At 42.3% G+C, this 137051-nt stretch overlaps 5 protein-coding genes across 11 annotated transcripts; 3 read left to right on the top strand and 2 right to left on the bottom strand.

The window, feature by feature from the left end:
* The first annotated feature begins 14626 nt into the window (after window positions 1–14626).
* Window positions 14627–20517, top strand: gpr19 (G protein-coupled receptor 19). Of its 2 annotated transcripts, none has more exons than XM_031731618.2 (2): window positions 14627–15000; window positions 18159–20517. In XM_031731618.2, exon 2 carries the CDS (start codon window positions 18185–18187, stop codon window positions 19457–19459), a length of 1275 nt encoding a protein of 424 aa, XP_031587478.1. In that variant the 5' UTR covers window positions 14627–15000; window positions 18159–18184; the 3' UTR covers window positions 19460–20517. The 2 variants fall into 2 exon arrangements, with proteins under 2 accessions (XP_031587478.1, XP_039456753.1); XM_039600819.1 differs by lacking the exon at window positions 14627–15000 and adding an exon at window positions 15019–15210.
* A 1066-nt stretch (window positions 20518–21583) lies between these two features.
* Window positions 21584–25892, bottom strand: crebl2 (cAMP responsive element binding protein-like 2). The gene is made up of 3 exons (XM_031731578.2): window positions 25677–25892; window positions 23244–23438; window positions 21584–22476 (listed from the first exon to the last, which is right to left on the bottom strand). Exons 1-3 carry the CDS (start codon window positions 25689–25691, stop codon window positions 22318–22320), a joined length of 369 nt encoding a protein of 122 aa, XP_031587438.1. The 5' UTR covers window positions 25692–25892; the 3' UTR covers window positions 21584–22317.
* An 11830-nt stretch (window positions 25893–37722) lies between these two features.
* Window positions 37723–44243, top strand: dusp16 (dual specificity phosphatase 16). Its single transcript, XM_039601325.1, has 6 exons — window positions 37723–38042; window positions 38440–38578; window positions 39939–40102; window positions 40252–40411; window positions 40500–40623; window positions 41808–44243. The coding sequence occupies exons 1-6, from the start codon at window positions 37779–37781 to the stop codon at window positions 42880–42882; spliced, it is 1926 nt and encodes a 641-aa protein (XP_039457259.1). The 5' UTR covers window positions 37723–37778; the 3' UTR covers window positions 42883–44243.
* A 1543-nt stretch (window positions 44244–45786) lies between these two features.
* On the top strand, window positions 45787–85203 carry eps8a (epidermal growth factor receptor pathway substrate 8a). 4 transcript variants are annotated; one of them, XM_039601184.1, is made up of 21 exons: window positions 45787–48008; window positions 60487–60574; window positions 64953–65020; window positions 67609–67676; window positions 67872–68033; window positions 68197–68346; window positions 68638–68720; window positions 68801–68937; window positions 69268–69335; window positions 69654–69780; window positions 70090–70178; window positions 70409–70483; window positions 71127–71275; window positions 71351–71534; window positions 71633–71763; window positions 72837–72948; window positions 73356–73496; window positions 76424–76682; window positions 76931–77114; window positions 77523–77655; window positions 82650–85203. In XM_039601184.1, the coding sequence occupies exons 2-21, from the start codon at window positions 60510–60512 to the stop codon at window positions 82758–82760; spliced, it is 2496 nt and encodes an 831-aa protein (XP_039457118.1). In that variant the 5' UTR covers window positions 45787–48008; window positions 60487–60509; the 3' UTR covers window positions 82761–85203. The 4 variants fall into 4 exon arrangements, with proteins under 4 accessions (XP_039457118.1, XP_039457116.1, XP_039457120.1 ...); XM_039601182.1 differs by having other exon boundaries at window positions 45788–48008; window positions 69265–69335; XM_039601186.1 differs by having other exon boundaries at window positions 45794–48008; window positions 69265–69335; window positions 71633–71664.
* A 4152-nt stretch (window positions 85204–89355) lies between these two features.
* ptpro (protein tyrosine phosphatase receptor type O) lies at window positions 89356–135878 on the bottom strand. 3 transcript variants are annotated; one of them, XM_031731580.2, is made up of 27 exons: window positions 135416–135878; window positions 120717–120978; window positions 119966–120121; window positions 118233–118385; window positions 117420–117941; window positions 117180–117341; window positions 116829–117025; window positions 116404–116524; window positions 116106–116299; window positions 115909–116020; window positions 115423–115586; window positions 113816–113936; window positions 112411–112547; window positions 109705–109843; window positions 109000–109120; window positions 107656–107724; window positions 105316–105399; window positions 99871–99906; window positions 98214–98295; window positions 96609–96699; window positions 96072–96148; window positions 95812–95946; window positions 95021–95143; window positions 94779–94933; window positions 93474–93609; window positions 93165–93286; window positions 89356–92618 (listed from the first exon to the last, which is right to left on the bottom strand). In XM_031731580.2, the coding sequence occupies exons 1-26, from the start codon at window positions 135638–135640 to the stop codon at window positions 93182–93184; spliced, it is 3879 nt and encodes a 1292-aa protein (XP_031587440.2). In that variant the 5' UTR covers window positions 135641–135878; the 3' UTR covers window positions 89356–92618; window positions 93165–93181. The 3 variants fall into 3 exon arrangements, with proteins under 3 accessions (XP_031587440.2, XP_031587441.2, XP_031587442.2); XM_031731581.2 differs by lacking the exon at window positions 105316–105399 and having other exon boundaries at window positions 135416–135877; XM_031731582.2 differs by lacking the exons at window positions 99871–99906; window positions 105316–105399 and having other exon boundaries at window positions 135416–135876.
* Window positions 135879–137051: the final 1173 nt, after the last annotated feature.

Below are 137051 nucleotides of genomic sequence, written 5' to 3'. Positions count from 1 at the left end.
AAATAGAGCTGATACAACGTTTTACCTTCAGTTTTATGAATGAAGCTGCAGTTCAGTCAGTGTCCACATGGAGGAGCCAGAGCTCTGCACTACCACCACACGTCAACACATTCATCAAAACTTTAAAACACCCAAATAATTCTGCCCCCCCTTTAAACAGAAAGACAGCAGCGGTGTTCCCAGCATGCTCAGTGCTCAGACGCTAGGACAGGGGAGAGACCATTTCTGTTGGTACTGCTTTGTGCTGTTACTTGTATTATTTAGTTTATTTTTATTCCTTATTTCATTTTATCCTGCCTCCCCAGTCTATTCACTGAGGCCTGTCTCACTCACAGCTCATCACATGGGGTATCTTTAGCCCTCTGTGGTGTAGGCCATCACTGATGATAAGCAGCACCTAATCCCTCATGCTGTGGTATCAGGATATGTGATCTGAGCTTCTGAGAACTGTTTCTCAAAAATAAAATAAAGCTGAAAGTGCCACACATCAGAAGTATTTTCTAATACTCCAGAACATACAGGGTTACATGTGAGGGTTAACGTTTTGGGGGAATATATTTTAAATCAAACCTCTACTTTTTAGTAAACCTAACAAAGTCATTTTATTGCCTAAAGAAACTGAATCTAGCGGCCAAAGTGAAACAGGTGATAAGCTGTTATCTTACAGTCATCCAGGAGTGTTCTGATTGAGCCTCGCTGAGCGGCACCTTTATATCCTCTTTGTCATAAACATTAGGTATGTCTTCATTATAGCCATCCCATAATTTTTATAGTTGGAGTGCACTGAATGTTTTATAAAAATCAGTTGAAATTTCACTTCAGTGATGTTCAGATGGTGTTACAATCCCTTATCCAGTCAGTGCAGTAATGTTAATGTTAACTGTGGTCAGTACAGACACACTTTCACTTCATATTAAACCAAATGGGAACAAATTTAGAGGTTACAAAACATTTAAGCATGGTTTCATGGAAAAATCTGAGGTCCAGTATGTTTCATGACTTGACCACATGTTCTTTTTAAGATGTCAGTCAGCTTTAAAATGCTGTTATAACATTAATCTAAAGCAAAGTAGGTAGTTTACCAATCTCAGCCAAATAATGACTAAGAAATCCTGAGTGTATTAACTTAATATCACAGCTCAGATTAGCTGTTAACTATCTGAAGCTGAAGGCATCAAAAGAGGTAACCCTAACCTCATAAGAGAGGCAGAGCAGACTTTTTGGGAAAACATGAATAATTTTTGGTTTGTGTCAGTTTGAAGGTTAAAACTATGGTTTTGTTCATTAAACAGATCCTTGTGGACTGTGTGTGTGTTGTATTTGTTTTTCTTCTAGTCTTGGTTTTGACTCTTGTACATGTTAGTAAGGATTTCTGTTGCTCTCACAGTCAGTGTTGCTGGTTTCTCTCTCTGAACATGAGTGGTTTGGAGGAAGAGAAGGATAGAGCAGAGTCTCCATGAACCAGCTTCAGTCTCTGGAGAGTGACTTGTCCAGAGATCTTCCTCCAGTCTTCAGTCATGAACCTGGACTTCCAGAGACGAAGTAAGAGCCTGTTTCTGCTGTGAGCTGAGCTGAAGATGATTCATGTAACAGGAAGGAAAATGCTGCTGTGACTGTTAGATTAGCTTAACTGATCATGACATAAAAAAGATCAAACCTATGAAACACTCGGGACAGTCAGTGGAGCTGAGTCCTCAAATCCTCTGATCAATATTTGTATTATTTCAAAGACTTCACTGATCTTTAACAGAGAGTCCACACAACATTTTTACAATTTAATACAAATAAAAATAAGTATAATTAAGACACATTACACATGGTCATTTTCAAGGAGAAATTATTGTTTTAGTTATATGGAAACATGTTCCTGACATTTGTTAATGTGACCGTATTATAATGCAGGGTAGTACAGCAGCCTGGATATTACATGTACAGTTCTATGAATGTAAAGTTAACATTTTTATCTGCAATTGATTTCTGCCTGAACACTTTAAATCTGACTGAAGACATTTTTATAGTTGTACAGAATAAAGCTACCACTGAGTTTGTGCGGGTTAAACATATATATACAACCGTGAGCATCACTCTCATCCTGTAATCTGACTGAATACCTTCAGGTTACCGCTTCAGCTGGTCGATTTAATGGAAAAATAAATTCAGAAAAATCAGCATCACTGAATTAGGGACCAGGATGAATAAATCGCTCAGATTTCACAAACAGTTCGATGTTTATTTCTTTTCTTTTTTCAATAACACATGAATTAGAATTATCTTTATTTCAACATAAAAAAAAAATAAATCGATAACAAAGACAAACCTCACCCAAATAACATTTCTGAGTTTTAAAATAAAAGAAAAAACTTTAATGTCAGTCTACTTTTGCACTTTTCTCTTCACTTTGTCAAAGTATAAATATGTTATAAATACCAACACATACAATAAAACAACCCCATTAAAACAATACGTTTTGAAATATTGACAAGAATATTAAAGGTTTCCATCCATTAGCTGAGTGAATGATTCCTTCCATCGCAGCTTCATAATTAGCTTTGACTCTTTGCTCTATTTTTGCCAAAATTCTAATCTGCCCTCCACGTTAAATGCTCCACAAGAACAATGTTTACATGAAGAACACCTATTAGAGCACAACCAATGTCCAAATATCCACAAATTTAAATCAGTGCATAAAGATATGACTTTTATGCAGCACAGGGATGAAGGGGAGCATTACAGCTACAAGAGATGTTTTCAATATAAATATTTCCAATGTGATAAGGTATTACTTTGGTGTTTGGATTTTAATGATTAATATCTCATTTACATGGCAACACTTCCCAGATTTTGTGATTTCTGTGACAGAGACCAAAGGAGAGAGACTCAAAACCATGATCATACCCTAGAAATATAAATTGTCTGCTGATGGCTTCATTTCATAAAACCAGACTTCTTGTTGTGTTGTTCAGGGTCTGTCTTTCTTTCTTTCTTTCTTTCTTTCTTTCTTTCTTTCTTTCTTTCTTTCTTTCTTTCTTTCTTTCTTTCTTTCTTTCTTTCTTTCTTTCAACAGATTCTACTCTGCAAGAAACTTTAGATGAACATAACAGCTGGAGACAGCTTCCAAGATGGACCCTCTCCATGACACTCCAATCAGGTGCCAGGACATCTTTAAAGCCTTACCTGATGAAAAGAGACCCATCAGAGTGGTTCTGACGAACGGCGTTGCTGGTGTTGGAAAAACCTTCTCAGTACAGAAGTTCACTCTGGACTGGGCAGAAGGTTTGAAGAACCAACATGTCAGTGTGGTGATTCTGCTTTCATTCAGAGAGCTGAACCTGATCAGAGATGAGCAGTACAGTCTTCTGCAGCTGCTCCATGTTTTCCATCCAACATTACAGAAGGTCACAGCAGAGAAGCTCGCTGTCTGTAAACTTTTGTTCATCTTTGACGTCCTTGATGAAAGGAGACTTTGACTGGATTTCACCAACAGGAAGCTCGTGTCTGATGTCACACAGAAGTCATCAGTCAGTGAGCTGCTGACAAACCTCATCGAGGGGAATCTGCTTCCCTCGGCTCTCATCTGGATAACTTCCTGACCTGCAGCAGCCAATCAGATCCGTCCTATCTGTGTTGACGTGTGTTGACAGGGTAACAGAAGTACGAGGTACTTCAGGAGGAGATTCAGTGATGAAGAGCTGTCCAGCAGAATCATCTCACACATGAAGACATCCAGGAGCCTCAACATCATGTGTAGAATCCCAGTCTTCTGCTGGATCACTGCTACAGTTCTGGAGCACATGTTGACCACAGAGCAGAGAGGGGAGCTGCCCAAGACCCTGACTGACATATCTGCTCAACCAGACAAAGAGGAAGAAGAACAAGTACCTTGAGGTACATGAAATGAGTCCACAGAAGCTGATGGAGGCTGACAGGGAAGTTCTTCTGAAGCTGGGGAGGCTGGCATTTGAACATCTGGAGAAAGGAAACATCATGTCACAGAGGCCTTAGTGTAATCAGGAGTTTGTACAGAGATCTTCAAAAGAGAGTGTGTGATCTTCCAGAAACCAGTCTACTGCTTTGTTTATCTGAGCATCCAGGAGTTTCTGGCTGCTGTCTATATGTTCCACTGTTACAGTAACAGGAAGGAAGAGGTGCTGGAGGAGTTCCTGGGAAAGGACATCTCATTGCCGGATGTCTTTTTGAATTGGGTCATGGAGAAATCTCTTCATAGTGAAAATGACCACCTGGATCTGTTTGTTTCCTTCCTCCATGGCCTCTGTCTGGAGTCCAACTAGAGACTCTTAGGAGGCCTGCTGGGTCAGACAAAGATCAGTCCAGAGATCATCGAGCAAGTCATGAACAACTTCAAGGAGATGAACAGTTTCAATGTTTCTCCTGACAGAAGCATCAACATCTTCCACTGTCTGATGGAGATGAACGACCTCTCAGTAAATCAGGAGATCCAAGAGTTCCTGAAGTCAGAGAACAGATCAGTGAAACTCTCAGAGACAGCTCTGGCCTACATGCTGCAGATGTCAGAGGAGGTTCTGGATAGGTTGGACCTGGAGAAGTACAACACAACATTTCAGGGACGACAGAGACTGATTCCAGCTGTGAGGAATTATAGAAAAGCTCGGTGATGCCAGATGTGATTAACGTTATAAATCTGTGTAGATTAGTAGTTTAATTTTTCAAACATTCTCACTATAATGTTCTTTTTCTTCTTGTTATGTGTTCTGTTTGTTAAAGTAAGATACATGTCAGTTTGTTTTTATTTTATTTACACAGAGATAAGAGTTCAGTTTTAATTAAAAAACATCTTTTTGTTGACATTATGTTGAAAATAATTCAACGTTATTGGTTTGATAATTGTGTTTATGCTGAGCAAGTATTTCAAAAGCTCAAAGTAATACTGAGAAGCAAAAGTTCACAAAGTCATCTGTCTGCTCATCCACAAATGTAGTTGTGTTCATATTTAATCAGCTTTGGGTCTGATAAACAGTTAACTGGGAAGTGTCTGGTTGTTACTCATGAAACGCATGAGATCAGTACAGAGTTTCTTCTTTATGATAACATGTTGTCTATGATATGTCATCACAAAATTTCTGGCTGTGGACACTATGGGCTCTCACAGAGTCGAAATTATTGGGTCAGCTCTGAAAACTGACCCCTCCCATCTGAAAGAGCCGGACCTGAGTGGAAACCTGCTGCAGAACTCAGCACTCAGTCTGTCTTTTGCTGCCATGAAGAATCTAAACTGTAGACTAGAGTCTCTAAGGTCAGTTCACTAACACTGATCTTGTTCCCAATGAGGACAGCCCAATATAGTTTCATCAAAATGTTGTAGACAAAAGTAAAAGACCTGTTGAAAGTTTAAGAGATTATGCTCAAACCTTTTTCTAGTCCCTGTCAGTACTCTTGCTGCAGCATTTTGGACCAACTGAAGGCTTTTCCTTGAGATTTTAGGACATGATGATAATGAATTACAGTAGTCCAGCCTAGAAGTAATAAATGCATGAACTAGTTTGTTAGCGCCACTCAACAGGATATTTCTAATGTTAGTGATATTGTGTAAATGGAAGAAGGCAGTGTTTAATATGTGCATTGAAGGACATCTCCTGGTCAAAAATGACTCCCAGGTTCCTCACAGTGTTACGTGGGTGTCATCTGCATAGCAGTGAAAATGTTTGTGAATTGCTTAAATAATCTAATCAATAGATCATCTAGCATATTCAGTCAAGGAATCGAATATGAACGGTACAGTTATTAAACATAAGGTTTCTGTGGGATGTGAATTAAATAAATACTTTATACAGTCAGTAGAAGAATGAACTCAAACTTTATCTAATAATATTAAAGTTGATGAATCATCAGATTAATTTTACATTCCAGAGGTTAATGAAGCAGACATCATAGAGATGTTTAAGATATTACCAGATTCTAAGGAAAAAAACATTTCTTTGGACACTTGACAAAACCATTGTCACATCTCGGAAATGTATCAATTAACAATAAGAGATTTCCAGATGTTACTCCAGTTTTTAACCTTCCTGTTGTGTCAGATTCAGTATCGATTGTGCTGCACATTTAAAAACCTGAACACATTTAATTGGGCTTTCAGTTATATCATCTACATGATCTATTCTTTATTCAGATTGGAGTGTTGCAGATTGTCAGACATCAGTTGCGGCGCTCTAATCTCTGCTCTGAAGTCCAGTCCCTCCCATTGAGTTCCTGATGAAGGCTCTTAGGGTCCTGTTGACCTTGTATAGGTCTAGGCATTCCAGTATCCAGCTCTGGGACATCGATTCATAGGATTTCTTATAATCAATCCAGGCAGTGTGCAGGTTGGTCAGCCTAGTCTTGCAGTCTCAGGCGACTGCTCGGTTTACCAGTAGCTGGTATTTTGTGCCTCTGGTATTCTTTCTGTGCCCCACTCATGTATTGGCCCATGTGCCTGGTCATCTTAGCCGCTATGATGCCTGACAGGAGCTTGCATGTGGTATTGAGGCAGGTTATTGGCCGGGAGGTGGATGGGACCGGTCCCTTCTGGGGGTCCATGAGGATCATGACTGTCCACCATCATCTCTGTGTGTCCCTCTGGATCTGACAGAGGATCATCACGGCTCTGCTGCTCTGTCTTTCTACAGTCTCTGCAGACACTGAGACACCTCCACTCTGCGCCAATGTGGAAAAAAATGCTTGGTTTATTTAAAAGAAAAAACATAATTGAAAAGATCAAATTAAACATTTATTCGTAACTCTGTGAAATGTAGAAGAATGAATTCAAAATAAAGATGAGAATTTTTCCTGTTAGTATGATTTTGATTCAGCTCATATAGATATCATTTTTTAAATGAACTATATACCAAAAAAGTAACATCAAATTACTTTTCCAGCTCCATGATATTATACCTTGTGTATAATATAAAAGAAGATTGATATTATTCATCAGTAAGATACATAACAAATATTTTCTTTCAATGTTAGCAGCCAAGATAGAGTCAGTGTTTGTTATTGCCATTACTGTGTCAAAACTAATCTGATTCGTATAATCCAATTACTACTAGCCCCAAATCAGTTATCCTAATCAAAAATATGTTCACTGTATTAAAACTGTCATATTAACGCTAATAATGTTTTGTTTATTTTATCTATGTGCAACATAATTTTTAGTCTTATTTCTATCACAATACCTAGGACGTTGGGTAAAATTCTCAAAGGTCATAAAAGGTAAGAAAAAAGGGAAACACCAAAAACAAAAAATTATAGAAATAAAACGTTAATCTGTAGAAGGTAAAATCATGGAACATTTTTCATTTTAAATAAAAATGCTTTAAAAAATAATTCAACTATAAAATTATAATTAAAAGTGTGATTTTTGGCTAAGTTACACATTACCTTAGATTCTGAGAGATTTCCCCTGAAAGATTTTCTTGGTATTATTTTTCTTCCATACATTCAGGAACCTTTTACATAATTCAGTACAAATAAGACCCAAACTCTATGGAACTCATTGATATGCTTGATTATTAAATCTAAGTGTTACTTACCAGGTCAAATCTGTTACTTTAATTCCAAACATTTTAAATTAAAGTAATAGTTAAAGCTTTTTCATAGGCCAGTAATGAGAAATAATGACTTTCATGAATTTTTATTTGTATCTCACATAAATAAATAAATAATAAATATTTAAATTCTATTGTTGGCAGTCATTGGATACCATTTTAATTCATGAAACACCAGTTTGAAGCGTCTTCACCTGATCACATGAACGAGTCTCTTAAATATTTTCTTACTACCATTTTTACTGTCTGTTATGATTATTCCTTCTCCTCTCTCATATTAGCATCATCGTTGGTTTCCCATAGCAACTGGCCTGTTGGTCTTCTCAGCACAGTGGTTGTCATGGTGATATGCTGCGCAAGCAACCCCCGTCAGCATTGGACCAATAACCACAGATGGACGACATCATTTCCTTTTATAGAGCCAACATGTTGAAGGCCGGGCAGACAGAGATAGCAGGCTGACAGTGAGAGTGGTCGATGGGAAACACCGAGGCTGCAGGACGCTGTAAACAACAACAAACAGCAAACACTGAACCAGGGCTGGTTCTATACTTTCTTCTGCCCCGTGTGAGCTCAGGCCCCCATCCCACCAGAAGGGGGGATTCATTGGCCAATTTGGGTGAACTGACAGATTAAAAGGGTCCAGAAGGAGGGGGTTAGGGTGTAGTGGTTTAATGAATAAATGGGAAAGGAAAAGTTCATCTTCATGATGCCTGATCATCTCTCAAAATAAGGATCAGTGAATAAGCCTGAATGATATTATTGGTTTATATTAAATATATATCTCTACCAGCAACTGTAACAGCCAATATATGAAAATGACAAAAGTAAAGAAGAGGTCAGAGAAACACCTTCCAATCATGTTATGAGAGTTGATGTTGCATTGTTTGTCCACCAGAGGGAACTCTGCAACTTATCTGTTGGCAACATTTTTGGAACAAACAGGCAGAACGTGAACAAATTTAAAAAATGAGTGCTTGCTTTTTAAATATCTGTCTTAAAAATAGGTCAAGCTCTAGTTACTCGTTTAAAATGTTTTAGTGATCATTAAAAACTTCTCACTTACTTTCAGGCACTAAAGATGAATCTGTGAGACATGGATAACGGTGGGGGTTTGGATTCAAATAAAAGTGTTGCAACTTCTTGGGACAGACATGAAAAATACTGAAATACACCAGCTTGTATCCATGAACATGAACTAATAAATGATACTTATATGATGTCTTTGTAGTGCAACTGTTTCACCCAGTCTCTGGAGCTGTGATGTACAGGTTGTCAGCCAGAGAGTGTCCTCTCTCATCCACACTGCTTTAAACCCCTACAAAACAAAACTGTGGCTTTATTAGGACAAGAGTGAAAGACCCACACCCAGGGTGGCAAGGGACATCGTACTTTGGATTATTTTATTTATATCATTTCAATCATAAAATTGTTTTTATTAATGTCTCTTTTGAGCCCGGGTACTCTAACAGCTGTTCCTAGGACTGCACTCTTCTGGACAGAGATCTCCAGTGTAGTTCATGGGATCTGAGATTATAGAGTCCGGATCAAATGTTGAAGACCACTTGGAAAGTGGCAAAAAATCATATTTTGCATGGTTGGATCTTAACGAGGTTCCAAGTAGAGCTTCAACATGCAACAAATGAGAGGGAGACAAGACATATTTTTTTGAGCATGCAATTTACTGAAAACAATGCTTAAACTGAAACAGGCTGTTTTACAGCTGATAAAAAAAGTTTAGGACCACATGCCTTTAAAAGGCCAAATCTGTGCAAAAATGTGGATTCATTGTCATTTTCTGTCAGGTGCTCACACTGTCATAATGTTCTGATGGCAAAGGCAAGAAAAACTTTCCCTTTTTGAACGTGGTCGGGTTGTTGAACTGCACAAGTAGGGTCTGTCGCAGCACACCATCACTGCTGAGGTTGGATGCAGTAAGACAGTCATTTGGATTTTCTTAAATGATCCTGCGGTTATGGAACAAAAACTTCAAGCAGAAAAGCCAAAAAAATTTCACAAGCGCTGAGCCAGAGGAGCCAATTGCACTGTAAAAAAGAAAATGTTGAGAAAACTTAAAATTTCAAGGCAACATGATGCAAGAGATTTTTGAGTTTTCTCAACTTTTGCCAACTGTTGTTGACTCAACTAAGATTTACAAGTTCTGCCAACTTGGATCTTCTTGTTCACCTAATTAGGATAATCCTGGAAGTCTAACGAAGAAATTCTGGTTTCAATGCCATGTATTTCTGCCTTCACCAAACACAGATATTCTTGTTGAGTAATCATACAATTCTTACTCCAGTGAGTTGAAAATTTACCTATATAAACAAAGGAAAATGTATGTTGTTATTATACTTGAAAAACACTTAATAAATAGATATAGAATAAAACAAAGCACAATTCAATGTTATCTAAAAGCTTATTTATTTTGTTCAACAGTCTTTTCAGTACATTTCAGAATGTCATGGGTAGTAGGGTGAATTTCTGTTAAAAAAAACAAAAAGAAAGAAAGAAAAGAAATAACAAACAAACAAAAACGTGTTGCCAGTTTCTTTTGGGTGCTTTGAGCACCCCAGCAGAGACGTTAAAATTCCAGAGTCCAGAACCAAAAAAGAAAAGTGTCCAGCAACTTAATAATTCATGCACACACACACACACACACACACCCTGACCGTCTTGTAAAAGCTGAACATAACTATTGCACATTAAATAGGGTAGTGCCACAAACGATTGCCTATGCACCCAGACATTGACATTTTACACAGGCTTACTATGATGAACTATGGAAGTTAAAAGGTATTAGAAATGTTACCATCAATGAAGAGGAAACTAACACTATAACAAATCTTTTAAAATACTACAAGACAAATTTTCACCATATATTCTCAACAATACAGATTCATCTGACTAAAATTTACATTTCGAATAATGATTTATCCACTTCACCTTCATATTGTCCGACCAGGCCAAAATAAGATGGCCTGAATTGCTTCAAAGGTAAAACTCATCTGCTTTGGGTAATCAATGTTGAGGGCATACAGAAGGCCAAAGAGGTGTGCCAGGGCAGTAGAGAGATCTGGAATGTTATGTAGCACAATGTCCCCTTCAACACAACTGGATGTTCTCGCACAGACGTATCAGCATCGTCATCTTGTAGGATGGTGAGGATGGCAACTGATGCACCGTTCAACACTGGTTCCAAAATGTCAGTGTCCTGAAGAAAAGTAAAATAAGAATTATTGAAAGCTAAGAAAAACTAAAGACAAAACAAATTTCTAAAGATTTTAACTTTAACCTCTATACCATGCTGGTCGTTTGACCCATGGAGGTTTTAAGAAGAAAAAGCTTATTTTTTTTTAATTAATGCCACCTTGTGAGTTTTGTACAAAAATATTTTCTGCTATGGAACAACCACTAACAATGCCCAGCAGCTGCTCAGCAGAAAAAAAGGAGTGAGAGTTATGACAACTGCAATCCCCACTATAAAATTATCTGGACTGCACTGAGAAAGTGTACATTTCCATTTTGGATAAACTCATCCTTTAAAAACATCTCATAGCAATTAGTTTTACTTGCATTAGTTTTTGTACTTACTAAGCACTTCAGGAAAACCTCTGTTGCATCTTGTCTTGAGGAAAATGGGCAGGCCTCTCAGTGCCCGTTGGACACAGTGTTGGATGTCTAAAGAGTGTTCAGTGGAAAACAAAATTTCAATTAGTGAAGTAACATGGTGTACTATACACAATGCAAAATCAGAACTCTCATAGTAATGAGAGTAAAGCACAGGTCAGACCCAGCAACACGCAAAAAGCATACAACCCCCGCCCCCAAAAAAACAACAACACCACCATGTTAACAATTTTACTTTCTTTTACAAATTAAATAAAATACTGCCAAATAAGAACAAAGCAATGACTCATGACATTCATTTTACGGACATATCCACTGATGTGTTTTATTTGAAGCCAACATCTTTTCAGTTTCTGTTAAGAGAAAAGTATACTCTCTTCTGCAAATGTCAGATAAAGGAGCACTTCACTCACCTGTTCATCAAGTTTATCCAGGAGGTCTTCCATCTCCTCACCAAGAGCTCCCTTCTTAGACCAGTACAGTTTCAGCAGGCCAGGCACAACTTTGTCAAGGGATGCATTGAAGGTCCCCAGGAGGTCTTTGCTTGTGATCCGATGAAATGTTCAGATATCTAAACAATACATTCACCAAAATATTGTCATTTACTCAGCACAGAAAATTCCTGGGTAGCTGTCTTGGACAGTCTGCACCATGTTATATGCCTGACTGTGTCATCAACAGCAAAACCTACCTACTTCAAAAATCTCTCATGAATACGTCTTTTGCACTGGAATAGAAACACCTCCCACAAAACCCAGTATCAATATGAAAATACATATTATGTTCTAAGTTGCACCAAAATCTGTGACCAATCAGATTCTGTGACCTGCCTTAGTATTCTTTCCCTAACAATCTCAGACTATAGAAGTCCTATTTCTAGCACAAAAGAAAAAAAAATACATGCTAAGTCAAAATTATGAGATTGCCTTTCTGTTTCACAATTTCGATTTAGCATGGGGACTCTTGTACTGGCAGAAATGTTCAGGGTAAGGATTTCAATATAACACTGGCAAGGGCCTTGACTGGAGTGGTAGCACAAGATAATAAAGTTGGCCAATGCATTACCCCAGCAAATACCGTACTGCTTCAATATAAGTATAAATCATGCCCAATTTGAATAATAATTAAATTATAAATAAATTAGGACAGTCTTACCTCCTCAGAGGAAAACAGCGCAGGTCATCTCTCCTGGACCTCAGATACCATAGGCTGACACTCCACGACCTCTCTCCGCCTGAGAGAAAATGTTTGCAATAATGAAACATTTCAATATAATGTAGAAAAAAAAAAGAGAAAAAAAAAGTTACGGATCGGACTCCACGATCCTTACTGCTGCGCATGCAAAGTCGGACCGTACAGATCGCGTCTACCCGTGGAATTGTACATAAAATCAATACTTAACTCCACCAACAAAAAGGCTCTCAAAACAATACAATACTTTCCACAGCTTTGAAGGATGGGTCAGGTGTATCCTTCGTGGCCCACCCTATGCCAGAATTCATAGCGCGGCCCAGCCGATTCTAGTTTCAAACAATGGCGGCAGCCACTTAGTTTTAATATTACTCTTATTACTCTTTCTGGGTCACAAAGTAAACTTTTAAGGTATTTTCAGGCGAGAATGTAGCTGTGTAAATTTCAAATATCTGCTCAGTTTATTAAGACAACACATTTTTGCAAAAATGCTTCTACGTTTTCGGAGACGTCTGTTACCACCAGCTTCGATAGCTAGCTGGGGATTCAAGGCTCGCTAGAGCAGCGAGAACAGCGAACTCCTGGCATATCATTTTCAACCCCCCGCGCGGTCCTTCGCTAGCTTAAACATGATATATAAGTCCCTTAGATGACTTAAATATGTTATTGTTTGGCTTTTTTCAGTGCTTTACTCGTTCCACCCTCCTGGGTCCTCAGGAGGATGCAGCCTAGCGCTTGTAGAAAATCCTAATAACAGATGTCGTTAGCTTACCTGCTAGGGCAAATGGCCGGCAGCTCCCGCACCTGTCCAAAAATGGTCAAATAATACACTCCAACTTCAGACCAGGTAAAATCTGTAATGGTCGAAAAATTGTAATTTTCATCCAATTTTGGCCACGTTTGTTCAAAGTTTCTTAGCAGGTTTTCAGTTCAGAACACATCGACAAACCACTATCACACAGTCTGCTCAGACTCGTTTGGTCTAGTTCAAACTTATTCAGACCACGACGTGTGCCAGTCACCTACGGGGTTTCCACGGTTCCCAGCTCGACTCAAAAATCTACTCAAAAGTTGATAATCTTTGTTATGCTCGCTAGAAAATCTTAGTTAGGACAACAATGGAAGAAATTTGTTGGGCAGACAAGCTATTTTAGGTTGTAAATGGAAAGTTTTATTTCTAAGTCAGTTTAATTTGAAAACTTTACTCAAATCAACAATTACTAGTTATCGTTTTTACAGTGTGGTGACAAGACACTGGACAATCCTGGATCCAAATTAAGGCCGTTACTGGTGCCGACTGCAGCCCCATAACCATCACACATCACACATCAGGAATCTGAGACTGAAGAACTTCAAAAACAAAAAACGTCCTCAAAGCCCTCGTCTCGTTGAACGCCACAGACCTGACTGTTTGGACTTTGCAAGAGAGCACGAAACATGGGACACTGAAAGATGGAAGGAGTTTTATTCTCTGATGAGAAAAAATTTAACCTCGATGGTCCTGATGGTTTCCAACGTTACTGGCATGACAAACAGATCCCACCTGAGATGTTTTCTACACTCCACAGTGGAGGGGGCGCCACAATGGTCTGGGGTGCTTTTTTCTTCAGTGCAACAATGGAGCTTCAGGAGGTGTAGGGGGTTTTCAACAGGACAATGATACAGTACACAATGCCCACAGAACCTCTTCCAGGAGAATAACATCACTCTTTTGGACCATCCTGCATGTTCCCCTGATCTAAATCCATTTGAGAACCTTTGGAGATGGATGGCAAGGAAGTTTACAAAAATGGACAAGTTCCAGACAGTACAGACACTTCGTACGGCCGTCTTCACCACTTGGAGAAATGTCCCCACTCACCTCATAGAAATGCTTGCATCAAACATGCCGCAACTTTTGAAGTGATCAACAATAACGGTGGAGCTACTCATTACTGAGTTCATGTTTGGAGCTTTGATTTCTCTTTTGGGCAGGGGTTAGGTTTTTTTTTTTGTTTTTTTAGACTTAGTCTTTAACTTTTGATCAGGTGTAAAACAGCCTGTTTCAGTTTAAATGTTGTTTTTGATAAATTGCATGGTCAAAAAAATGTTTTGTCTCACTCCCGTTTCTTCTTGTTGCATGTTGAAGCTCTACTTGGAACCAGTCTGCACTTCTGTTAAATTCATGTATTTTTTAAATTTATTATCAATTTAGTTTTTTATATACTTGGCATAAACAGTCTTCCGTACAGCAGTCTTCAGCTGAGGGGTCTCATCATTCCCTCATGTAGCCTCGGTCCGCCCCTGCTGACAGAGAAGAAAACATCCACCCTCCTCTTCCTCAGCTGCAGCTTCATCCTCCAGCTGCTGGACCTCCTTCTCCTGTGAATCAGACACCATTGTGAAGCGTCTCTCCATCCTCTGAGCGCGTATCCGCCTCACCTGCGGACTCCGGGACACTTGATCACCTGCAGCCGCTGAGCAGAGGCCGCCTGCGGGCTGGTTTTGTCGGCCTCGTCCATCCTTCATCATCCTCCTCTTCATCAGCAGACATGTTGTTCAGGCAGGATCCGTGACGCCGCGGTGACTGCTGATGGATGGAAGGAGCCGGAGGAGCGGCTAGAATGACGCTCGGCACGTAAGATGGAGGCTTTTATTTCCTTATCTTGGTTTTTAATCCATATTTATTCAGAACATGGCGCGAGCCTGAGCTCGTTATTCAGAGGACATGACGTGCTGCACGCGGCGGACAGCTGCAGCAGGTGTGCCTGCTCGGTGTTTTTCCATGAGCGGTCAGGCTGGACTCTCAGCTGCTCTGTCAGCTCATCAAACTGTGCTGGTGTGAGAGGTGAGCAGGTAGACATGATGGGCTTCAGGCCTGAATCAGTCACAGCGGGGTTTACAGCACCATCATCAGCCTCCTCTGAGACACATTCGTATTTTAATGGAGGAGGTAATCATTTCAGACAGAGAGGCTTCATCGAACTGTCCACAAACATTTGGCCATGTACAGCAGATGGGCATCTGCACAGATCTGTTTTAATCAGGACTTTGATGTAAAAAACAAAAAACAAAAACAAACAAAACACAGCTGCTCATTTATTTCCATGCATCGATTAATCGATCACTTCTTTTTTGACTCTAATGTTCAGGGCAAACAGACACCTGACCGGCTGATTATCAGTTATTGGATAAAAACGTAACTGATTTTTTAAAAATTACATTATGTATGAAAAGCAAATAAAGTAAATTTAATCTGGAGTTTTTTTAAATTCTCTAATAAACTCATGTAAATATCAGATTTTAGTTGCTGAACAGTTTGAACAAAAACTGAGAAAGTTTATGGCAGTGTCAGAGCATGATGATGAACATTTGTAATTTTATGACATTATAACAATAATTAATTAGTCATTCAGTAAAAAGTGCTTTGTGTTCATTATTAATTGTTAGTATCCTGGTTACCAATGAAGTAAACCGTTCGCTTTGAGTCCTTTGTGTTTATATCAGAGTGGAATCAATCCAGATCAATCATTTAAATGTACATTTAAATGTCTGCATCTGTTGTTTATAATATTAAAGATTTTCAGCAGAGTAAAAAATGACAGCTGCAGACTTATTTAAGTAATTATTAAAGGTAACCTTATTCTGTTCATTTCCAGCCTCATACTCTTATTCCTGGACTCTTCTAGAGTAGCTTTGCATGATTGAGAGTTAAAAATAATCTCTTTAGGAATATTTAGGATGTGTGATGGTTAATAAGGAAAAGCACAGGTCTGCATTAATTATCAGTTACACCTTATACTAAATCATTTGGGGCATGAAATGTCAGAAAGCTAAACACTCCACAAACCTAAATAATTCAGAGTGATTTATGTTTACTCTCTTTTGGTGGCGCTTTAGTTTAAACTGCGCTGTCCTGCTTCCCTCGTTTAGCCACCCACCATCAGTCAAGATGGATGTGGTTGCTAAGGTTAAATCCAGCAGAGTAAACACAACGGCAGCCATAAACAGAATCTCCTCTGAGGGCTTCTTCACATCCTTAAAGAGCGACCTCAGAGGAGAGCCGGCTCTCTATGGAGGATTAATCAAATCAGCTGCAGCACTGACTGGGAATTAAGTCCTGAGGTGGAGATGAGGACGGTGATGATGAATAGTTCCATGTGGTGGAGTTTGTCTTGTACTTGAGGGGAAAACATGCAACTGTGTTTCCATAAAACAGTCCTGAGCACTGCTGCCTCTGACATTTCCTGGATTTTAAGAAAACATAAACAGCTTCCTCATTTTTTTAATATCTGGAGATTCTACATTTCCCCAGATGTGACTTCTGAAGTGGAACTACGGCTTCATTAACGCTCCTGTCCCTGACTTCCAAGTCCCAAGCAGAACTACTGAGCAAAGATCGCCCAGCTCTGTAAATGTCTTAATTAGAACTCAGAGATGAGCACGGCTGTGGCATGAACAAACCATTTAAACTCACCAGTATGACTCTCAGCTAACTTACTTACTGCTAACTATCAGATGTCCAAACAACAAACCAAACTTTCAAACTATCTACCAACTTACCAACCAACTAAATCTCTCAATCTTTATCTCAGTACCAATCTACCAACAAGCTTCCAGAGCTGTGTATCAATGAAGCTAATTCTGACTAACCCTGCAATCTATTTAAGCTCCCTGTGAAACATAAACAAACTCTTATTAATGACTTCTTTTGATTTTAACTGAACTACAGTCAGAGTTTGAATGCAATGAAACTGCTAGTGTAGCTAAATTAAAGCTAGCTGGCTATCCACCCCTGCATCCTGGTAGTGCTCCAGAAAACAGTAATAAACATTTCATTTGCTGTTGGCTGAAATCAGTATTGTTTGGCATTAAACATAAGCTGATATTATAGGTCATGTTGGTGAAGTAATTTGGTACTGAGATGGTATTTTACTAGCAATAATATTACAAAGTTTATTTTGTCCCATAAGCTGATAGTGCTAAGTTAGCAGCCAGATTAACTGTGACATTTGGGTAGTACGGCTGACCTTATCTATTCAGGACACATTGATAGCTTGTAATCTATCAACATTAGCACGCAAGTTAGCATTAACTAATATTAGGCACAGTCAGTTTTGATTTTCAAATCTAAACAAAGAATGACTAGCCTGCCAACTAATTTTCACATGATGTTGGCTACAACATTGAGACAGGTGGGCCTCATGAGATAAAGCAGTTTCTAGCTTTTGTTAGCACACCTGTCAACCTACCACTCAACCAACTATTAATCAATCAATTTTCCTAACCAAACACGTGACTTGTCAATCTAATAGCCTATGGTGCTTCCACAAACCAGCTATTCTACCCAATGACCTCATCTACTTACCAGAATACCAATCTACTTACCTGTCAACTAACTTGACTATCTGTTCACACACCACGACCCATTCTCCTAACTACCTACCTTTGTATCTATCAAAAAAGTTGCCATTAACCTACGTATCTCACCAATAAAACAAATCTCATTACTTCTTGAGCCTCACACCTTTCTGAAAAATGACCAGCAGTAGCCTATCTAACCACCAAACAACCAACAAACCTTTTTACTTTGCATGTCTGAACTATTTATTGTTGAGTAATAACTTGGTGTAGGGATTGTGAGGAGCTGTCGACTGTATCTGGTAATCAGCACTATAGCTTAAGGTGCTGCTCAGGAGTATTGTTGGGAGAAATAAACAGTTTATGTTGAAAAATATTTCCCAAACATTAATTTAGTTGTGGTTTTTCTAATGCCAAATGTCTCTGTCTCCACAGCTGGTCTCTGACCCAGCAGTACAGCGATGGTGTATGCCCAGACATCAAACACAGTCGGTGTCAATCCCTCCATCTACTTGCCATCGTTCATGTATCAGATGTCATTTAACTACTCCAAGAGAGAAAACTCAACTGTCCTGGCAACCTTACCCACAACTCCCCTCTGCAGCCTTGAGGGCACGTCCTCCGGCCAGTTGAATACTACCTCTGTCCCTGATGAGCTGACTTCAGGTGAGGTTGCCGTCCTAGGCTTGGTGTTTGGGGTTCTATGGCTGGTCTCCATCTTGGGAAATGCCCTCGTATGCCTGGTCATCCACCGAAGCCGACGGACTCAGTCCACAACCAACTACTTTGTGGTGTCTATGGCCTGCGCGGACCTGCTCATGAGCCTTGGTTGTGCCCCATTCGTCCTCTTGCAGGTTGCCTCTGGACGTTGGCCAATGAGCACAGCAGCTTGCAAGGCTGTGCGCTATCTACAGCACCTTTGTCCAGGTGTGCAGGTTTACGTCCTGCTTTCCATCTCAATAGACCGCTTCTACACAATCGTCTATCCCCTCAGCTTCAAAGTGTCCAGAGAAAAGGCAAAGAAGATGATTCTGGCTTCGTGGTTATTTGATGCAGCCTTCGTCTCCCCCTGCCTCTTCTTCTATGGATCTACATCCACAGTCAGTCATTGTGACTTTTTCCTTCCTGAGAGCTGGGGCAGCATAGTCTACGCAGTGATTCACCTTCTCATTGGTTTTCTGGTGCCAGCTGGATTGATCATATCGTTCTACCAGAGGGTGGTCAGGTACATCTGGAGGATCAGTGCTGATGGCCACACTGTGCGGCGGACAATGAACATTGTCCCACGGACTAAAGTCAAGACCATCAAAATGTTCCTTATGCTTAATTCTGTTTTCTTCCTCACCTGGACACCCTTCTATCTCGCCCAACTGTGGCATCCGAGGGAGTCTGATGGGCCCAGCAGGCAGGGACTGCTTTTCTTCACAGCCATCACCTGGATCTCCTTCAGCTCCACAGCATCCAAACCCACCCTGTATTCTGTCTACAATGCAAACTTCAGACGTGGCATGCGGGAGACCTTCTGCATGTCATCCATGAAATGCTACCGCAGTAATGCCTACACCATCACCGCGAGCTCCCGCATGGCCAAAAAGAATTATGTTGGGGTGGTGGACATCCCAGTGCAAGCAAAGATGGTGACTAAAGACTCGGTCTACGATACATTTGACCGAGAAGCTAAAGAAAAGAAGGTAGCTTGGCCCACTAATGCGAACCCTCCAAATACCTTTGTGTGAATGAGCTTGGACAGTTTTGAAACTGAACTCACAAACATAAACTTGTCTAACATAGCACAGTGCCAGTGGTGGCAGGTGAATTAGCTGGAGGCTAACATGCTAGCACTGTATTTAAGTAAAAAGTTCACCGAATGTGTTCAGATTGTATAAAGGGCTTTTTTTTGATGTGACAAACCCTATAGCAGCCATATTGGTGATTTTTATACTTCAGATTTCAATCAGAATTTGTTTTCGTGCTGTGTTTTGATGGATCGTACTCCATGGATGAATTCCATTTTGTGTTTTGATGTCAACTTGTTAGCTAGCTAACTGTCTGTGTGGTCATCGATCATAAAAGTCTTGTAACTGCATCTGGTTTGCTACAGTAATGTACGTGGTAGATGCTAATGTTAGTAAAGGCTAAAATGTTAACAATGACATTATCTGCTTTGTCACCATGACTGAGTAACGGTGAGCTGGTTAGATACCAAAGCCCTGGATTCAAAGCTTGTTCAAATAAACTGGGCTGAATCAAAGTGAAGCTCAGTGTTTTCCAAAAAAAGAGACTAGATTATGGACTTGAAAGCTGGATAGGCTTTGGTAACTTGGAGTACAATCAGGATCAATTATGACTTTAACAACCATGTCAGCAAGACCCATTCAGGTTCAAACTTAGCTGAGTGGTCATAGCTAAACATGACAACATGCAGACACTGTTTGATTCAGTTCAGTTTCAGAATGGTGCTTGGTTCTTAAACAGCATCAAGGCAGAACTCGTTTGGTGTCGAAGTGGATCGGTAGCTCAAATCTTAAAGTGCGATTGCAGAGGGACTTAAGTCCTGTAATTTCTGATTGAGTTCCTCAACATCATCCTCAGCACTGCTGTGTGGAAACGCTCAACAAGGACAGAACCTGAACATTTGTCCTCCTTCCAATGTGCTGAAATATCCAGACTTGAGATCAAATGGATGTTCAGTAATGAGGATCCTTGAGGAGCTGTATGAATGAAACAACCAAGTTTGTAGCTGTGATCAGTTCTCATGAAGTTTGATCAGTGTGATTAAAGATAATTTGTTATATGAAGGAAATTTATGAGTTTTTGTGGGAATATCCAGGAAAATGTTCCAGAAGACAAAAGACAGAGAAACAGAAGCAAGCTTTTAGAGAGTGAAATTTAATGAAGTCAGTAAAGTCACTGCTGCACAATCACCTCTTTCTGTTTTTAAGGCATTGGTAAATCTGAGACTTGTGCACGTTAATGTGTGGATATCTGAAGTCTGCATATACATTACAGATCAGGGGTGAGCTGCATTAGTTGGTCCTAATATTAGGTCAGTGCACCACGTATTCCACTGTGTCATCGTGTATTTGACTAAAGCTCAAAAACACTGAGAAACTCTAGGATTTGGTTGGACCTCTTTCAGCAGCAGTGACCTGCAGTGATCTGCAGGTGTCACTCACCTGTGCCACAGCAGCAGCTTGGTACAGGTGCTCTTGTTTGCTGATGGTCAGATAATCAAGTCCATTGATTAACTGATATGGATGCAGTAACGACGTACTGAGGTTTTCACACAGTGCCTCTGCAGACTGCTCAGTGTGTAATAAATGATGACACAATGGGAAACATTACATGCTGCAGCATGTAATGTTTCCCATTGTGTAAATATAACCAAAGTACCAAACTTTAGTTTGGTAACCATAGTAACCAAAGTAAATATAACCAAAGAGCATGCTCTTTGGTTATATTTACTTGATTCTGTGACCTGCGGAGCTTCACCTTAGTTTTTATTGTGTGGACCTTGTTTTTCATGTAAGGTAAATCTGTGTACCAACTTACACTTTAAATGTTCCACAGTGGACGTTCATGATCCCTGCAGAATGAACACTGTGGCTCCATCTGTGCAGTTGGTGCACTAACACACCGTCCAATCAGATCCCATAGTCTTGAGACTGCGTTTCATCCAAAGTCCCTCTCTTCCTTCCTGCAGCCAGTCACAGCACTTCCTGCGAGTCTGCATCAATCTGCACATTGTTTACGGGACACTCATTACCTGCTGTAAGTACAAATGTTTGTGATCCATGCTTGAATCTGACTATCCCGTGTCCTCAGATTCATGTATGAACAGAAGATACTCTGAGCTTCACTGAGGATCAAACAGTTTATTTGCTCTTAGACATTTTAAACTCACATTTTCTACAGTCATAAAACAAAGTGCTTCAGCTATGTTTACAAAGGTGCACAAAAAAAAGAGCTTACAAGCTGTTCAGAAACAAGATTTCAGATTTTAGTGCGTGAAAAGAAGCCGCAGGCACCGACCTGCTCGCTGCTGGTTTAGTCAGTCCTTCAGCTCACAGACGTTATCAGGATCAAACCAGAGGAAAGCCCGGCTTGACCCAACAACCAGACAACAATACACAGAGGCTGTCCAACAGCTGACCCAGGAACAGCTGCACACACACACACACACACACTCTCACGTGTCACTATAGGAGTTTAGAAACAGGAGTAATTGATGTGACCTGCAAACCACCACAGAAAGACATTGATCCTCAGTTCAGAGCATGTATTTGTGTCCTCAAGTTTAAAATTTTTATTCACTGGAATGGTGATTAAGCTTCAGCTCCACAAACAACTTTCTGCTGCTTCTGTGTGAAGATGTGGGATCTGACCTGCAGCCAGGAGCTTTTGTCCCCCCCCTGCTGGCTATGAGGGTTACTACATGCACTGTACGAGGAGGTGAACCTCCGTGCTGAGAACAGAGGGAGGTTTATTCTCTGGAGGTTTAAAGGTCTCATAAGTCCTGTGTGAGTGATGAAATGCAGGAGAAGAGGAGGAGAAGGAGGAGGAGGAGGAGGAGAAGAAAGAGGAGGAAGAGCGTCTAACTCTGCCCATTGCTGCTACTGATGTTGTTGTTCTTGCTGTTCTTGGACGTCTTGTTGCCACCGCTTGGAGGCATTTTCTGCTCGTCTCCGGTGAGCAGAGCTTTAATCTCTGATGGAATCTTGCCCTGATCCATGGCCGAACACCACTGCTTGTACTGCAGGAGGACGACAGGAGACAGGTGAACAGCAAGTTACAGTCTTTATACACACACACACACACACACACACACACACACACACACACACGTATTATATATATTTAGCTTAATTCAAAAAGCCACCTATAAATAAGATGTACTTTTATTATTATTATTAAAAGAAAAAAGTGGTGGAGGTTTGGGCATCACAGATCACCAGTGGGGGTTTAGAGGAAGACTAACTTCTGATTCTGACTGTGTAACGATTTAAAGAACAGAAGAAGATGGTCACCATGGTGAGAGCAGACCTTTCGCTTCCTCCACAAAAATCAGATTAACCAAAGTTTGTTTCAGGTATTTGTGCAGACACACCGCTAAAAACGAGGCGCACTGGATTTATCACACATGATAAAACGAGAGCCTCGTACTGACGACGAGCATCTGACCTGACCTTCATTGTGTTCTCATAACTGCTGGAAACTCAAAGCACAGCTGAAGTTAAACTCCTGACTCATCGCTCAGAGAGCTGCAGTTGTACCTGTCCAGGTGACTGCGGTCGTGTTTTCACTCCCAACAGAAACTGGGTGAAGTAATGTTAGTTGTGATGTTTGTGTGGGTCCAATTTTCAAACTTTATTTAAATACCAGGAAACGGAGCGCAGAGAGACTTGTGTGTTTAAACTGGGAGTGTGTCTGACCTCTGTGGTCGGCGTTATGAAGCTTCTCTCTGACACAGAGCTCAATCATGTGTTTGAAATCTGAGTTCATGTCTAACTGGTGTCTCACCATCTCAAGCTCCTCCCGCAGGGCGCAGATGGCTCTCTCCTTACTGGAAACCAACTCCTCCAGGTACTGGTACCTTAGCTTCTTCCGGGCTCGGCACTCGCGGGCGCTCTGCCGGCTTCGCTCCAGTTTGGCCTTCAGGTCAATTTTGGCGGGTTTACGGCCACGTTTTCCCGGCTTCTTCACTTTGCCTGCCATCTGATGACAAGCAGACACAAGTGATAAATCAGACACAGGACAGAGACACCACCAGGTCTGTTAATATGCTTTGAGCAGAGAGGTGATACCTGTTATTTCTGACTGGATTGGTTGAGCCAGCTCACACACAGAACACCTGGATGTGCTAAAGTTCATTTACAGTCAAAGCTCTCAAATTAGCATCCAGATTAGACCTCAACAAGCAGAGTTGGCAAAACTCTGTACTTAAGTAGAAATACAAATACTACTGTTAAAAAATACTCCAGTAAAAGTTGGATTTTTACTCAAGTAAAAGTAAAAAAGTACCAGCTCTGAAATGTACTCAGAGAAAGAAAAAGTAGCTCCTCAAAGAACATTTCCACCACCTATTTTTATGCAGCAATGACTGAACCTTGTGTTATATTAATGTGATGACATAACAATATTAGTGAGTACAGTCAGGGGCTAAAGTGGATTCAGCAGGTGGGTGAACACTAAAATCAGTTTTAATTGCTCAGTGTTGGGGAAAAAAAAAAAATCATAACTCACTATAATTTCTACTGAGAGCTCCAGTAGATTTTCTTAGTGTTCAGGCTGTGATCAGCTGACCTGCTGCTCTTTGTGGATTTACACACCTGAATTCAACCAGATGTGAGCAGCTGTTTCGTGAGTTGTCCTGGCTGATTTCCATACACTGACAGTACACTGTTTATGCTGTCTTTATATCAGACACTATAAAGTTGGTATGAAGGTGGAATTCAGTGAATGAGTCTCAGCATCATCAGTTAAAATTCAAATGAATCTCTGCTACACTTCATGTAAAGTAAATCTGACCATGAAACCACAGCCACTGTGAACCAGTCACATACTGTTCTTTACTTTAAATCCATCACAGTACAGCAAACTAACCTGTTTATCCTGCACTAACCTGCAGAGGATTTTCATGCAGGCCTTAAATAACACAGTTAAGTCTACCTCAGTTTGTTTAGCAGCATGTTTTACAATATAAAAAAACATAATTGCACATGTACAGACCCAATATCTGATTGGATAACATATCTGATGAGGACTTACAAGGAAGCTTTAAATGAGCCGTCCCTTTTAAATCTAAGCTCTCTTCTTCATTTCCTGTCCTCTTTCTTATCTTTCTCCATCTCTGAGTGTAGTTAGCTCTCTTTCTTTTCTCTCCCTGTGAAATACAGCAGCTGGACCTTTAGCTAGCAACACACTGTGTGACAAACTGCACACAAACAGTTCGTGTGTTTGCTGATGTTTGTTGAGCTGATAGAAGCGCTGCATTTCAAATTACCTAACACAAAACATTACTCCCTTTATCCTCGCTCCTCTTCAGTAGCTAGCTAGATGCTGAAGTACTGTGAACACAACCTATGGACACCTGCAGTCGTTCTGGTGTTGTGGTTAAAAATAAAAATTTAAAAACTTGATGAATAAATGAATAAATAAATCAAAACTCCGGCCCACTGTAACCCCTGACTGCGTCACGTGATTGGTCCTCTTTCATCTCTTTTTATGCCACATCGCCTAGTGATTAATAAACGAACGGGATTTCCTTTCATGTGTTTCTGTTTAGGCTCAGATCGGTTTGAAGTTTGGAGGCTCGCAGTAACTGAACTACTACTACTATGACTCCCCTCAAATGCGTTAAAGGAAAAGTAACGAGCCTGTCTGAAACAGTGTGGAGTAGAAAGTTAAGATATTTGTTTAAACATGCAGGGAGTAAAAGTTAAAAAATAGTCAGAAAAAAACCCCTACTCAAGTAAACTACAGATACAGTGACAAAGTATTTCGTTACCGTATCATCCAACAAGTACGACTGACTTCTACTGACCAATCAGAACACTGGAAAACAGCGTCAGCAGTCCTGAAATCCCCCAGACCTCGGTGTGAGGACAGCAGGAAGTTTTTTTTTAATAATATCTGACAGCTGATGAATATCAGCATTAAATAAATCAGCTTATTGTGAGCTGCAGACAGTTTACAGCAGGTTTATTGTTCTATAAATAATTTCTTATCCTTCCTGAAATAAACATGTTTACGGCACGGGGAGCTAACGTAGCCTCTGTTAGCACAAAGGATACACAGCTGTAATCTAGCCCGTTAACGTAATTCCTTCTTAAACGATACTATCGACACTGACAAAGGTGAAGTGACCAAACGTTAACTAGTTAAAGCTGTTAACTAGTTCCCTGCAGTTTCCTTTAGCCGTTAGCAGCCATTAGCAGTCGTTAGCTCGCTCACCTTGTTGTCTTCCATGTTGCTAACGCTCAGGCTGCCGTTAGGTCCGCTCAGAGATCACACTGTGTTCCCGGAAGTCTGAACGGAACGAACCGGCTCGGTATCGTCAGCGAGGGTTCCAGAAGCAGCTCATCAATCAGTCTGATCACCGATCAGTCTGACGGCTCCCTGCTTTGTTTACATCTGCTGACGTCTGCTACGCGTTTACGTCACTTTTTTTTTTACAAACAAAACTTTATTAAATAAAATAAAGGAACAAAGACAGCTGCCAGTAAGCCGGAAATAGTGAGATGGTAAAATAAATAAACAAATAAATAAATAACGTCAAACCCGAGTAAATAGTCAGATAAAAACTAATTTTATTCTTAACAAGTATATTAAAATATATCTGAGTCACTCAAACGTTTAATGTTCAGAAGCCAAATATTAAAATAATTCGAAAATCTGTAAGTTAGTGGTAACAAATTATATTTATATGTAATAAGTAAGATCCCGCTTTAGTTTGATATATTGAATGCATTTATACCATTTTTATATGTTTAATGTGCATAAACTGTGTATCCACTTAAACCTTGGTGTAATCAAAGAAGTTACCACGCCTCATGATATCGCCTTTAAAAACCTTGTTAGTTTCTAAGTTAAACACTTACATCATTTTACTCTGGTGAAGAAATGAATTATTGTGATATCATCTTCATGATTTGCAGTAGAGCACAGAGCAGGTCTTGAAAACTGCGTTCTATAACTACACGATAAAACTCTGGGTTTCCCAAAATGAGAGAACAATAAAACTTCTGCTTTTCTCCGACCTGTTCCCTTTTCCTTTCCCAACCCTCCGCTCACCAGAAATTCTCACTTTTCACAATTACGGTCTGAATTTGGACGCTCAGTTAAAGTTTGAGTCTGAGATCACGTCATGTGAAAGAGTGAAGTTGTTTTTTAGAATCTCATAATTTGGATCTTAAAAGTAAAACGCTTTACTGTCTGTCTGATGATTTTTGCCTCTAAAATTTAAAAACTCTCCTCAGTAAATTAAATATCAAACTTTGGAATCTGTGACTGAAAGTTCACAGTTCAGAGGTGAAAGTTCACACTGTTTACCCAAATGCTTTAAGAAGTTGATACATACATATATATTTTTCAACCTTTGATGTTTTAAATAAAGTTGTTCACCTGCGTTCTGCGGTCATCAGGTGTAAAGAAAACAGAATAGTATGAAGTAGGTTTGTAAGGGTCGATGTTGTCACAGAGAAGAGACGGTCAGTGTGTCCAGGACAGAAACTGATGAAGAGTCTGAGCTCATCTTTACTGCTCAGTCTTCAGTATACACCAATTCACTGTTGGATATAAATGCACATATATTTTATTATTTTACTTAAAGTCTTTAAAGAGCCATAACTTTACACCATATCCACCTCTCCTCTTCCATCATCATCTCATCATTGCATTCAGAGGGTGAGAATTCATTAATTCATTCAATTATTCATATTAAGAAAACACATCCTGCTGTCCCTGAGAGTGGATTCTATGATGACATCTCCTCACAGGCCAAAGGTCAATTGTATGTTAATCTACCCATGACCTGCTGACTAATCCTGTTACATCAGCTGCTGGAAATTTAGAGGAAATGAAGATGATGTTGTGGAAGAAGGTTATACAAATATCAGAGCTTCTGTTCTGAGTTTACTTCCTCAGCAAGTGGGATTAGAGGGATTAGCACAAAGAGACATGGAGAACAATCATGGTGGATCCTGCTGAGACTGTTCAGGTGAAGTATGAAGTCATCAGACTACTGTTACACACACTTTGTTCATTCCTCTGATATCACTGATGATAGATGTTGTTTTAAAGATCATGCCCAGTTCTGTCATGATGCGTGTGAACACGTGTGAAGAGAGCCAGAGATTAATAACTTAACAATAACTAATGACTAAATGCAGAGAGGTGTATAAGCACATAGTGAGTGAAGAAGAAACACTCAGTGCATCATGGTGTAGCACCCAACCCATGTAGCTAGTATTCAAATTAGATCAAAGAGGTGTTGTAGCACTATGAGCAGTGCCCTAGGTTCTTTAATTTAGTGGCTTGCCCTACTAACCCGTAATGCTGATGAACTGATGTTTGTACCAGATTACACTTCAGAAAGTGCAAACTGTCAGTAATGTCTGGGGTTGCTGACGGTGAAGCAGCTCTATATGCTCCTCCTGTAGGCCTCCTTGCCCTGTTTGATGCCCCTGCTAGGTTGGCTCATGCAGTGCTGTACAGGGAACTATCCCACGAGTTCTGATTAGAGCCTGTACTTCACTTGTCAACCAAGGTTTTCCATTAGGAACAACCTGGATGGTTTTAGTCACTGTCACATTCTCTACAAAGCACTTAATGTAGAAAAGGACAGGCTGATGATAAGCCAACATTGGAGAATTCTGCTCTCCCTTTCTAGTCCCTGTCAGTACTCTTGCTGCGGCATTTTGTATTAACTGAAGGCTTTTCATAGAATTTTTAAGACATCCTGATAGTAACGAATTACAGTAGTTCAGCCTAGAAGTAATAAATGCATGAACTAGTTTTTCAGCGTCACTCTGAGACAGGATATTTCTCATTTTAGAGATATTGCAGAAATGGAAGACAGAAAACAAGACACAAGAAGACACAGGCTTACATATTTGTTTAATATGTGCATTAAAGGACATATCCTGGTCAAAAATGATTCCAAGATTCAAATGTCCAGCTGGAATAACCACATTGACAGAGCCTTCTTGATGTGTTCTTCTGCTTCCCTGGCCCCTGTGTCTGTGGGGATGTTGTTCACTCTGTGTTGTAGTGTCCTAATGACACCCAGGTTGTACTCCAGTGGATAATGAGAGTCAAACCTTAAATACTGATCTGATTTACGGTACACATCAACTTTTAAATGTCCCCTATTACTGATGGAAATCTCACAGTCTAAGAAGGCTAACCTGCTACTTTTCATATTCTCCCCAGTGAATTTGATGTCTTGGTCCATCGAGTTAATGTGACCGCTGAATTGTGGTACGTCTTGAGATTTGATTTTCACCCAGGTGTCATCCACATACCTAAACTAATGACTTGGGGGTGTTCCAGGGTAGCATAACAAAGCCATCATTTCTGCTTTTTCTATGCACAAGTTGGCCACAATGGGTGAAACTGGGGAACACCAGTTAGCACTGGAACCCCAGGTAGTACTGACCCTTGTATGTGAAATAGGTGGAATTAAAACAGAGATCCAAGAGCAAACATGCTTGGTCGGTGCTGAGAGTAGTCCTGTTGGTGAGGTCGGGGCCTTCCCGTAATCTCCTATAAACTACTTCCAATGCTTCCGTGACTGGAACACAAGTGACTAACATCGTACGAGAACATTGTTTCATCTGCCTCCATAATGACATCTCTCACCTTCTCAACAAAATCTAAGGTGTTCTGGATGTGGTGTTCAGAGCTGCCTACCAACGGGTTGAGCATCAAAGCCAGAAACTTTGAGATGTTATAGGTGACCGAGTTGATCATACAGACAATTGATCTTAAAGGTACACCCTATTTATGTATCTTTGGTAAACCATACAGACTTGGTGTTGCTTCCCTTAGAAATAGCCTGTGGTATGAGGTCCGGTCAATAGCGTTGTCTTGTTATACCTGCTTCAGAAAATCTATCACCCTCTTCCTGTAATTACTTCCTGGGTCTCGTTTCAGGGGCTCATGAGTATTTTTGTCACTGAACAAATTTTCTCATGATAGTCTCTATGGTTTAGCAAAACTGTGCACCTACCCTTGTCCAGCAGAAGGATGATAATGTTGTCATTACTAACTGATGTAAGTGCCTTCCTCGCCTTCCTCCATGCTGATGTTGGATGCTGGGGGCTTTGCATTGCTGAGACAGGCCGAAACGTTTGTCCGCAGCTGCTCTGCTTCTACGTCTGCAATGTTGTTGTTTCAAATTTCTCTTTCTGTGGCTGTGATCAGTTCAACTAGTGGGATTTGTCTCTGCGTCACAGATACCATCATGATGCCATGACTGTCACATTTACCTGCCGTTCCTCCTCAGGTGATCCTAACTGGTTGCTATGGTTATACCTCTGACCTCTGTACCTCCTGCGGTACCATTAGAGAAAGTGAAGTGAAACACTGTGTCAGAATAAAAGACATAACACTGCTTTTATTTTTCAGACTCACCGTTTAGAGCAGCTGCGAGGCAGAACATGTGAGGCCATCACTACTCTGTGCTCGTGGATCAGATCCTAATCTCTGCTCTGCCTCAGCGATCAGCTTCTCTCTGAATCGAACTGAGCTGCCGATCTTCTCACAACTTGTTCACGAGTGTTTTAGCGTTCATTTCTTTAGATTTATGGTCTGCATCGTGGCTACAATGTAGCCACAAACTCCCCTAATTCCACACTCTAACCTAACCTGCACCTCTAGAAAAATACCCGCATGTCAGGTTGATGCAGCTGCTGTATTTGGTCTGTTGAACACCGTTGATTCCTCCTGTGCATTTCTAGCTACTTTTTCAGCAGCCAGAAATTCTTTTACTTATTCATTTTTTAAACCTGCTGGCGTGAGATGAATCAGAGATGAAAGTCTTTACTGTAAGAAGAAACAAGTGTGCTCAGAGCATCTGAAAGCAGCCATGAGATGACAACCGTCTGTCTGATGCCTTCATCAGTGAGAATTAGCCATGCGTCCTAATTGCTCCAGTATGAGAGAGCTTTCAGTTTTCTTCTGCTTGTGTCGCTTCCATTGTCATCTCTGTGCTCGCCATCCCAAGACAACTAGCTGATTCAGAAACATTACACAATCAGCAAGGTTACACAAACACACAAAAATATCCCATCCACCACAATCTGACATTTTACCAGCATGCTGGCAGTATTTTCAGTGCTCCAAGTACACAGATCCCAGATTAATGCTTTCATTGTTTTTGCAACACGTTGAGTGCAGCAGAGCTCCACATGAAAGTCTCAGGCCTGAAAAACACTATCAGGCTCCGTTAGATCAGGTTAATAGTGTAGTCGTCACGAGAGCAGGACTTTTTCTGTTTCTGTGACGGAGAGGAGCAAAACTGCGTCCGTGTTTGATCTTTGTTCCTCACAAAGTGCATTCTGGGTAAACTTTCAGGCTCATATGAGTGAGTATAGGTGTCTGCAGAGAACAGGTGAGAGCAGATGGAAGGTCTTCTTTCATCTGAAACCAGGGTCATCTTCAGCTGTGACTTACACTTTGCAGTGTATTGTACAGTGAACTTGTCGTATATTTCACAGTATAATTTGCAGTATATACAGTATATTTTGCAGTATAACTTGCAGTATATTTCGCAATATATTGTACAGTATATGTTGCAGTATATCTTGCAGTATAATTTACAGTATAACTTGCAGTATATTTCGCAATATAATTTGCAGTATACAGTATATTTTGCAGGACACAGCAGTGTCGGGCTTTTCCAGAGGCAGTATTTTGCGCGTGCGCACTGCATCGCTGTCTGCGCCTTTAAGAGCCCGCTGCGCTGAGCCGAGCAGCTCTGATGATGACGCCATGCTGTTATTTTTATCGCGGTGACCTCATCGTTCTATGGCAGCACCAGGACTTCACCGAGTCCCTCCGCCGCTTCTGCTCTCCTCTGCGACCCGTCCTCTCCGGTACACCAGGCGGTCTCCCCCGGTTTGTCCAGCCGGGTCGGAGGAGCTGCTGTCCGGACTCTGACGTCGAGTTTTCAGACGGTGAGTTCACCGAAATTTCTGGTTAAAGAGTGACCGAGCGGCGGCTGAAGTTCCGTTACCGGGCCTAAAGTTAAAGTTCGTTCCGTGTGTCAGCCCGGGCTAACCCCGCGTCTGAGGGGAACTTAGCGGGAAAACGTCGCTGTTCGTCGGTTTCTTTTTAAGTGAGCCGGAGTGGCGGTCAGATGGTCCTGAACGCGGAGACACACCGATAAAATGTGAGAGAACAGCGGGCTGAGAGAGTTATAAAACGGCTAACGTAACATCCGAAATGTCGCCCACACCGCCCGAAGCTCCCAGAACCAGCGAGGAGCCTCCAACAGTAGCCAGGCCTCCCTTAAATCAACCTCACACTACAACAGCCCAGGTTAGCTCGTATAAGACCGTCTGTGACTGCGCTAAAATATACCGAAACTGCCTTAAAATAAAGACAGAACAACATTTGTGGGTAGTAATGTCCTTTTAAATAATAGTAAATTCACTTTATTTATTTAAATTACCCTTAAACTCTGCGGACACCACTCATATTAGCTCATATTACAGTTCCAGTGCCTGCAATTTCCCTTAAATATGCCAAGGCTTCCTTAAAATGAGAACTATCGTTATGTATGTGTATTAACATCCTTATAAATAATAACTAACCCAGTCTATTCAGGCAGATATCCATTAATTACCGCGGAAACTCTTTTTATCTGCTCATCTCAGTTTCATTTTGACCAGTCTTCCTTAAACATGATGAAACTTCCTTAAAGGTAAAATATGAGCATTAATCTCCTCGTGATTCACTCAGATAACCCTGAACACCACCGATGACAGTGCTGTAAACATTAAGCTCTCCTCAAATCTGCCCAAACCTCCTAAAATAAAAGATAAAGCCTATATGTTTATATTAATGTCTGATAAATGAAGCACCCTTCAGACTCTCAGATAACCTTTAAACTGCTGAGCATGCTTTTAACAGCACACACTAGACTTCCCTTACTAAATGTTAAAGGTAAATTTATTTTAAATATAAATAATATATGTAATGGAAATGTTCCATTATTTTTTTTTTTTTAAGTTAAATAAACCTCCAAATGTAAATAAGTTATTACAAAGTTAACAGGTGACCATTAGGTGTGTGAATCAGGTAAGCTGAGTAAATGAACCTCACACTTCTCTGAGTGATCTGACCTCAGAGTCTCGTTTCCAACTTCAGAAGAAGGTTTTTCGTTTAAATTTGAAAACCGTCTCTCTGTTGCATCATCTCTACACACCGTCAGTACAAACACAGGCAGCAAATCGGCATGATCAACATACTGAAGGATAATATGAGTATCACAGGGTCCACACAGCATGTAGAATAATAAAACTTTGGATTGAAACACTGCAGGGTTAGATCAACCCAGCCGGCTGCTGTAGGTGTGTGCTGTACAGATATACCAGTCCAGACAGTCCCCTGAGAGTCTGTGTTCTTACAGATATCCAGACTGTGACGGAACAGAGTTAATGAAATAAAACAGTTGTGGTTCATCTCAGTGGTAATAACAGTCTCCTGAAATGGGTCCCTCTTCACTCACAGCCTCGCTTTGGAGTTCGTAACTACTCTACCGTGTTTATTAGACTGATCACGTTCACTTGTCTGACGCTGAGTGGGCGTGACCTCCTGTCTGCCAGAGCGTCTCCTGAAGTCATTGATCTTAGAAGACTCATCACAGCGCGTAAACTATGGGGGACCGCCTCAGTGTCCTGCAGCTTTCTGACAGCAATGGTCACCTGAAGACTGCTTCGTACCTGCTCTGACATACACCTGTGCAGGGTCCATAATAAGGGAATGTGTCGGGTGCTCACCTGTGATCACTTGAGTGATTGAAACTTGGCATCTCAGCAAAGAACATAAAGGAACTGAAATGATTTTGCAGTTAATCCATAAACTGATGGTTTAAGCTGCCAATAATCGATCTGTCAGTAATCAATACTCACCTGTGAGGGTGGACCTTTATCAGCCTAACCGGTGTTAGATTATTTCATAAGCACTGTCAGGTTAATGAAAACCAGCTAACTCACATATTATCTGTGCGTTTCCTTCAGGAAAGGAAAACCTCGCAGTTTTCAGTGGTTTGTTTTTAAACGTTTGCACCGATGCTGAGAGGTGTCAGTTTAAAGCCGGTGGGTCACATGACCAGAGCAGTGAATTATTTTTATTTATGCGTTTAAGTTTAGTGAGGGTGCTCAGTGAGGAAATTTAAGTGTCATGCAGGTCAGTAGGATGGTGGTGAAGCCTGATCAGTGTCCTTCAGGGAACCGGAAGTGATGTCAGGGTGACGGCCAGCTGCTGACAGCGTTTCCACCAAACACAATTAAACGCTCAGTCATGGCGTTGTTTATCGCCTTCACAGCGCTGCTTTACTTCCTCTTCAGCACAGTGAGCTGATCATGTGATCGGGCTGAACCACAAGTTCCTCTCTGTAGCGGTTTTGGAAGCCTCATTTTAAATTTTTTTAATCATAATTAATAATTAAAAAAATCTGCTGCAGCATGCCTCACCCACCTTTTTACCAGCTTCTTATTTTGAATGCTTGTCTCCGGGTGATTGGTCGACGCTGCAACGTCACTTTCAGAGTGTTGGCTCAGGTGAGCAAAGCGGGAATCTAACCTGTCTGTGTGTGATGTCAGCGCAGGGCTAAAGTCCTGTGATTGGCTGCTTTTAACCCCGGGTTGTTCACCTTTGGCCGGGCTCCACTGTCAGCTCAAGCTCTAAGTGCACCTGTCACATGTAGAGGCGCAGAGGAGCAGGAAATGGCAGCGCTCTTTATCTGATGGTGTTTGGGCTCTCTGTGTCTCAGAGGCCCGACTTTACCGCTCTGTTACACCTGATAACAGCCCCTACCTGGACTCTTACCTGTGGTGTAGAGTTGAGGATTAGGCCGGCGCTCGCCCTCAGACTAAAATCATCATGACGCAGAGCTCAAGCCTCCGGAGAAAACCAAACTCTGACAGGAGGTCAGCGCTCAGTGAGCGCCCACCGCTCAGATTATTTTTGTTTTTCTGCTTTAGTGACAGTGACATCGGCTTGTCACACAAATAACACTCCAGGCCTATTTTTAGGTTTTTGACTCAGAAGGACAACTGAGCAGCCTGTTTGTCTCTCTGAGTCTAAATACAGTAGTGATGTTGTGCAAGGTGCCTGGTCATCTCACTTCCTGTCACAGATCTCCTGCTGCAGGGGTTCATGTTTAACATGAAAGTTTTATAGGTGGGTGCCAATTAAGACTAATGGTAATGTCATGGCTACGGTGGGTCACGTGACCCCGGCATGAAGCCTGAGCTCAGTGTGTGATGTTGCAGGAGGCTGGGAGGTGATTTGGGTCGAGGCGTTTCTGCAGACTGGTGCCCGTGATGCCATCTGTTCCCGTGGCTCGTAGCCGGTAATTTAACAGATCGGGTGTCAGAGCAGGAATGTCCTGGCTTGGAAAAACATCAGCGGGATCCGAATTATTGGACTGAAGTGGAACCTGATGTTGGAGACACAGCCAGAGGCTCCAGCTGCTGTTTGAAGGCTTCAGAAAACACAATCGTCCTCTTTCTTCCTGGTTCAAGGTTCCAGGCTGGTTTCCTCTTGATTTTACATTCCTCCTTGCAGGCGCTAATTCAATTCCTCCACATAAACCATCCGTTCTTTCAGGGGGAATGTAGGTCAGTGCTCTTTGGAGGGATGGCTGTAGTTTACACAATCATTTTAATGTGGACGTGATGCTAACACACATGAAGGTTGATGTTGGAGCTGCAGTGCTGTGTGTGCAGCTCACTGTGGCAACTCTTTAAACACCATCACAGCTCTGCAACCACTGTCCACACTCCTTCAATCATTGGTTTCATTTAACCATCACAGGTACCACTCTCATCAGTCTCATCTCTACCTCATCCTCTTCCTCCTCAAGCTTCTCCCGAGTGAAGTCTAACACATGAAAACAAAGAAGAACGTGCTCATTTATTCTCGCCATTGTCAGCAGCTCAGACATGTGACCCTCACGTCTCCCCACAGCTGACAGTGAGCCAGCTAAACAGCAGCAGCTGGTTATACACTAACATTGTGCCAGCTGATGTCAGGCTCGAGTGTCTAAAGCAAGGGTCTCAAACTTAAATGAGCTGAAGCCCACTTTAGTGTTTTCAAGTAGTACTAAAAAACAAACAAACAAGAAAACACACACAAATATTTCCAAAAATGTAGTGTTTTCTGTTTGTTTGTTTGTTTTTTAGATTTCAAATATTGTATAAAAAGACAAAACTGCAAACGTGAACACAATATTTTTTTTTGTTCCCTCACTCTTAACTAACTGAAGCCTTACAGTGAACTACCAAATAAATAAATTGTTACTCTCTTTCTGGCCAAACACATGGCAGCACTTCTCCTATAATTTTGTTCATGTTTAACAAAATAAGACAGACATTAGTTTTTACACTTTGGACATTAGTTTTTTGACTGCTAGTGTTTTCTTTACAAATAACTCTCTCACTAACACAGCCAATCCTTCAACAATGGTTTTACTCTCTGCTCATATTGCCTTCATATTAAAATGTTTTTTTTGCTTTTTAAAGAACTTATTTTAACATTGCACTCTACAACACGTGGGCCGCAAGGGGACCCAGGGCTGTGAGTTTGAGACCTCTGGTCTAAAGTCACACTTTCCCTCTGATAAAGTGTCTTAATTACATCTCGCATCAGTTTATTCATCAACAGTCCAGCAATGTTAGAGCCACTCCAGAGATGCCGGTGAGTCTGTGGAGCTACGGCGTCGCCTCCGTGTCATTAACATGTTGTAAATGTGGTGCAGCCTATAAAATGTATGAAATAAAATATGGGGATTTTTTCTGGGTCTCCTGGCTGTATACGGGTCAGTCCTGCTTACAGTTACTATCCCAGGTGGATGGTTTCACTTTCCTCTGGCTGAGACCACAAGTTTAACGGTCGACCACTCATGTGCTGAACATCACTAAAATGAAGCAGCAGGACCCTTTACAGATGTGCCAAGCAACTTAGAGTCCCACTCTGAGGAGACATGAGCAGGAGGAGGAGGAGGAGGTGGAGGTGTAACACGTTTGGGGATTTTTCGGCTCTAACTTTTATAGCATGAGGGAGTTTCCAGCTGCAGAGCTGTGAGTCAGCCTGAGACCAGCTTCTGTCATACCTGCACAGTTGGATCAAGTCAAGTGGCTTTATTCTCACTTCAACCCTGTGCAATGGTACAGTACACAGTAAAGCGAGACGGCGTTCCTCCAAGCCCATGGTGCTGCATATAATATACAACAGACAATCAACACAGGACTACATAAAGTGCAAGTGTGCTAAAATTGCAAAAAAACCCCAAACAAACAAAGACAGCACAACACCAGACAGAACAGAACGATACAGACACAAGATAGTGCAATTGAAAGGTGCATCAATGACAGTGGGTTGTGCAAAAAACTGAGCATTGTGCAAAAAGTAGCTTGATGTATGAAGGTGTGCGTTTTTGTGTGTGTGTGTGTATGAGATTGTGCAGATAAGTGCTTCAACACCTGAGCTCAAAGAAGCAGTTCAATCATTCATCACATTTTTATGAGCTCGAGCACAGAAACCAGCGCATCGCTGATTTCCTACACAGCTCAGTATGAAGGTGTTATTTGATAATTATTTTCAGCTGGAAGGTGAGATCACCTGCATGTAGTGTACCTCCTCCCAACAAACGACTGATTTAAATCTGTATTATAGACTGTAAGGCCCGCTCCACAAAACTCAGGTCTGTTTTTCACGGTTTTCAGGAAAGCAATGAGAACAGCGCCGTAACTCTCCAGCTCCTTCCTCTGCTCATGTTTCAAGCTCTCTATAAAGTTAAGTAAAATTGGGCGCGATGCATCTTGTGTCATCCTGGTGTGCCGGACAACCTGACCCACCTGTCTCACGGTCATGGTTTTCTGTGTGAATAAAGTTTGTCGTGATTTGGCGTGGCGTTGTTAAACGTTTCTGAAGCGACTGGGATGCAGACTCACTCTGACTCTGTTTGTGTTTCAGACTTTAAAACTGAGAGTGATGTCATCAGGAGAAAAGACGGCTGTTGGAGTGAATGAAAGCCCCTCCCCCTCGCTGCACACACACACACTCTGAACCACCGTCTCACACACAGTTGGGATTGGCTCTCTCTCCCTCTCTTTCTCTCTCTCTCTGGGGCTGCCATCGGGATGACATCATACCCGGCCGACACAATGGAGCTCTTCATCCTCTGAGGTTCCTGGCCAGACTGCATCACTGCGCTGGACTGCCGGCCGGGACGCCCACAAGGAGGAGGGGGAGGAGGAGGATTACTACTAGGGAGGGAGGGGGGTGGGGGGGGTGGTAGGGAAGTGAGAGGAGGCAGCTCACATGTGTGAGCGTGCAGGGTCGCGGACTGGACTGGGTATGGCAAGGCCCGGGACTGTGCGCCCCATCGGGCCAGAGGCTCTGGTGGCGCTGCTGGAGGGGGCGCTGGACCGGGTGGTGCTGATTGACAGCCGGCCCTTCGTTGACTACAATACCTCCCACATTCTGGAGGCCGTCAACGTGAATTGCTCCAAGCTGATGAAGAGGAGGCTGCAGCAGGACAAGGTGCAGATCGCCGAGCTGCTGCAGCATTCAGCCAAGAAGAAGGTGAGTAGTGGGGGTGGGTGGGTGGGGGGTGCTCAGGTGTGGTTAGAATACGGCTCAGATTCAGAACGATGCATTAGGTTAAAGTACGAAGCAGGCCAAGGGACAAAAGACTGGTCACTGTGTCACAAACTGTATATAAAAGATGGACACAGCTGTTGCTTTAAGTGCTGCTGCAATGTTTTCAGAGTCAGATGTGACCGTACCTGATGTGGTGAGTGGAGTCGTTGGGTGATGCTGACATGATTTGCCATTCATCTGCACATGCTCACTGAGGCATTGTTTCTTGTTTCAAGTTGATGGGGATTTTTTTTTTACAAGCTCAATTTCCTTTATTATTATGTACAGATTTATTTTTTCTTTTCCTGATCCTGGATGTACCTGTGTATCTGTGTTGCAGTTGGAACTGCAGGCCGATCAGGAGGTGGTGGTGTACGATCAGAGCTCTGCCGACCCAGCCGCTCTGAGCTCCGAGTCCTTTATCAGTGTCCTGCTGGTTAAGCTGGAGAGGAGCTTCCCCTCCGTACACCTGCTCTCAGGTGAGCCTCCCTGCACCCGCGTCGCTCTGCCATTACTGAGGTTCAGAGTGTGGCCTGTAGGGAATGTTTAACTGTGTATGTATTGGGGGTGAGCATTTTGCTGGGTTCACCGAGTTGCGATGATTAATCTTGAGCCTCTGACTCTGGCGTGCAGCTGTAATCAAAGTTTAAACAGGAAACCTCTGAAAGCGAGCGGCTGCTTCCCGCTGGACGTCTCTGCGACGCTATTAAACCTCATTTACACTCGTTAAAGGTGATTAAAGTGAGACAGCAGTAGCTAATGGGAAGGAACCAATCAGATTATTGATTTCTGATCGGCTCTAACTCTGAGTGAGCATGCTGCAGCTGCCTGCAGCTATTTCTACTGAGCGTGGCATTATGTAACAATGATGTAATGCTGCATGGTGGCTCCACCCTCATCAGAAAAACCAAACAAAGTGCTCGCTCTGAGGTTTCAGTTACACAACAGCCACTTCCACCAGGAGACCAGAGTCTTCATCAGCGCTGAGGATCACAAAACACGCCCGTCAGTGAACTGAGTCAGAAAGGCATGTGAGCAGGAAGTGCTCCAGCCTCAGATATGTTTAAATCCATAAACACACAAACTGTTAAAATTAGCTACAAAAACGAAAAGAATATTTAATTTTTTAAAATTACAATAAGAATGTAAAAGAAATGCTTAAAAATAAAAGAAAAAATATTTTTAAAATTGCGAAACATACTTAAAAAATATGAAACTGTAAAACATTACATGAAAAAATAAAAATTTATAAAAAGGGGGAAAAATTACACAAATCAGAAAAAAATTGAAAAAAGTCAAAAATGGAAGAAAATCAGTCAGTAAACTTAAAAAAAAGGTGACAGAATTTAATTGATTAAATTTAATAATTTATTTTTTAAAAAGTACCAGAACATTTAAACCAGGAGTGTTTGGGCCTCAGTTACAAACTGTGTGAACATCTATCAGGTTAGAGTTCTGTCTTTGTATTTTGTACAATCGTGATCACAGGTGTAGTTATAGATCAGGACATTTTCTTTACATGATCAATAGCTGGACTCACCTGGCACTCAGCCTGAAATTCTCTGCTGGAAATAAAGCGGTTTCCAAAGGAGGCTGCTGAACATCGATGCTCTGGCTTGTTGCCTGGCAACAGGTGATGAGGATGTTTGAGTCGAGCAGAGACGAAGATTCAGTCTGATTCCTGCAGGAAAGAAACGAACACGACAGCACAGCTGTTGACATCATTATTATTTCACTGTCAGCTGACTCTGTGTGTGTGTGTGTGTGTGTGTGTGTGTGTGTGTGTGTGTGTGTGTGTGTGTGTGTGTGTGTGTGTGTGTGTGTGTGTGTGTGTCTCAGGTGGGTTCTCCGAGTTTTCTCACCTTTTTCCTGGTCTCTGTGAGGGGAAGTCCACCCTGGTTCCTTCCTGCATCTCTCAACCCTGCCTGCCCGTCACCAACGTCGGGCCGACCCGCATTCTGCCTCACCTGTACCTGGGCTGCCAGAGGGACGTCCTCAACAAGGTGACACAGCACCACCCCCACATCACAGCCCTGACCCTGAACGCTTAAAAAAATAAATAAATAAATAAATATTTTTTTTAAATTCCAGTTCTTCTTGGGGTCCAGCCTCTCTGGTCTGGCTCTGATCCAAACCTGTGTTTGTTTTCCAGGACCTGATGCAGCAGAACGACATTGCCTACGTCCTGAATGCCAGCAACACCTGCCCCAAACCGGACTTCATCCCAGACTCCCACTTCCTCCGAGTCCCCGTCAACGACTCGTTCTGTGAGAAGATCCTGCCGTGGCTGGATCGCTCGGTGGAGTTCATAGGTCAGCATCAATTGCCCGCCTCTCTCATGTGATTGAATAAACCAGACCCTATTGCTCTCTGCTCAGTCTGAACTTTGTTGTGTTTCAGAGAAGGCCAAAGCCTCCAACGCCCGAGTCCTGGTCCACTGCCTGGCTGGAATCTCCCGGTCGGCCACCATCGCTATCGCCTACATCATGAAGAGGATGGACATGTCACTGGACGAGGCGTACAGGTAAGAAGTCAAGACTTCTGACCGGACCAAGTCTGTTTGTTTAAAATGTTTGAACTCTCAGTTTTCTGAGTTCTTCCTCCTGTGATGTCATCAGAGGTCACTGAACTCTGAACATAACCAGGTTGTAGTCATCAGTCAGCTATTGACAATGTTTCTGAAGCCCCAACGAGCAACCAGAGACAAGTTTAATGAATCTGTTTATAGACATTTATTTTACATCCACGTAATGTTTGCACGACAGAATCTGGAGCTCAGACACTCTGTTAGTACACGAGCCTTACAGCAGCTATATGATTGGGCGGATTACTCAGACGCCACCAGATGGAGCATCGTTGGTGAGAAACACCATGAATCAGTTAATCTCGGCCTGATGTTTGTTAACACTGTAGTTAGTTCTTTTAAAGGTGAAAGAACGAGATTGAAGGCACAAGTGGCAGAAATTAGATTTCCCCAAGGAGTGGATGGACTCTGCTTTGTGATAGGGTGAGGAGTTCAGTCATTCGAGAGCGGGTCAGAGTGGAGCCGCTCCTCCTCCACATCGAAAGGAGCCATCTGACGCGGGAGCCTCCTGGTTAAGGTGCTCCGGCCGGGCATGTCCTACCAGGATGAGGTGTGGACGCGGGACCTGCTGGAGAAATTACATCTGTCGGGTGGTCTGGGAACCCCTCACTCACTGTTTCCCCAAATAAGCTGGAGGAGATGGTGAGAGGGAGGTCTGGGCTCCCCTGATGCCGCGAGATATGACTCCAGATAAGCAGAAGAAAATGGCTGATTTAAAAAAAAAAAAGAATTCTTTGGATTTGAATTTTTATTGAAGTGATGGTCATGAATTATCCAACAGCATGCATTATTCATAATGTATGGCACAATGTGCCACACTTTTCTGTCGCAGTTTAGTTTTCAGATGATAATTTACTGACTTTTAGACGAGTCGGTTCATCTTTTTTTTTTCTCAACTAAGAAACAGTCACTAGGACGATCCCTAACAAACACGGTTAGCAGCTACAGCTGCATGTGTCAGCCTCCACCTGTCAGTCAGAGGCCACGCCCCTAATAATGCAAACTTTAAATGTGTGCATGTTTGGTGTTGAATGACGCTGACAGCCTTAAGTGTTTGATCCTCATTAACCTTTCGTGTTGCTTCCTGCCCATAATGACGCTCGCTGTTTCTGTTCCTTGCTCAGGTTTGTGAAGGAAAAGCGGCCGACCATCTCTCCCAACTTTAACTTCCTGGGTCAGCTGCTGGACTTTGAGAAGAAGATAAAAAGTCCTCCTGGTACGGACGCCAAACCCAAGTGTCTCCATCCTCCGGAGCCCAGCAGCGAGGCCTTCCCTCAGCCTGAGGATGCGGTCCCAACGCCCGGCGGGCCCCTTCTGGAACCTTTGACCCTACCGTGCGTTTTAGCCAATGCCCCTGAGGAGCGCCTGCTGGCTCAGGCTCTGAGTGGCCTGCAGCTCGCCGACGGCTCAGAAGACAGCGCCCGGTTGAAACGCTCATTCTCTTTGGACATCAAGTCATATGGCGAGCCCGGCGGGGGCGCCACCCATCGGGTTTTCGCGCCTCACAGTGGGTCGGGGGACAGCAATGACTTCTACAAGCCGCCATCCTTCAAGGAGACAACGAGTAAACCCTGCCAGTTCTCGCCAGTGGAGGAGGTTTCGGAGCAGTCCACGCCGGAGCAGAGCCCTGATAAGGAGGAGGCAGGCAGCCCGCAGCCAGTGGTGTCGTCGGCCTCCAGCGGCTTCGCTAAGCCACCCGCCGCTCCAACCAACTGCTCCCACCACTTGCACCGGAGCGGGAGCATGGAGGAGAACGCCACCAGCTTCCTGTTCGGCCTCTCGCGGAGCCAGCAGCACCTCGCCAAACCAGGAGGCAGCAGCGCCCTGAAGGGTTGGCACTCGGACATCCTGCTGGGCCCTGTCACCGTCTCCACCTCCTCTTTGGCCGGCGGATGGTACCTCTCCTCAGAGTCCACGCGCTTCTACTCTACGTCGGCTATCCTGAGCGGCGGCGGCTTCACGGCGTACAGCTGCAACCACGGCCTGGAGGCGGTACGGCGGCGGCAGCGGACACATGACCGCGGTGACTCGAGGAGGAGCTGGCACGAAGAGAGCAGCTTCGAGAAGCAGCTGAAGCGGCGCAGCTGCCAGATGGAGTTTGGAGACGGGATGGCGGACAGCCGCTCCCGCGAGGAAATGGGCACGGCGGGGAGTCAGTCAAGCTTCTCGGGCAGTATGGAGGTCATCGAGGTGTCGTGAGTTCACGCACACAACACAAATCAACGATTCCGTGTTGTGTCAGGGCCGACCCTGACAGCGGAGGACAAGGAGGGGACGGAACCAGGAGTCAGATGTTTTTAAATGCAGGTAAAAGTCGAATAAATCAAACCAGCTATGACTCGATCAGGTCAGATTCACGGTGACAGAACTTCCTGTGTGAGCGGCATTCATGGGCATACAGGAAGTGTAGCAGCTCTTAAGTGATGACAGCAGGGTCCAATGACAGGTTTCTGCTGGGGTAACAACCTTTCATGAAGGTCAGACCATCTGAGTGGTCTCAAAGCTCGGCAGCCATCTTGGTAACACCTATGAGCGGTTGGCTTTAATCCAATTCGTCATATTAATGATCGTCTTTCTGCTTTCCACAACGATCCACTCAGTGTGATCGGAGCTTGGCCCCCCGACCACATATTTGACATCATCTGTACAGCGTAATCTGTCAGGTCAAATAAACCTGACCCTACCTCTGACCAGTCTGATTGTTCCCTGACCTTCATGTTCCACAGTAACTGCCCAATAAGTGCCTTTATGCCTTTCAAGATGGCTGCCGAGTGGTGAAGGAGTTTGTGATGAAGCTCATCTGTGTTTGTCTGGTGGCAGGGGCTTGTGAGAGTACTGCAGCTTTACGTGGGCATGTCCATAGGGCGGGTTAGAACCATAGGGTGGCGTGACCTCTGAGCTCATATCAGGATATGAGGTCTGGAAGAAGCACTTTGGGAACTGGTTAACATGTCCGTTCTGTTGTGGTAACTCGTTAAAGGGCCGAAACGTCACTCCAACAGTTTAAAAACAGGAAATGCTGAAATGCGTCCAATCAGAGAGCTGCTGTGACTGAACACTCACCGCTGCTTTAACATGTCATGTGCAGACCTGTCTGAGGGACTCGCACTTTAAACTTTATTTTTCATTTCTAATCAATTTGTGATTGAAAACTGTGGCTGTAGTAATCAATACGTCCACCAGAGGCAGTACTCACTGCAGCCTGTCAGCTTTGGGACGATTTTTTTCTGTTTTCTGACGTTAAATCAATACACTGATGTCAGACATCGCCTATGTGTGTTGCCGTGGTGACTATTCCTGCTGCGCTTGGACCTTCTGATTGACGACAGGAAGTGAAACAAAGACTGCCAAGACTCTCTTGGGGGGGGTGTCAAAGGAGCTTGTTGGCAGGTTAACTCTCAGGTGTCCTCTGAGGCAATCAGTGGGGATCTCTGGCCTCACCTGGACGGACAGCAGGTCATGTGATCAGACATATTCACAGGTAATCTTGCACTACTGTGGTATAGAGGGTGGTTTGATTCAAAGTGTTTAAAAAGAATAAAAAAATATGACTTTTCAGACGTGTAAGTTTGTCTGCTTCATCTTTAAAGTTCAAATCTCACACTGTATGGAAGACCAACGCTGCCAAAACATACAAAATACATGCTCTGACGTGTCATTAAAGTGGATGTGAAACTACACATACAAAGGCTAATTTACACCTCTGAGCCCTGCTCTCAGACACTGACATAGATGTAACTCTGAGTGGTTTATTTTTAGAAACAAATGCTTAAAGTTTTAAAAACACCTTCAGCACGATTTTCTGTCAGTACAGAACACGATATTTTTTCCCCCATATTCATTTTCCTTTGGATTTATTGAACATAAAAACAAAGTGAACAAATTATTGATTATAAAATAATCAACTAATTTCACCTTATAGAATAAAATGAATTGAGTGTAAAAGAAATTTCTGTAATTGTTTTATTTTCATTTGTCTCATTTATCAATAAATGAGAAAAATGAATAAATCTAATGTAAACAGTTTGAAATATTAACAAAAGTTTATACTATCAAAAATGATACATTCATTAAACAGATACTCCTGTTTTATCTCCTTTATTTCCTATTTCCTGTATGGAAGTCTGAAATGTACAAAACATAAAAGAAAAAGTATAAATAAATCAGAATATGTGATTCAGTTTTTTTCATGCAGTTAATTTCTCTGTATGAAACGTTGCTTCATCATTCTCGTACTGTAAGTCAGGTTTAATGTAGTTTTTGTATTTTACATGTAAATATTTTCCTCCTGCAGATTTGTAAGTAAACAACATCGATGATGCTGTTTTATTCCAGAGGAGTTTAAAGATTTAAAGCGACAGGTAATGTCGCTAATGGACCAATCAGCAGGCTCCGCTCAATGACCGCTCCTCTGGATGCTGAGGCTGTGGTGACGCACACTTCAGTAACAAACAAGAAACTGTGTTTAAAGGTTACCCTCAACTGAAGCTTTCACCAGCAGGGGTCAGCATTGGCTGTATTACCTGCATGTCCTCAGCAGGCTTCCCTGTTTCCAGCCAGTCAGGAACAGGCTGTTAATGACTCACCTAGGGTAAATGAAGGCCACACTGACTCGTTTAAACAGGATTCAGATGTGCACTGTGATTGGTCCAAACCTGACCACAGTCTTCAGGGTCAGCTATTTATGAAGCTCCAAGAATGGGGTGCGTTCCAAGTATCTGGATGATGGCCATAATCTGAGCTGTTCCAGTTCTCCAAAACACTAAGGAAAGGAGCGTCAGTGCTTCCTTTAATGCTTCCTTTAATGCTTCCCTTAGCAGAGGAGACACTGGACCATCCTTTATGAAAGGGGAGGAGAAAACGCCACCCTATAATTCATAGTTACGGACAATCTTCACCCTTTATGACAACAACGACAATACAGAGCAGAAATGAGCATGTAAATGTTCAACATAAGTTTATTTTCCATTTCACCCATAACCTTCTGATATATTCAGTTTTTATCAGCAGCTGTTAAAATTACATGTTACATTTAAACGCCACACTAGTGGAAGAAAAACTACTTTCTGTTGACCTGCTGCTGTGTGCAGAACGCTGTATGAGCTCAACGTTATGATCTATAACAACTGATCAGAGTGTGTTTAAGGTTCTGTGTGGTTACTGTTCAACCCATCAGTGGAGAAAAGGAATTATACACAAGAGGTAAACATAAGAAAATAAGACAGGTTTTATTTTACGGACTACTGGACAGATGCCTCGGAACATTCAGCTTGAAGTTTTAGTACAGAGACAAAGTTTTAACAGCAGTGAGCCATTTCCTCTGATAACACCTCCCTCATGAAAATGAGCCGTCCTTTAGCAGCGATCACAACCACAGCAGGCACAAGGCAGGATTTTTCAGATTTTGTGCAGCTTGCAATTGTGTGTCACAGACTTTTAATTCACATTTGTCATATTTGTGTGACTCATTAAGATATTCTCCTCCTGAAGGTGAAACACGTGTGCTTAAGGCCAGCCGCAGTCACAAACTCTGAGTCTGTTCACAAAAGGTTTCACAGAAATTCCAGTCACGTGACTTGGGGTTTTCAGTGTCATCACCATGACAATTCACTGATTTTTTTTTTTTATTATTTTCATTAGATTATTTCATCATTCACAGCTCGTCTCCCTGAGGATTCTGGGTAACAAACTGATCTCTGGGTTCAGTCCATGTGGAAGAGTCCTGACTGTACTCGGATACTTTTACCTGTAACTGAGTACTAGTACCATGGTGTTGTTTTACTGCAGGCAGAGGTTCTGCCTCCTCTGTTGCTGAGTGTGTCCTGTCCCAGCAGGGGGGGCCCTCACTGCCTTATCATACAGAGCGTTTTCTTTCCTGAATGTGGGCTGGAAGGCTGCTTCAGGTGACCTGATCAGCACTGTTCAATAAATTGAAGATTACTGGTTTATTGAGACATTTATAGATCAAAAATCAATATTTCCCTCATTTTGGAATATTTTTAAGCATATTTATAGGTTTCAGTGGTGAGCACTGAACTGGTTCACTGATAACATTCAATCCATATTAATGTAAATATCTATCCATTCTCCTCTGCTTATCAACTTGGTAGGATCGCGGGTGAGGGGTTAGTTGGCAGTGTGTTGCAAATCCAACACAGAGACAGACAACCATTGGCATTCAACAGAACTTATTCCAGCTAATTTTAGACTTGAGTGTCAAGAACAAAAACACATTTTCCTTTGATAAACAGGTTAATTATGTTTTTACATTGTGTCATAGTTAGGGCTTACAGATACTAACAGAAGCTAATGGAGGTTAGTAGCAGCTAATAAAGGCTAATAGCAGATAACAGTAGCTAAAATTAACTAAGGGGTAACTAACATACTCCAGCAGCGGAACAAACAGCAGTGTTATGGCAGAAAAGTTCAGCATATCCTCAGCAGCTCACCTCAGTATAGTTTTTATCAGTGGGAACTGAGCTTAACTGAGTCATCGACTCATGTCTGAGTCCTTTCATGAAGTTTTGCAGCCTCCTGCAGAGTAAACAGATGCACACTGCCAGCCTTTACAAGAGGGAAAACTGACCCGGATCTGGACCTGCAACTTTGCAGATGAACAGTAGCCCACATTTTTGAGGTGAACCCAAAATATCTAATTGACACATTTCCGGTTTTTATTTCTGATTTATTGCTAAGTATTGATATTATTCAAATGTGTTAATAATGTATTTTTTAAACAGTAGTATAAATATGCCAGTTGTTATGAGGTAAAATCTAGATTTGGTGTTTTTGATCTCTCCTACAGCAGCCACCGCAGCTAGGATTATGCTCTTGATTTGGGAGGGGTAAGAAAACAAAACTCATCTGATTCCAGCTACTGACATCTGTTAGTGAAAAATTTACACACTGTAACTTCAATAAAAAAAATATTCATAATAAAATGTTTCTAGTTATTTTTGTTTTTTGTTTCTCTGTATTACCATTATCATAACTATTTCATTAGTTCATATTATTCTGTGCTAGAATCTTCTAACCCTGGTTAACAGGCTAATCGCTGCAGATTTATTGGCGTGAAGGGGGCGTGGTCAAGCAGGCAGACTGTCCTGTCAGTCCACACTCAGGGCACACTCCGCCCTCTACTGCAGTCCGCTGCTTTAAAGCTGATCCAGAGTCAGCCGCAGGTTAGTCTCCGCTGGAAGCTCCCGAACAGGAGTTCAGTTATTCAGACACAGAGTCTAGGCAGGAGCCGGTGAAGCGCCCGGAGCTCTCAGCGCGGACTGTGCCATGTTTCTATGACCTCGGGATTTTTGAAGCCGCACCTGCAGGTGAGTCTCCTGATCCGCCGCGGGGGTGCGTTGAGGTCCGGGTTACTCCGGCGGCTCTGAGCCGTGGGTGGTGGTCTGTGAGCGGCTTCGAGCCTCTGACCTCAGTGGAACTGCGGACCAGAGCAGCTCGAGCTACCCTCTGTTCTGTGGCAGCAGCCCTGCGGTCACGGGCTCCCACACCAGATTCCGCCGGAAAAATCACACACAGTGAAGCTGTGCGCACACACACCTGAGTCCTCTTTACCTGAAGCTCCAGTGTCTCGGCCTCAATTCGGCTTCACTCACAAACACAGACAGGGCTCAAGTGAGTGTAAATTAAACTTTTATGGCCGCTCACTCTGTTGCTGCTGGTGTGTCTCAAAGAGACTTAGTGAATGGGTGACTGGAGCTAAAGACCAACTTTAATGCCAGTTTATTCCGGATAGAGGGGCTAGGAGCGGGCAGTGTGTGCGCCGGGATGCCTGGAAGCTTCCATTTCAGCTCCCAGCTTCTCATTTACAGCCCACGCCTTCATTTGTTCTGGCTGGAGTCCAGTTCTTCTTAAATCAACAGAATTTTAAATGGAGTTTGGCACGCTGTGTGTTCATGAGAGAAAATGAAGGTGAAGGGCAGCTCCTCCCTGCGCCCGGGTGCTCGCTCTCTCCGGAATAAAAACACCTGCCTGCATGTGATGGCGGATCCGAGCAGTCAGCGGGCAGGTGTGTGAGGCGGCCCAGGCAGTAGGCGACCCTCCCCGGCTATATGCGCAGGGCTGCCCGGTGCTCTAATTCTTCGGCAACGGCCTGGAAGCTCTCTGCTCCTCTCGGTGGTACCGTCTAACACCTGGATTCATGTGGAGCACTGAGCCTCGTGCCATCACTGCAGAGAGCAGAGCAGCTCTCAGGTGACCTGACCGGGTCGCAGTCACGTGATGTTTATCAGAAAGTTCCTTCCCCCCCCCACACACACACACACACAGAGTATAATGAGCCTCTCTGAGGTCACGTTTAGGTCACTGTTACTTCACTGAGGTAGTTCTCACAGGAGGTGTGATCAGACCTGCTTCAGTTGTGTGTGAGTCTTTACTGCTGGAGAATGGGGTTGTTTTTCCTGCAGGTCATAGGTCAGCGGGCTCTGAAGCTGAACAGTTGGAGGACCTTTGAGCTGGTTGTGTAATCGAGTGTTTGTATGTGGGCTTCCTGTCAGGCTGCTGCAGGCCACAGCTGGTCCTGGATCTGTGCTCTTCATGGGAACCATCGTCAGCCTGCCATCCTCCTGAGAGACTTGCAGGATATTTCGGGATGTTTCCACGCCTGTGGTGCTCCACTCCACCTCTGATTGTGTTCAGCTTGGTGGTTGGAGGGATGTGTCCATGGCGAGCAGGTCTTAACTGTGCTGTACTGTGCACCATAACGGACTCCAGGCTCAGCGGACGTGTTGTCATGAGGGTCTGTGTGTGATGTTAACAGCAGGTACAAACGGAGTGAAACACACATTATGATGATATCACTTTTAAACTTTTCCCATAAACTCTGAGATCAAAGTGAAAAACTTCTGTCCCATCTTCTGGGCGTCTCCCTGGAGCTCTCCCGGTTTGGCTGTGTTGTGGTTGCTGTGACGACAGTGTGATGTAACTGTACCTGCCAGGTGTTGCTACAGGATTATGGCTTTGAAATGGGAAACTGGGGGCGGTTGGGAGTCGGGTTTCAGACTGAGCCGGCGGTCTGATTTTTAGCAGAACAAAGAGGAGGCAAGGGCGTTGGCGCACCTGTTTCACCTGAGACTCACCTGACACCAGGTGTCACACACTGTCGTAAGGAGCAGAGACAGGAAGTGAAGGAGCTCAGGACCTCCTGAGGGGCTGACTCTTTATTTACTGAAGCACACCACGGCCCCCCTGCCCCATCCTCCACATGGGACTGTTTCTCCCCAGCTGCATGGACCAATCGCAGATGAGAATGGATTTGGAAACAGGAAGTTGAATCTGAAAGCTGAGACTTTGACCTAGAGCTGGGCGATAGAACGATAACGATATGTATTGCGAGATAACTTTTTCTCGATAGAAAAAATTAACTATTGCGATAGGCCTCATCTCTCTTGTCCTCTTAAAAGAAAAAAAAGAACAGCCAATCCAAATTAAGTAGCGCAGAGCCGAACCAATCACAGCCGCAGCGTCACGTCACATGACTTGTTACGTACAGCACAAGTGCCAAGGCGCACATGTGTATTTGTTTGGGAAGCAGCCAGCCGGGCTGCCCAGGTGATGGAGGAAATGAGTGTGCCGACTAGAGAAAAATCAACCGAGAGCGTTACCGAAGAAAAAAAACAGATGATGGTTCCAATGCCGGAGAGCTTGTCGAACGGAAGGGCCACAGAAGTTCCGTAGTGTGAAGGTATTTCGGCTATTTCAAGTCTGACAAAAAACAGTAGCGCACTGTAAATTGTGCCGAAAGCAAGTCTGGAAATACAATAAACCGGTGCATGCTCAATCTCTGACTGAAAGCGCTAATTTATCATTCGGCTTTTGTCAGACTAAAGTCACTGTTAAAACTGTTTGAAAAGCTAAGCTATACAACAAGGAGAGATTGAGAATTTCCTTTTAGTTCTCAGTTTATTTGATATTGACAAAAGTTAGTCAATTTTGTCTGTTCTTCTGTAAAACAAACTAAGATTTATTTTTAGAATTAAAATTTTGTTTCTAAGTGGAATTGACAATTTAGTAGTCTGTTTTGTTTTTTCTGTTTTGAAACTTAAACGCTTTAGTGGCTGCCTTTTGTGTAGTTTGCAATATTTGCCTTTATTTATCTGAAACTGAAGTCTCATGTTCTTTAAGTACATCTACCCTGTTGAACTTATTATGGAAAATAAATATTTAAATCAAAACAAGCTGCTAATTATTTCACATTTTACTTGTGAGCAACGGCACATTTAAATCTTACAAATATAGTTATTTGGCTTATATCGTGATATATATCGTTATCGCCTGAAATGAAAAAAACATATCGTGATATGAAAAAAATCTTATATCGCCCAGCTCTACTTTGACCTGTTGGGGGCGCTGCGATGCACAAAGCTCGGTGAGAAGAATCCGAGGCCATTTGCTGTGCTCTGCCCGAGGATCCAACAACAGAAGAAGAAAACAACAACACGCTGAGGTGTGTTAGGTACCTGATCAGAGTCGGTGATGTCATCAGGCATTAAAGTCCCGCCTGGAGACTGGTGTTTGGTTTCTATGGCACTACTGAATCGTCGATTAGGAGTCGTGGGGACACGTTTAGTTTATGAAGTGATGAAATGCCAGATCAATAAATCCCAGGTTCTTCTTCTTCTCTGCTGATCAAACTTCTGATCTGGTCCAGATGACCTGTGACCAATACCTGATCAATAACTGAAGATCTGTCTGCACTCTGAGCTTCAGGAGAAGCTTTGAGTCTGAATCAGAGGCTCTGTTGATCAGCTGCTAAAGATCAATAAGTAATCGTGACACTGAAGTGTGATGTCATCAGGCAGCAGCTGTGTAAAACAAATAAAATTTATTTATAAAGCGGGTCAGCGCCACAGATGAATCGGGACACATTATCGCTGCAGGTTAGGTTAAACTTTATTGATCTCCATTGGGTGCGGTGGGCGTGGCCTGCTGATAAGGCGCGTTTCCCTCACAGTGAGTCATTTATTCTAAAAGGAAACAAAAAATAAACCCCAAGTTTGAATTCTGGGTGGGTCTAAAATCTGATAAATGATTACTGATCAAAGATTAAATCGCTGTTTAGTCACCGTGTAGGTTGCGAGGAGCACGGCCTTGAAACAGGAGAAAGAAGACATCAGTGACTTGCTTAGTCTCTGAGCTGTTCTGAGTCTTTGGTTCCAGTGTGGTATCATAGCTTAGCTTCTTCCTGCAACCGCTTACAACCATCTGCAGACCGCACGTTTCCTTAGTGACCGGTTTTGATAACAGTATTGGGTGTTGCATGACTCTTCTGCACAGAGTAAACTGAGAGTTGTTTAAGTCTCCTCCTCCAAATGGCCTCTTCAACTGACTGATGGATAATCAATCAGTTGTGAGCAGTTTTAAGCCCACTCGGTGTTTCCACTGCCACCTGTCAGGTGGGAGCCCCGCCCCTTCCCTCTCCCCCACCTGTCCGTCATTAGTGATTAGTCAGGCTTAAAGCGGAGGATCCTGGACGCCAACTCACTGCTGCAGCGAATCCCGGCGCGCTGCACCGAGCCCTGGATCCTCGCTAATCCTCCACATTATGCTTGGAGTCAGAGCAGCTTTATTCGAGCCGTCTGCGGCATCGACCTCACACTCCGCTCACCTGTGGACGACTTAGACAGGTAGGTGCTCACTTTGTTTGTTACCGAGGCTTTGTGGTCTGAGAGGACGCCGTCTGTGGGTTTGTCTGCTGCAAGGATGCTACGGTTCAATTTCTGGATTCAGAATAATCCGCTCTCCAAGTTCTAGATCCTCCCTTTCAAAGCTGCTTCCTGTGATTCGCTGTCATTCACAAACTGGTGGTCTCAGGTCACAACAAGCTGAGTTTATCATGAATCACAGCATCTGCAGCCAGATGTTTTGATTTCTGAGGAGATCTTTGTTAAACCCAAACCTCAGTCAGACAAGTGACTGACACTCCCTCCAATGGAAGCAAAGAGAACTGCTGATGTGAGTGGGCGGGGTTTATCCTAACCTGAACAGAATTTACGACCAAAAGACGGAGACTGAATGTCTGTGAATGATCCACGTGGCACAAAACATTGCATCTGAGCTCCTGAGGAGACAACAGGAAGTTGCTTTTATGCTGCGATTTTGGAGCCGCTGGAGTTGTCACTCTGAGGCTGCAGTTTGGTGGTTTGAGCCGGTTCAGCTCACGGCGCCAAAGGTTTCCTGTCTGTCCTCAGGGTTTAAATCATCGTGTTGGTGCGAAACAGAGCAGCTTTGTTGGTATGTGGAGGTCAGAGGTGTGCTTCATGTGTGAGAGAGAATCTGGTTTCATCATCATCATCATCATCATCATCATCATCATCATCATCATCATCATCATCATTATCATTAAAAAAAAAAAAAACTTATAAAGCACACTAAAAAAACCAAGGGTATACCAAGGTGCTTGACAAAATAAAATAGAAAAAAGGAGATGGGAGAGGGAAAAGGGAAAGGACCTGGCACTTATCAATTATAAGAATCATGACAATCATGATGCTTAAAAGTAGTTAACAAAGCATAACTGTTAAAAAAGTATCAACGCACACCAAATATTAGCTAGGTGGAAAAGCAAGATTAAATAAATAGTCTTTAGCCATGATTTAAACAATGGCATAGAGTCAGATGCCCGGATAGCAACAGGAAGATTGTTTCATAAGACTACAGCTACAGCAAACGCATGGTCGCCCCGAGATTTCAGCAACGAGGTTGCTCCAGAAGTAGTTGGGTAGCAGATCTAAGTGCTCTGACACGAGTGTGTAACCTAAGAAGCTCATTGAGGTAGCTCGGCGCCAAATTATTGATAATTTTGTACGTGAAGAGTAGTATTTTAAATTGAATACGGTACTTAACTGGCAGCCAGTGCAAGCCATCAAGAACAGGAGTGATGGAGGAAAATTTCCTGCTACCTAGGGCTGTGCGATATGACAAAAAATCTCATATCCCGATATAAGACATTTATCGTCCTGACAATGATGTAACTCACAAAAATGTAATATTTTCTGTGAATCTCGGGCAGCTCGACTTGCGTGAAGTTTTTCCAGCTGGGCGTTCTTTACCTGGATTCGAGTGTTTTAACCGATGCATGAAACTATACATTTTTAGACATAAGTTGTAACTGCCACCATTTTCTTTCAAAGTTTGAGTCTAAGGTTTATTTTTTAGCACCTGATGGCTCTTTTTTTTTTTTTTTTTTTTTCTTCTCATCTGTAAACTCTCTGCATACTCTTTCACGTGATTAAGTTTATTTTGAAAAGTCTCAACAGGATCTTGAGCTTTATTGTGAAAGGTTTACGTGGAAAACAAACAAGCGGACAGCGGAGCCACGCGATGGTTTTACTGTCATTGTTGCTAACGACAACACATAAAAACAGGCGCTTGTCCGTCCATAGTGTGGTTATATTAAATAGAGAACTTTAAGAAATTAATATAGCCACTACAGTGACCATCAAAACGATGAAAAAATAAACTGTTTACAGCAATATTTTACAACACCACGAAACAAACAATGGCTTAATGGGAAATGATAGACGTTTTTATATCGTCATCCGATATATATCGTTATATCGAACAGAGAAGGGAGGAGGAAAGGCCAATCTAAAGAGAGTTGCAGTAGTCCAACCTGGAAGTCACGAATGCGTGAATAAGTTTTTCCAGGTCATTATGCGGAATATAGCGCTTGGCCTTAGAAATGAGACGCAGCTGATGAAAACTACGGCAGACACTTACTTGTCAAATTTAAACAAGCTATCCAGTAATATGCCCAAATTACTGGCATAATCAGAAGGGGAGCTAACAAAGGGCATCAGAGCAGCACACAATTGGTTGCGGGGGATTTTACTATCGAACGCCACGATCTCCGTTTTCTTTTCGTTCAGGACAAGAGAATTACTCTTGAACCAATCTTTAACCTCACGCATGCATTCACGAAAATAATGAAAACACATAGCAAGATCGTCAGTAATTCCAAAATAAATCTGTATATCATCAGCATAGCAATGAAAGGCAATATTATACTTCTCAAAAATTGCTCCGAGAGAGCAAATATAATGAGAAGAGAATTGAACCTAATACAGATCCTTGAGGCACACCACAGCGTACAGGTACCGAGGAAGACGAGAAGTTGCCCAAATTAACCGAGAATGACCTGTCAGTGAGATGAGATTTAAACCAGTTAAGGGCAGTGCCTCTTATACCCACAGTATGCTCGAGTCTTAATAGAAGAATGTTATGATCCACCATATCAAAAGCCGAGGAAAGGTCCAATAAAACCAGGACCACAGAGCATCCAGAATCAGTGCTTACAAGTAGGTCATTGAGAACTCTAAGCAAGGCCGTTTCAGTGCTGTGGCTTAAAGGCAGACTGAAATTTCTTGGCAATGTTGTTCACGTCTAAATACGCCTGAAGCTGAGAAAGAACTAGTCGCTCCAGGATCTTGCACAGAAACGGAAGCTTAGAGATCGGTCTATAATTCAAGAGATCATAACAATCAAGATTCTTTTTTTCTTTTTTCAGAATAGGCTGGACTACGGCATGCTTAAAGGCCAGTGGGACAGATCCAGAGAGTAGAGAAAAATTCATTAAGAATAGAACGCTCGGTCCAATTACATCAAAGCAGCCCTTAACAATGCATGATGGGAGAATATCAAGCACAGTATTGGTGTTTTTAGTTGATCAACTAGCTGGTTTAGAGTTGAAAGTAACACGTGCTCAAATTGATGAAAAGTTGAATTACACTCAGAGGAAAAGACAGGATAAGAGGCAGACGAAGAGGAAGAGATGAAACCTTATCTAAAAAAAAGAATTTGAAAACGCTCACAAAGAGCTTGTGAATATGGTAAAGGCATATCAGAACAGGGATTAACAACAGAATTAAAAATTTTAAATAGCATACGGGGGTTGTGACCATTAGCCAGAATGACTTTGGAAAGAAAAGATGCCTTAGCCATTCTAGCAGCAGTTTGAAAATTTGAGCGGCTAGTCTGTAACCTATCATAAGAGACCTGAAGTTTATCTTTTTTCCACTTTCTCTCATCACGGCGACAAACACGTCGTAAAGCACGCGTAGTATCGTTAAGCCAGCAATGAGAGTAGGTTCTAGGGCGCTTCATTTTGATGGGAGCAACAGAATCAAGAATAGAAGAACAAAGAGTAATAACATCAGTCCGGGTTTGTGTGCTCAGCTCTCTTCCGCCTCGTTGTTAATGTCACAGAGCCAAAGTCAGACAGACTTCAGTGACCCGGCCGGCGTGCACGCCTCTTTATTCTTTTCCGCTTTTGTCTCAAATATCTGCTGACGAGGTGGATTAACCAATCAGGAGGTCCACGGGGTGTGTCTGTGCTCAGCGGCAGGTGTACTTACAGCTCAGAACTTCTTTGAGATCAGTTCAGTTCTGTGGCTCTGACTGGAGGAATTTTCTGCTGAACCTGTTTGAAGCGCCCTTCATTGTGACCTCTGATGTCAGCAGGTCATGGTTGTGACTGCGGCCGTGCCTGCCACAATCTGTGTCAGTCAATGATGCTTGGTGTGTTTGTAGACGCACTCGTTCACTGAAACTCACTCTCACAGAGACGAGCCGCCCTCCACTCGCTCTCAGGCCTGATGATAAACGGCAATGTGCTCCTCGTTACTCCCTCGCTGTGAGCCGGTGTAACGAGGCCGCCTGTAATGGGCGCCATGACCCTTTGAACAGGAATGAAGACTTCAGCACTTTCAGGATTACTCAGGATTATTTTTAGCCTCCTTCAGCGTGCCGGCCCTCGCGGACCTGCTCTTGAACAAACTGCAGGTGGAAATGTGCCTCCGGCTGTGGGTCTGAAAGCGGGTCAGCTGATGAACATGTGCTGCAGCGTCCAGTGTCGGCGCCACGCGGTCACTGCTGATGAGTATGGATCTTTTCCGGAGGTGATGAAACTGTGAGCAAATTGGCGTCAGTGACCCTGATCACTTGATCACTGATCAAATGTAAAACTTTTTGTTTTACATTTTTATTTAATAAAATGTTTCTTCAACATACAGTTCACTGTCAAATCTGCAACAATCTTTAAAAACAGATTTAAAAATAACACTGTAAAATTACAAAATGAAGAAATAAATGAATGAAATGTTTTTAAAAGTACTTGCAAGAAAAAGAAACCAGGGAAATCTAAATAGACATGATTTAAATAAAATTGGAAATGAGACAAAACACTGCAAATAATTGAAGTTACAAGAAAGTCATAAAAAATGATTTAAAAATAATCAATACACAAACAAATTCTAACAAATGTAAATACAATAATAAAAAGGAAAAAAGTTCTGAAATAATAAAATGCAAAATGTCAAAATAATTTACAGAAAACAAGCGTGATAAAAATATAAAACTAGAGAACATGAAAATAAACGTGTCATAAAAGGTTTGAAAGTGAACTTTGAGGCATCAAACTGTTCCTCCTGCTGAAGCTGCAGAACACGCTCGGTATTTGGGTTACAGACCAATCAGAGGACGTTAATCAATGGCTCCTTGCTGTGAAGCCGGTCACATGATTCATGACCACCATCGGAGATCAGAGGCTTCAGAGACGTTTGGGGAAGCAGTAAACAGTAAAACTACATAATTTTATTATTATGTTTTATAATACGTATTAAAAGTCCAAGTTTTTTTTTTTATTTCGTTTGGAAAAATGGGAAATGATTAAATCACAAACCTGACAAAAAAAATTCTAATTTTTTTATTTTTATTTTTTTTAAAGCTGAAGTTTGCTCTTGAAATTTGAAGCTAAAAATATGTGAAGATTTTAAATAACAGGGATTATTTTAATAATTTAGACAATGTCTATAAGAAAATGTCTCCAGGAAATGATGACATCACTACAGCATTGGGTGGGGGGGAAAAAAAACCGGGAAGACTGAAAATTAGAGGGGCAGTGGTGATGAAGTTGTGATTGAGCGGATGAGACGTGGCGATGGCTCTCCTGTGTCAGCTGATGGTTTGTGAGGCAGCGGCAGACACCAGAAGGAGTTTCCATGGTAACAGAGCTGTTTCACAAGCAGTTTAATATCTGAGAGATGAGCAGAGCTCATTCACCATCTGCACTGAGAAACCTCAGCGAGGAAACGGGGGGGGAAAAAACTGAGACTCAAACTAAGAGGAGGAGGAGTTCTGTCTGAAACATGGATGCAGTGTGAGCGGATCACTGGATGGAGGGTGTGTGTTCCTCTCCACCTTCACTTGTATTAGAGTTTGATCCTGACTTTGTTTCAGGGGGAACGCTGTGAGGTGGATGTTTGTAGTCGGAGTAAAGATGGAGGGAAGCCGATGGTGCTGCGGTGACCTTCTGAACCCTGACATCAGAGTGTCATCTCTTTATATGGGTGGAGTCTCACGGTTCTCTGCTTCATGTTGGACCTTTCCAAGTTTAGAGGCCCAGAGGGTGTGGCGGCCCGAGCAGAGTGTTTTTCCAGTGTCTGAGTGTCGGCGTGGAAACGCCTCCCAGATCAAACACACAGTTAATGAGTGACCGACAAGGACGTTCTTATCAGCCTGGTGACTCCCCGCTTCATCTCTTTAATGTGTCACTCTCCTCTCCTCCCGCCACTCACCTCAACACATTTGTTATTCACAGCTGGAGTTCCTTTGAAAGCCAACCTATCCTCGATTCCATGTTTTTGTGACATCACAGCATCCTATGTTCATAATGTACTCATAATAAACATGGCATTTTATTTTGTTTGTAGCCTTTTAAGACTGACCAATGGATTGTGGGTAACTGAGGGGGCTTTTAGGTGTGACTCGCAGCGAGAATCAAAGTGAACTTCTTTTTCTTTTCCCTGACACAAGTTTAAATCTGTGTGCTTTTACTTTGAAATCCACTTGGCATTTAAAGGATTAAAAAGTGTGTGAGTCACAGGATCAGTAAGGAGCTTTACCTCTACATGGACACACACACACCTAATCCCCACCTTCCTCCTGCTGAGTGAAGGATACCGGGAAACGTTCAGGAAACTTTATTTAAACAATCATGCTGTAAACGCCTCGTTATCGTAAAGCTTGCTGACCTCACAGCGGCGTTGACGTCCCGCCTCAGATAAGTGAGAAAAGAAGAAGTGGCTCTCGCCGTGGTGACTGAATCTCCTCCCAGAGCAAATAGAGATGACAAAACTGAGCCTAACCAATGTGACCTTTGACCCCCTCAGCTTCCTGTGGTGTCAGGAGGAGGTTGGCAGAAAATAAACTTCATCTCCATCAGAGAGGGGGGCGGGGCTTTGTGGGAGTAATGATGAAGATTTAAAGCCACTGGGGCTGCACAGGTGGGTGGAGGTGCTCAGGTGTAGTCAGGTGACCAAGTTAAAGTCAGGATGACAAATGTTTTGGAATCACTGTAGAATCAAGCCAGAGGATGATGGTTGAGTAAAACTTATATGATCATTCAAATTTGAAAACACTCAGATGATCCTGCAGTAGTGTCACCGCCCACCAGAGACATCACAGCCTTCAGACATGAACATCTAGAGCTGATCTGGAGTTTTAAAATATTTTATTACACTTTGTCTTTTCTCACAATTTAAAAAAAAAAAAAAAAAAAAAAAAAAAGCGGCACAGTTATCATCCTCACTTTAGATCCTTCCTGAATGTCATTATTCAGTGGCGGTGTTCCTGCGTTTGGATTTTATTGGTTTAGTGGAGAAGCACACGACGGATTATGTGGTTGGTTCTTCTTCATTGGTTTCTGTATCTGCTGTCTTTGTACTTTCTGAAAGCATTGACAGCATCTTGTATATTTGGCTCCTTTAAGCCGTGGATTTTGGGGTCATGATGGCTTCCTGTCACACTGGAGGCAGGGTCCCGATGAGGTCACAGATCCGGTCTTGGCCCTGGTCTCAGTTGGTTTGGGTTGTAATGCCTGTACCTTGACTCTTCCTCACCTTTGTGTCCTCATGTTTCTGCTGCTGTCACCCGCGGGGGCTCATGATTGGAGGAGCTAACCAGTGTGTTTTGAGGTGGTGTTTTGGTATTTTCACTCTGCTGTTGTTACATCACTTCCTGCTTTGGGCTCATTCCCCCTGATCACGGTCTCACAGGTTTTCCGCCTCTGCAGCACAAACAGTATGGCTGCAGCCTGGTTGCCATGGTTATGAGTCCCAGCTGAATGGCGCTGTGGGAAAAGTAATCACGCGTCGCTGCACTGTACATACTGTGTCATTAACTGCCATAAATCTGCTCGGGGCCCCTTTGTGTGCTACGCCGTTTTAATTTCCCTGCCGCTCTGTGGGGAACGCCCAACGAGCCGGTAATGAGATGAACTCTCTGAGGGCGACTCGCCACTCAGCACTCAGAAACATCCAGATTAAACCCTCGTGTTTCAGCAGCCATCCTGGATGCTCTGGCAGTACTCGCAGCAGCAGCCATGTTGGCTGTCAGGTGGTTGCTCTGTCATCGTAGCGTCCATACCTTACAGGTTGAACCACTGCTGCCTCTGCTGGACGTCAGAGGAACTGCAGCATGGCAGCCTCATTTTCAGCCTTGAGGGGTTATAGAGTTTTAGGGGACCCACAGGCCTCTGAAGAGCTGCTGTTTGGCCTTTTTTGTGCCATTTCCACTAATTTAGTTTTAGTAAAGTGATGAGTTTTGACGCCTCAGCATATATCAATAAAATTGTGGTTTAACGGCACCAGTGCATTCCAGCAGTGTCAGGAGGTCTGAGCTTTGTGCAGGTGTTTGGTCACAGTAGATAAAAATGTATTACATTTACCCGGAGCTAGCGTTTGACCCTGCAGTGTGGTCATGTGACTCATGGTGTGTCTGCGTCTCTTCCAGCTGATGCTCCACCGTGAAGCAGCATGAACGGATACGAACCTCCAGCTCTCGCCTCGGGCGTCTTCGGCTCCTACAGCTCGCCCATCAAGTGAGTTTCCCAGCAGCCTTTTCTGCTGTTAGCCATGATAGCCACATTAGCTCACATGGTCACTTTTTGAATGTGAAACACTGTTAATAATGCTTACTCTGATATGAGGCATGACCTGTGCTGTTTCTGTTGTTTATGATCAGTGTTACACTGATTGTTTCTGAAATAAGAGAATCTCTTCAGGTTTTAAAATTTTATTTTAATGCTGAGCTTTTACTGGACTCTGGTCAATTTTGTCCATCAATTCTTTAAGTAAATAATTGAGGTTAATATTGTATAAAACATTTTATTTTAAACAGTTTAATTTTACTGTGTGTGTGTGTGTGTGTGTGTGTGTGTGTGTGTGTGTGTGTGTGTGTGTGTGTGTGTGTGTGTGTGTGTGTGTATTTTGTGGCCATTTTTAAAATGGTTTAAACAGTTTAGTAATTTTTGAAAGTATTAGTTTTAAATATTCAACAGATTTCAAAATAAGATTACAAAACTACAACATTTTTTAATAATCCCATAAAATACAACCATAAATTTATGTTGTAAATGAACTCTGAGTAAATGTAAGCATAACTGCAGAGAAATTGTAAGAACTGAAATCTTTCATTAGTAAATCTTGTATTATGAATTATAAAATTATTATTATTTAAAACAAATACTTTCGTATAGTCTGTGGGAAATCTTAAAAACTATTTACAGTCAATTTTAAACGTATTTGAAGTAGAGATGGACCGATCCGATATTACGTATCGGTATCGGTCCGATACTGACATAAATTACTGGATCGGATATCGGTGAGAAATTAAAAATGTAATCCGATACATTAAATATAAAAAAAAACACCTCACAAAACTTGCGACATGGCGTAACTCGGCTCATAACCGTAGCACGTTGCAGCAGTATGCCTCAGGTGATAGAGCGGCTGTGTGTATTTGTAGCCTCGCTACCAAACCAGCATTTCATCTCCGAGGAAGTTATCCCAGAGAGAAGTAAAGCAAGTGTGCAAGTTCATCTCTGAATGTTTGTAAAGCGTTCCCATGTTAAGCTTAACAACCGATATATGGAGCGACTGCCTCTCTCTCTCTCTCTCTCCCTCACCTTCCTGTGGCTACTTCAATCGTGAAACTGATCAATGATCAGCTGATCGGCTTTTCTGTCGGGAGTCCGTCTCTCTTCTTTGTTTTTGGCCCACTTTGCACCAGAAAGAGGAAACCAGCGGCGGAACAACAGCAGCACGTTTAAGCTTGATAAGCTGTTGTTAGAATTTATTTAATATTACTTTCTACACCAGGATCCTTTTCTACGTAGCTGACGGCTGGTAACTGTGCAGGGGCGGATCTAGCAAAGTTTAGCCAGGGGGGCCGATAGGGCATTAACAGGGAAAAGGGGGCACAAAGAAATACTTTTCTTTCTTATTCTCATTTAAACTATCTAGCTTTTAATAAATAATTATCTGAATCTTACACCCAAAGTTTTAATCTTATGTAAAATGTATAGAAGTCCATTACTGTATATAGTAACTATTAAGTCTAATATACCCTAGTAAGCTATAGTACTTTTTCCTTTGGGAAGGTACCATCTGTGCAGTCTGCAATTGTGTTGAAGAAAGATGTTGAATCTATTTAATTATTCTTGAAAAATAATTTAATTCTGTGCATTTTTTTTCACCCTGCATTAAATTAAAGTTGATTACGTCGATTAAGCATCATGAGGTGGAGGGTGGTTCCCTATTTTTTTTTTTTTGCTGGGAGTTTGCAACCCTATTAGTTAGGTTGCTTAATATTTCTGCTAAGTACTCTTTAAAATACCAGAATAGGGAGGATGGAGTAGGTTTAAGTTTATTAGATTGATCAGTGTTGCTGAACTATGAAATATTTTGGGTGCAGTGTATTTTTTACATGCAGGTATAACAGAATAGCTTTAGTGTTATTGTTTATTTAAACTTGAGTATGAACTTATACAAAATGCAGCAAGATATTAAAAAAACAGTTTTATTGATTAAAAAACACACTATATCGGATTCATATCGGTATCGGCAGATATCCAAATTTATGATATCGGTATCGGTATCGGACATAAAAAAGTGGTATCGTGCCATCTCTAATTTGAAGTGTGCACGACAATGTTAAGTTTTGTTAATAATTCCAGTTATTACTGAATAGCGCCCATTAAACAGTTTTAATGATTAAGTCTGAACTTTTGTGTGTCAGATGTTTGTAAAATGACAGTTTTTGGAGGATTTTGTGGGCAGCTGAAAGCGTCTCTGAGTTTCTGATCCGTGCTGACGCTTCTCGTCTCGCAGCAGCAGAAGTTAAGTATTACTGCAGCTCAGCTTCTCTCCGAGAAAACCTCAGATTAAAAATTAATGAAAACTCAAACCGGACACGCTTCGGGAGCTTTGCTGGTCTCCGTTACGTCTATACCGAGGCATCCACTTCTGTGACGGCGTTATTAAGAAATAAACTGAGATGTGGACAGGAAGCAGCTGTTTGACCTCTGGAATAGCAGAGACCGGATCTCATGGTTTCTGGTTCTGATGCAGGACGGTTCTGTTTTTCCTGGGTCATGTGTTTATTCACGGTCCCCAGTCCTAAACACATCAGCGTGTCCCTGTCCACATAAGAGGATAATCTGGGGTAGACCAGCTAATTTCTCTGGCTTGGAGTCGTATATCGAGACTGAAGATTGATCTGAAATCAATGATTATTGATATATAAAATCAATAATTATTTAAAGAGGATCTCACGTATAACTTCATAAGAATAACTTCCTGTGAGTTCCTGGCACAGATTCAATTGTGTGGCAATTGTCAACGGTGTGTCACATGACCAGCTGTTGTGCTGCGCTTCCTGTAAGGCAGGGGTGTCCAAACTTTTTTCACTGAGGGTCACATACATAAAAATATAGGAGGGGCTGGGCCACTTACTAGAAATTAGGTGTATAACCTTAACTGTAGCGTATTAAAGTTAGAAAAATCATTTGAAAGTGGTCGAATGTGTTATATTGTTGAATATAATTAAAGACAAAACTGCCTTCATCACAGCTTTCCATAAATGGATCTTTATTGATTTATTCAGAAAAAGCTTTGGTCGCTCATTCTCAGAACAGCAGCAGATTTCTTCTTGGACAGAAGATTTACAGCACAGAGAAAAAACAATAAAGGGGAAAATGGGACGGGTACATTTCAAGCTTGTTATTTAAGTTCTTAGGCTTAGCAACACACCTATTAGCGTTCGTTTGAAACGGTTATCAGCATTAACAGACTGAACTGGACTTAATAACATGAGTCCATATAATTTTAGTAAATTATTCTGGTGAGTATCAGCTGCGCTGGGTATGTAAATCGGGCCATTCAGCCGCAGTGCTCATCGTACGCCACTCCTGCCAAAAATCCGGACAAATGTCACTTGATCAAGGAGCAGATCTGCATCAGATGAGATCAGCTGACTTTGCGTGTGCGTGCGCGGTGCACAGCGGTGTGTACTCTGTGTGTTAACAAGAAAAAGGCGCATTATTGATATTTGAAGCATGTGTACCTGCACATTAACACACGGGTACTGTGGAATATATTTTTTACTCACCTAAAGCGCTCGTGCTCTCGTCCACTCCCCGCAAAAAAATTAGCAGCTGTGCGGTGTCTGTGACATCGGTGCTCTCATTGCATGTGATGGAGTAAAAATCAAAAGCACAGCTTTATCAGACAGTTGCAGTTTAATGTTGGCTGACGAGTCTTCAGTGCGTGGCACAACTGTATTTCTGGACATGTTGTTGAAGTCCTGCACTTTTTCCGGGCACATTATTTCGGTGACTTTAACGAGGCAGCGTTTTATGAGGTCTCCATCTGAAAAAGGCTTGCCATGTCTTGCGATGAGTTGGGCGACCTCATAGCTGCTATTGGAGCCTTTTCCTGGACAATTTGAGCACGAATTTAATGATTAAAGCACGGGCCATTTTCTATTCTATTTATAAAATTACTTGAGGGCCAATTAAAAATGGACCGCGGGCCGGACTTTGGACACCCCTGCTGTAAGGTGTCGGGTTTCGTGCCAGCGTGGCTCTGATGTAGTCTGTAATCGCGCTCATTCATTATAAACGTCTTCATGCAGTGAATTAAAGTGTGAACGCGCAAAAGTATCAAGTGACACAGGCGGGATGCCGGTCTGAGATTAGCACAGGAGGGGATGCGGGAAGTGACATCATTAAAAAACTGTGTAACAGAAGCCACACTCAGACACCTCAGAGATGAAGTGAAATAAAACCAAACACTCATGTAATATCCCTGTCGGGTAAAATCACCTGCCGTCCAATCAGAATGTGCTGTTGGTTGCATCATCAGCTGATCTCAGATCTGACCTTTGACCTCCTAACTCTGTTCTGCTTTCTGTCTCAGCGGCCACGATGCTCCATCTCCAGAGCCTCCGACGCACAAAGCCAAGACCAGTGCCAAAGCTCTTTACGGTGAGGACCCCCCCCCCCCCACCCCCTCCATCCTCCCGCCCTCCCTCCTCCTCTTGGGAACCGGTGAGGCTGTCCTGGATCATTCTGGACCTCTTTTATAATAAAGCTTGGTTCAGAGATGACATCTGTGATTGGGGTGGTATGATGGGTAGCTGACTGTAAGGTGTCTGCAGGTGTGAATGTTACGTGTGTGAGGAGCTTAGAAATGGTTTAAGGTCATGATGTCAGTGAGGACTAAACAACACGCACAGATTTCTCTGAACACCACAGTCTAGTCTTCATCACTTCAGATTTCAGGTGCCTTTATTTTTGGAACAAAGTGAGACTTGGACTTGAGTTTGAGACTCCAGGTGAGTCAGGTGAACTGAACCAAAGCAGGTAAAGCAGGTAAAAATCCTCTGTGAATGTTTGTTTGATTTATTGGATTTCAGAGAAATGAGACATTAAACGTGAATGATCCATGACCTCATCACGACCTTGTTATCTGCTTTATCTTCGTTAACAGGATCTGAGGAAATCTATTTTCTTCGTTCATCTGCCAAACACAAAAAGAAAAGTCACAGTGAGACGTGTGTGTGTGCTTGTTTTTGTTTGCGTGTGTACCATGTTTACATATTTTTGTGAGGACCAAAACGTGGACTTTTACTATTTTTGTGGGAACCAACAGTCCGTTATAGGGAAAAGTGGCTGACCCCACGGGGTTTGAAGGCATTTTTGAGATTCAAATTGTGGTTTTAGTGTCAGGGTTACAGTTAGGTTATGGTTTGTATTAGGCATTCATTTTTGATGGTTAGGGAAAGCATTATGTCAATTAGATGTTCCCACTAAGATATGAAAACAAGTGTTTGTGTTTATGTGTGTGTGTGTTTTTTTTTTTTTTTTTTTTTTTTTTTTTTTTTTTCTTGTGTGTGTTTCGTCGCTTGGGCGTTACATGTTTGCAGAATAGATGTTTCTTGTGAAGGATCAGTTATCTTCAGACAGAAGTTTGAAGTCCAAACTCGTGGATACGGCTTGTGTTGTCAAACATCTGTAACGGCACAGATGTTTGATTCATGTGAGCTAGCCCTCGGGTCTTACTGTGAACACATGTGCAGTAGCTCCTGGTCTCTATCTCCTATGATCTCCGTCACAGTGGACTTTACCTCAGTGATCATGTGACTGAAGTTCAGACCTCCAGCTTTCATTTTAGGGCTTTAACTGAAGTTTTAGACTCTTCAGCCATTGACGCGGGCCTCCTCAGTTCATCAACAGGAAATCAAAGTTTTTGCTCACCTTGACATTTATCACAGCTGTCCAGTGGGCCTACTGTTGATATAAACTTCAGTTGGAGGCGCTGAGTGTGAGGTAAATGTGGTGCGCTCAGGAGCTGCAGGATTATGGAGCTGCTGTGTGTGTGTGAATGTTCTCACTGCAGGAACGATTCCTGCTGAAACTTTCTGTCGTGTCTGAGTCGGGAGGAAGATCTGCAGCATCCAGAGACTCCAAACAGGATTTGGACGGCTGAGCGTTAACCCCGTCAGAGGCTCAGCGTTTATTCTGAGACATGTTTTCAGAGTAGGTAGGATCTGGTTACTCTGGCTGCTCGGGTCTTTCCTGGGATCCAAATCGGCTGCCGTGTCCGAGGGTTGTCAGCGCTGTGTTTGCTCATGTAACCGAGATAAAACAAAGGTTTTGACCACATAGGTCACTTTAACATTTCCTTGGACCAGTGGAGAAATGCTGTCTAACAGTCTCAGCAAACCCAGTTAGCCCCGCCCCTTAACCTGCAGGAAGTCCACACAGCTGGACTTTAAGGCAAGGCTTTCATCTGATCCCTCCTCCATGTGTGAACGGCAGTTTATTGAAGTGAAGAAGAAGCTCCAGCCTGAGCTCAAGTCGTTCCTCTGTGATGAGAGCTGAAGGAGTCAATGCTGTTTTTGTTTTCTCACAAACACAAGCCGAAAGTCCTGGCGCTTGGTGGAGAGGAGGATCATGGGTAATCTATGAACCTGTTACCTGTTGGTGCACATGTGGATGAGTTTTTGTTTTTTTTGTTTTTTTAACTGTGAAATGACACATGGACTCTGGCAAGGATGTCACTGTTGGCTGTTGTTCTGCCGCTGATTTGTGAGCAGCTATGTGCAGATGTTTGCCTGTCCTCCTGACGGGTGGAGATAACGGTGACAATGTATATGTAGCTCTTATCTGCGGCTCTCAGCAGCCTCTTTGTTCCCGTCACAGCTGATAACGTCTGTCACCTCCTTGCCGAGGGGCTCTGAAGCAGCTGATTTACTGACGTCCTCCTGCAAACACCACCTTTAATCCATCACACGTCCAGGTTCACTCTTCTTCTCTGTTTAATTCAGAGCATTGTCATGTGTGGTGCTTTAGTGTCACCTGTAGGTCATTGGAGCAGCATAAAACCATCTTCTCATTACAGTCTCCTCAAACCTTCTCTAAGACCATCAAATCAAAGCTGAATGCTAATTTCCAGCTTCAGTCAGGAAATATGAACACAGTCAGCTTCCTAGTGGGACTTTAGGGAGACATAAACATGATATTCAAAGTCCAGAATAAGATTTTTTTTTTTTTTTCGCTCTTTTTAACAGAACAAAGGAAACATTACACCAAAACCAGCATCAACAGCCTGACAGACACGTCGCAGTATCATGTGGAGGTCGGTGCTCACGCCTGCTCCTCTTGCCATGCATTTTATCAAACCCAACGTGTTCACCTTTAAGGTTTTCACACACAAACTGACCAAAAATCACCACTTAAATTATTTAAAACATAAGCTGTTTTGTTTGTGGCTGTGATCGCTTGAATCTCCTGCTGATGTTCAGTTTCCTGCTGTGACTCTAACTCTGTTCAGCACCTGACCACGTTTGTGCTGGACCGCAAAGACGGGATGATCACAGTGGATGACGGCATCAGACGCCTCCGTCTACTCGATGCTAAAGGGAAGGTGTGGACCCAGGAGATGCTGCTGCAGGTGGAGGAGAAGACGGTGAGCCTCATCGACTTAGGAACGAAGGTGAGGCTGAAAACCCGGATTTATTTTTATGGTTTTGGAGGTTTTTTGTTTTGTTTTTTTAATTACAAAAGGAAAAAAAGAACACTGACTCTCAGTGTGTCCTCTGCTTTAAGCTCAGTGTGTCCTCTGCTCCAACTTTGACTTGTGGGTTTTTCTTCTTCAGAACGAGCTGGAGAACTTCCAGATCGGCTCCATCCAGCACTGCCAGGCCGTGATGAACGCCTGCAGCTACGACTCCATCCTGGCTCTGATCTGCAAAGAGCCAGGTCAGACCAAACCCGACCTCCACCTGTTCCAGTGTGATGAAATCAAGGTAAACAGCCTCTGATTTGGCAAGACTCTAAGCTAGCCCTGAGCCAAAAGTCATGAAACACTTCAAAGTTGACTTTACTGTGTGATGAAGGAGTCTGCTGTGAAACCTGTTTGCTGCTAATAAATGAAAACTTTGATTAAAATTCAGCTTTGATGTAAATGGCAAAGGACCGAGGGCAGAGCCCTGTGGGACTCCAATAATGCCGGCCTGTTCGGACAGAGTTAGATGTCACGTTATCAATGTGTTTCATCCTGATGAACAACTTGAAGATCCGTGTTCTTACTCCGATAGGCGAATCTGATCCAAGCTGACATAGAAAGTGCCATGATGGATGCCAAAGGAAGCAAAGTGAAGAAACGGCCGGAGACCCTGAAGTAAGAGCTGAGACCCTCTGAGGGTTACTAACCCCAGTTTCTCATGCTAGAAGTTGATTGGCTGATCTGTCTGTCTGCAGGATGATTCTGAAGAGTGACGGCATTATCCCCCCTCCCCCTTCCGCTCCTGCCCCCCAGCCACCACCGTCACCTGATCTGGTGGACGTAAAGAGTCGTGCAGCAGCCTGGTCGGCATGGACCAATGAGCAGTATGAGGGTGAGTGATGTCACTTTCTAGAAGCCTGAGTCACCTGCGGTTCAAACCTTCTGGTTGTGAGGGGCAGCCAGTCAGAAGGAATTTGGGTTAAAGTGGGAGGAGTTTAAACGGTTTGTTTTGCAGAGTATTTGGGATTATCTCTGACCAGCTGCTTCAAGCTCACATTTTTTTTTTTTTTTTTTTTTGATAGTAAAAGCAACAAATACTGAGATACTTTATTTAGTTTTATTACTACGTCCTGTCTCTGTTGGTTTTCAGTCACTTTAATATTTTCTCATGAGTCAGGTGTTATGTTTTCCTCACGCATGTGCTTTCTCCCTCCTGCAGCAGACGATAGGCGGCTGTCGCAGGACAATGGGCCGGTGGAGATGACAGCAGCTCGCGTAGACCGCGATGTGGTGAGTGTCCCATCTGTGTGTGGGGTTTAAAGGCTGATCTGAGAGCAGCTGGAGGAGCTGAACTTGAATCTGAGGTCGGCCCGGGGTTGCGGCACAATAGAAGACTTAAGCCGATTGAAGAAGGCTGCTTCATTCAAGCGTAATCAAAGTTTGGAAGCTTTGGAGGGCAAATCTGCTTACATAAGGGAGCTGAGAGCGCTGAACGCTGCGCTGTTGTTCAGGTTTAATCATTAAATAACGCATACGGGAAACCTGCAGGCCGCCGTGAAGGTGAATCAAACATTAAAAGATCCTGAGCACAGCTTCTCCTGTTCGCAGCAAATCCTGAACCACATCTTGGACGACATCGAGTTTTTCGTCACCAAACTTCAGAAGGCTGCCGAGGCCTTCAGCGAGCTCTCCAAGAGGAAAAAGAACAAGAAGGGCAAGAAGAAAAGTCCTGGAGGTGAGAAGGCAGCAGAGCCTCACCAATCAAAATATGCAGTAAAACTGCTGATACTACAATACAGTAAACCAGAGTGAGGGATGTGCTGATCAGTGATCAGCTCACTGTCAGCTGTTTCCCATCAGGCTGCTTCAGATTTCTGAATCACTGCATCCCTCAACAATACATTTATTGATTTATTTCCAAACTGTTTTAATAAATTAGTGTGAGTGACAGGAACACCTATCCTTCCTCCCTCCTCTGAGTCATGTGACCTGTGACTGACCTCAGGTAAACAAACTGACCTCTGTCATGTTCTGTGTCCACCAGAGGGCGTCCTGACGCTGCGCTCCAAACCTCCGAGCGAAGACGAGTTTGTCGACTGTCTGCAGAAGTTCAAGCATGCCTTCAACCAGCTGGTACCTCCTCCTTTTCTTCCTCCTCCTCCCCTTGGTCATTCTCCTCCTTCCTCCCTCCTCTCACAGTTTATTTGCTGATATAAAACTCACTGTTCATAAATTAATCTTGTGTCCGTGTTTTCTAATGCACAGGTTAAATGTATTGATTATTTATTGTGAGATTGACTGAATAGTTTTCTTGGTGATAAACCTGCTTCTTGCCTCATGAGCTCTCTGTGCTCCGTCTGCAGGGGAAGCTGAAGGACCACATCCAGAACCCGAGCGCCGTGGAGTTGGTCCACTTCCTGTTCACGCCACTAAAGATGGTAAGTCACCGTTAGTGCCTCACACAGCTACTTCCTGTTTGCACTCTGACTTCAGGCACGGAGCTGGAATAAACCCTGAGAACTAAAGAAAGATAGAGGCTCCACCTATCATCCATCCATCCATCCATCCATCCATCCATCAGCTGAGAGGCAGAATCTCTCCTCCCATCAAACCCCTGACATGGAGGAGGAGCAGGAGGGACTCGAGACCAAAGATCAGTGTGACGGCTGGTCCACAAACACCATCACATATAACAACTGCTGCTCCAACCTTGAATCTCAGGTTCTAAGGGTTTAAAGCAAGGGTCCCCAATCCCAGTCCACGAGGGCCGGTGTCCCTGCAGGTTTTAGATGTGTCCTTGTTCCATCACAGCTGATTTAAATGGATAAATTACCTTCTCAACATGTCTTGAAGTTCTCCAGAGGCCTGGTAATGAACTAATCATGTGATTCAGGTGTGTTGACCCAGGGTGAGATCTAAAACCTGCAGGGACACCGGCCCTCGTGGACTGGGATTGGGGACCCCTGCTTTAAAGTCTCAGTTCCACCCTCAGACCACAGGTGGAGGCTTCAGGTGGAACAACAGAGCAGCTACACCTAAATGTTCAAGTTTTTATTGTCACACCCTCCTCCTCCCGCTCAGGTGATCCAGGCTTCGGGCAGCGTGGATCTGGCCCGTAGCGTTGTCGTTCCTCTGCTGACCAGAGACGCCATCGACTTCCTTCACGCCTCGGGGACGGCGGAGGAGAGACACTTGTGGGTTGCCCTGGGAGACGGATGGACAAAGAGCAGGTCAGACAGGAAGTAACCGATGGATCAGTTGCCTGATTTGATTGGTTGATTGATCAACGTCTTTGTCTCCTAAAGGCTGGAGTGGCCAAAGGACCACTATTTCCCCCCGTGTGTTCTGAAGTTTCGTGATGGTTGGGAGCCACCTGCGTTGCCGGCGATGACCCAGAGTCGTGAGCAGGAGCTCGCTCAGCTTGCCGAAAGCCTCGCCAATGCCAACCTGCAGAGACCGGAGGACCCGAGGCCGTGGGTGACTCAGGAGGTGAGGGGCGGGACGTGAAAGCGGCTCTGAGTGAAGCTTGTCTCTCACTGATGCGGCGCTCACTCGTAGTGTTATTTATTTATTTATTTGTGCTGCAGGTGGCGCTGCAGAGGTTCCCACCTGCTGACGGGTATGCCTTCACCAACACCTCCTACAAACGCATGCAGATCCTGGATCAGGACACAGCCGTGGCTGCTTTCAAACACGCCGCCAGCCGCCATGTAGACCGGTAACTGCAGGTCACATGACGCCCTGGAGAACTGATCCCACCGCTGTGCTTGCTCTGCTTCTACGAAGGCCTGGGAGGGGCAGAGTCAATACAGCAGAATAAAGAAAAATCACACAACAATCAACAACGAGTAGATGAAATGAAAACAAAATTTATAAAAAATTGACTAAAGAAAAGAGGAATTTCAAACATGAGGGAATAAAGAAAACAGTAAATAAAAATTCATTCATAAAAACGCTAACGCTAAGCAAGCTAACCGCGCTAACGCGTTAACGCCAGGCAGCACTTGCACAGGGTGATCTGCATTAACTCGCTAACAGAGATTTGGTGCGTTAATGCGGTTATGGCGTTATTGTCATTTTAACGAGATTAACGCTGACAGCACTAAAGAAATACTGAAATATTTCTTTGTTATTAAAATTGCTGACATAAATAATAAAATCATTAAATGCTAGTAATTCTGCTTGTTTAACTACATTTATGTTAAAGGTGAATGAGATCATATACTCCCTTTAGTGTCATTATTTCTGTTCAAATATTTAAAAAAATAAAGTAAATGTTTTGAAATTAATAAATACAATAATAATGTTAAAAGTGTTTAATTATCAACGTCAGAATGTTTGGTTTATATTGGAATATAAAACAGAGGTGAGGAAATACAATCATTGATCAGTAAACTGAAGTTTAATCAGCTAAAATATTGATGAATGTTCTGTCACTTCCTGTTTGTCCTCCTGCTGCTGATTGGTTTTTGTGTTGCTGGTTTTCTTCTTTGCTCGTTATGATCTTTGTCTCCTTCTGGCTGACACTCCTCTGATCTGTCGGTGGGACATTTCTCCACGGCTGCAGCCGTTTAGTTTGTCATCGAATTTTTACGATGTTCAACAGCGTCATGGCGTCAGATCCAAACCGATCAGACTCTTAAAGTGAGAAGAGGTTTTTGTTTGACCTGATGTTCCTCCTCGGAGTCTGATCTAACTTTGAAGTTCGGTGTTTGGACCTGTGGAGCTGCTGTGCTGCTTCGGGTCCTCTCTCTTTCTCTGACTGAAATCTTCCTTGTTGGTGTGTTTCAGAGGCTTCGACGCCGACGGCAGAGGGCAGCCCAAAATGTTTGCCAAATCGAAGTACGACTTTGTGGCGAGGAACAACACAGAGCTGTCGGTGCTTAAAGACGAGGTGGTCGAGGTAATCGTGTTAGTTTTCTTCTGCTCGTGGTTTATTCCTGGATTCTGAGTAGCTTAGCATGATTCAGAGTTCAGAATAATCCTCATGTAGCTGATACTAGTATCAGCTCACCTTAGTGTTGCCCCTCCTCTATGAAAGTGCCTTCCCCTAAAAAACAGGTCTCTTCTGATTGGCTGGAGAAGGTTTTAACAGCTGGTAGGTGGGGCTTCTGTGTCATAGATGACATCAAAGCGATCCAAGAGTATAAAATACTGAGATAAACTGAGTGTTCAGAGCTTTAACATGTAGAAACCGACTTCATGTCATATTAAACATGCCCATCTCCATGGGAACAGAAAATATGAAGTGGAAGGAAGTGGGGAGGAGGGGGAGACCGTGTGCAGTAATCCCTGACTCTTGCCTGGCAGGTGCTGGACGACAGGAAGCAGTGGTGGAAGGTTCGTAACGGCTGTTGGGCGACGGGCTACGTGCCAAACAACATCCTGGAGATCACCAAAGCAGTGGACATGACCAGCCGAGGAGAGCCCATCTACAGCCACACCGTCCAGGTAACGCACGGTCACCGCAGCGGCTCACTTCCTGTCCCGTCACAGTCACCTCAATTCATGTTCTGTCTTTATGATCAATCATCAGCTTATGATGCCAAGGAAGGAGTTTGAGTTGTTCAAGGTAGGACGAGTCGGGTGTGTGTTTCTAGCTCGCTGTAGTTTCCAATTCCTGCGTTTGATTTGCTGTGATCTTAAAGGGACAGTGTCACGTTTGAGGGAATCCGTTTACCTTTGAATTATGAAATGACTCTCAGCTGAGAGAGAGATTAAAGCTGTTTTTCCTCTCAGTCCTCAAAAGTCAGTCCTGTGGACTGCACCAGGAGGACTCAGAGCTCCGTTATATCTCCAAGGACATTTACTTATTGTTCTAATATCAAAGGAGTTTGCAAAGAAAAGCGTCTGGACTTCTTTGAGTTGCTTGAAGACGTTTCACCTCTCATCCGAGAAGCTTCTTCAGTTCTAAGGTCAAATGGCCGAGAGTCCCAGATTTAAACCCAGTGGGAGTATCCCCCCCAAAGAGGGACAAAGGACCCCCTGGTGATCCTCTAATCCTCTAATCACATGAGCCAAGGTGATTAGAGGATCACCAGGGGGTCCTTTGACTACGATGACCTGGATGACTGAGAACCTTCACAGACATATTGTTCTAATATCTATTATGTTATTATTATTATTATTATAGAAATCTGCCGAATAAACTCGATTCTTTCTTATGTTTAAATTCAGTCTGTACATATAAAAAGTTTTCCATCAATAAATGCAACAGTTTTATATATCAACACTGAAAAACTGTTTTATTAAATACACGTTTAATTTCAAATATCAATTTAATAAAACGATTTTATCACAAACATGATAATTATATACAGTGGTCACTCGTTTATCGCAGGAGTTGCGTTTTAAAAATAACCCGCGATAGGGAAAATCCACGAAGTAGCCAACTTTAGTTTTTTACAATTATAATAGATGTTTTAAGGCTGTAAAACCCCTCACTATACACTTTATACACTTTTCTCAGACAGGCACGAACATTTTCACATTTATCTCTCTTGTTTAAACACTCTCAAAGTTCAAACCTTCGTAGAAAAATAAGTCCAGTATTATAGAATGAAACCAAAGGCACCCACAGGTACATTTGACAGTGCCAAACGTTTCGTTGACATTGTTGTGTCTGTTGGGGAGAAAACTTACAACCATACAGTACAGCACTTCAGAGTCACACTGCTAGCGGTTGAAGATTTATGTAAATTTGACAAGCTGAACGCATTCTGTACTGTACAGAAGATACGGTACGGAGGAGAGTGATTGACAATGGTTTACAGCCAATCAGGATGTAGAACACGATGAGTTGGGGGGGAAACCCCTGCAAAATAACGAGGCCGCGAAAGGTGAACTCCGTTATAGCGAGGGACCACTGTATTATTATTATTATTATTATTATTATTATTATTGTCGTTAATATTATTTATAGTATAATATGAAATTTTGCTAATACATTTTAACTTCTTAACAATTACACTTACATTTATTCAATTTATTTTTACTTATATTCTAATTTTTAGGCTTATTTTTAAATAGATGGAGGTGTTCCTAATAATTTGCGTATGTAGATGTGGAAAAACAAATGTAAAAGAGTAAATGTGCTGATCTTTAAAGGTGGAATTTCTGTGTCAGTTTAACTGATTGCACAGGTGTGCCTAATATAGCGGCTTCTGAAATCTAAATCTACCTCACATCTGAATCATGTGATCAATAACACGATCAGGATCTTAAATTGTTATGTTACATATTATACAATGTCACAACAACTCTTATTCTGAAAATTAAGCTTTTATTTTAAACCCAAAATAAATAAATAAATCATTTTTATTTTTAAAATGAATACATTTGATTTTTTTTTTTTTTTTTAATTGTGATGGATTATCTTTAATACTTTATTTCCTGTGGAGGTTTTCAGTGTAAAATGCCAAAACCGACAGAAACTCAGTGACATTTTTCTTCGGTTTATCATGATGCTGCTGTAGATCGCTGAGTAAACACTTACTGTTGGTGCCACTGTTGTCTTAGCAAGGCTAAAACAAAGCTGTGGACTGTCCCTTTAAGAGGTTTTCTAGGATCAGGTCAGTCTTAGTGACCAGTAGTGGCTCCTCACAGACCCTGGGTCAGTTTGCAGTGAGTTACACATGTTGATTCATCGTCTCATCGCCATCATCTGTCTCATTTCTTGCTGGCAGCAATTACTGGGAGAGCTTAACGAGGTAAACTCCACTGAGACTCTGATTGTTGTTGCTGTTTGAAGGGAAGCACTCTGCTCGCCTCCAGCTCTAAACAGACTCCGCTTTAGATATTTCAAAGTTCAAAACAGTCTTTCTTCGTTCACAAACGTGTCTCGTCATTAGTCCAGGTCCTTTTTACACCACCTGAAGTTCCAGCAGAGGGTCGAAAAACCTGGAAGTATGAAGAAAATCAATCTGACTGATGAGAAAGTAAAGGCTGTGCTTCAACAGGTTTTAAAAGCTGCTGCAGATACTGGTGGCTTAAAATTACCTGAAGGACTTGACCAATCAGGAATATTCAGCGCTGCAAGCCCCGCCCCCAAAGTTGACCTGATGGCGTGTGAAAATGATTCATCGTGAGCTCAATTTAAAGTTCCTGAGATAGAAATCCAGTTTATTTTATACAGACAGCTGAAAACGATGTGTGCTGCCCCTCTGTAGGCTTCCAGGAGTCAGCCAATAAGAAGAAAGCAGGCTTTTAGGGAGGAGCTGCAGCTAAGGCACCGAATAAGATAAATGAGGATTATTTTGAACTGTGAATCATGGAAAGCTGCTCTTGAGGAGTCATGAGTGAAACATGGAGCTGGAGATGAGCAGACCGCTCACCTGTACACTCACCTGTACACTGAAAAACCCACCTGTATCCTGCAGAAACAGACCACAAGGACAGAGTTTGTCCCCAGCAAACCCGTTGCCACGCCGATGCCCCCAGCCCCCGCACCGGTTCCTCCTGCTCCCGCCCCCGCCAGGGTCCCCACGCCACCACTGCCTCCTCCGGCCGCAGAGCCTGCAAAGCCGGGGGGCAGCAGCAGCGCAGTCAGCCGACAGAACAGCAACGCGTCCAGCGACATGGGCAGCGTCGCCATGAGGGAGCAAAACAGCCACAAACCTGCTGTTGCCGCCGCCAGCCGTAAGTCCAGAAACACCCACTGATCCAGCTGTTCAGCCCCAACACCTGTTTTAGACTCTGTTTAAAAACTCTATGAAAAACACAAGCAATCCCGTCCTTTTTAAATAAAGTTCAGGAAATCAAACCGTGATCAGTTTGAATACTTTTAATATTCAGACTGACTGAATAAATGTTTCTACTTAAAGAATCCACACCGTCAGAGGCAGGTGACGTGGTACAGGTGACCCTGTTTGTGTTTCCGTCCATAGGCAGGAAGTCGAACATGGAGGAGGTCCAGGACGAGCTGATGCACAGGCTGACGCTCGGTCGCAGCGCCCAGAAGAAATTTCAGGGTCCCGCCCGCAGTGGCAACACGCCGTCGGTCAGCATCACGTACGACTCGACGCCAGAAGAGGTCAAAGCGTGGTTGGAGGCCAAAGGCTTCAGCCCCGTGTAAGTCTCCTGCTTTAACCCGGACTGACCTTCACACGCTCAGTTGATCCTAAAGTTTAAACCTGTGTTTAGAGTAGGAAGGAAACCAGAAAAACACAAACTGGACTCAAGTCTGAGAGTCAAGTCTGAATGTGACCAGTCAGGCATTATCCTGACAGTCATGTGACTAAAACGTTTGGATTTACGACCAAGAACAGGAAACGTTCACCTCTGGAAGCTTTAATGACAGTTTTTCAAAGTAAAATAATCCACAGTGTGACTTTCATGTTTCAAAGCGGGTCATATAACTAGTCATCATTTTTAACCATCTCATGATTGTAGTGTGAAACCACAAACTGTAAACTGTAACTGGACTTATTTGGAGAGGCTATAATGTGTGTGTGTGTGTGTGTGTGTGTGTGTGCGCAGCACCATCACCAGCCTCGGCGTGCTAACTGGCGCTCAGCTCTTCTCGCTCAACAAGGAGGAACTGAGGACGGTTTGTCCTGATGACGGCGCCCGAGTCTTCAGTCAGGTCACCGTGCAGAAGGCGGCGCTCGAGGTGGGTGTCGCTGCTCAGACCCGACGTCACCATCAGATTTATTTCTATTCATTATAAGCAGTCTGATTTTAAGTGAGGGAAGCAGAAACGTCAGTAACTACAGGAAAGCAACAGAGACAGGAAGTCACTCTGAGGAAATATGTGAAATATTTCAAAATAAAGGTTTGGTTTGATTAAAGCTGGAATATTTTAGAAATAAAACTACAGTAATCCCACCTCATACTTCAAATCCTCAAGAACAGCAAAAATATTTTAATAAAACACAAACCTATTTAAAATATATTTTCAGAGTAAAGTTTGTGTATTCAAAGAATGAGGCAGTCATAATGTAGCGCATATTCTTATAAAACAGGAAGCATAATTTAAACACTGAAGTTAAAATGGTCTTGGATTTCATAGTCTTTATATTTCACTAATGAGTTCATACTTATTTGAACACTAATATTTTACACCCAATATAATGAAAAATTAGCCTGTTCTAATATCCTGAAAATAGTCAAGTTTATTATTATTATTAAAATTAATTGATGTATTAATTTTAATTATTAATTTATTAATTTTAATTTCATGTTCAGGATAAAATTTTTAAAAAGAAAAAACAAAATGACTTTTTTGACTATTTAAAAACTCTGGGTCAATTTTTTTTTTTTTTTTTTTTTTTTTTTTTTTTTAACATCACACCTTTGGATTTTTCACTGGATGTTTTGTGAATTTGTGTGTTTGGTTTTTTTGTTGTTTGTTTGTTGTTTTGTTTTTGTTATATCAGCTGTTTGAATGAATTAATTAATTGAATTAATTAATTAGACTTTACACATTTTATTAAAAGGCTTTTTTTTTTTTTTTTAAGGACTAAAGGAGATGAACAGCAAATAGCTTAAGATCGCATTACAATAATAACTGTATTATACATCCATAGTACTTTACAGAAGAGTCAGTCCCATACATCCCATTAATCTAATGGTGGAGCCACAATATTTAAAGAATAAAGTTTGAATATTGAAAAGAATAAAACTGACTAACTACAACTTTAAGTTTCAAATAATCTAAAAATGAATTTTGACCTGTTCTCCTGCCTTTACTGAGTTTAGCTTCCTTAGGGACATCCTCATCATGATTATGTTCTTAGATTAAAGGATCATTGACACAAACGTTCTGTATTAGGACGGATTAGTTTTCACAAATGAATCTCTGATGGTGAAATCGTGTTATTGTTCACTTCAGTGTCTGTCAGTGTGGTTTTATTACTGCATTTTATCGGATCGTGTTGTTAGTCGAGGCCAAGCTTCCTGACAGCTGATTGGTTCATCAGACAAACGCGGGAAGCAGGAAACAGAGACAAAACAAAGTTTAAGTGTCTGACATATCAGCCCCGATTTAACTAGTTACTGAAGTTAGTGAAAATGAAAGAGGGTTAAGTCACTGAGTTTGACCACCAGAGGGAGCCGACAGGCTGTCGGTGTTAAATGGAACAGACAGATGAGGCTCACTGAGGTTTATTATTATTATTATTATTATTATTATTATTATTATTATTAAAACGTTTCATGCTGGAATACAAATCAGATCACTTCCTGTAATAAAATCTAAACTTCTTTGAAGGGAAGTGTATTATTTGTAGACAACAGCAGCAGTTATGATCCTGATCTTGATGTTGTCAGATAATCTGAGGGGTCAGAGGTTGTAATCTCTGTAATCTGTTTGCTGCCATGTGTTTGTGTCTGGAAGCTGGAGGCCTCTTCACGATCTTTTCTGTCTTTAAGCTTTCTGTCGCCAAACTCTGGCAAGGTCTGGTGTTCTGGTGTCTGTTTCCCACCTGCAGGTTTTCTTCTGAGCCTCCTTTGATCTTCTGATTCTGTTACCACACTCATTAAAGGTATCGTGTTCACGTAAATGCAGCTTCATTCTGTTGGCCAGATTTAAGGAAACTGCACGAGATGGAGGACTGATGGGGTTTTACATTCTGTGGTATTCAACAGGAGGTCCTCCATGACTCATGACAAAATTAAGATACTTAATGGGATTCAAGTCAACCTTTAATTTTATGTCCTCTTTGGGTACCAACATGTTCCAGTGTCTGTTAGTACAAATTTTTTTTTTTTTTTTTTTTTTAACTTGGTCAGAAGATGTCAGGCTAACGTGAGACTTGTCCATCCTGGTTTGAGGCACATGTTTGAGGGGTCTTAACTGGGACTTACCTGTCTTACTTTTGGATTGTTGGCCCTTTTTGGGGTTGGGGATCATGGTCAATAAACCACTTAAAGTTCAACAACTTATTATTGAATCAACATTTACCATTATTGTGTCTTGCTCTTCTTCTTGACTTGGCCTCGCTGGTCTTGATGTGGCCATAGGTTTGGGACTGTTGGCGATTTGGACTGGTTTTGAATTTAGATTGTTGAACTCCTGTTTCGCTAAATTAGTGACATGACTTAGGAGCCAGAAAGGCCCAAGATGCTGCAGCAACTGCTGCTTCTTTCGGACTTGTTGTTCTCAACTTGAAAATCCAAAGTATCCCAAGCTTAGGACTAGTTGGTCTTGATGTGGGGGGAACAAGTCTTAAACGTGTCTTAGTGCGTTAGACTTTCTCGAATTTGAATTGTTGATATTGGGGAGTTTTTTATTCTAACAAAACTTTCCCATCAGATCTCTTTACCTGGCCCTTTTGGATTTATAGTCTATAATTAGCCCACAGATGAAGACCAACATTGACCGGTTGCACCGGGGGATTTGTTCATATCGACACAGGACTCCAGACTAGTTTCTTTTCTCAGAATTCCTGAATCTGGCCATCAGAACGAGGCTCCAGATGTTTCATGTGTAGCAGCATTTTTAAGGTAGTCAGCATTAGGCTTCCTGCTGTGGCTGTGCACAAAGTCCTCCTTAAACTCCCTGATTGAAGCAGCTCCAGAACAATGCCCTTCCTGTTGACCCTCACCTGTTGCTAACTCACAGCCCCACCCTCCCATAGAAACCTGGATGTGTAGTGATTTTCATCTTCTTTTGGTAAAATGTGTAAACACATTTTCCATGTACGGATCTGGGTTTCAGGACTTTCTCCAACACATCAATTGTTAATTTTAGCTCTGAAACATCCAGATTCAGATCAGCTGCTGAACCCACAATCTAGACATGGACCATGCTGAATGGTTTGAAATACCATCTTAGATAAGTAAAGTGGCGATATACCCATGAAAGCACCTGTAATACTGAAGCGTCTGGTAAGTATAAATTAACTGTCTGTGCTCCTGGATCAGTTTTTAAAACAGTATTTTAAATAAAGTGACCAAAAAGTTTCAGATGTCAACCAAACATTTGCCTAAAATTGTTCAATCTGCCTGTAAGATCTTCTGCACCTCTGGACCTTTTGCAAGCTCATTAAAGTAAAACTACATGTGAAAAAAACATTTTACTTCACTAAATATCAAAATAGACTCTTGAAATAATAACAAAAAGGGAAATTAGTTTGAACTCATTAAACTAAAGTAAAAATAAAAGTGTCTCCTTTGCTAATTTAGTATAATTCATTAGAGCCGCCCTGATGAGGCCTTGATGGATGTTTATTGAGACTCTGGATGTCTACAAGACTGTGAATGAAAAGTTTTTATTCAAATACCAGAACTGAGTTTTCATTTATTATTGTTGGACAATAATGAAAAAGACTAAAATGGCGGGCGGGGGGGGGACAAAAATGAAATTAATCATTTTGTGTTTTATTAGTTTTAAAACTCTTCGCTGTCTGATTGCTCGTCTTACCTCATGTAACTGTTGTTACATGAGATGTAAACGTGACATTTGAGCTCTGGAGAAATCACAGGTCACACTCACAACAGGAAACATCTGGAAGAGGTCCAGAGGTGCACATGAGACGACGCTGAAGAGCAAACTGATCAAATTTCAGTCGCATGAGGGTTTGTCCTGTAATTGGCCACTTCGTGTAATCTTTTTGATCACTTCTCGTACCTGAACACTTCGAGCTTCTTTCCACCTGAAGCTGGTTGCACAAATATCGGCCCTTCGGCCTCAAACACTATATTTTCTCCCTGCGGTGAATGAACTGCTCCAGATCACCTCCTCTCTGGGGACACACAGACTCTGTTCTAGCAGGTGTTTGTGCCACCAGTTTCAGAAAATCCCATTACCCAGCATGCTTCCTGACTCCACACCGTAGACACATTCATCCACATGCTCTTTGCAGCTGGCAGCGGCAGTCGCCAAAGGCTTCCCGAGGCTAAGTTTACACCAAACTGCAGCCAGCTGGCGCCACTAGGCTCTGACCGACAGAAGATTTTCTCCTCGACGTGCCGAAAAAAATCTTCTAAAGCGACGGCACTGACGCTCAGTAGATTTTACATTTATTGCTTCAAAAGCTCAGAGGTCGAGGGGAGACTTTCGGGGGCGCTCTAACGGGCTGAGGTGGTCCGGGAAAGCAGGAGCTTGTAGTTTGTACAAGGTAACAGACCGATGTAGATAAAAGCTGTGGATGAGTACCAAAATTCAAACTTTGCTTAAGATCAGCTTGAAAAAAAAAAGGTTATAATTACGTCGTAGTTTCTGACGGTTCAAGTTCTTGGAGAATTTTTTTTTTTTAAGAGAAACGATTCATGGAAATGTCTTCAAAGTCGCGACGCTTCTGTTGATCTGCTGTACTGTGATTTCTTTTTTTCTTTCATTTCCTCAAATTTACATTTTAATGTCACAAGAGAAAACTTTTTTTTTTGGTTCTCTTAAATTTCCCTTTAACCTTGAATGGGCACCTGGTTAAAGGGAACACTCTGCTTTGTTTTTGCTGAGCTTTACTGAAACAAAGTGTTTTTTAGTGCGTGATTATTGGTGGAAAACTAAACTGCAGTGAGGAAGTGCCGGACACGTGAATCGGGCAGGCTGTCTAAATGGGCTCGTCTCACGAGGCGGCGCTCGAGAGTCTCCTGAGATCAAATGTGCGTTTGTGTCCTGATGAGTGTTTGTTCATGTCTCTGTTTTGTCTGCGTCTCCAGAAGAGTGCAGGCTCCGAGCTGCAGGAGATCATGAGGAGGCGGCAGGAGAAACTGGCAGCCAGCACCTGTGATTCAGGGGTGGAGTCTTTCGATGAAGGCGGCCCCCACTGAGCTCCACCCAGCTCCTCCCCTTCCTTCCTCCCTCCCTCTTCCCTCCCTCTGCTGTACCTTTTTTTTTTTTTTTTTTTTTTTTCAAACCGCAGCCTGCTGCTCTCTCAATCCTCAGGCGGCGGCCGACCGCGCGGAGTTCGTGGAGATCATGCGGCGTAGACAGGAACTCCTCAGCTCGTCTCCATAGAAACAGAAACCGATCGCCCACCGGACCGCCCACACACAATATTCTGCCATGTTTGCCTGGAGTTCACATGAACACTTTGTGGACTTGTTTAGTTGGTGAAAAGCTGTTCGCTCACCGTTTCCAAAGCAAAGCCTCGCAGTATTAACGTCAGTGCTGCGCCCGGTCCTCTCCGCTTTATCACTGCGGTCAGGTCACACATAGGAGCGTTTCATGATGTAATGATGTAAACACACTGCACTCTAAGAAGACTTGGGGAGATGAGACATTCAGGACTTATGTCTTTTGAGTTCAGATTGTGGAAAAGGCTAAAAGCAAACAGGAAGTGCTGATCCTGTGTTTTTATTTCCAAAGAGGGATTGATCCTGCACACGTGGATTATTCCCTCTGTGCCTGGGCACAGTGAGATCACGGAGAGGTTAAAACTGAGCCTGGTACTTTAGACATGCCTGACTGGTTGTTACAAAAATGAAAATCACTAAATGAACATTATTCTATCATCTACGCTAACAGACTGATAAATATACATTTAAGAGTTTTTGAGAGAATTATTTGATGGGATTTCATTTTCTCAGATTATATTAAAACTATTTGATAACCAAACAGAAGCAAAATGAAATGCACATAACTTTATAAAAATAACTTATGAAGAACATCTGTCACAGAGTGAGTGATCAGATTTCTTACAAAAAATGATATTTGGTAATCAGCATTTTTGCACATGAATAAAAATGCTGATGTTTTTCAGGCAGAGGTAACAACCAATGAAACAAGCCGAAGCAGCTGAGGTTGTTTGTAATTGCTCAGATCTGAAAGTCTTTCTTTGACTTTGTTCTGAGGGTAAAAACACAAAATGAATGTAGTTGAACTCATCATGCCCCGTCCAAAGCAACAGGTAGCCATCATGTTTCTGTCTCATTGGTCGTCTTACCTGTTCGAGCTGCAGGTGATGTGATGCCAGCGAGTGCTGACTATATTCAGCTCGAGTAACAAAAGCTTAGACTTGGTGTCCTCCCAGGAGGAGGCTGATAGTAATGGCAGCAGCAGTGACATAAAGCTAGTAAGACGAACAATCTGAAAACTGAAGCGGCGAATTCTCAAACTTTTGATCGAATCACTGCAGACTTTAATGTTTATTCTTTGAACATCCACCATGATGACCATTTAAAAATGTATCGGTACATGAAGTAACATCAGACTCAACGTGAAGGAGCTAAACTTAGGATGACGTGAAGGGTGAGAAGCCCCTGCAGAAAAGTGTTTTAACAGAAATCTAATGGGGGAAAAAAAATCTGCAAATTGAACTCTGTATATTCTATCGAAAACCTGATGGAAAAGAAACATTTTACCCCTGAAAAATCTGCATTTTTGTTCTTCAGCTCCACAGAGCTGCATTCTGTCTGGATGAGCTCGAGAGCGCCCCCTGTGGCACAGGTAGTTCACAGGTTTAAGTTCACATTTTAAAGGTTACACGCACACATTCACATGGACTTGATTTCGAACTGGATCACAATAATGTCTCATACAATGGAGTCCGGATCTTTCACATTAAGGGTTATAAAGGGTGTAATCTGTTTTCTTAACAGGCTTTTAATGTGAAAAATCTGCCCTTTTTGATCACTCTGAAAATCACCCAACCCAATCAGTGAGGTGACCAGTGTGACTGAAGCGATGATGTGGTCTAACAGTCACGGTCTGATGGTTTCCGCTGTGACTGGATTGGTTCGTGCTGGTCACGAGCACGCTCAAAGTTATTTGAACACTGGCTATTGTTTGAGAATTTACCGCCAAAAATCAGCAACAGAAGCTGTTCAGATCAGTGAGCAAAAAATAAAGTAAAAACATGCAGACTGTTTCTGTTTGTACAAGCAGCCTGAAAACACTGTAAATGAAAGATGTAAACACTCATAGAAAAGGAAATGTACAGAATTGAGCCTGTACTCACTGTGGCATTGATTGTATTGATTTTGTTTCCACTTATGCACTTAATCTTCTGAAGGAAAGTTTTGTCTTTGTCTGAACTGTAGCACCGCACTGTAATAAGAATAATGATTAAAGCAGAGTAGTTTACAGTTTATGAAGAATTGCTTGTTGCTAATGAGAGAACAGTAAAAGTTTATGTAATGTAGTTTTACCCAAACAGATGTATAGAGGCCAATCAGGAGGAAAGGTTAGAGTTCATTTGTACGTGTATAGTTTTTTTTCGTGCCTTTTCCATGTAAATCTGCTCATTCTGCAATAAAATATTTACCAAAAGCATTTTTTTTTTTTTTATGTCATCACTGAGCTTTTTTTTTTCTTCTTTTTTCTGTGATCCTCACGTCTGCTTATGAGCCATCTTTCTTTCGGAGCTTCATTTTGGTTCAGAGCAAAGTTCGCATTTTTAAATTCATTCTTTAATTAAATACCGTATTTTTCGGACCATAAGGCACACCGGATTATAAGGCGCGTTAGGCGAAACAAAACAGTCTGATAAGTCAAACTTTACTCAACTCATTCTTTTTGCTTCCTCCACTTCTGTACCAGTGATTCATTAATCTTGAATTCTCTCGCAGCTGCTCTATTCCTGTGTTTTTGCAAATTAATGACTAACTTCGTATTGTGGATGGATTATCTCAGTTGTTCTCCTGACTGAAATTTGATCCATTTACAGCAGCGGTCCCCAACCCCCGGGCCTCGGACCGGTGCCGGTCCGTGAGTCATTTGGTACCGGGCCGCGAGAGTTGAGGCTCAGGTGTGAAATGTATGGTTTTTAGAGTTTTTATCGGTTTTCAGCGTTATTTTGTTATCGCTTTTATCGTTAACTCAGTTTTCCTGGGTCTTTTCGCTAGCGATCACGTAGCACATCATTATATACCAGCTAGTCCAACTTCAGTAACCCTACAAATGTTACTGCTGTGTAGTTTTCTGTTTTCCATTACGTTGGAAGAGATAGCAGAGCTGTACATTTTAATTTTTTCAGAAATCTCTTAGCCAGAACATGCTATATCATTGTTAGGTGGAAACTAGCGAGCTAACTTCCTGCTAATTTCTAACTCTGTTAAATTTAATAAATTCTGTTTTCATGGATGCCTGGATGTTAAATTTAATTGTTACACCTGGTAAAGCAGCAACACTGATAATTTTATTTAAGAATTTAGACAGTTTTTAACTCTCAGTGATGCCGCAGTGTTCGTTTGACTTTGGGACCTGAAGAAGGCGGAGTTATGGACCCAGATTACTCCAGCTGTGTCCCAAAACGTCGGCTGCATCCTCCGGAGGCCGCATTTGAAGGCCGATTACGTCACAGTCAGGCGACGAAGGCTGTCCCAATTCGTCGACTCCTTCAAATGCGGCCGACAAATGCGTCCTTCATTTCCCCGAATTTGAAGGATGGGTTGGGTGTGTCCTTCGTGGCCCACCATATCCCATATGTATCATATCTATCTAATAGACTCCAATTTGTTCAAGTAAATGGAGAGTCCTCTTCACACACTAAGGTCAATTATGGTGTTCCACAGGGTTCAGTGCTAGGACCAATTCTATTTACATTATACATGCTTCCCTTAGGCAGCATCATTAGAAGACGTAGCATAAATTTTCACAGCTATGCAGATGACACGCAGCTCTATCTATCCATGAAGCCAGGTATCACAGACCAATTAGTTAAACTGCAGGAATGTCTTAAAGACATAAAGACCTGGATGGCCGCTAACTTTCTGCTTCTTAATTCAGATAAAACTGAGGTTATTGTACTCGGCCCTGAAAATCTTAGAAATATGGTATCTAACCAGATTCTTACTCTGGATGGCATTACCTTGGCCTCCAGTAATGCTGTGAGGAACCTTGGAGTCATTTTTGACCAGGACATGTCCTTCAACGCACATATTAAACAAATATGTAAGACTGCTTTCTTCCATTTGCGCAACATCTCTAAAATTAGAAATATCCTGTCTCAGAGTGACGCTGAAAAACTAGTTCATGCATTTATTACTTCCAGGCTGGACTACTGTAATTCATTATTATCAGGATGTCCTAAAACTCGCTGAAAAGCCTTCAGCTGATCCAAAATGCTGCAGCAAGAGTACTGACAGGGACTAGAAAGAGAGAGCATATTTCTCCTGTTTTGGCTTCCTTCATTGGCTTCCTGTTAAATCCAGAATTGAATTCAAAATCCTGCTCCTCACATACAAGGTCTTAAATAATCAGGCCCCATCTTATCTTAATGACCTTGTAGTACCATATCACCACATTAGAGCACTTCGCTCTCGCACTGCAGGCCTACTTGTTGTTCCTAGAGTATTTAAAAGTAGAATGGGAGGCAAAGCCTTCAGTTTTCAGGCCCCTCTTCTGTGGAACCAGCTTCCAGTTTGGATTCGGGAGACAGACACTCTCTACTTTCAAGATTAGGCTTAAAACTTTCCTTTTTGCTAAAGCATATAGTTAGGGCTGGACCAGGTGACCCTGAATCCTCCCTTAGTTATGCTGCAATAGACGTAGGCTGCCGGGGATTCCCATGATGCATTGAGTTTTTCCCTTCCAGTCACTTTTCTCACTCACTATGTGTTAATAGACCTCTCTGCATCGAATCATATCTGTTATTAATCTCTGTCTTTCATCCTGTTTTCCTTCTTTCACCCCAACCGGTCGCAGCAGATGGCCCCGCCCCTCCCTGAGCCTGGTTCTGCCGGAGGTTTCTTCCTGTTAAAAGGGAGTTTTTCCTTCCCACTGTCGCCAAAGTGCTTGCTCATAGGGGGTCATATGATTGTTGGGTTTTTCTCTGTATTTATTATTGTGCTATCTACTGTACAATATAAAGCGCCTTGAGGCGACTTTTGTTGTGATTTGGCGCTATATAGATAAAATTGAATTGAATTGAATTGAATTGAATCCCAGAATTCATAGCGCGGTCCAGCCAAATTTCAGCTGCCAACAATGGCAGCCGCTACTAAGTTTTAAAATTAGTCTTATTAATCTTTCTGGGTCACAAAATAAACTTTTAACATATTTTCAGGCGAGAAAGTAGCTGTGTAAACTTCAAATATCTGCTTGGTTTATCAAGACATCGATATTTGCAAAAGTGCGCTGACGCCGGAGATGTCTGTTACCCACCCGCTCGATAGCAAGCCGGGGGGGGTTCAATGGTCACTCCAGCCGGCGAGAGCAGCGGACTCCCGGCTTCATCGTTTTCAGACCCCCGCTCTTTCGCTACTCAGGTTAAACATGATATATAAGTCACTCGGATAACTTAAAAATGTAATTGTTTGCCTTTTTCGGTGTTTTATTTGTTCCGAGTAAATCGGTTTGGCTGAGATCAAAGTTATTAGATTATTAGATTAAATAAAACTTTATTAATCCATCGGGTGGGTTCCTCCGGGATTTTCACACAGCTGAATAAACGTCAAACAGAAAACTGATTAAACCGAAGTGTGAGATGGTCGATAATTTACGCCAGTGTCCTGTTATATTTTAGATAGCAAGGAGCAGACGGCCGAGTTTATTAAACTCCACAGACACAGCAGTGACGCAAATCTGAAGGCTAGACCGTCCCATTTCACAGCCTCGCACTTCCGGCCTTCTCGGTCTTTGAAGGACCCGGCCCACGTAGACCGCGAAGACCGGGTCCTCCGAAGGATGCAGCCGACGTTTTGGGACACAGCTGGATCCGTGTCCGCGAGGCTCCTCACTACGGTAGCTGTAATGCTCCGACAATCCATGAAGCCGTTCGTAGCTTACCAAAGTCGTACTAAAACATTTTCGACAGATTTTTGAGCGCCGTGTACCACATAAAATCGGTTCGAGGTCAGTAAGCACAGCCAGAATTCATACATACATAACGCGGACCGGATTATAAGGTGCACTGTCGATTTTTAGGAAAATTAAAGGATTTTAAGTGCGCCTTATAGTACGGAAAATGAGTGAGTGAGATGGTCAGAAAAGCTAGAATCATATTTGGGGTTTATATTGTGTACTCCATAAAGTTGACGTTTCAGTTGGTGACCTTTTGATTATATTGTTCTCTCGAGTAGTACTCACGACTCTGTTGTTCAAAAGAGCTACTGTTTTATATTCATGGTACTATATAAATCCATGTATTCATAACTATGGTATTTTAAAATGATATCGCTATTATGCCAACACACATGATGGTATCTTAAATTATTATGTAAGATCATACAGTTATACTTCTTTCTGTGTCGTGAGATTAAATAATTTGAAAATGCATGATAACTTTGAAGATGAATTGAACTGTTAGCCTAAAGTGTGACTCCACCCCATCATCGAGGTTGCACAGCTCTCTGAGCTCTGCAGCAGCCGTTCTGTTGGAGATTTGCTGCTGTGCTTGGATCCTTGTCCTGCTGATGTCCCAGTTTGGTCCCAGCTTTAGCTGTGGGACAGACGCAAAAGTGACAAAAGTAAAGCACACACTGCTTTATTGCAACATTTTTATTTTGTTCCAACACACACAGTAAAACTCTGTGACGGCGACCCGAGCTCGGGATCACCCTTCAAACTGTAAGTGACACAATGCACAATAATGGCACCAATGACGTACGAGTTCGACTGGACACACACTAAGCAAGAAAGAACTGTAGAAGAGTTTCAGTGCTGAGCTTCACAAAACTGTCTGCAAGTTCTGTCAGTTTTTAAAAATCTTTTTTTGACAGTCATACCAAAGTGCATTTCTCAGACCCCAGATGCATCCTCCACGTCCACGCCACGCTTCTAAACGCTGAGGCGTAAGAACCGGCGCCGGCAAGAATTCAGCTCCGAGCTCAGAGAAAGACGATTCACATTTACAGCAACTTTTAAAAAACAAACCTCTAAAGCAACATCTCCACAAGAATAACTTTGCAATGACGAGTAGAAACAGAATAGTTAAGCAGTAGTAGTAGTATGTACAGTACATCTGATATCTAAGAGTGACATGGAAACTATTTCAGATCGAGCGGCGACCGAACCGAAGTACCCAACCGTCGAGGATCTGAGACGGCTGACAGGTAAAGACTTCAGGTGTGGTAAGCACAAGGCCACAAAGATGAATCATTTCACAAGTGGCCAGCGGCCTTTTTACACATTCATTGATTACTGAAGTATTTGCACAAACTTAATGCAAGGTGTCGCCAAAATAAAAAGCTGTACTTCAGCATTGAGTCAGAGTTACCTGGTTTAGTATTCATTATGGGAACAACTAGTAAAGCAATTTAAAAGCTTTGCTCGATGTGCCAAAATGTAATTATTATGGAAAAACAAACTGTAAAATTCAGTTTGGTATGAAATCAAACTGAATTTTGATTTCATTCATCTGAAATGTGCTCCACTTTTCCCACCATGTATGTTGCAGTACACTTCCTAAAATGACAATAAATTTTGATTGTAGACTGTAGGAAGTTCAGAAAATGGGTTATACATTTTATAAGCTTGATGAAACTTTTAGCATTTTACCAAATCTTTTATTTGGATTGTTCAATCAGCTTTTGTGATTCATTCTAAAGTCATAGCTATCCCAAATTATTACACTCCACCGTCCCCCAAAGTTGAGCTCTCATTTTGACGACACCCTGTATGTCCTGAATCGAGTGTAAAACTTTGGGTTCATTGAAGTCGACCACTCATCTGCTCAGTAGACATTCTCTACAATCATTGAGGAATGATGGAAATGTGAATATTCTTCTGCCCTTCATGTGAAATACTCGAGATGATGAACAATGAAAACTAAATCGCTGAATAGAATCTGATCTAACTAGCAGACACTGATGCTTCAATACTTTTCTGTACAGATCGAATTTGACGAGTCGGTCTCAGCCATTCGCAAACCGACAACAGGGGCCCAAAACCAGCAAAAACCTGAACTGTGGTGTTTTTTATTAAATGTCCGTGCTCACTGGTTTTCTTATAATGCCCGAAAAATCCTTTCAAAATTTTAAACTGTGGCAAAAACAAAACCCAACAAAACGCATTTTAGTGAAACGCACATGTTTAAAATACTTTTAGTCTAATACATACTAGACTGTAGTATGTGGCATGATAAAAATGTAAGAAATACTACATAAAATGTTAAATGACTAAATGTTGGGTGTTTTGCTCATTGGAAACACTACAAAAAATCTGTAATTAAAGTTAAAATAGAAAAAGCTTAGAGTTCAAAATGAACAAGAAAACAAACCGTTGTGAAGGAAGTTTCTTATAAACTGTCAAATATACTTACAGGATGCGTACGCATCTGTTTTGTTGCACTACAAACGCTGGATCACACATGACGTCCAGTGAAATGTACGCTAAACGTTTATCAGTGTAGTGCTTCTTTATAGGAAGTCACTGTGGGCATATATAAGAAAACCACTGACTGCATCGGGACATTGAAATGCAGATATTTTTGTAACTTATGTATTTTGTACTTTCTAGTCCAGATTCAAAGGTATAATTTGTAGTTGTGTAATAACTGACTGCACCCATAGATGGTGAAAAATCTGTTTATGTGGGACCCAGAAGAGCTCTGCTGATATGCTGAGCAGATATGTTTCCGTGACTTCGGGCAAGTAACGGGGAAACTTGTGAGATTCTGTCTCCGATGTCCATGCTGTCAGATACGGTCCTTTTCCTCTGCCAGTCCGATCGGACAGTCCAAAGCTCTACAGTAGTCCTAACGTTAATCTACAGCTCCAAGCATGGTGACTGCGTGCTGGTCGCCCACGGTGGGAAGCAGCAGCAGGATGCTTCCCTTCTTGTTCAGCAGCTCGGAGGTCTCAGTGCAAATACAAACTACAGCTCTACAACCACAGTCTCTAGCTTCTAAACTGGCCTCAAACACGCCGAGCGGCGACGGATGGCAGCGTGGGGACGGCGTTCCCCTCGACTCGTTTGTGCCCTCTTGTTGTACAGACCTAGCAAACATTCACACCGCTAGTTTGATCACGATAAAGTTCGGCTAGTGTTATGATGATGATATTCTTCTGCCGTAATTTGCAGCAGAAATCTGAAAAGTTTCTCATTTTTCACTTCTGAAGTTTGGTATCTGCAGCCATGATGGAAAGATGACGTAAGTGTCTCCAAACATCCGATTTGTGCTCATCTTGGGTTCGCTCTTTAGTGAATGTTTGCTGGGTTCTTCCCGTGCAGCAGTCCTGGCAGTTAATCAGCAAGCTTGAGCCATCGGGGTTTTTAATTATCGACGTGTGCGGTAGGTGTGGCAGTGCGTAACGATGGAATCTACCGCCGCCGACTCCTACGCCCCAAAAAGCCAGGAAAGCTGCACCACGCGAGACGACGGGCAAAGCAAAACCTGAACCTAAAACGAAGGTTTGAAGGGGAGAAAGAGGCCAGTGTGCTTGCTGGTTTTACAGCGACTCCTGAGATTAAAAACATAAATAAAAATGAAAAACCACTGACTCCGTTCCACCTGCGCCTCAACAGACGCAGCTCGTCAACGCTCCTCCGAGCCCACGTTGGTGTGAGTCAGTCCAGTTCAGAGGGCAGGGCTGTGGTTGAACATGTTGGTCAGTCAGTGAAGGCTCCTTAAGGCAAAACTCCATCCCATGCTTTAACACCAATTCAAAGAAAGAGACTGATAATAGTTTTCTCTCGCCCAGATGTTCTATGTTGTGGTTTTTTGATTTTGATACTGATGATGAAGCGAGTCTTCTTCTGCAGAGAATGGATGCCTGAAGCACAGGAGGTTGGGGTGTGTTCACAGCCTGCAAGACAAGCAGAAGGGTTTAAGCACAAAGGGAGGATTTAGTCTAAAACACAAAGACATTTGTTTGGATCAACAAGAAGATGATGGATGCAGAGGTAAATTCAATTTAAATTTAGGGTCAAACCTTTTATCACACATTAGTTTCTGAGGTAGACAGCTATCAGACCATGTCATTTATATTTATACACTTAAAAAAACTTTTCTTCATAACAGAGTTTAGGGTTGGCCTTACTCAGACCTGACTGGGTTCACTGAAACTAGTCCAAGATATTTAACCACTTCCTCTAGAAAGATGTTGCTAATCATCATTGGTAGCAATGATGATTAGCAGGGTTTTCTCCGGGTACTCCAGCTTCCACCCACAGTCCAAAGACATGCGACCTGTCCAGGGTGAACCCCGCCTCTTGCTCTAGCTGGAAAAGGGTCTAGCCCCCCGCGACAAAGATAAGGATGGATGGATGCTCGAAATGATTTTTTATACCGTGAATAACCTTAAAGCATGTTACAAATCAGGACAAGCCCTGACGTTTCGGGTTTGACTCACGTCTGGAGGTGTCCTCATTATGTCTTGCTGGCATTCTCGTAGATGACGTCCGAGGTGATGGACTGCTGCTTTTTCTTCTGCCACATTAGCATGACGCACTGATGGATGAACACGTACTGCTCCTGCAGACAACAAACACATTTGAACTAATCGTCCACCCTTTGATACTCACGATCACAAATTCAGGCCATTGAGGACACGTTGGCAGAATCCAGTTGACAGTTTCTAAAGTGTGGACACTTAATGACTTCTTCAAGTAACTGTCTTATTTACACATGTATGTGTTGGTGTGATGTGCAAGTGTCTGACCTCAGTCTGGACCATCGACAGGCGATGCGATCGCATTTCCGACACCATGCCCAGGATGTCGACATACTCGTGCTCTCTGATGTGCTGCATCAGGCGATCCAGAGCGATGAAGGTCCCAGTCCTGCCGACTCCAGCACTGACACAGACAGGCGGCATCATTAGAAACCAAATCGCTCCTGCCGCTAGTCCACTAATGGACATCATAATGGCCATTACATCATCTCTCTAATTGCATTTTTATGACTCCGACTGTCAGGAAACGAGTCGCCTTCCTGCTCTGAGAAAATCAAACCTGCAGAAATCAAACTCGGATAAATAGATTCACTCCGAGAAAGAATGAGGACATCTACCCACCGCTCGTAAGACCTGAACGCAAACTGGGACGTCAATGGCAGGTGGGTCAGTTTCCACTAATGGAGAACTGACTCAGTTCTGGTTCTAATACAGAAGCAATATGAAAAAACATGGACCTCATTGGGTACCAGAAAATACCAAGAGGAGGACTTTTTATGTCTCAGTTACAATAGAAAACCATTAAAAATCTGTCGAGCACATACCCATCTGTCAGAGTCAATATGGTTCCAAGTATTTCTACCAAAGAAACGCTCCACGGCTCTAAAAGTTATAAGTGACATCTAAGGAAGGGGGTGGATTTAGGATTTTAGGAAAAGCCATGAAATACGAGATGATGGGGTTTGAATGTGACACATTTACACGATTTTTAAAATACCAGGTGGTCTAAATGACCCAGTCGGTGGTTCTAGTGTTAAGATGGCTCCACAGCTCCACAGATTACTGGTCCTGAAGTTAGAAACACTGAGATCAGGGAAGGGCTACAGAAAGAACCTCTTCAATGATTCCCACATTGCCACAAACCACCATTTTCTTCCTTTTAAATAACCCCAATTTTTTGCCACATCACTAATTCTTGCGCTTACTATTTACTGGACCGGGGTTCGGTTTTTTACTTAATCCAATTCCATCGAGGATCCTAGGATCTTTGCAACCATCCAGAAAATCCAGCCCATGTTTGTAGAACTGTATTGAGTAGAACCATTAATAGTGGCATATATCGTGCACTAATGTTTTATTTTGAAGACCTTCGCACATTGCTTCTCTGTTTAAATTATCAAACTGCACCACCACTGGGTACGCTGTTTCATATTATTTCATTTCATGAGCAGGAATGATGAAAAGTTTCAATATATATTTATTTGAGATTTTCCATGTATCCACCAGAGGACGCTAACAGATGAGTCACAGCAAGATAAAACATCTGCAGATGTTTTTAAGGAGTGGCCTTACCTGCAGTGGACGATGATGGGGTCTTTGGTCCTGTTGGCCTGCTGGCGGACGATATGGACGAACTGCAGGATGCTCTCGATGGCGTTTACCGTGGGGACGCCATGATCCGGCCACGAGGTGTAGTTCAGGTGGAGGACGTCCTGACTCTCATCAGCCTGCAGGTTGCAGTAACAGTTCACGTTAGATAAATGCACTAACTGGAAGCTTTTGTCAGTAGCCATTTGGAAGTCAAAGAAACTCACATATCCAAGTCTGAACTTCCTGATGATCCACTCTGGAGACTCGCTTTCAGATAGCAACTCCACGCTGACCTCACCGTACATCACGGGGTCCTCATTGAAGGGCCAGTAATGATCACACTTCACCTGAAAACATGAAGAAAATTACAGCCGCAGTTAACAATGACCACCAGGGGGCAGAACTGTGCAACTTCTGTCATTTTACTCCCACACTATTTTTTTTAAAAGAAATTTTCGTCTTCAGAGTCCCCCCAAACACAAAATATTTGTGTGTATGTATTTTCCCCTTATTTATACTAATTTAGCAATATGACATTAATAACTTCATTGTGCAAATAAAAAACACAACATCTTATTTGTTTTTATTCTTCTAATTAAAAAATAATCTTTTTCTGATCTGATGACGAAGCAGCTGAAAGAAGGTGAAGATTGTGATTCTGTGCTGAGCTGTAGGGGGATATGTGTAATGTGACTGTTTGTTGATTGTGTTAATCACATTACTTGTGCTCAGTTTTAATAAAACACCAATAAAAAAAAACACCAAAAAAAGTAGAACCCTTCGAAAACCATTTTTAGGAAGTATTTGCTACTACAAATTTTCTTCAAAACATTATTTATTAATCAATCTTTTAATACTTGTTCTAATGAATCATCTTTAATGGCAAATTCGTGGAATGTCTGTCTATTTTTACGTGTCTGTTATTTTTTTGATATAAGTATAAAATTTGAAGCTGCTTGAAACCTCCAGATTTTCCACTTACAAAGAGTTCAACTGATTAAACCTAAAGTCTCACCCGGCGCCGTTCGCTGCACTGTGTGAGCATGACGATGATTGGGGATTTTTGCTGCAAAACCATCTTCCAGAAGTCATTGCGGGTCTCAGGCAGCGGACCCTGCGTGGCGATGTACTCCTTATTGTGTCTGTAGCCCTGGAATCCAAACACGAGCACAGCTTTACAGAAGAAAAAAGTAATTCATGCAAAACATGGACTATAAAAGAGATGAAAAACAAATGGATGCTAATTCCTCACGTTTGTGTTGTGGATGTACTCACGGGTATGTAATTGGCGTTGATGTAGTCTGAACCTTCGTCATTGTGCATCGAGATCAGCTTCACCCGACTGAAGTCATCTTAGAGCAGATTTTCTCTCGTTAGTCCCAAGATAAACTACAGGTTGTCACCAAACAGTAAAACTTGACCTCGTACTCCGAGGAACACGAGCACAAACGCTCACGTGACTTTAGAATCAGAAAAAACGAAAGCTCTCCATTTCTATAAAGGCACCTAATAATGGCGTCTTCACTGTAGTGGTGTGCGCTGGTTTCATGATACAACTCTGTCGATTTGATTTTTAAGTCAGAGAAAAAGCACCGCGGGGCTCCATTTTGCACATTTATTGCAGACCGTCTGATGAAGGTAAATTTTCTCTGGGCAATAAATCAGTAAAAGTGGGGGCTCATGGTTGATTTTATAGTTTCACCATTATCAGCGTGTTGCTTTCAGTCCGGCCCCGCCTTCCTCTTTGGTCTGATGATCTTGTTTTGTTTTTTTTATAAATCTAGACATATATACATGTTAGTGGAGACTCACAGGGGAGGATGTTGGTGTATCTGTTCTTGGGCCTGTTGATGGGAAGGTCAGCGGCATCATGGGAAAGATCCAAACCAATGCTCTTCAGATCCTGGGAAAAAAAATTAGTACTTAGTAATCAGCACATTTCAGTTAAGTCCATGAAAATTAAGCATCATTTAAATCTGATTCAGATTTTAAAATTAAAATGCTCTTAAAAAGCTCAGAGATTATGTGAGATTTAGAATGGACCCAATGGTCTTCTCCTCATTTCCTGTTCCTGTGCTGGATGTTCATATTAAACATGACCAGAGTGCCTAATAATCAGCTCAGTGCATGTACACAAATCCCTGCAGCCTGCTCTAAGCAGTGTTTATCGCAGTTTTTTTTCTACTCTTGGAACTGTATGATGTAACAAAGGGTAGACAGAAGCCCCACCCACCTCCTGTTCAAGTTCAATCACAATAAAAGTGATTTGATTTTGATTTCGATTTGATTTTTGTTTTCTGTTTGTGAGGGTTAGAAGAAAGCTGGTTTAAATGAAGAGGAGCTTAAACGGCTTGTTTCAAAGAGCAAATGAACTGAAGCTCGGTATCAGATAAAGAAGGATTATTCTGAAGTGTGAATCATGCATAGCTGCTTGAACAGACAACAGTAAAAAAATACAGGTGGAAATGAGGGGAATGGATCCACTTTGAATAAATTTATAATACTGGGTTTATCAAAAAATAATCAGGTTTTAAAAGGCTGTATTTTTTAAGGAATGCTAAATTTCAAAATACCTGGATGAATATAAAGTTTTACATAGAAAACTTTATATAATGTCTACATGTGTCTCCCCTCAAATGAGCGGCACGTGTCCATATGACAGTAAAATCCATCCCATGCTTTTGCAAGCAGGTCTGCAGCAACTGCTCTTGCCATGCTACCTACCAGCATGAATGTGTTCTAACAGTACATATTTTGATTGTTACCGGTGAACGGCTGTGGAATAAAGCAGTCTAAAATCAGATGACACGCCCACTATAGCATGCAGAGGTTTAAGCCTCACCGCAGTTTGAGCGCTAGAGGAATATTTTTAAAAATTTGACTTCCTTCATTTCTACTGAGTTGTTGTTTTTTGTGCTTCAGTTTAGTCTGTTTTTATTTATGTAAAGAAAAACACAAAATCAGGCGCCACCTAATAATTAAGCATCTCACGGTTTTTCAAGTAAGGGGAAGTGTCGCCCCAACACCCCTGAAAGGCACACCCATGCATCTGAATAAATATATAACTAAAAGACATATTTCATGTAAAATGTAAACATTTAAACGTTATATGTAAGGTGATGAAATATTTAAGATCCTGCTTACTTGCTAACATCAGGTGACGTATGAGAGCAGCGTTCACTCCTACTGATCTAAATCGACCTGCAGACGTTATTTCAACACTGACTAGCCTAGAAGCTTCTCAAGGTCATTTTGGGTCATTTATTTACTTCCTCTTTTGGTTTTTGCTACAGAAACGCCACCAGAACGAAAGTTAAATGATATAAAAAAACACAGAGAGGGTTTCAGATGCTTCCCTCTGCCTCTCAGGACAAACGTCAGGCCTGTTGGTCTCAGAAAACGTGATTAAAGCTGTACCTCAAACTGCAAGGAGAACTTGTAGGCAGAGTCTTTGCTCATGTCTTTGAAGAAGGCCTCAAAGTCGTCCAGCTGCACTGGGCTGAAAGCACAAAAAAACCACTATCAAATGGCTGACACCCACCACCGTCTTTACATTTCGCTTTTAATCTCACCGGGGACGAAAGCTCCAAGTCCTACAGGCAGACGTGTGCTGCACAAAACCTTTAATGAGCTCTAATGTTAGACCTGAAGATCTCTTCACCCCAAACAACCTGCAGCTGGTTCTATGAAACCCTCAGGCTTGTATATTCAGCTCACCTCGCCAACATTTCTTTAGCTCACACTGCAGCAGTGTAGAAGCCTTGATGCTGCCACCTCATTCATCCATACGCCTCACTGAGTAGCTAAGCTACAGCTAGCTTGCTAATGTTAGTTTTTAAAACTGGAAAATTTTAAATTAAGTAAGTTTAAATAAATCAGTCAAGAAAAATAAAGAACAAGCTGCTGTAATACAATCCAATTGCCCTGAATGAAAGATAGATGGGCCTATGTCTATACAGCACCAGCTCACAGGTAGGCAGGTAAGTAGCTAGAAAGAAAGATATATAGGTAGGAAAATAAATAGGTAGGCAGGTAGAAAATAGGAAGGACATAGTTAGGCAAGATGGGAATAATTAGGCATGGAAGAAGGCAGGTAGGTGGGAAGAATACTGAAGATGCAAAGGCAGGAAGGTAGGTAAATAGACATGCAAGTGGGGAGGTTGGTAAAGAGGTAGTAAGGCAGGAAGAAAATAAGGTAAGGTAGGTAGTTAGATAGGGAGATGCTAAAGTAGGTAGATAGAAAAGTACTGTAGATAGGAAGATGGGAAGAAAGGTAGAGAGGTATACGTGTAGGTAGGAAGGGAAGGTAGAAAGATACTGAAGTTTCAAAGGTAGGTAGGCAGGCAGATAGATGTAAGTAAGGAGATAGTTAGGTAGGCAGTAAGGGAATAACACAGGGATTTGGTTAAGGAGAGGATAACATAGGTAGGTAGAAAGGAAGGTAGGAAGGGAAGGCATGTAGTAAGGCAGGAAGAAAGGTAGGGAGGTAATTAGGTAGGTAGGTAGGTAGGTAGGTAGGTAGGTAGGTACTAGGAAGGTGGTTAAGGAGATAGGTAGATAAATGGCAGTTTGAAGAAAGTTGGAAAGTATCAGAAACATCAGGCTTCAGACTTCTTTTACATTTGTTGATCACCAAAAACTTTGCATTGGTTCTTAAAACACTGTTACAGGTAACCAGCATAAACAGGTAATTAACACATAGTCACTACACCGCACAGGGAACACTTACTCCATAATAATAATAAGATGCAGCAAAAATGTGTCTGTTCCCACTTAAAGGTCGAAGGTCTTCCAATGCATTAATGGGTTCATCACTAAGGTAAAGCATGAGCAATTTCATGCACTTTAATAAATATTTTGTCCTGAAATAATTTATTAACAAACCTTTAAACACCCACAAAAGTCAGAAATCCCTCTGAGCACACGTACACAGTTAATGTTGGTTCAATTTCTCAGGAGACTGCTGGATAAAACTGTTTTCTGGCTGAAGGATGGTATTAGTGGTGAACACACGCGCACACACACAGAGAAAGATGAAGCCCACAGGCTGAAAGCTGCATGCAGTCGTCGTTACCTTGTTAGCTTCCGTTTCTTTAAAGCAGTCTTGCTCCTATAAAATACAAACATGTCAAGTCCTTGTGATGATTTCTGACCCGTCCTTCACTCACATCATTAGCTCATGTTGGGCTTTGACCGATGCAGGTTTTTACCCCTTTATGTAGTATCACCCCTTGCTGTGTGGTTTGTTTTCAGTTCGTTTGTAAATTGCTCATTAAACCCAAAAAGCTCCAGCAGAACAAACACAGTCCAGAGGTTCAGTTCAAGGATTCCAATTAGCTGAGGTGAAGCCTAGCAGACAGCTAGCTGCTACACCTTCCTGTGTTTCCATATACCTGACAATCAAAGAGGCCACACCCCTAATAATAGAAACTTTAAGCCATATTACAATTTAAACATGTGGGTTATAACAACATATAAAATCTCACCCCGAACAGTTTCATATTGTCTCTGACTCCTGATATGCACCCCACTTAAGCTGTTAAAATCTTCTTCAATATATGATTATTCTGTAAAAAAAGTTTAATACAGTTATAAAGGGGGAAATCACCTATAGATATGGCTGTAAACATGTTTGTTTCTGCTGTAAAGTTTTAACATGGGAGTCTAAAAAGTTGATTCTGTTAATTTGGATGTAGCGCAGTTTCTTGATGATAAATATCCAAACTGTCATGACCATTGATCAACAACCACTGATCAAAGACCTTTGATCAATGTCAACTGATCAATGGCCATGAGTACCAATCACAGCATTGTAAGATGGTGACAGATGTACCCTTAGGCCTCCTCTTCAATTCAGAGATGGTCTTTCCCTTTTTATGTAAATGGCCTCCTTGACTCCGCGCTCACACCAGCGTTCCTCCCTGTCCAGGATCCTCATCATTGAAAGACTGTCCACTGGCCTGTAGGCGTAAACAGGCCGTGAAGTCCTGCCTGATGAGGTAGCTCTTCTGTGTTGTGCCATCCCGTTCGCCAGAGGTTGTTTGGTTTCCCTGATGTATAAATCACCACAATCCTCCTGGCACTTAACAGGGTACACTATATTACACTGTTTGTGCCAGGGGACCCAATTTTTGGTGCAGCGTGTTTAGAGTAAAATGCATCTCGACTGTTCCAATACTCCTGATCACTAAGGGCCTTTGCCTAGGCAGCAGTTGTTCTTCTCTCCTGGATCGCCTGGAGCTTTCTCTCACCATTTTAGAATACTGTGATTGCAGCCTCTGCTAAAAATTAGAGGAACTGCAGGTTTTCAGCATTTGTGCCTATTTGGAGGTTGAAGGTTCAGACTTTAGTTCCACAGTTAAGAGTCATGGGCAGGTAAAATATTCTAATTAAAGCATTTCTTTTATACATTTCTTGAATTATGGTTCGTGGTTATTATTAACATGACAGGTTATTCAGTTTTAAGTCATGTGCTGCTGAGTTAAAGCCTTTACTAAAATATATGCAGACTTTAAGTGGAAGTAAATGGTCTATTTTAGATCAAATTTGTAAACTGCCACAATGCTTAAAATATTAAGATATTTGATAAAACACCAAATATCTTTCTTAAAATGTATTTAAATGTTATCAATAATCACTTCATTTTTACTTACACAGTACAAAATTAGAAATATTATTTCTTTTTTGGGCCTTTTTTGATAGGAGCAGTGAAGAGTGAGAGGAAAGTGGCAGGAGAGAGAGAGGGGGGGTGGACATGTAGCAAAGGGCCACAGGTTGGATTCAAACCCAGGCTGGCTAGGTCATCCCAGTGAGCTAAACCAGGGCCCAGAAATATGATTTTTAAAGCTCCAATCAAATCAAAATCAAGTCAGTTTCCATTTGTAAGTACAATCAGTATGACAAAAATATAAAATAATATTTTATTCTAGAATAAATCTTACATTTCATTTTTTGATGTGAATAAAATTCCCAGGTTATGATGAATGAGCAAATATAAATGCCTGTGTCAGTATTAGTTTGTTTTTTTAAATGATGCACCATGGCAACATTTCACAAAGGAGTTCATTAAATACCAAATACCAAAAATTTGGAAATCATCATCATATAAGCATCAAAACTGAGGGTTAGAACTGTCCGAAAATCAAATTTCAATTCCATTCAGCTGTTTCAGTGGGTTTTTCTTACGGGACCAATTTTGCTTCCATCATTATTTTTGGGTTATTTGAACAATTCTGAGTCATTTGCATAAAAATAAAATATCTAAACTGTACATTAATTATTCCAGACACTTACGGACAAGATGATGAGTTGTAGTTTTTGGAAATTTTTGCCTATCTGAAATCTTATTGAGGTTCCTATTCTGTCATATATCTATGCAATAATAAAAGTGGCCTGCTTCAGTAAGATAGATTCACACAAATCACTTTTGCATACAAGGCCAATACCGAACCCAAGCATCGGTCCAACCCAACAAAGCAGAACTTCAAAAAAAGTCGACCCATCAAAGCAAGACAATGTCATGCTCACAAATACTGTCTTCATCTAGATCTGCTACCTGCTTAATGCTACAGTCACACTAAGGAAAACAAACCACGGCAAAACCTTAATTACTGCAAAGGTGTGCAATAAACTTGCCTTGCCTCTGAAATAATTTTTGAATTTGCTTTGGAAAAAAGAGACCAGGTCTGCAACCATTCAGTCAGTTGCTGGCTTCAAATGTATCAACACAGCTTTAAAATAACAAAAAAGATAGAGTCAGTCTGCTATCAGTTTACAATTACATTGGCTCAAGTTGGCAATAACATGCAATCTGTTTGTGATAATACGGCAATTAATTGGGGTAAATTTGCTTAAATCACAAATCTGTTGCAGTCAACATACACAGAAAATAAAACAAACACACATTCATCTCATAGATTTAAAAATAACAAAAAATAACACAGCAGTTTACCTGTACATACAAGCTTACTTTTATGTAGGAATATAATATAATCAGTTGGCAACCAATTGAGTTGAGGTCGTTATTACAAAGTGATGGATTGTAGATGAATTGCAATTATCAGTGCAGACTGACTCAGACTTCAGTATATTGGCAATCTTTCTGCATTTATACATTAGCAAGATCTTATTTGTGAATCTTCTCCAATTTTTTCTGAGAGTGATTGTAGTCAGTCCAAGTTGGAATGCGACCGTTTTTAAGACAGGCTGCTTCCTACCAGGCGACCTGTACAGTCACCTTATGATTGCCCAGAGGTTAAAGGTGTTACACAGTTAACCTGTGGATTACCCAGGAGGTCAAGGAGGTTGCCGTCCTATTTTCACCCTAGTGTGACTGAGCCATTAAGTATCTCCACAGTCATGCATCTTCTGTAATTTTTGCTCTTCATACTTCGGTATCTACGTTCAACCATTTAACACAAATTGTGTTACCACAAATTGTGTTAAATTGGGCCAAATTTCCCCCTGAATCACTCACGATGTCCTGAAAGTTCCTTGGTTTACAACCAAGTTTTCAAACATCAAGTGGGAGGAAATCTGGAGACGCTAAAACACAATCCGCTAGTTCATCTTGATTCATCAACATGCACATCACATCTACAATCTATGAGAGAACAGAAATCACAACTGAGTAACAAAGAGTCTTCTAAAGAGAAAGTCCACAAAGAGAGAGACAGGGAGCATGCAGACACCAAAGCCGGAGTTAGCATCGAGAGTTCGCTTCATGCTGAAGTACATCCAACATGTTAGTAGAAATACACTCAATGTGACTTTGAAGGTTTAACCACAGACACAGCATTGCAAGACAAAGTTCAACATGTCAGAAATCACATCTGACTACCTGTTTACGCCGGGAGTTCCCTGTAGTTTTAAAATGAAGTGTCAAAATGCTAAAGAAAAGTCTGGTGATGTTTTATATATTAAGTTTGATATATTTTTGTTCTTGTCAACAAACAGTCACATATCCAATCCAACACTGAGTGTTGTCTCCTGTTAGCAACTAACACTAAAGAAAACATTACAAATAAAAATAAAAATAACCTAAAGGGTTCCAAAATGGATCCCTGAGGAACACCAGATTTCATATCACAGAGTATAAACTATTTATATTTATTTATATAAAATGTTTTTCTTGTTTCTTTATTTTATTTGACTGTTTTTTTTTATGTTTATCTAGATATAAACATGAATTAGTAAACATGAATAGTAACAAATTACAGCTGATTATACTAGATAACTTAAAAATGGTCACATTTGTTTTTTGGTTTCGTCCCAAATAAACTGATGAGTTAGAATTTTGTGAGCATTAAGTGTAACACAATGCTATAAACACACACCCAAAATTGTATTCAAATTTGAGTACTGAAGGTCATGCATAAATAAAACAGTAAATCCCTGGTGACACAAAGATAGATCTTGGGTGCATTTGTAACATAAACTATGTATTGTGCTGAATTGAGGTAGCGGTTCTTACACAAAAAGTACCAAACTGAATATCCTGAAGCTTGGTGGTGATGTGGAGCATGGATTATTGAAGAAACCTGTTACATTTTGGTTTTAATCCCGATCACTTTAAACTTGCAAAAGAAGACAATGGCTTTACAATTAGGCTAATTCATCCAGTCATATTAAATGATTCTGTCCTGGAAAAACAACACAGGCCTTGAAATTAACCCTTGTGAAAAACTAGACTCAGTATCTAATCTAAGTAAATTTTCAGATAAAATCTTAGTGAAGACAATTAGAGAACCATCACAGGACATTTTCAGCCACACCATCCCTATGCAGTTGTGATATGCAATGAAGGCACTAGTTTCTTAAAAAATGAACGAGTGTAATTTGGCATGGATAAAACTGAGGGAGGAGCTCGAGGTGGTTGGATAGGTCTATTAATGTTGTACTTTTAAACAGGACATGACTATTTGTTTTCTGCCAACCAAAGCAGTCACTGCCCTACTTTAACTCTGTGGTTATTATTTTAAACTTGATGAAGTGGTTATTTTAACCCAAACCACAATGCTTTCCTGATTGAAATGCACCAGAACACTTATAGCCAATCAGAAGTTATTTCATTACTACAAAAAAGGATCAATGGTTTTGACCCATTTCTCTTGTTTTATGTGGACCATTGTTGACCAATGAAAAGGACTCTTTTGTTGGCAATAGTTTGTTTTTCTTGGTAATTGATATTAAAAAAAATATTGGCCTAAAAATAGAAAATATGAATGATGAAAAAATAACAATAATTTTGTGACCAAGAGGAAGTATAACAACAAAAAGAAAAAAGATTAAGGGCCAGATTGAAACCCTGAGGTACACATTGACAAATGGATTGTTGTTTTACTCCATACAAAACACCACCAGACTTATTTGTGAACTCTGGATCCAGAGGTGATCCGTGACTCCTCACTTTGGTTAATTTTGAGAGTAAAACAATGTCTCTGATCAATACTGTCGGCTGTGGCTCTGCTTAGACATGCCCCTGAAGTGCAGTGTTTTTGGCCAGCAAGTGCTTACTTACCAAGGATTAATATAAAAAGCCAAAAGATAGTCAGTCCAAAGGCAGGATGGCAGTAGGGTAAGGAAGGCAAAGAGACTTCTTCGCCTGAAGGGGGTTCAAATAAAAACAAGAATAAAACAAAAAAGAAAAAAAAGAAAACAGACACGAGGGGGGTGATAGGTTGGGGACAGAACATGGTGCTCCATTAGTAAAGAGGCACAGAGCGTCGAGAGCTTCACATTAGTGCTGAACACAGAGTTAATGCATCATGCAGCCGCTCAGAGAGTGTCCTGTTGTGTCTCTGGAGGACAACAGGAGTCTGTATGCTGCTGGACGTCAATGGCCACTCTGTTTCTTTTACACAACCCCCCAGCCTGAGTCTGTGACATCACTGCGTCCTCCCCGCCATCCCACAATGCAACCCTCAGCCAGGACCGACACCATGTATAAACAGTTCTCAGTTTGTCACTTGGCAGTGACAGCCGCCTTTATGAACCTGATGATCTCATTAACATTTGTGGTGCCTGGGTAATGACCCCACTGATGCCGATACATTTATGAACTCCTCTTTGTCCGTCTGGGTTTTCCTGAGTTTTCTTGATGAAGCTCGCGAACACAAACATTAAAATTTAAGTCACGTCAAACTTCTACATTTTATTGGCACAGACTTAAATATCTCTGTAGTGTCAGGTAATAAAAACTGAGTCTAAAATTATCTTGCTGACTTGTTCATAAAAATGAGAAAATATTTAGCCATTTTAGATAAGAAATTATTTACACAAATTTATTGTCCAGCTAGATACACTGGATAATGCACTGTTAGTTTTGTTCCAATTTTATCTTTGAAAAATATTTGCATCACCTTCTTGCAAATAAAATTATCTAACATATGTCATAAAAGTGTAAAACTGTGAATTTAAAAAATGATTGTCCCAGGAAGTGAGCTTTGAGGTACACCACACTGGTTAACACTGGTTAGTTTTGGACTTTTTTCAGGATTTGTTGAAAGCAATCAAAGTATTCAGATAAAAATCAGGTTAATTAGAAGGTAAATTACATTAATTCCAAGACTTATCTTCTTTAACTCTTTCCCCCACAAACACGACATTTGACGACCTCCCCTGAGGTGTAGCGAGTTTCTACACCTCAGTGTATCTTAATGAAGAGGTGGTTTGATGACAATTACAATCATTTTTGGGTTTCTCCAAGGGTAGGTCCATTGGAAGAGACCACCCTTGCTAAATTCCGATGCACTATAAGCAACAGAAACCGCTCACTTCATATAAGAACTCCTATTAGGCTTTCAAGGCATAAAGAGTTCAATCAGAATTAAACATAACATTGTACAAAACACATGGAGAATTGTTCATCATGATGTGTTTCTTGCTTATACCTTTCATATTTTACAACTGTAAATAATCTAACTGTACATCATATTTATGTTGTTTTGCTCTATTTTTTATGCTGTTTGTGGTTTTTGTTTTTCTTTAAGTGGTTTTATTGTTATATAACATAAAAAAGGATGATTTTCTTCTTTAAAACTCGATATATTCAGATAAATGCTCTCGAGAGAACTTCCTTTTGGAGCATCAGTGGGGGCACCACGTTTTCATCACATCCACACTGCTGTGACATCGCACAGTGAGTCTGTCCACATGCACATTAAAAGCAAACTGCACCGTCACATCAAGAAGAAGAAGACACTCTGATGGAAATGTGCATTTAGTGATGGAAGGTCAAATACAACAGCAGATGGAAGCCAAGGTTCTGCCTTAACTGACCGTCTTTCAGCTGTTATATTAATCACAAATCTCCAAATGTTTGTCAGAAATAACATGTGAGACTGAATCTGATCCATCAGCCACTTCACAGTTTAAAAACAGGCACTTTTTGCCCCTTCTGCTTGATTTTAAAGGAGAAATAAAATTGAATTATCTTTTCTCGTTTTGAACAAATTAACAGGACTGACTCAAAAAGCAACATTTTGTCCCTTTAATGTGAGATTAGGGAAAATTCAAAGCTTTCATCATCATCAAACACCCCGTTTCAGCTGGTCCAAACAAAGCAGGCAAGGATGTTGAGCTCTTTGTCATCATCATCACCATCATCATCATGGTCATCGTCACCTTACGCTGTATAAAGCACCACAGATGAGCTATAATCTGTGCCTATATGTTCAAATCCCTAATCTGCCTCTTCAATCCCCCTTCTGGGCTGCTAATCTGCCTCTGATTGGGTCTTTCGAGGGTGTTTGCACATCCAAACTGAGGTTGTGTGATTACTCTAAATCCAAGCTAAAACAACAGCGTGAACGCTTAATTTGTGATCTGAAGATGAACAAACACATGACGAGGCTCGTACCAGTTATATGGAAGCTTTCCGTCTCTCTCAAACGAAGCGAAGTTGACAAAGGTCTCCGCGCCACACTCTCTGAAACAGAAATTAAAAAGCACATGTGGTGAGAACAGCTCAGTTTGAGGAACTCAGAAATAATAGATGACTTATCAGGAAATGGAGGAAGCTGTGAAGTGAGTATGAAAAAGAAACATTACAGTGAAGTAAAGAATTTATTAAGCCATCTGAAAATAATGACTTTCTTTGCTCAAACAATTTAGAAACATTTTAAAAACTAAAAATTAAAAAAGGTGAAAAATAAAAATTAAAAAGATTTTAAATTAACGTCAACATTTTTAAATGCACCATTTTAATGTCACAGCATTTATATCCTGCATAAATATGATACAAAAACTCATAAATTGAATGTGCAAAGTAGAAACCGATTTAAAATGTAATCATTTTTATGATTACATGTATTAAATTGATTTTTTTCACAATTTTCATGTTAAAAAAGTAAATCTTTTATTTTTGTCATACATGTAGTATTTTTTAAGTAAGTATTTTTATTTTCCACATTTTATTTGAAATGCAGCATTAAGATACATTAAAAAATCAGTATTTTATTTTAGTAAAAAAAAAATACCATTAATTTATAAATCTGTGAAACACACATATTACAGTACACACAGTTTGTGTAATACTGTGTAAATATTGTTTCCTCAATAACGTGCCTCGTAAACATCGCCCATGCCGCTCAGCCTTCTGACAAGAGGAAGTAGTTTGTGTCCTAACTTGTGCGTGTCATGATTCTAAGAATAAAAGGTGATGTGAATTGTGAATGCCGGTTAGCTGGGCGTTAACGGCTGAACCACAGCAGACCACATTGACCGCTTTACAGACTAGTGTACAGCATGCAAAAACGCTCTCAGTCATTTCCTCAGAAATTCAGCTGTGAATCACTCTGAAGCTCCAAGATTATTCATGCTCATAAACTCCAAAAACCTTGATCCAAAGTCCATCATTTCTATTCTAAATGAACAAATGTACTTTTCTTAAAACAAGAATAAAGTCCATAAACTGATCTTAATGGGCATTTCAAAAACAATGACATTCAGGACACTTGCTTTGTTTTTTCTATAGGATCTGCACACAGAAACTAAACTCATACACTACAACTCTTGCACAATAAACTCATACACTGTATCTCATACAGTATAAACTCATACACTGTATCTCATACAGTATAAACTCATACACTGTATCTCATTCACTATAACTGTTACACAGAGTGAAGCTGTGAAGGCCAAATGAAAAATAGATTACTGACTGACAGCAGGGGGCACTGCTGCCGTGCTGACTTTGAGTTACCTGGTCATCTGCAGGTGTTTCTTACGCAGCACGAGCAGGAACAGAATGAGCAGGCTGATGAGCAGGATGCTGAGGACAGCCAGAGCCGAGATGGCAGCAACGCTTGGATTCATCTCTTTGGCTGCAGATACACAGACAGACAGACGCACAGACAGATGTTGTTACCTCTCAGCACAGTCCTCTCCGATTTCATCAGTTTTCCCAACACAGAACCCTTCCTGTATGGTACTTTCACATTAAACTTCTTTTATTAAGCGGGTGGCCTCCAACTGTACTTTGCTACAAACATAGACTATAAAAGATGGACATAGCCACTGTGAGCTTCTTGTTGTGTTAAAAGAGGGGTGGATCGCACAATCCTCGCTCATTGATTTACAACCTGTAAATCAATGCTCATTGGTTAACACCTGTTAGAACAAGATGTTAACCAATGAGCTTGCTGCTCCTCTGTGACTAACGGCACCAAAACGTTTCACTGAGTCGCTGCAAGCAGCTGGAAAGAGTTCACTGAGCTCAGCTCCACAGCACAAATCTTCTTCATGTCATGTCAGTGACTGCAGTTGACTTTACTGCTTGCTGGGGGGACTAAAAACTTTTTAAATCTTCAAATTAAAGAGCTGCACTTAGTTCAATGTTCACCTTTAAGATGTTTCAGGCTCAAATAAAGACTGCCCTCCTATGGTGCAGGTAAATGTTGCCACCTACCAACGGTGCTGACGCTGATGTGTGTGGGTTTGCTGGGCGTGCTGTAGCTGAAGCTGGTGACGGTGCAGTTGTAGCTGGAAGATGGTATCAAACCAGAAATGGTCACCACGTGCGAGGTGGAGGTCTGTGGCTCGAGGGCCTGAGGAAGAGGAAGAAGATGTCAGATTTGTAGTCCAGATAAAGACAAAGGGCTGAGCGGCTGCTGTCCGCAGCCTGGTGCTGAGCAGGAAGACTGAATCACTAAAACTGTAGTTTTGTTTATGACCACACACTTCACATTTTCCAAAACTCTTTGGAGTTTTGTTGTTGTTGTTGTTACTACTATAACCCTGGTTCCAGTATGTGCTTCACTGCTAAATCTGCCAACAAGTTTAAAAAGAAGAAGCTAAAAATAATGATACTGTCTTAATTTTCCAAAATATTTCCATGGTTACGTGGCACTTCCTGTTTCTGCAACTCTAAGTTTAAATTTGGTCACACGAGAGACTTCTCACTGGACAGAAACCACTGAGCAGTGCACTCAAGTTTCGATCATTAACGACTGCCTGAAGCTTTCCTTGCCATTCTACGATCAGACGTCTTATCGACCTGCATCTCTGCACACGTGCTGCCAAATTAACCTTGGCAGCACTAGGCCTATCTAAAGCCTTTTTGTTAGTCACCTGTTCATATGGAACCATGGATGTAACCAAGTTTCTGTTCTCAAGGTTCAGACCTCCAAGACCAGGTCCTGCTAATCTCCCTGCAGTCATTCACCTTTATTTTACCTGAAAGCTGGACTCATATCAAAAATTTTCTCTGAGTGAGTCAGCTCCCGTACAAACCCACAGCATCCCACAGATAACACACAGCACATCCATGTTATCTACAGCCATCCACAACGAAAACATGCCTCCTTCACCACGTTCTTAATTATGCTGCAGAAAAAAACCTGTCTGATGACTCCAAAAGCAGCTGTTTTGGAGCACAGCTGGAAACAGCTGGAAGTTTCCTGCTGTCAGAGGCTTTGGGTTCTAACGTGGAGATGATCAGAGACGTTGGGGTCAAATCATCCAAATACATCACAGGCAGAAAAAAAAAAGTTCTCTTTTTAAAAGTAAAGCAGAATTAATTTCCAAAATAAAAGATTTATTTCACTTTTAAGCCTTCTAATGAGATTAGCTGCAATTGATCCATATGGGAAGAAATGATCCATATAATCGATAAGGGAAGAAAACTGTGTTTTCTAAACGCTTCTCCTTTAGACAATTTTTTAAGACTGACAGACGCTCTAAAAATCTGATCAGAAATCAGCAGATTTTTTTCCTTTCAGATGCCAAACATCAACAGATTTCCCAAACATTTGTCATTTGTCATTATTTAACTCCATAAAAGGATATACATCAGCTGTATAAAAATAATCTTGTTTTACTGTCCCAACAATATCAGGCCGATTTCAGTCGTGCTCTCTCCACCTCAGCTGGTGTGGGTCAAATACAACCGATCACAGCAGAGGTGAATATCAGAGTCCTCACAGAGTTGAGTTTGGTCTCAGACCGAAAGTGAAAAGTTTCAACTGGTTTATGGTGCTGAAGAGCTCGAGTTTTTGGACCTCATATAATTTGACGCTGACTCATCCTTTTACAGTTAATATGATTCATTTCGAGACGCCATGAAAGCTTTTCAACTCGCTGCAGGACACCCCAACCACAAGACCCAGGCCTTTCATGACATGTCATCATGTTTTACTGCAGACTTCAGGCTTTATATGAGTTTGTTTTGACTCAGTCTGCTCTCAAGTATTAAACAGCTGAAATAAAAGAAGAAAACAATCAATCATCTTCCCTTAGATGTGCACTCACTCTATTCTGCTTTCAGCTTTGATCACAGTTTCAGTTCTTTAATTAGTGCCGGCGTCCAGCTCGTTAGCTTAGGAACAAACTCAGTTTCAAGCCTGCAGGTAAAAACATAGGTTTTTACCTGCAGGATTACGAGCTGCTGACCCAGCTCGTTATCTCTGCATACCTGGTCCCCTGTGTCTGTGTCGGGGTTCATTACTGTGTTCAGGGAGCTTCAGTCTGGGATTATTAATTACTGCATTTTATTATCCTTTGGGTCATATGATCAGAAAACTGTTAATACAGATCCCATGTGGCCAATATGAAACAAATTCACCAGCCTGAGAGAGCCTCAATGAATTTATTCTCGGCGATGCTCGAAGAACATGGCTGCGACTTCCGTCATTCCTCCTCTTTGTTTCTACAGCAGCTAAAATCTGATTTGCAAAAATCTAACTTTTTGGTTGTAGGAGCTAAAATGAGGCTTGGAGTTCCCCAGGGATCGATCTTGGGTCCTCTCTGGATCTGTCTGGTTTATTAAACAGCACTGATGAGAAATAACTTCCACATTTCTGCGGGATTATCACAGAAACTTTCACATCAGCAAAACACAAAAGTAGTTCCTTTATTACTGATTTATCTGCGCATCACATTTTTATTTTATTAACAAACAATTTAACAAACAATTGCCAAACGTTTGGTTGACTTAATGTCTGAACAGCATAGAAAAATCTTTGAAATGAATGAATTTGTATGAGTGGAAACAGAAAACACTTGCAGAGCTGAAACTAACTTGTAATCTAGCTCTTTTGTAATCCTTTCCTAATCGTCTCAGACCTGCAGCTGAGGCAATGAAAGTTGATATAGAGCATGGCTGAAGCACTTTTACCTTGAGCTGCTCCTTGCTGGCTTTGCTGGGTCTGCAGAGAACCTGGTAATAGTCGACCACTCCCTCCTCGGTCCACAGCAGAGTCACGGACGAGTGAGTGGCGTTGACGGCATACAGCGACCTGGGAGGAGCCGGCTCTGCAGGAAACAGCAGCGAAAACCCTTGATGAGAGCTTACAGTGCAGGAGAAACTGCGGTGGTGAACTACGGGGCCGAGCCGAGCCGAAGCTTGCTAAAGACCCCGCACTTCCTCTGAGGAGGACTGAAATAGTCTGATACGCTCAGAAGGGGAAGTGGAGAAAATGAAGTTTCATGTTCACTCTGTGAGTCTAACTTCAGACCCACAGCACAGATTAACAAACAGAGAGGCCGCCGCTCGGCGATCAGCACCGAGGCGCCTTTCCCATTTACATCCTTCACGTTTTAAAAATCCTGCAGCCCAGCGTTTCATTTTCTCAATCATCTCTCTTCTAACAGACAGAAACAACAAACACGTTTTACACGTCATCATTTCACAAGGACAGAATTATTACCCCCATGAAAAAGGGGCTCTTCCAAACATCCTGGTTTTATTTTGGGTGCTTGCATTGTTTTAATTTGCACACAGGAACAAAATTATTCCCCCCAAAAAACCTACAGAATAAATCTATCAGCCCCTCATGCTAACACTTGCTTGTCAGTCCATTATGCTGGATAACAGCCTGCAGTTGTCTCACACTTATCTCCTAAATGATCCCAGCCCGTTCTTCTTTGGAGAACCTCTCATGTTCCTCCAGATCTGTCTCCAGGTCACACAACACACTTCAGTCTGACGAGAAGGTGTCTCTTCTGCAGAAGTGGAGTTGTTCTCGGTCTGCGGCCCCATTACTTAATATTATAACTTGATAACTTTCTAAATCCACCTCCTGCTTTATGAGCATAAGTGATTCTTTTTCTCAGGTCTAAAGTGATTTCTTTGGTTTAAGGCGTGATGCTTTATCAGCAACAGCTCAAACTTTAACTAGAGTTTAATACTGAGTGTAATCGGGAAGCTAACCCTCCCTTTAACTCAGTTTTACAGTTCTGAGAATTACAGAGTTAAAGGTCAGTCTTTCAGTGGGGTGAAAATATTGTTCAGTTATTGTGTGCTAATATAAATCATTTATGCTTTCTAAAGAAAACTGGGAATATTTTGTTGAAAAAGCACTCGGGGAACTTACGGGGGAGTTAGTCTGTTAGTCTGAACAGCCGGCTGCCTCTTTAAGTTTTACGTATGAAACCCGTTTTTAACCGTTTAAACCGGCCCGGCTCGTTTCTCCACACTCATCACATCCTGATGTAGCGGAAACCTTGTTAACAATGTATAGCTGCATCATTATTGCACCATCTTTAAATTGCAGTGAATGCTCTCGAAACCTCGCGCTGACCCAGTTTGATGATGTTTGGCATGGACGTGTTCCTGCTGCGCTCCGTGCATGCCGTCACCGTCAGGTTGTAGATGTCTCCGGGAGGCAGAGGGAGGCTTGCCCGCATCACGTTCCGAGTCACCTGACACAGCACAACATGTAAACAGCACGTAAACAACATGTTAATAACACATGAACAGCGTGCACACAGCCAGTCCAGAGTGCCCCCTTCCTCCCTCTGATGGGGTCATATTCTGCTCTGCCTCTGTCCCACGCTGAGCTGCTGAAAGATTAACAGTGCAGGTATTTTCCTAAAATATCTTTTTAATCTGCCCTGAATAAAACTAAAAATATCCCTGCAGTAAATCCCCACAGCTGTCTGTGTCTCCGTTTAGTCACCGTGACCGTCTGCTTCCACCACGAATTAACGATTAAATATAAATGATCAGCTCTGAGTGTGGAAGCTTCATTAAACTTCTGCAGACCTGCTGACCGCAAACACAACAAGTCCTCAGTCTTTGTATTCTTATATCTAATTATAATTTTAAATTACATTCACCCTCAAAGACCGAACAGACTGTATATAAAAGATGGACATCACCAATGTGACATTAGCCATTGCTTTGTAAAGCCATGTCCTCTAACCTCCAGCAGAGGCCCCAGCACTGATGGAGTCCCCAGAAACTCTCAGGTTACATTATTAGGGGCGTGGCCTCTTTGACTGGCAGGTGGCTGTAGCTGCCAGCTGCCAGCTAGGCTTACATTCAGCTAACTGGAGTCCCGGAACTGGACCTCTGGACTGTGTTTGTGCTGTTAGAGTCTTTGGAGCATTTTCAATAACATTATCTGACCAATAATAAAGCTGCTGTGAGGTTATTATAGAGACAAACTTTGCTAAACAATGCTAACCAAGTTAGCTAGCATTAGATAATAACTTAGCATTAGATAATAACTTAGCATGCCACCCTCTTATCCAAACAAAACAAACACTTTATAAAACAAGAAAACAACGAGCCGGCGTCCAGAATGCTAACAAAACTAATGGATGATGTCATGGTGGCTATGTTCATCTTTTATATACACATTTGACCACATTTGGAAAAGGAAGTGTAATTTTTGGTTTCAGTCCTCGAGGTCAATGCTCATTACTGATATTTCTATTTCACATAAATTCTTCAAAATGAAGTTACATTTCTCTTGTTTGTTGTGTTTTTGTAAGCTGGTTCAATTTTGTACACATTTATCAGAATTATCAGTAGCAATCTAGTAGAAATGAAGACTGCTTAACATCCTGAATATAGCTGACATCTACACGCTATCTGTGTACGCTCTCAATTAAACCTCCAACATGGCTTGCGACCCTCAGACACTTGATCACAGAAGCGAGCTCAGGCTGCGGTGGTAATTGGACTCGTAGAGCAGCGACGTCTGCAGGTCATTCTTCTGCTGCTAATCAGACCATCGAACTGACCCGAAAGAGAGAATCAATATCAGCTCAGCTCGACCCTGAAATAATGAGCTGCTGCTGGAGACACACTCATCACCGCAGAAACGCACAAATAAACCTAAAACAGCGAGAACGTGTCTCAGAGTGTCGTGAACACCTAGACAGATGTGTCTGGACTCACGTCAACGGAGTACGTCTTTTCCGGTCCCTTCTTCCCGACAGCGACCACCTGCCAGTGCAGCATCCTTGAGTGTGACAGGTCAATGAAGAGCTCGCCGTATGTCCAGCGGACGTACAGAACGCCATGAGAGTAATCCACTGAGGATATGTGAGGCGCCTCGGGAGCTGAGAAGAGGAAGAGGAAGGAGACCTGCATCATACTTTTGCAGATACATTAAAGATGTGTCGTCTGAAGCTTCACAAGGAATATCAGCAAATAAAAACAATAGAAACAATAAAAATGCATAAGTTTTGTTCTTCATCAGTAAGCTGCATTATCAAATGAAATGAAATGAAATGATGTTTGTAAATGTGTCTTTATATAAAAACTAAATAAATCAGTAAAAACAAATCTAAAAGTCTATTTATTCTATTTTTAAGTCTAAGTCTGTTTATTGGATCCTGGTGCAGCCTCCCTCGCAGCGTCCTTGCTGTGGTGGGGCGTTACCTGTGACGAAGCTCACGGTGGAGCTGTCGCAGCAGCTGAGCGGCGGGTCACCCCACGTCACCATGGAAACACGGAAATTATAATACCAGGCAGGCAGCAGGTCGGTCACCCTCTGAGAGGAAATAGAGAGAAATACGGTGAGGTGTACGCAGCATGGCGCCATGACATGTTTCTTGTGACGGAGACAGACTGGTTACCACTGAGGCGATGACGGAGGCAGTGGCTGCGATCTCGTAGTACGTGGTCCACTCAGAGGCCAGCGTGACAGGGTTGAAGAAGAAGGTCTGCAACACATACTTCCTGAAGGCAACGTGGTACGGACGCTGCCAGCTGAGGATCACCGCCGTTGGACTCAGGGGGTAAACGGTGAGCTCGCGCACGCCGGTGGGCTCTGACACAATACACCAACACAGGCGGGATTTAAGAGTGGAAGAGGAAGAACAGGAGCAGTGAACAGGAAGTGGGACTGAAAAAGATGCATAAAGTGACACTCACCAATATCGATTATGACGGGCTCCGAAGGCGGGCTGATCAGGGGTCCATTGGTGTGATAGACGACCACCCGGTATTGAGCACCTGGCGTCAGGTTGGTGATGATGTCACTCGTTGAGTTTTCCTGTGATTAAAAAAAAGTGAAAGGTTAAATGTACCCGGCCTCCTGCCCAGAAGCCTCTGACCAAGGCCCCAAAGCCCAGAGGTCCAAAGTCGAGGGTTGAAGCTGGAATTTTCAAAAAATATTTCAAAACAAAAACATTTATAAAGTTTTATGAAGACATTTAAAAGAGAAAAAATAAATATATATGTATCATATATGTATTTATTTATTCAATTTTTTTTATGTTATACATACACATTATACAAAATAAAAAGATATACAAAAGAACCTCTGTGCACGGCCGGTGACAAGTGTGGCGCCTTACCTCGCTGCAGTAGGTGTTTTCCATTCTCTGGCTCAGGCTGGGTTTCAGGCAGGTTGTGGAAACCACTGACACCAGGCTGCCATTGTGGTTCTGCGAGGACGGCGCCCAGGAGATGGCAGCGGTGCTCGAGTCCAGCAGCCTGACGCTGACGGCTTGAGGACGCTCCCGCAGATCCTCCAGGAGCTCGCCACTGGGACCTGTAACCATTAATAAACCAGAGAGATGGAGCAGGTCAACAGGAAGTGGATTACGTTAACAATTACATCACTAGAACAAAGGTGCATTTGATTGAATCCATCCTTCATTGCCACACGCTGCTGCATCCGCCATGATCACTTCCTGTACACCTACTGAGGTAGAAGGTGAAGGCGGTGTCGCCACTGCTCTCTCGGGGCTCGCAGTCTCCAGACGAGCTCAGTGTGGTCACCTGCACATGGTATATTCCCGGCTCCGTTAACTCTGTAAAGAACTCGTGAGTGTTTTCGTCCACGGTCGCTGTTTCTGTCGAGTTACCTGAGGAACAGAGTGAGAGATTCAGACGCCAACGCAGAAACATCTGAGATGTTATTTATTCAGATACCTCCTGCTTACCATCTCTGTAGATGTAGACGTTGAAACCGTCGTAGCTGGTGGGTGGGCGTGGCGGCAGCCAGCGCAGTTCCAAAAGGATTGGAGGAAGCCTCGTGGGCAGAATGGAAGGCTCGGCAGGGAGTGCCATGGCCGAGCCCGGCTCGTTGGAGTCTTCATACTCAGGCAATACGCCATTAACGAACTCCTCATCCTTGTCGGCGGGAGATGGCTCCGTCGGATCCAGCCAGTAGCTCGAAGGCTCTGGCTCCTCCGTGCGGCTGCTGTTCACATCAATGGGGGCGCTCACTGTCAAGACTTTTGTGGAGTTGAAGGGGGCGTAAGTGACTCCTATTACTTCATCTGAGGTGTTCTCCTCAGCCTGGGTCTCCTCTTCCTCCCGCTCCTCCATCAGTGGGACATCCCGGGCCTGGCGGGGGGATCGCTGCCCGCTTTCAAGTGGGAGCATGTCTGGGAGCTGACCCGGAGCCACCCTCTGGCTCAAATGGATGATCTTATAGGAGATATTGAGGGGAGGGTGGGGCACTGCGGGGAGAGAGGGGAGTGAATTATTCTGAGCAGGAAATGGCTAGTCAGCTCGTCAGACGAAGCTTCTCCCGTCTCATCGTATATCACTGTTTAAAAAAATGAGGCAGCAGGTCCTTGCTGGAGGCATCTGAACCGGGCCGCCATGTTCTCCAGACCTGATCACTGTATTTACTAAGGCAACGATTCCTGAGAGCAGATCTTAGAGCTTCATGCAGGAAGGTCTGCCTCAGAGCCTAATCTACTCAGTACAGAGCAAACACTGGACTCTCACAGTGGGAGGGGCCTCACCTGTCCGATGATGCAGCGGTGTGTGAGTGATATCACTGTGGGTCACCAGTGCAGTCTGGTACACCGTGGCCTCTGAGATCAGCTGGAAGGTGATGTTTCGGTAACACATCCCCGGTAACCAGTGTTTAAACACTGTCTTCCCTCTGTAGAAATCTACAAAAAACAAGCAGAAAGAAACTGTTAGCACAAAGACACAGCTCTAAAGCCACCCCCAGTTTCTGAGGAAAGTCAGTATCTTATTTCTGGAGCTGCGTTAACATCTGTCAGCAGTCAAGACACGAACACCAAAGCACTGAGCAACTATGAGTCTGGAGCAGCTGAAATCAGGTCTGGTCTTTCTCACTCACCATGTGTTAATAGACCCCTCAGCACTGAATCATACTTGTTATTAATCTCTGGCTCTCTTCCACAGCATGTCTTTTATCCTGTCTTCCTTCTCTCTCTCCAACATGTTCGCAGCAGATGGCCGCCCCTCCCTGAGCCTGGTTCTGTCGGAGGTTTCTTCCTGTTAAAAGGGAGTTTTTCCTTCCCACTGTCGCCAAAGTGCTTGCTCATAGGGGGTCATATGATTGTTGTGTTTTTCTCTGTATGTAGGGTCTACCTGACAATATGAAGCGCCTTGAGGTAACTGTCGTTGTGATTTGGCACTTTATAAATAAAATGGAATTGTTTTGAATTGAATTGAAATGGAGTTCCTCAGGGGTCGATCCTGGGTCCTCTTCCCTTTATATTTTCCTCCACTGAGGTGCGTGCACAAGAGTAGATAAACTTGAAATAAAGTGGTCCCTCGATATATTGCGGTTCAGTTTTTGAGGCCTCGATGTTTCGCGGATTTCTTTTGGTTTTTTGTTTTGTTTTTTTTTAACAGCGCATTGATTTCTGTGTCCTGATCGGCTGGTAGACCATTTTCAATCAATCTCGTGCTGTGTCTCCTGTACAGTACAGAATGCGTCCAGCTTGTCAAATTTACATAACTCTTCGCTAGCAAAAGACAAGAAACACAACATTATCGACATCAAAGGATTATAAGGCGCATTATGTGAAACCAAACAGTCAGACAAGTCAAACTTTACTGAACTCATTCTTCTTGCTTCCTCTACTTCCGTACCATTGATTCATTAACATTGAATTCTCTAGCAGCTTCTGTATTCCCATGTTCTGGACCTGAAAACAGGGCTTGATCTTTGGTTTCATTCTATAATACTGGACTTATTTTTCTACGAAGGTTTGAACTTTGAGAGTGTTTAAACAAGAGAGAAATGTGTGAAAATGTCGATGCCTGTCTGAGAAAAGTGTATAAAATGTGTAGTGAGGGCTTAAAACATCTATAGTAATTGTAAAAAATAAAGTTCACTACTTTGCAGATTTCACCTATCGCAGGTTATTTTTAGAACGTAACACCCACGATAAACGAGGGAACACTGTAACTTGGTTCAGCTCAATTTAGTTTTATTTATATATAGTGACAAATCACAACATCAGTAGTCGCCTCAAGCCACTTTAAGTGGAGTAATGTGTTTTCAGAAATGCTTTCCATTAGAGAAAGGCAAGGGCCTTCTACCCAATGAGAATCTTCAGTTTGGAATTTCGCTACTCAGGTGCCTCCACCTGCCGGTCAGACTGTGAACTACAACACTGTCCTCACACTTAGGCAGCAGGCTCATATTAGTTTACGAAACACACTAAATTACACTAAATAACACCACTCATACATGCAGAATGAAATGTTTTACCTTTATAGAGCATCGATCGGCGCTCCTGTCCTTCAGCGTAGCTGATGTTGACTCGGCTGAAGACGTTTCTGGTCGGAGGATCAATTTCAAACACCACGCCAGTCTCTGGAGCCTCCTTATAGTCCAATATCTGAGCGCTGCGGACAGGAAGCGGCTCTAAGCAGATAAACGAAATTGAGTCGAAGATCACAATCATGGAACTGCAGAACAGAGATATAGGCCCTTCATTTGAACGACATGTCGGATATGCAAAATAAAAGAAAAAACATTTTCCGAATACTTACAACAACATAAAGTTTTTTTTGAAGGAGAATTATTCTCATGTTAAGAATAATTCTCCTTCATATATGCTCCTGTATTACACATTATCAATTAAACAAACCTGAAGCACTTTTAAAGCCTAAATCTACAGAATAATCCAGATAAATCAGATTTCTACAGCGTTGACTTCTGCAGTCACTGATGATGCTCAAGCTAACAGAATTTGAAGATAAAAATAGTCTGCTGATTATTTCAGATCATCATTTAACTGGTTTGAAAAACATCAAAAAACAGAGGAAATGTCCAAAATGATTTTTCAGGTTATTAAAAATAGAAAGCAGTGACTCTCAGGTTTATTTCCTATAAAGTGAACAATGATGGCGATTTCCTCTAAAGACCAGCAGCTAAACATGGCGTGATCCTGTAATATCAGAATCAGTGATTTTGAACACCCCAACCCCCCCAGCCCAGTGATTGGAGAGGTTCTTACTCGTGAGCACGGCAATGGTCTTCATGGGGCGTGACCAAGCCTGTCCCCGTCTGAGCAGCAGCCCCACCGTGTAGCAGAGGCCATGGAAGGAGGCGTTGTACAGCAGAGGGTCGCTGGTGTTCACGAACTGGATCAGGATGGTTCGAGGTTCTCCAGAGATCTGCACCGCATACGCCGTGACATTCTCCTGCAGGTCTGAGCTATCCAAACTCGCCACAATCAAACCTTCATCGTTTACGGTCGCTTGGAACGCCGTCGTGCTCTGAAAAAGAAAGATGTGACCAAACAAAGAGGTTAACGTTGATTTCAGCTCAGATGAAGCAGCTCCTTTCACTCCGCTGAGCTCCGGTGAGGTCCAAACGCACTGGATCCTCCCCCTCAAGAGGCTTCACGGAATGGGCCAATCAGAACAAAGTGGGCTCTAGGAAGGGGGTTATTAAAGAGACAGCTTGGTTCAGATAAAGAAGGATTATTATTAACTGTTCATAATGCAGAGCAGCTCTGGTGGAGTCCAGGAAGAAACATGGAACAGAATATGATTTATTTCTGAAAGTAAAGAAATGAAAAGTGAAAGCAGCTGAAAAGCTGCACAGCCTCTCACATTTACTGACAGCAAACCGTCAGTTTTACCCCCTGCAGTCTCAGTGTCCACAATACGATTTCCCATCATGCTTTGGCCCCGGTGCTCTGAGAATCAGGCCAAAGAGAAAGAGAAGACACAATACTGAGGATGCAGAGAGGGCTACCATTGGCTGGTGATCAACAAATGACCAACATTACAAAAGTTTGACTGGGTGGAGCATCGTAGTTCCTGTCGTCTCGGCCTGTTTTATTCTGTTCTCTTCATTCTGAGCACAAAGATGATGTGTTTCCTGTCTCTCCTGTCCTGAGCTGAGCAGGTTGGTTTGCCTTCATTAAATCTGACATCAGGAGGTCGACTCCCCGCCAAGCACCATCCGTGTGCATAAAGGTCATGCTGCTGATGAAATTTACATGATCACAACACCAACCCTTTTCATTCAGTTACAACCCACTATCCGATACTTGTCAATGATTGGTTCCTGCTCTGAAACAGGAGACGTCAGCTGATTCCATCTTAAAGGTTATTTTTTAGATTTTCCCTGATGATAAAACCATACAGAAGTGTCAAACTAATTCTTAGAGTCATGTGTTTTGGTTCTGTGTATTTATTACGCTGTCAGTTTGCATGTACAGGGAGTGCAGAATTATTAGGCAAATTAGTATTTTGTCCACATCATCCTCTTCATGCATGTTGTCTTACTCCAAGCTGTATAGGCTCGAAAGCCTACTACCAATTAAGCATATTAGGTGATGTGCATCTCTGTAATGAGAAGGGGTGTGGTCTAATGACATCAACACCCTATATCAGGTGTGCATAATTATTAGGCAACTTCCTTTCCTTTGGCAAAATGGGTCAAAAGAAGGACTTGACAGGCTCAGAAAAGTCAAAAATAGTGAGATATCTTGCAGAGGGATGCAGCAGTCTTAAAATTGCAAAGCTTCTGAAGCGTGATCATCGAACAATCAAGCGTTTCATTCAAAATAGTCAACAGGGTCGCAAGAAGCGTGTGGAAAAACCAAGGTGCAAAATAACTGCCCATGAACTGAGAAAAGTCAAGCGTGCAGCTGCCAAGATGCCACTTGCCACCAGTTTGGCCATATTTCAGAACTGCAACATCACTGGAGTGCCCAAAAGCACAAGGTGTGCAATACTCAGAGACATGGCCAAGGTAAGAAAGGCTGAAAGACGACCACCACTGAACAAGACACACAAGCTGAAACGTCAAGACTGGGCCAAGAAATATCTCAAGACTGATTTTTCTAAGGTTTTATGGACTGATGAAATGAGAGTGAGTCTTGATGGGCCAGATGGATGGGCCCGTGGCTGGATTGGTAAAGGGCAGAGAGCTCCAGTCCGACTCAGACGCCAGCAAGGTGGAGGTGGAGTACTGGTTTGGGCTGGTATCATCAAAGATGAGCTTGTGGGGCCTTTTCGGGTTGAGGATGGAGTCAAGCTCAACTCCCAGTCCTACTGCCAGTTTCTGGAAGACACCTTCTTCAAGCAGTGGTACAGGAAGAAGTCTGCATCCTTCAAGAAAAACATGATTTTCATGCAGGACAATGCTCCATCACACGCGTCCAAGTACTCCACAGCGTGGCTGGCAAGAAAGGGTATAAAAGAAGAAAAACTAATGACATGGCCTCCTTGTTCACCTGATCTGAACCCCATTGAGAACCTGTGGTCCATCATCAAATGTGAGATTTACAAGGAGGGAAAACAGTACACCTCTCTGAACAGTGTCTGGGAGGCTGTGGTTGCTGCTGCACGCAATGTTGATGGTGAACAGATCAAAACACTGACAGAATCCATGGATGGCAGGCTTTTGAGTGTCCTTGCAAAGAAAGGTGGCTATATTGGTCGCTGATTTGTTTTTGTTTTGTTTTTGAATGTCAGAAATGTATATTTGTGAATGTGGAGATGTTATATTGGTTTCACTGGTAAAAATAAATAATTGAAATGGGTATATATTTGTTTTTGTTAAGTTGCCTAATAATTATGCACAGTAATAGTCACCTGCACACACAGATATCCCCTAAAATAGCTAAAACTAAAACAAACTAAAAACTACTTCCAAAACATTCAGCTTTGATATTAATGAGTTTTTGGGTTCATTGAGAACATGGTTGTTGTTCAATAATAAAATTATTCCTCAAAAATACAACTTGCCTAATAATTCTGCACTCCCTGTATCTTATCTAAGAGCGGCTGCACTCCAGCTGAGGTCGGGTCTGTCGGTCGGAGCGTTTCCTGTTTGTGGATCAGCAGCAGCTCAGTGACACGGTTGCCTGCAGCAGCTTCATGAAAGCACTGCGACCTGCTGTGACTGCAGAGCAGCAGATTATCCATCCGCACAGAACCTGACCCACATTTCAAACAGTCACGAACGTGTGCTGCACCGAGGCATGATGGAATCTACCGTGACACCGTGAGGACGTTAAATATTCAGCGACAAACAGAGAAAGCGAAGCAGGTTTCTGGGTTAAATGTTAGTAAATGTAAAGTGTAGCAGGAGCTGACCTACATCCAGGAAGGAAACATTTCTGAACCCGTCAGCTTAGAACAGTCGTTATCACAGCTCCTCCATGAAGGACAAAGGGTCTGGTTTCACTGTTTTTTAGCACCGTGCTTAATAGGAATACAGTGAAACCTCAATCTAGACTTTACATACATTTGGATCGCTGTAAAAAAAACAAAAAAAAAAAACAACTCAGGTTGATAACATCAATTTAATTCTATTTAAAGAACATAAAAAACACTGTGTAAATATATATGATCTAAAAATGATAAAACTGTTGACTTTCACACAAATTCTTTCAAAAAGCAATTAAAGAGATGAGGGAAATTTTCTGTATGATGTAAGCAGAGTCAAATAAAACTATCAGTTTTTATCAAACAGTCATCTTTGTCATTGCTGTGGCTGACATAAAACTTTTGTATTTTCCTTCAACTGCTGTTAAAACTCTCTGTGAACGACCTCCGCCCACGAAGCTTCACCTCCTCTAACAGCACGCCTCCACATTAGACTGTAGAAGACAAATATCTCTCTCTCTATATAGAAAGGAGGCAAATAAAGACTCGGCCCACTCTGGTTTGGCCTTTTAAAATGCCAGGCCGGCACTCTGGCTTAATGACTGCTGTGGTATTTGGACAGAGCAGGTTAATAAAGATGGGAAGGGAGGTGGGGGAGGAGGTGCTGAGGTCTATTTGTGGAGTTAGATAAAGAAAAAGGAAGAACATAGCTTTGTTTGTGGAGAGGAAACTGACTGTGTGGTGCACCTCAGGGCGCAATCCTGGGTCCTCTTTTCTGTACTTACATCAACAGTACATCTGAGCTTTTTCCTGTATGCAGATGATACTCAACTGTACCTCTTTACTTTCCTGAAGCTGGAAGTCAGGTTATTTGGAGGATGTTGAATCCTTAAAAAGAAATATACTGTAAAAACAACAAAAAAATAAACACTTTGGGACTTTCATGCTGCATCTGTGGTCTGTTAATCCTGCAAGGCTGAGATGGTTTATGTCAAAATTTCTGACCTGCTCTGAGCCCAAACTACATTTCTCTTTAGAATTGATTCAATCTGTTTTATAGAGAACATTTATGTGATAAAGATCTTTCTTTATTTTAATTTGGCAAAAACTACAAAAATTATGATGCTTGGCAGGTTTATACATCTGCTCCAGAAAAACAAAACAGAAAACCATGTAGGCATCTTCAGAGCTAAAACTAATGGTATTAAAAAAGAACATTTTTATTTTTTAAATCCCTCAAAATGAAAATGTTCTTCTGTCTGTGTAGGTTTTCTTTCATTAAGGTCATTGTAATCTAAGGCGCTTGGATAGAAAGGAAGTGGACTTCTTTAAGTTTCTTGAAGGCATTTCACCTCTTATTCAAGAGGTTTCTTCAGTTCTTAAAATAGTGGAGAGTCCCAGCTACCTAAAACCTAGTGGGGATTGCCCCTTATTTTGAACAACAAAACTTTTTTTTATAATTAATTCATTATTATGTCTTTTTTAAAATTTGATTCATATGTGGAACATGGCTCTCATTGTTTAGAGTTTAATCAATAGCCTGATGGAGGTGGTAGATGAGCTCATACTCAGGGAAACACGAACCTCCAGAACATATTTAATCACAATCCAAAAGCCGCTTTCTACTTTCTAAAATTAAAGGGTACCTATTCTTTATTTTCTTATTATCTGTCATGGATATATTGTTTCACTGTAGTACACCTCAAAGCTCTGGGTGCTGCCCCTCTCCAGGCCTGTGAAGTTAGTCAATCAAAAGACAGTGTGCTTTCAGGGAGAAGCTAAAACGTCTTGTTTCAGAGGACCAGTTAAGGGGCTGCACCAAGATCTCAAAAATCTGTCAAAAATGTTTTAGTACAACTTTGGTAAGCTACGAAGCCGCAACGCTTAATGGATTGCCGGAGCATTATGGCTACCGTAGTCAGGAGCCTCGCGGAGTAATACATACTGTGCTTCAACATAATATTAGCGTATTGTGTGTGTATAACCTCTTTTCAAGTTTTGTGGATATTATACATGGTTATGCTGAGGATATGTCGGCCAATTTCCACTGGAAATGCCTTTTGGTTAAACTGTCAGCAAGGAAATTGCATTTGCACTGTTAAATTTTTATATAGCTTTAATGCACATAAAAAACAGCTGCTTGTTTAAGTGAAAATACATTGATGGGTTTTTTTTTCACTAATAAAGTTGTGGAGTTGTATTTTGTCTTGCGTCAATTACATCGTCAGTTATATCGTTATCGCAAATTTTCAAATATATATCGTGATAAATATTTTTGGACATATTGCCCTGCCCTAGATACTCAGAGTTGATATTCTGAGTTGAAAGAACCCTTCCCATCACTAACACTAAGCACAGTTTAGAGGTCAGTGGACAGACCAGTTTCTATTTATGACAAAAGCAGAAAAGTCGACCAGAAGCTGCACAGAAACAACCTTAAAGTACCGGTCACATAGTTACTGATGTTGTTGTTTGTATTGTTGCAGTCCTTATTTAAAAAAAAAAAAAAGCCTCTCATTTTTCCTGTGGTACTGCAGTATTCCTCTATATCCAGTACTCTCTTGGGGATCAGTGATGAGTTAGGAATTCAAGTATCGTGACAACCCGAGCTGTCGCCACATTGCAACCATCGACATCAGCCTGGGTGAGAGTGGAAGAGAAAATCCACACTGACTCATTCAAGGCTCCACTGCTCTGCTGTCGCCATGGCAACAGAGATGAAAGGCGCACCACGTTTAGGGTGGGTGGCGACGCCGCAGGATTACCACGGAGACGCTGCAGAGCATGGGGGCTCAGTGCTACTAATGTACCCCAGCCCCCACATCGGGGCAGAATCACATGACCCCCGCTGTTTTCACTGCTCAGCGAGTTTGGTCAATAAGAAGATCCTCTGAGAGCCTGAACATCAAAACCATGCAACACATTTCCTCAGGTTATCTTTAGTTTCACCCACTGTTCACTCATTAACTGTCCAAATGATCCTCCAGCTCCCAGAGCTACACACTCAGCACTGCTTACACTTTTCCAAAGATAAAGGTCTTCGATTTCTCTGCAGATCACAGACTCTCTGAGGGTCAAGCGCTGCCGCACATACTCATACAGGAAAAAAACTATATCAATGGTCTGTCAGCACTGATCAATTTTCTTTCAATCAATGATGTCTGTAACTACACACTGTAAATAAAAGATGGAAGCAGTCACTGGTTTTTGGACTCATCTTAGAAAAGACTGTATGGGAACATCATACAGACACTGACGCCTGCTAATCAGTAACATCCAAATAAAATCCTAAAACTGGTGCTGAGACTTCCTGAATAGTGTGTTAGTACAGTGATCTCACAGCAGCCATATAGAGATTGAAAATGTGACGTCATTTCCGGGGTAAAACCGCAAAGGATTGTAGGTACGAGTGGCAAGTGGTACTAGCGCACGCAGGCTTTCATAAGAAAACAGTCACACAGCGATAAAAAGAAACACAAAGAACGGCAAGCAACTGTTGTATTATTAACTGCAATAGCCGGTTCCATGACAGCCACGGGAAGCCGACGGGTAAAGAGATCGGTTTTTATCGGATTCCGCTATGGAAGAGAAATTGTTCAAGCCATGTTTCCGAAGTAACAAAGAGCTGACGGATGGCCTGGATTGCAGCCATTCGAAGACCAAATATAACGTCCCAGAACACTCCAGCTCACATGTTAGTCTGCTCCAAGCATTTCCACAAAGGTACATCTTCTGTTGTAGTTATTACGTAATTTACCATAACATAATTGTTGATGTAGGTTACAAATAAGTCTTATATTGATTTGAATTGAATTCGTTGCGCTATGCTGCTTTGTTCACTGTGGCTTTGCGGGCTAATGTTTGTTGTGTTTTGTAGGAAAACCAGCCTACAAAATGCTGGAATGTGATCCAGACTGGGCACCCTCTATCAACCTTGGTCATACCGAGTTTTATTTGATCGGTTAAGAGGGAGAGCGATATCAAAATAATAACTGTTTTCCAGTATGTTGTTTTGCAATGGGTTTTTTTTGTTTTGTTTTTTTGCATTGTTGATTTGTTTTTCACCGAAGAAGCTAATAAAGAATAATGGAATACAATTTTGCCTCTTTCTTGTAAGATTCTATAATAGAATGAAACAATAATGCCAGTTATAAATAAAGACAATAAATTGAATGAATTGGATCTGAAAATGTTGTGTAATACTACAACCTGAAACGACAAATAGATTGCGTTGGCCTGTATAGGAGATAAAGAAAAAAATTTTAACAACAGCTGTGAAATGGAATAGTCCCAATCACCAAAGTAAACTGGACCTGGGCTTGTTGCAGGGATCTGAAGTTACTAAACATTTTGTGAGTGTATGCACTCACACTTAGGACCATATAATTATAAATATGTGCGTGATGCAAGTTGGGCAGCACGCTAACGTCCTTACTCCACTCTGTATGCTCGTATGGTCAAACCCTTTCACTCCTTTGATTTTTTCCTAGTACTTTTTTTTGCGTTTTTGTCAAGTCTTTCTTTGTACCTGCTGTGTTCTCCTTCGTTTTGTACATAACTGTTTTTGGGGCAAATAAAATGCAAGTAGGGATTAAAACCGCAGAATTAATGATTACCGGTGCTGGAAATGCTAGTGCTTGATGCAGTGTTTTGATTTTGCTGCCACTCGTACCCACAATGCAATGCGCGAAAGTCAGGTGGTCTGTCGATCTCTATTGTTGGTCCAATAAAGTCATTAAAAATGCTGCCAAAGGCTCCAACAGCACAAATATGGTCCAGAGGTCCAGTTAAGAGACTCAAATTAGTTGACATAAAGCAGGTTTCAGGTAGAGGTCACACTTCTAATAATGCAATATTTAAGCTCTAATGCAAGTTGAACAGGTGACCTACAAAAACATTCTCCCCTTGTACAGTTGTTGTTTGTCTCTAACTCCTGATATAAACCGCAGATAAACTGTTAGTCTCCTTCTTCTCCCTTATATAAAACAGTGTCATCTGCGTATAGAGACACTTTTCTTGTCATTACTCTCTTTTACTTACTCTTATCTTTATTCCTTAACAAAAGTTTGGTAAAGTTGTATTGAAGGGGGAAAAATATCTATAGAGACCACAACACTTCTGTATCAGGCTGTAAACATGCTTATTTCTGCTGTAAAGTTTTAACATTACAGTCTATGGAGACTGACTCTGAGACAGAACTGCAGGTTTTGGCTTCTATTAAACCAGGGGCGTCCACTCTAGGCGTCAAAGCCTGGTGTCCTGCAGGTTTTAGATATCACCCTGGGTCAACACACCTGTATCAAATGATTAGTTCATTACCAGGCCTCTGGAGAACTTCAAGACATGCTAGCTGTGTCCCAAAACCTAGGCCGCATCCTTTGGAGGACCCGGCCTTCGTGGTCTACGTGGGGTGGGTCCTTCGAAGACCGAGAAGGCCGCAAGTGCAAGGCTGTGAAATGGGACAGTCTAGCCTTCAGATTTGCGTCACCGCTGTCTCAGTTGAGTTAACTCAGCCGTCTGATCTTGCTATCTAAAATATAACAGGACACTGCCGTAAATTCTCGACCATCTCACACTTCTGTTTAATCAGTTTTCTGTTTGACGTTTTTTCAGCTATGTGAAAACCCCAGAGGAACCCACCTGAGGGATTAATAAAGTTTTATTTAATCTAATCTAATCTAATCTAATCTAATCTAATAACTTTGATCTCAGTCAAAGCGATTTACTCCGGAACAAAGAAAACACTGGAAAAAGCCAAAGAATAATATTTATAAGTTAGCTGAGTGACTTATATATCATGTTTAACCTGAGTAGTGAAATACCGCGGGGGTCTGAAATCGATGAAGCCGCTGTTCTTGCAGGCTCTAGTGAACCTTGAACCTAGCTATTGAGCGGGTGGGTAACAGGTGTCTCCGAAAACGTCGGAGCACTTTTTCAATTATGTGATGTCTTGATAAACCAAGCAGATATTTGAAGTTTACACAGCTACATTCTCGCCTGAAAATATTTTAAAAGTTTATTTTGTGATGCAGACAGATTAATAAGTGTAATATTAAAACTTAGGAGCGGCTGCCATTGTTGGAAACTGGAATTGGCTGGGCCACGCTATGAATTCTGGGATATGGTGGGCCATGAAGGATACACCCGACCCATCCTTCGATTGGGACAGACTTCGTTGCATCGCTGTGACGTAATCGGTCTACAAATGCGGCCTCAGTAGGATGCAGCCTAGGTTTTGGGACACAGCATCAAGGACACATCTAAAGTCTGTAGGACACCGGCCCCTGAGGCCTGGAGTTGGACACCCCTATATTAAACTGTGTAAATGAGCAGGTCCTGCTGAGTGTTTCTATTGTAAAACTTGTTCTGAACTTCTTACAACTGTAGGCTGATCATAAAAAAGATCAAAATTAAAGTAACACTAAAATGTCTAAATAATAAAAATGAACTGAAAGAAGCAAACAGAGCGTAGAAATTAAAACTAAAGACACTGAATCCTCCGTGTTGTGTCAGGACATCAGCTCGTCCTTTCATGAGGGAAAAGTGATTCTGTGTAAGTGAATGAATGTGACCCTGTGAATGGCTGCAGACGGGCGGGTGGGGGTGGAGTCAGGGGTCAGGAGGCTTTGGCCTCAGGCAGCTGCCACCATTATCATGCAAACCTGCAAAGCTGTGTGGAGGCAGGTGGGGGAGAGGGGGGGAAGACAGTGGGAGTTTTGGGTGGGTTTTTTTCTTCAGACTTTTATGGCTCACCTCAAACTTTTTTGGCTTGATTAGAGCAAAGGGCAGCACGGTGGCACGGTGGTTAGCACTGTTGCCGCACAGCAAGAAGGTCCTGAGTTCAATTCCGACATCAGGCCGGGGTCTTTCTGTGTGGAGTTTGCATGTTCTCCCGTGTTTGCGTGGGTTCTCTCCGGTACTCCGCTTCCTCCCACCGTCCAAAGACATGCAACTTGTGGGGATAGGTTAATTGGAAAATCCAAATTGCCACTAGGTGTGAATGTGCGAGTGAATGGTTGTTTGTCCCTGTGTGTTGGCCCCATGACGACAGACTGGCGGCCTGTCCAGGGTGTACCCCGCCTCTCGCCCTATGACAGCTGGGATAGGCTCCAGCGCCCCCCGCGACCCTGAAAAGGATAAGCGGAAGCGAATGGATGGATGGATGGATAGAGCAAAGTAAATATTCCCCTTTTTGAATGCAGTCTGGTGAGGGTTCATTTCATAACTCTAAAAACAACCTGAGCCTCATAGTCCAAATTGTCCCTCTGTCACTGCTCATGTTTTTGGTTAGACTGCAGAATAGATTTCTTGTGGTGCTTCATTATTTTTGCTATAAAACAAAATCAAAAAATTTTAAAAAAGGAGGAATAACATTTAATTTTCAGCAAAATCAAGTTCCTAAATAAAAAACAACTTAAGCAGATTCCTCTTGACTCTATTTTTCCTGTGTGGAAAAGTTCAGCTTGGTGGGGTTTTTTTTGATGAAATCCAATCTGAGGCCTTTCCTCCATCATGTTTCTGGCCTCTCTCTTACAAGAGTGTCACACTAAAATCTCCACTTTTCTTTATGGAGCCTGGTGAGGCTCAGAGGTCTTTTCATGCAGTGCTTCCTTTCACCAGGATAACAAAAGATGGCTGACAGCTTTCTGCCTCATTCACAGAACAATGAGAACCTTTCCAACGAGCTCTCCAAAGCAGGTTCCCACAGAAGAAGCTGCTGCAACAACCAAACCGAATGAAGCGGAACACGGAGGTACAAACATTGGGCATCAAACGCCGGGAAACGTGTTTACGGCTCTCAAGATCTGTGAAAAAACTGAAAGAGAGTGAAAATGTTTTTCCCGCACTCAAGAAGCTGGAACAGGGACTTGATTGGTTGATTATTTCAAGTGCTATAACAAGCCTAATGAGGCAATATGACCACATTAAGGTAAAATGTCCAACATTTAGGGCTGGGACTCATTGCTCCAGTTATCAAAAAATGGAGGAGAGGTGGTCCAAAGGGGAAAGTATGTATCAACTCCAAAAGATGCAGTTCTTCTAATGTCCATTAGGGATCACCATATAATGAGCCAACCCTGCACCCGTCATGTTATCTGATGGTGAGATCATTGAGGTTTTTCTTGACCCTGGACCGAGGGGTTCAGTGAACCTCGTTTTCATCGGCTGTCATTAGAAAAGATCCAGAAGGATCTCCAGCTCCATATATATATATATATTTTAGATTTGGCCAATCAGACGGCCCCATGTGAAACTGTTGACCAATCAGTAACAATGCGTCCCTCCACGGGACTTTCTGTTCTCACTGTCTGAATTCTGAAATGAGACAAAGCTTAGGGGTGAAGTTGATCATTTTGAAGGACACTTGCTCACCTCCCCCTGTCTTCCAGCGGGGGGCACGCCATCCTCGGCCCTCTTTGTTTCCTTCAGTCCTTCATTAGATCCCAATGGATCACGGTGGTGGAGCTAGAGGTGGAGGAGCTTCTTTAGTGTCCTTCCTGATCGTTTCTTTAGAGCTCAGCAGGAAAAGTGACAAATCACCTTCTCTTCATCACCTCACCATCACCATTATCATGTGACTAACAAGACGTAAAAGGTTCATCAGCTTTGACAAAATCAAAGCCAACAGGAAGGATATCTGATTTATAGGACCTTTCAAAATAAATGCTCCCATCAGTAGGGAAATAAAAAGAAATAAAAAACCAAAGTCGAGCAGGAAGAACCTTCCATGTTCTACAGAGAGGATGAAGGATGAAGGCGGGTTGTGTGTGGCGATTGGCTCCGGATCATTCTGGCACTTGCTCTTTATAAACCTTTGACCTAAAGAAGCCCGTCCAGCCTCTTTCTGGGTATCTGAGGTTGTTCTCGTTGTTATTCCACTCAGCTGCAGCTGAATCCCCCATTTAGCCATCGAACATGGGCAACGTGGTGGCTCAAAGAAGAAGCTCAGTGTTTGCTCTGCAGATCTAATTCACTCTGATTAAATTCTAATCAGGCCTCTGTTAACCCTCCGCCGCTCTGATTATACCCTCACGTTATCACCCTGTGTCACATACAGGGATTAACCCTCCGCCGTAATCCGAGCTGCACATTAAACTCATGATTGTGTGAATATTCAGAGACCGTGTGGAGCGCTGACTTAAACAGATCTCTCAGTCACAGCCAGCGCCGCGCAGTTACTGTGGGCTTACAGTCCAGACGTAACCCCAGAACCATGATGCAGATCTGAGGACGTGATGGCTCACGCATTACCCATAAATCTCACTGATGATGTCACAGCCACAATAATGAGATCAGCTGATTGACATTGAACAATTTACTAAAAATAAAAAAACTGCTGTTATTATCTGACCTCTGAACTCCAAGCTCATCCACGCCCGCTATTCCCACCTCTACACCCGCATGTACGAAAGTCAGCCATCCATCACCCTGGACAGGTCACCAGTCTGTCGCAGGGCTAACACATAGACACAGACAACCATTCACACTCACATTCACTCCCGCCTTCACACCTATGGGCAATTTAGAGTTTCCAATTAACCTTACTCCACTACCTGCATGTCTTTGGACTGTGGGAGGAAGCCAGAGTACATCAGTAACAGCTAAACAGAAAGTTCTCTGAAGTTTTCAGGTGTCAAACTCAACATTTCATCAGGTCGCTTCCATTTTTGGTCAGCTTCATCTGAAGGCATAGGCTTCACTGGGGGGCGTGGCCACAGCATAGCACAGGACATGGTCATAATTTAGACCACCGAGAGGCACTTTAGAGTCCATCGAGACACTGATAGTGCCACTTCTTGGTGCTAAGCTAACTTAGCTGTTCAGACCTGAAATTACACCTGCACTGAGGAGCTTCAGGCTCGTCTCATTCTACCGTACAGCATGAACAGTGGATGGCTGCAGTGGAGAGATGAACAGTCTTTGTTCATCACGTGCCACATAAAACCTTCCCAAGGCCTTCAGCCCACGGGCCACAGTTTGGGAATCCACGGTATCTGAGGCCCTGGATGCAGGAGACCGAGAATATCCAGGAGTACCAGACCTGGCTTAGTGACTATCTCCTACTCTTGGAGAGCAGTCCTGCCTTCTGGGCAGTCCTGCTAACAAATCAAGGAGGTAAGTTACTGCTAAACAGTTAAATGTCCCATCAGCCAATCGCAGCACTGTTTATACAAATAGTGAAGAACTGAGTTGATAAACACTGACTCCCATGGTGCATTTCAGCAGGAACCAACTAATCACGGAGTTCAAATTCAGTCTGAAGATGGCACTGATTTTAAATATGTTTTACTAACAGCTGCAACATATCAGTGATTTCACTGTGTTCCTTAGGATTGTGGCCAGATTTTAGAGAAAAAGCAGCAGATTTGGATAAAACATTTATTCTTCGAAATAAAAGTTCCTCACACGGTTGAATTTTTTGAAATGTGCGTCATGTTATCTCCAAATAAAAATCCAAAACTTAAGATGCTGATGTCAGTGAAACAGGAAATGCTTCATCAATTCTTCATCTTCATACTCTTTTTATTCCGCGCCTCGAATCAGAGCAGCTGTCAGAGGACAGGAAATTGGAAGCTTGGAGCATCAGATAGCGCTCAGAGCAGGATATTAACGCCGCATACGGATAGCGAGTATAACGAGGTGGAGGAGAACCCGTAACACTGTAAACCCGCCACGTTACTTCACAACTATCTCGACCCTGAACAGGAAATAAAAGTCTGCAGCTTCCAGATGATTTTACAGGGACAGGAAACAGAAACTCGCAGACAGGAAGTCGCTGGTCCTTCACAACACGCTGACTTTAACTGTGAAACCAACGCGTGCTTTATAAGTGTCCACAGGTGACATGTCACAGGGCCATTATCATCTCGCCATTTTCACTCCCGTGAATAGCGCTGCATGACAAAAGTGACATCATGTCTCTGCTGGTCAGGCACCTCTCTGTTTTTGTAATCTCACTTGTTTTACTGTGCCCACAAAAACGACACACAGTAAGCCCAAATGGACATGTCTGTGCGATGATGTCAACAGCTGATGGACTACACCCACAGGGGGTGCTATAGTAACCTCTGGCTTCAGCAGAAACATCAGGAACATCTGGCTTCACACATAACCACTCAGTTACTTTATAAAGAACAGACTGAGCATGTGCAGGAGGTGTTCCTTCACTCAGATTGCAGGAATAAAGGCATTGCTCCTAATACTTGTAAGTGTAAAGTTGATTTACCCATATACACCAGCTAAGTGTGAGTCCGTATGTGTGTGTGTTTGTGGCATGTGTGTGAGACTGTGTGTGTGTATGGGGGGTGTGAGTCTGTGTGTGTGTGTGTCTGTGTGTGAGTCCGTCTGTACGGTGTGGGTGTGAGACTGAGTGTGTGAGTCTGTGTCTATGTGTGTGTGTGATGCTGCAGCCGACTGACCCACTTTCCGCAGACACATCGAGCTGCTAGCTGTCGCGTGTCCGCCGCGTGCGCGCGTGCACACACACACACACACACACACACACACACACACACACCTCCCTCCTCCCCCTCCCCGGTTCCTGCGGTCGAACAAAGCCACTGCGGCCGGAAGTGCGGCTCGTTACCTGGGTGAAGCAGAGCAGGTGGAGCGCGAGGAGCAGCGGGTGCACCATGGTGCGCGTGTCCCGGTCAGCACGCACGATCCCGGGCCTTCTTCCTCTCAGTCTGCTGCGCATCCAAACAATGGCGCCTCCTCCTCCTCCTCCCGCTGCTGCATCGGAGCGCGAGCCGCGCCGCGCGCACAGGTCTGTGTCCGCTCCGCTTCTCTGAGCGCCCACCGCCTTCACCATCAGAACCGCGGGAAGCAGCACCGGACCGGCCCACACTCAGAGACAGGCCGGGCAGCGGGGTCCATGCCGCGGCCCGCAGACGCCAGCAGGTCGGTGACGGTGTCGGTGATGGAGCTGCTGCTGCTGCTGCTGCGCGCTGACGCCCCGCCCTGCGCCCCGGAGCCGCTCCTCCTCCTCTTCATCAGCTCCCACTGAGAGGCGCTCAGTCTGAAATTACTCACGACATCCTGTCTCCAAACTTTATTTCACCGCAAACATAAAAAACACAAGGAAGAAAGCACAACCATCACGTGATGTCACATCACACATTAACATCACATCGCATCAGAACTCAGAGTAACAATAACTCACAGAAAGTAACTGTAGCTCAGGGTAAGTAACTGTAACTCAGATTAAGTAACTGTAACTCAAGAGTTACTGTAACTTAAAGTAAAAAGCCAGCATGTCTGGCTGTCTCTGTACTCAACAATAAGATTTTAGTAAAAATGATGATTCCAAAACAGATTTGTTTTTTCACATGGAGACAGAAATGAACAGCGCCTGAACATGAAGCAGTATCCACATGGAAGCCAGGCGTCCTCACACAAACCAATGTGCAAGCGCAGAGACAAAAACATGTCTGCCTTTAGAAGCTGGAGAACATCTCTCACACATGGCTCCATGTCCGTTTTTAACGACCAACACTATGAGAGGTTCCAATATAAACACAAGATCATGATGAAAAATAACTGTTACCTACCAAAGACCCATCACAAAATACCTACTCCCCTAAGAGTTCTGTGGATGTCCACAAACTGACCACACTGTCAGGTCAAACGTGTGATACCAGCGGAGCTCCACAGCGCCCTCTCGTGTGGCAGTAACAAACAAGGTGACAACCAGCCGTGGTGCACACTAATAAAGTCGAGCTGGGTTAATGCTGGTCAGCGTTCTTAGAACCAGAGACAGCAAAGAGTGATGAGAAATCCAGGTTAGCCCGCTGATCGCGTGTAAGTCCTGTTCCGGCAGAGGCTGCAGACCAAGCCAAACACTCTGTTTATCACACACTGTCTGCTCTGGGATCTCTGTGACGTCATAGAGGTCAGACGTCCTTAGATGTGAGGGAAAGTAAAAAAAACAGTCCTTCCATTCAGAGCAACTGGACTTTGATCAGCTGTTTGTGTCACTGCTGTTTCCTTCTCCATGACGCTGAAGCGACGGAAAATGAATTTTATTTTGAAAGGAAGAAATTCTTTTTCCAAAAGTTGCAAACAGTCATAATGATCCTGGAACAGCAGCAGGAACTGGAAGCTTTGTCTGCTTCAGGTGAGAGTCTGCCTTCACGACCTGAAGACTCATCATGAGCCTGCTCCACCCCCTGCTGGTGGAAACCACGCATTACCAGACTGCTGCTTCATCTGCTGTCACCACA

The sequence above is a fragment of the Oreochromis aureus genome, linkage group 17 (assembly GCF_013358895.1).
Source record: "Oreochromis aureus strain Israel breed Guangdong linkage group 17, ZZ_aureus, whole genome shotgun sequence".
Taxonomy (NCBI): Eukaryota; Metazoa; Chordata; class Actinopteri; order Cichliformes; family Cichlidae; genus Oreochromis; species Oreochromis aureus.
This window is presented reverse-complemented; position numbering and strand designations above follow the sequence as displayed.

What these genes read in the sequence shown, in the direction of transcription:
- gpr19 (XM_031731618.2), top strand. Translation starts at nt 18,185, where the DNA reads ATGGTGTATGCCCAGACATCAAACACAGTCGGTGTCAATCCCTCCATC.
- crebl2 (XM_031731578.2), bottom strand. An exon ending in TGCGGGAGGAGCTTGAGATG is followed by an intron (nt 22,477 to 23,243) that starts GTGAGACACCAG and finishes GTCCTCCTGCAG; the next exon opens with TACAAGCAGTGGTGTTCGGC.
- dusp16 (XM_039601325.1), top strand. Translation starts at nt 37,779, where the DNA reads ATGTGTGAGCGTGCAGGGTCGCGGACTGGACTGGGTATGGCAAGGCCC. An exon ending in AGCATTCAGCCAAGAAGAAG is followed by an intron (nt 38,043 to 38,439) that starts GTGAGTAGTGGG and finishes TCTGTGTTGCAG; the next exon opens with TTGGAACTGCAGGCCGATCA. An exon ending in TCGCTCGGTGGAGTTCATAG is followed by an intron (nt 40,412 to 40,499) that starts GTCAGCATCAAT and finishes GTTGTGTTTCAG; the next exon opens with AGAAGGCCAAAGCCTCCAAC.
- eps8a (XM_039601182.1), top strand. Translation starts at nt 60,510, where the DNA reads ATGAACGGATACGAACCTCCAGCTCTCGCCTCGGGCGTCTTCGGCTCC. An exon ending in TTAAAGACGAGGTGGTCGAG is followed by an intron (nt 72,949 to 73,355) that starts GTAATCGTGTTA and finishes CTTGCCTGGCAG; the next exon opens with GTGCTGGACGACAGGAAGCA. An exon ending in TCTACAGCCACACCGTCCAG is followed by an intron (nt 73,497 to 76,423) that starts GTAACGCACGGT and finishes TGTATCCTGCAG; the next exon opens with AAACAGACCACAAGGACAGA.
- ptpro (XM_031731580.2), bottom strand. Translation starts at nt 135,640, where the DNA reads ATGGTGAAGGCGGTGGGCGCTCAGAGAAGCGGAGCGGACACAGACCTG. An exon ending in CCGATCGATGCTCTATAAAG is followed by an intron (nt 118,386 to 119,965) that starts GTAAAACATTTC and finishes TGTTTTTTGTAG; the next exon opens with ATTTCTACAGAGGGAAGACA. An exon ending in CGTCTACATCTACAGAGATG is followed by an intron (nt 117,342 to 117,419) that starts GTAAGCAGGAGG and finishes TCTGTTCCTCAG; the next exon opens with GTAACTCGACAGAAACAGCG.